Genomic DNA, 144,179 nt, shown 5'->3' with positions numbered 1-144,179 from the left:
TCCAACACCAGGTAGAGATACTTTGGAGAATCCCCCAACAGGAGCACTCAGCTCCCAAGGCTCTGTTCAACACACTTGGGTCTTCTGAAGGATGTAAACAAATGGGCAAAGTCCTGAGTATTTTTCTCATGTGCTTGTGTGGAAAAATCAGACTAATAAGAAAGTCAGGTTTCATCTTGAGAAGAGCTTCAGTGAATTTACCCTGAGGGAGCCTTGGAAAATGATATTCTTGGTCACCTGACCATGGATATTTTCCTTAGCAAGACAGGAAGTGGGAATCTAGGCTGTTGTTGAATAATCATGGCGAAAGCAATCATAAGTTTTCCTTTTAAGCAGAGACAAGGCAGTGAGCCCCCATCAGACAGAGTTGTGAATTGTCATTACAGGGTAAGTAATCTGTTTATACATAACTCAGGCCACCCATTTTCACCATCTACAATTCACAAAAAGATACTTGTCTAGGGAGTGCAATGTGCACAATAACGCTTTCCTTTGTGCAGAGTTGAGATTCACTTAGAACAAAGGACTGACCCCTTCTGACCCATGTGTCACTCTACTGTCAAAGTGAGCCCTCAAAATCTATCTGACCATGTCATTTTCCTGCTTAAAATCCCTTAGGCTTCAGGATGAAATCCAAGGGCTTCAGAATGAAATCTTCACCTAAGGGCTAAACTAGGATTTGAACCCCTGTAGTCTGACCACAGACTCCATACCCCTAACTGTTTGGTTCTAGTGCCTTCTCACCTGACAGTACCATGCCCTCTCTGGCCTCACTGTCTTTGTTTATGCTGTTCCTTTCATTCTTCATACCTTATTAACACCCCCCCCCCCCTTACGTTTAGAGGCCCATGTAGACATTGCCTCCTTCAGGAAACCCTACGCATATATTCCCATAGCACCTACGGTTAATTCTTTCTTAGAACTTGTCACACTTGTGTGTGTAATTTTTTTTTATAGCCTCCCTCCTCACTAGGCTAACAGCTTCCTTTAGATTGGAACTACATCTTTTATCTCCGTATCCCTACTTGAGTTTCTAGAACTTAGGAAATCCTAAGTGTAGCGTAAAACAGTCAATACAGCTTTTCCTTTTAGGCAATGAATTCGTGATGTTTACTTTAACTTTTTCTTACCTAACAGTCTGGATGTAAGCATTCCGGGCTCGGCTAGCAGCACCAGGGTGAAGTGACCCAGGCTCCTTCTATCTTTTTACTCTAGCGTCCCAATGGTGCTGCTCTCATCCATGTGGGCCTAGGTGAACCGTCACCACAATGTCCATCCATGTTCAAACCAGTGCAAAGAAAGAAAAGAGTAAGGAGATCACTTACTCCTTCCTTTTAAGGACCCGACTTGGCATTTGAACTATTCACTTCGGCTTACATTCCATTGGGCAGAACTGAGTTACATGGCTATACCTTACTACAAGGGAGCCTGGGAAATGTATTCAGGAAGGCATGAGTCCACATAAAAACTATTAGTATTACTATATTGCTGTAGGAGAAAGGGAATGCATATTTGGGAATAACTATCGATTTCTGCCACAGTGAACAAGAATTTTAAAATCACTGTATCTTAGGTATATGTTAATGCTGTGTTGAGCCAAATCAACATGTGGATTGTTGGATTTTTAGTTTACTGCACAGTAATTTATTTTATAGACTCTAAAGCCTTTAAATGATGCGTTTTCTGGTGGAGTAATTTGTCAGTGTATGTATTATTAAGTGAATCAATTTGGTGGAGGAGAGGTTTGTCAGAGAAAGTTTCCTGGAAGATGAGTATCTTGTCTGATTCTTAAAACATGTGGAGGAGTTAGCCAGGTGGAGATGAGCCCGTGATTCCAAGTCCAGCATCTGTGGTGGTGACCAACTCTGCACGGGCCACTGTCAACTTCATGCTATTGCCACATGGCAGCACCCAACCTCTTGCTTGCACCTGAGACCTCTTGCCTTCTGTTTTGGAGCTTCCCTGTTAATGTCGAGACATGGAAAGTTGTGGACCCCCACTTGGTGCCCACATATACACAACTGAATGTGTGGGGCAGATAATATCCCGTGAAATGGGCCTTCAACCTGAGATGAGAAGCGATGGATAGTTTTTTACCCTTTTCTCTCCCATACGAATGGTCCTGAGGCACATTTTATTTTATTTATGTTTAAGATATTTATTTCTTTTTGAGAGAGAGTGCAAGTGGGGGAGGGGCAAAGAGAGGGAGGCAGAGGATTCAAAGCAGGCTCTGCGAGCAGCGCCCAATGTGTGGCTCAGAGTCACGTGAGATCATGAGCTGAACCGAAGTCAGATACTCAACCGACTGAGCCCCCCAGGTGCCCTCTGACGCACATTTTAAATGGCTTCTGAGAAGGGTGGCCTGAGGTCAAGCAGTCAGGTGCACTCCACGTGTCGCACCCTCAACATGGCACTCCCGCCTTCCTTGCTTCACCCCCACCACCTCTGTTCCATGGAGTTGCCATTCTTAATAAAGGAGGAATACGCATGCCTTTGCTTCTCAGACTCTGCTTTCTGGAGAATACCTTGTTTCCCTAAGTCCCGTTTCCCATTCCATCAGCAACAGAAATCCATTCTCCTCTCTGTTATATCTGCAAAGGGTGAGGTACGTGATAGCCATCCACACCAGTACTTTCTTTCCTCCTTTCCCCAGAAGAGATTTAGACTTCTGCAAAGACGCGGAGGCACGGGACATTTTCAGAAAGCCGTTCAACCACACATTTCAATTTAGATCTCATTGATCCCATGTTAGCATGTAGAGAGAAAGTTATTGAAGTCTGTGGTTTAGTGGCTCCTGTCCTCGCCTCTGTCACAGAGGAGCTTGTCATGGGCACGGGGGAGCCAGACAGGGAGGCAGAGCTGCAGGCATCAGGCATTCCTGAAGCCTTTCAGGAGGTAGAGACATGTCTCAAGTCGAGTTCATGTTAGGTGAACAGTCCCCCTTCCCCACCTCATACCCACAACAAAGCCTCCCTCAGAGATTCAGCAGAAAAAACAGCACAAGGCACACTCTTGACCGTAGAGTTTCTACTTTAAATGATACTCCGAGGAATCTTATCTGTTACCTATTAACCAATCTTGCTTTTGCCTTTCAGTTTTTTTTTTTTTTTAATTACAAGAACATGACATGAAAGAAATTTAAGAAAAAGATAAAACATTAGCCACAGTCTCCCCTCACATAATACAGTGCCAGGGACTTGCTGGGAGCAGCTGGGGTAGGTGACCTTCACGGTGCTGCCTGTGTCTCAGAGTCTGGATCTTGGCTGTGATTGTACTTCTCTCCCCTCTCCTGCTGTGGCTGGTGACAGCCCATTACCTTCCCAAGCCCCATGGCCAGCCCCAAGCTAAGTCCCAGTGCAGCCATTCTCCCCTGTGTTTAAGTGGAGTGGATCCTGGAATGGTCTGAATTGGAGGGTGCCATCCGGGTGGTTCCCTCATTAGCCCGGAAAAGGCAACCCTCTGGGGGAACCCTCCTGCCATTAGGGGGAACATGAATGTTTTTGAGACAAGAGCAAAACTCAAGAGCTTAGGCTTTCCTTTTCTTAAATGACTGTAGAAAGTCAAGTGTAAAGAAGAAAATCATCTGCAATATACCATGTTGTGATAATCATTCTTACTACTGGAATTCTGTTTGCTCTGTATATATGTAAAAAATGTTCTCTGCTTACTGAGTGATTGCTTGAGCACCCCCACTGCCTCGTTAGCATGGAGCCCGGTATCTTTCTCTTGAATTATGTTCTAGAGGATGCCCGCCTCCCCACCACCTCTTTTTGCTGAAAAGCTTCAAGAGTTTCCTTGGGCGGAGTGGTTTAGTCCTGCCTGGAGATGCCAGGTGTCAGTAGCACCAAAAGCAGTGATCATTCCTCTGCCACTCAATGTATCACAGTCTTGCTCTCAAAGACAAAGACCAGCCGATTCTGTGTTATTGGACAGATGACTCGGGTGCTCTTGAAAGCATTACAGAGGTGATTCACGTGTTAGCTTCAAGTTCATAGTCATGGATTCTCAAAGCATGAAACAGCTGGGGAATCTATAGTCCCCACCCAAACCCTCAAGGGCTTTGTGTTGAGTCTGGACCAGATCTAAGCTAGCCCCTTTCTTCAGGGTCATTTTAGATCATGACCTTGTTGGCTTTTGCTAATACTGGGTGTTGCTTGGAATCACACCGTGATTCTCCTAACAAATGTCCCCGACTTGAATTTCAGTGAGCAAGGGTGGGGCATCACCGTACCTTTTCACCCAGAGGAGTTTGGATGCTTTATGCTTATAGATCTAAGTATCCCCCAAATCCTCCAGTCTTACCAGGAGGAGGGAGCTTTCACTAGGCTCCACAAAAGATAGAGAGCAGTTATACCCTTTCTTCAGGACCATGGATGGCCACCACCCTACATTTCTATTATTAAAAGGACCTCTCAAGGGGCGCCTGGGTGGCTCAGTTGGTTAAGCGTCCGACTTCAGCTCAGGTCATGATCTTGCGGTTCGTGGGTTCGTGCCCCACATTGGGCTCTGAGCTGATAGCTCGGAGCCTGGAGCCTGCTTCGGATTCTGTATCTCCCTCTCTCTCTGCCCCTCCCCCGCTCACATTCTGTCTCTCAAAAATACATAAACATTAAAAAATTTTTTTTAAAAAAGGACCTCTCAGGCAGTGACACACTGGTAAATAAGTACCAGATCGTTGAAAAAATATAAACCACTGATTCTTTGTTTGCCAATTGGTGTGGTGTAAATAGTCTTACTATGGCCAATTTCATCCTACCAAGGTGATGCCAGTGGACATGGAGATGGGAATCAATGCACACAGTTGGCCTACACTGCTCGGGGGAGTCTGGCCAGCTCCAGGACACCATTGTCTCAAGTGACCGGCATAACAGACATCTGCTCTGAGGGCACCTCTCGTCTTTGCTACCAGAGAACTGCTGGAAGCCTCTTTTAAGTAAGTAAATAAGTAAAGTACACTCCGTTATATACTTACAAACTGGGAATATACCAAACAGTATATTCTCTAAACATTATCAAAATAAAGCTTCTGCTACCCAGTTTTTCTGTACTTATCAAACACCTTGGAGAACCAGGTTTATTTTTTGTGTGTTTAATTATTAGGTTAAAACAAACTATGCCCATCACTTAAAACACCTCCTTGTAACCAACTCCGTTACCTCTATCCTTTCTTCCTCCCTTTGTCCTTCTCTCCCTCCTTCTGCCTTCCTTTGTAACTGCTGGGGAAAAGGAGACATTGAGAAGCCACGTCCACTGTGCAGGCAGGCTGGACTCCATTCCTAGATCCCCAAGACTCGGGTTTTATATGTTGTTTAAAGTTGTGTGATATTTCTTTTTTTTTTTTCTTTTTTAACTGTAATTTCTTTTGAGAGAGAGAGAGAGAGAGAGAGAGTGCAAGTGAAGGAGGGGCAGAGAGAGAGGGAGAGGGAAAGAACCCCAGGTAGGCTCCGTGTGTCGGTGTAGGGCCTGATGTGGGGCTCCATCCCATGGCTATGAGATCATGACCTGAGCCAAAATCAAGAGTCAGATATTTAATCGACTGAGCTACCCAGATGCCCCTGAAGCTGTGTGATATTTCAGAGAGGAACCTCTTGTTAAGCATTTAGGCCAGAGGTTGTAATCAGTATCTGGTGACATCAGTTTCCTTTAGGGATCTCAATTTGTAAATTATGATATACATTTGCTTTAATATCAAAATTGCCTCAAAAGAGTATCGTGGGGGACTCTTGGGGGGCTCAGTCGGTTAAGCATCCGACTTTGGCCAGGTCATGATCTCGTGGTTCATGCGTTTGAGCTCCACGTCGGGCTCTATGCTGACAGCTCAGAGCCTGGAGCCTGCTTCAGATTCTGTGTATCCCTCTCTCTGCCCCTCCCCTGCTCCCTCTCTGTGTCTCTCTCTCAAAAACAAACAAACAAACAAAAAAAACCAGCACTCAAAAAAAAAAAAAGTATCTCAGGATTAAAAAAAAAAAAAACAAACCAAAGAAATACCAAGTTATACTATAATCATCCCCTGCCCTCTTTTCAGTGGCTGTTTTGAAAGATGACAGTGCTAAGCTAGTCTGCCCTCAGGCCCCACCCCCTGGCACAGAGAGGGCCCCCTTCTGGGGCAGCTTCTTCCCACCACATTTCCCTTGTCTTCTGGGGATTTTGCCCGTGGCCTTCAACACATGTGGTGAGATAAAATTTAGTCAAAATAGGGGAAGCTTATAAGATCCTTGTTTTTATTCAACGTATTTTTATCCCGAGCTTACAATGTGCCAGGCAGTGTACTAAGTGCTGACATCTATCAATGAACAAAATAGACAAAATTCCTATCCTCATGGAGCTTACGACGTAGAGAGGAGGGGCGGACAATGAATGAATGAATGAATGAATGAATGAATGAGTGCCGTCCAAACAAGAACCGATACCCTGCTGAGGCAGTGTTCACTTTTTGCTAGAGGAAGCAGAAGAATCTTGGAGTCTTACAGAAAGACTCCAAGACTTGGTTATCCCACCGTACACTCCTGAAGCGCAGTGTTTGGGTTCCGGGAGGTGGGGGAACAGTGATCCGGAGCAGCTTTGATGCCACACCTTCCATGGCCCCTCAAGACTCAAACTCGGAGGTTTGGGAACATTGCCAGGCACCCTGGTCTAAGGGCCCTTTGAAACAGCAGCTGGTGTCCTTTCCTCTCACCCACCAAGCCTCATGTCTTGCACTAAGGTAGCATACACAGGTGACCATGGAACAGAGAGGGGAGGGAGCCCCAGATAAAACCAGAAGCCCTAGGTTCAAGTCCTGGCCTTGCAAGGTACCACTTGTAACATTTCAAGTAGCTTCCTTACCTTCCCTGAATCTGTAGCCTCACCTGGAAAACAGCTACTAAATCCAACTTCAAGATCATTGAGAAGCTTCCAATAGCTGATACAAGGGAAAGCATGTTGTAAACCTAACACATCATTTAAATGCAATCTTTTAAATATTATTTTGATCATGAGCTAAAACATACAGTGACCGACGTGAGTCAGTCTGGAAATTTGTCATTTCTTTCTCTCTCTTGCTATGTAAATGACATTTCCAGTACAATAGTAGACACTGAAGCTATTTTCAGGTGGGAATTTAAAAAAAAATGTTTATTTTTGAGAGAGCACACGTGGGGGAGGTGCAGAGAGGGGGGGACAGAAGTTCCCAAGTGGGCTCCATACTGACAGCAGCGAGCCCCATGTGGGGCTCAAACTCACGAACTGCAGGATTATGACCTGAGTTGAAGTCAGGCACTCAATTGACTGAGCCACCCCAGTGCCCCTCAAGTGGGGATTTAAATCAAATATTAAGGAAGCATCTAAAGTAGCTGGCAGTGGTAGTGTGAGACTTCTGTGTGAGTGTGAACCTTGTCTGTTGTAGCAGAGGGCTCTTGGGATTTGACGTAATAGAAAGGTCACAGTGGGTACTTCCTTGTGCCTGGTGGCTGGAAGGAATAAGGGGCTCCCAGGATGCTGTGGGGCTCAGGTGGAGGTGGAGTGGGTGGGTGACAGAATGTTCAGGTGCGGGAGTGTTGGAGGAAAGACTGCCTTAGTCAATGTGGATCGTGGCCTTGTACAGGTCTGAACCTCCCTGCTGTCTCGCATCAAATTCTGTTGTATGGAGTTCAGGGGGAACACCATTTCTTATAGTTGTGAATTGTACATTCAAGATGCCCCTGGTTGTAACCAAATAACAAACTTAATTTGTTTGTCTGATGCCACAACGTTACCATCATTTTATAGGCAACCTTCTTGGGTCACGCTCAGGATGTTTATTGATGCTCTAAAAACATCCAATTTATGTCAAGGCATTTGCATGAATGAAATGGGCAGTTTTAAAATTCGGTAATTAAGAAATCTTTACAGCTGGGGAGGCGGAGTGCAGAGGAGAGAGACAGCAATTAACAAAGTTTGGACCTAAAACATTGTTGGGAAACATCTATATTCTTTCCTACTATATCTTGAAAGTGTTATTGACACATTGTGCTTAAAAATATATGTCGGGGTAGCTGGCTGGCTCAGTCAGTGGAGCATCTGACTCATGATCCCAGGGTCATGAGTTCAAACTCCACTTTGGACATGAAGCTACTTAAAAATAAATAAATAAACAAATAAATAAATAAGCAAGCAAGCTAAATTCTTAGCTATTAAACTTCACTAAAGTTTGAGTCACTTTTTTTTCTCCTTGATGATTGTTTCACTACTGTCTGAGGGAGCTTTAAGTAGTTAATGAAATTCCTATCTTCTTAAATAGTTTTGGAAATAGATTATGGGTTGTAGTTATTTAAAAATGAGAAAACTGAAGCTCAGGAAGGGAATACTGTTTTCTTCTGAAACAAAATGACAAGCCAGACTTATTACAAGGAGTCTGCTTTTCTTTTCTTTTCTTTTTTTAATGTTTATTTATTTTTGAGAGAGTGAGAGAAAGAACATGGGCCGGGGAGGGGCAGAGAGAGAGGGAGACACAGAATCCCAACCAGGCTCCAGGCTCTGAGCTGTCAGCACAGGACCCGACACAGGGCTTGAGCTCATGGACTGCAAGGTCATGACCTGAGCCAAAGTCGGACGCTTAACCGACTGAGCCACCCAGACGCCCCAGGAGTCTGCTTTTCTGACTAAACAGGTACGTTACGGTTTTCTAGAAAACATACACAGTTACTAGGCTATACTGTTTTCTGTCTTCTCTGGGAAACCTGCTCCTTATCAGTCTGTCTTGAGACACTCTGGAGGGTCTGTCCGTTCTCCCTCTTATCGTCCTCCACCTCCTCTTTTCTCTCCCCCCTCCACACACCCATCAACGTCACCCCTGCTTCAATCTCTATTCTTTTCATCAAAAGAGGGAACTGTTTGATTAGATCACCAAAAGATAACCTTTCTATCAACACCAAAGGACTGATTTAATCTATTTCTTGGGCCAAAAGATGACTCACGAGGAAGTTTGGGAAAAGGAGCAGAGAAAAATGGAAGGCACTGCATTTTACAGTTCTAAGAATTGTTTACTTAGTAGCAGACTCCATGTAATCAAAACTATCAAAAAGCTCCCTGACGATCTGGGGAGAAGCAGCTGGGGGGAAAAAAACACACACACAAAAAACAGCTCAGATGTGGCCTGTTGGTTGGAACGTAAATTTCCTTGCTGGTTCCTGGAAAGGGGTGCCACGCTGAGGGCAGAACAAGGAGATCCATCGTACCTCACATCCCCGGAGCTATTAAATTCTTGGGCAACAATTTCATCGTTTCTCTTAATGCTAGCATAGCAGCCTCAACCTGAGTGTGCAGGGCATAGTGACCCAGACCCTGACAAGGAGCAAAGTATTTTCTGTGATGTACCATTTGTTTCGAAATGGGAAATCTCATTCCACAGAAGAAATTCCAAATTGGCTCCTCATTTTACATGCCGATAGCTTCAGGCAGCTATAACTAACTTTAAGTAGTGATTACAGCCACGTACACAGCTTTCTGCATTTTTATTAAGTTTGTTAAATTCAGACCTTGGAGTATATTATCGATGATGTTATTCTGAACTGGATTCAGTTAGGAAATGACTCAGCGTGCACTGGCACACACACCTCGTCCGTGATCTGGCACTGCTTGTGTTCTGACAGTGTCCTGTGAATCACCCAATAGCAATTGGGTTCAATGACAGTGACAGTTGAGTTCACTTAGCCAGCTCATTTGCACACCTTGTCCCTCCCCGGTGGTTTTAAATTGCTTAGTTAGTGAATCTGTCTTACTTTTAAGCAGCGGCCAAGCGGGTTGCTCACCTGCCACTTTTGTTTTGCCCATCGGGGGCTCGTCTTTCTGCCTGGTCAAGTCTGATTAGTTCTTGCACAACGTGGCTCCAGGAGCTGCTGCCCAGGGGCAACCTGTGTGTTCCCTGCAGCACATCTCATGCCGGCACTGGCCATTTAAGCACTAAGGGGAAGAGGCAAGAGTGCAGTGAACTTGGGTGTCACCGGGAGCACCCAAGGGACAGGAAGGAGCCAGTTGCATCCCTCCTGTGGGGTTATAATCTCACGTAAAACAAAAGCTAATTAGAGGTGAAAGGACTTGATCAGACTGAGGAGAGTCTGAGTTCAGGGTATGAGACAGGGCAAAACGCCAGTCTCTTTGTAGGGAGCTGTGTTGGTTACATTGGGGATGGGGGGATGGAGATGAAATCTGACCACCTCCCTCCCCCAGAAGTAGGTTTGCCTTTCCAAAGGTGTTGTTTAGAGGCAGAGATGTTTTGTCTCTGCAAATCTATCAGATCCTTATTATTTTACTGTGGTCCCTTTCACAGGAATGGTTTTGGTACCCTTTATAAATAGCTGTTTTTTTGTTTTTTTTTTTTTTTCTTTTATCAACAGCTTTATTGACCTATAATTTACATTCCATAAAGTTTACCTGTTTAAGTGTTCTCCAGTATATGGACAGAGTGTGTAACCATCATCATAATCTAATTTTAGAAAATTTCATCATCCCCCGAAAGGAGACTTGTACCTATTAGCAGCCACTCTCCATCCTCCTCCCCACCCACCCTCTCTCCCTTCCCCTTCCCCGCCTCCCCCTTCCCTGCCCTAGGCAACCACTGCAACCACTAATCTACTTTATGCCTCTAGAGATTTGACTATTCTAGTCATTCTTTGTAAATGGAAACATACAATATGTGGTCTTTTACAACTAAGTTCTTTCATTTAACATAATTTTTTGTAATTCCCCTATGTTATAGCCAATTATGATATAGTTATCTATGTACGCTATTCCTTTTTATGGCTGATGAATATTCCATTATAGAGATCTATGATTTTTTGTTTATTCATTTATCAAGTGATAGACCTTTAAGTTGTTGCTACTTTTTTGACTATTATAAATCACGTTGATATAAACACTTGCGTGCAAGTTTTTTGTGTGGACATATGGTTTTGTTTCTCTGAGGCATATACCTAGGAGTAGGATTACTAGGTAATATGGTGACTCTATGTTTAACATTTTGAGGAATGGCCAAACTGTTCTGCAAAGTGACTGTGCCATTTTATATTTCCACCAGGAATGTGTGAGTGTTCCAATTTCTTAGCATCCTCAGCAACTTGTCTTTTTGAGTAGAGCCATCCTAGTGAGTGTAAAGTGTATCTCATTACTCTAATAACTCATAATGTTGAAAGCACTTTATGTGCCTATTTAGCCATTTGTAGGTTTTCTTTGGAGAAATGCCTATTCAAATTACTTGTATATTAAAAATTGGATTTTCTTCTTCCCATTGAATTGTGCAAGTTCTTTGTATATTTTGGATACAAAATACCAGATAGGTGATTTCAAATGTTTTCTCCCAGCTCATGGGTTGTCTCTCCTCGATGGTGTCCTTTGAAGCACAAAAATTTTAAATTTTGAGAAAGTCCAACTTATTAATCTTGTCTTTCATTGCCTGTGTTTTTGGTATTGCATCGAAAATATCACTACCTAATACAAAATCACAAAGGTTTATTCCTATGTTTTCTTCCAAAAGTGTTATAGTTTTAGCTTTTACATTTGAATCTATGACCTACTTTGAGTTAAATTTCTGTATATGGTGTGAAGTAGGGATCCCAAATCATTTATTGCATGTGGATAGCCAGTTGTCCCAGCATCTGTTGAAAACACCATTCTTCACTCCATTGTCTTGGCTTCTTTGTCAAAACTCAATTGACCATAAATTTTAGGGTTCATTTCTGGGCCCATAATTCCATTCCATTGATCCATATGTCTATCCTAAACATTCTCTTCAGACAAATCTTTTTATTAACTACAATATACGTATACAAAAGAGCCCAAATTTAAGCATATAATTTTTGAAAAATTTTGCAAGGGAATGCAGCTGTGTAGCCAGCACTCAGACTTAGAAATATAACATTACTGTGGTGCCTGCGTGGCTCAGTCGGTTAAATGTCCAACTTTGGCTCAGGTCATGATCTCACAATTCGTGGGTTCGAGCCCCACATCAGGCTCTTTGCTGGCAGCTCAGAGCCTGGAGCCTGCCTCTGATTCTGTGTCTCCTTCTCTCTCTGCCCCCCCCCCCCCCTCAAAAATAGATAAACACTAAAAAGTAAATTAAAAAAGGAAATAAAACATTACTGCTAACCCACTAACCCCCTTGAACTCCTCCTAGTCACTGCCCCCAAAGGTACCTACCCTCCTGACTTTATCACTATAGATTAGTGTTGTCTGTTTTTGTACTATATATAAATGGAACCACATAGCATGTACTATTTCCTGTTTGTTTTTTTTCTTCAACATTATGTTTGTGAACTCTATCCATGTTGCTTCATGTAGCAATAGTTTATTAGTAACTACTGTGATTTTTTAATACCGTATTAAAAAATATGCCATTTAAGGATCTTCGTAATTCAACAAAGCAATATTTTCCAAATGACAAATGCATGGGAAAGATCCACTTAAAGTGCAGTATACATGAATGGATTTTTATGTAACAGAGTTTGAAGAATTCAGTGCTATGATTTCAGTTTCCACACTGCAACTAACCTTTCAAAAATGACCACTTGTAGAGTTTTGGTGTAGTATCAAAGAAGAATAGCCACAAAGCTATTAAATTTCTCCTTCCTTTTCCAGCCAAATATCTATATGAGGGGTTTTCTTCATGCATTTTAACATAAAAACATATCACAAGAGATTAAATGCAGAGGCAGATATGAGAATGTAGCTGTCTTACATTAAGCTGGGCATTAAACAGATTTACAGAAATGTAAAATAATGACACTCTTTTCACTATTTTTTTCTTTGGAAAATGTAGTTGTCATAACATACCGTCATAGGTTAATATGTAATAAGTTTTAGCTTTGCTATTTTAAATGAATTAATAAATAGTTAAATAATTTTTTAGTTTTAATTTCTAATAAGACAAATATTGATAGATACAACTCAGATAAACAAAAGCTCTTTGGGGTCACTGATAAATTCTAAAAGCATAGAAGGGTGCTGAGACCAAAAAGCTTTGAGATCCCCTGGTCTAGTGGGTAGCTAGGCATTTAACACATAAGCTTTGAAATAAGTACATCATTGGAAATCACGGCTAGTGATATAAAGAAGAACAAGGCGCTAAGAGAAATGGACCAGGGAGACCTCTTAGAAGGGGGAAGGCATCTAACCATCTCTAAAGAAGTGGTTTTCAGCAGAGAGCTGAAGAACAAGAGTGAAGAACATTGTGGGCAGAGGGAACAGTATATGCAAAGCCCCTGAGGTAGGGATGAGTTGGGCTTGGGTGGAGTGTGGTGATGAGAAGGAGAGTGGCATGACATGAATCAGGAGCCAAATCCTACAGGCTCTTGTCAGTCATGTTAAGATTTTGGCATTTTGTCCTAAGTACATAAAAACGACTATAATATGAATTACTATAATATGATCAGATTCAAATTTAAAAAAGAAAACTGATTTCTGTGTTGGAAAAGAACTAGGGGAGCCTGGGTGGCTCAGTCGGTGGAGCCTCTGATTCTTGATTTTGGCTCAGATCATGATTTCACAGTTTGTGGCATCGAGCCCTGCATCAGGCTCTGCACTGACAGCACAGGGCCTGCATGGGATTCTCTCTCTCCTTCTGCCCCTCCCCTACTCACGCGCATCTGTGCATACTCTCTCTCTCTTTCACTCACTCTCTAATAAATAAACTTAAAAAGAAAGAAAGAAAGAAAATGGACTAGAAGGGGACAGGAGAGAGCTTGGATAGCTTTTTTTTTTAATGTTTATTTTTATTTATTTTTGAAAGAGAGAGAGAGCCCAAATGAGCAGGGTAGGGGCAGCGGGAGAGAGAGAATGCCAACCAGGCTCCATGCTCGGTGCAGAGCTAGATGTGAGCCTCAGTCCCACAACTGCCAGATCACAACCTGAACCAAGATCAAGAGGCCCACACTTAACCAACTGAGCCACCCAGGCACCCCTCAGATGGCTATTTTACTAGTCCAGGGGACAGCAAGTGGTGCCTGCACGAGGAAGGGGGTGGTGCGGATGGAGCTATTTTGAAGTTAACATTTCCTTTTTTTAACTTCATTTATTTATTCTGAGAGAGAGAAAGCACAAGTGGGGGTGGGCAGGCAGAGAGAGGGGAGAGAGAGAATCCCAAACAGGCTCTACGTTCTTAGCATGGAGCGCTGTGCAGGGCTCGAACTCCCAAACCATGAGATCATGAGAACCATGAGATCATGACCTGGGCCAAAATCAAGAGTTGGACGCTCAACCAGCTGAGCCACCCAGGTGCCCCTGAAGTTAGCATTTATAGTTCTTGCTGCCCCTCTTGGAGGGGAAGAGAGAAGACTCCTAGGTTAGAGCACTTCTACCCACCATGCTTAGAGACACCAGTTCCAAGTATCCGTTAAAGATTAAATATCCTTTTATATCAATTTTATAATTATTTACTGTGTTTTTAGGTGTGTGACTGAATCGCCCACATTTACTTGATAATTAGAGTTGATAATGAGATTGAAAAAAGTCACTCTTATAGCACCACCTTGTGGACAGTAGTGAGAAGTTTTCTCGTTGGGTTCAGTAGCCGAGAAAAGACACAACGTTCTGAGAGGCTTACCAGTTATCAGCCGCACCAAGTCCTTCTTGGAAGGAGATGGGATATAAGTACATGCCACAGAATTAAAGTTAAACTGGCTATCCGGAAACTAACTGTCTGGATTTATTCAAACGTGATCCCCTCTGCTTGACTTTAACGTCAAGAGTCATTGACTGAAATACCTTTTATTTAGTTATCACCTGATGGCCACTTCTTTTACCTTATCTGCTCCTTCCCTGCCTCTTTCCTAGGCTCATCTTACCTTACTTGACCACTGACCCTGGAATTTGCTCAGTGTTAGGCCCAGCCATCTTCTTGGTTCATATTCTCCTTTAGGCACGTTTATTCCAAACCCTCATGCTACTTCCCATCAGTGACTCCCAGATGTGTTTCTCTTGTTCAACCTGCTGCTCCTAAGTTCCAGGTCCTTATTTCTAATCCACTGTCCTACCTGTCCAGGTGAATGTTCCGTCCGAGACTGAACTTGGGATTTCTTCGTCTCCAAATCTGCCATTCTTTTAGTGTTTCCCTGTTCCGTGGCGGCACAGTCTTCCAGCAGTTTTCAAATCAGACACTTGGAAGTCATTCTTGAGTCCTCCCTGTCCCTCCTCTGCCTACCCTTACAATTAATCTCTTAGCCTTGTCCGTTTTACTGGTAGTTATCTCCTGTGTGGCCCACTTTGGTCTACTTTAAAAAAAAATTTTTTTGTTTTTAATGTTTTATTTATTTTTGAGACAGAGAGAGACAGAGCGTGAGCAGGGGAGGGGCAGAGAGAGAGCAAGACAGAGAATCTGAAGCAGGCTCCAGGCTCAGAGCCCGACGCGGGGCTTGAACTCACAAAGCGCGAGATCATGACCTGAGCCAAAGTCGGACACTTAACTGACTGAGCCACCCAGGCGCCCCCTCTTTGGTCTACTTTTATCGCCACTACTCTTCCTGGTCATCTCTTGCTGATACCACAGCTATAGCTTCCTAACTGGTCTCTGCATCCACTCCGGGCTCTCTCCAGCCCATTCTCCACACTGTGGCATTTTTTTCAAACTGCAAATATTACCAGGCCATTTAAAACCTGCCAAGGTTGCCCCTGCCTCATAGTCTGTGATGCCCTGTGGTGGGTCCTTCCCACCCCCACACAAGCTTCTTCACACTCACTCAACACCTTGCTCCCTACACTGCAGCCCCAGCCCCGTTAGCTTCTCTGTTCCTCAAGTGCCTTCACCACAGGGATCTGCCCCTGCTCATCCCTCTACACCTCTCCTCGTTATTTCTCCTTAGCTTCCTGCCTCAGCTTAACCATCTGTTCTCAGAGAAGCCTTTTCCTGAACTTCCAGGAACTTCTTTATTCTAAGATATTACACATCAGAAATCTCTTCCCACTGAACAGTTACCTCACTTTTCAAGATGACATTCATTAAAGGGGGGTTCTGATTAATGCCATCTCCTCAGAAGAGCGTAAACGCCATGAGAGAAGAGGGCCCAAGGCTGATCGTGCCCACCATATTTCTCTAGCACCCAGCAGAGTGCCTGGCACATAGGAGATGAAGTTCCCTGGATGAATGAACAAACGGTTGTGTCTCTGAGGCCCCGAAAAGGCAATTACAACAGTCAACGGTATATATCTGTAGTTTGTGTTACTTACTTGTAAATGAAATCAGGTCCAGGTGTGACTGAAGGCTGCATCTGGCGAGCGTAATGCCAAACCCAGCCAGCGTGAGTGAAGGGAATCTCAGGCTGCCTGCCCTCCGGCCATTTCCCACCTGGTCCCGTGCTACTGGTGAACATGTACTTGAAAAAAATCGTACATACATCTTCTCTAAGAACAAACGCTAATTTTGAGGGACATACCAGGCCAAGACAATATTGAGGGAAAAAAAGTATTTGTCGTCTTCTCAGGGTCATGGTTCCACTATAGATACAGTCAGTTTAGGTAACTATTATTCTCTCTGTCTTCAAGCAAATAGCCTTTTCCTGTATGTCTAAGAAGCTGACAGGACAATTAAAGTCGTTTATCTCAAGACACAGAAATTTCAAAGGCTCGGTCGGTTAAGCGTCCGACTTCAGCTCAGGTCATGATCTCACGGTCCGTGGGTTCGAGCCCCGCGTCAGGCTCTGTGCTGACAGCTCAGAGCCTGGAGCCTGCTTCAGATCCTGTGTCTCCCTCTCTCTGTGACCCTCCCCCGTTCATGCTGTCTCTCCCTGTCTCAAAAATAAATAAATGTTAAAAAAAAAAAAAAAAAAAAAGGTGAACCGATTATCCCAGAACATTTCTAGCTACTTCTAAATAACATTTTTTCCACCTTAAAAAAAAAAAAAAATTAGTGGGTGCCCTGTTTATAGGACAAAATAAAAACTCATTTTCCAACATTGACATGCAAAGTGATTAATACCTTTACATATCAAAATTATTATACCTTTATATACAAAACACAGGTTCTTAATCTTTCCTTTCTTATTTTACATATTTATAGATTTGTTCCAGGAATAATTTAAGACAGATGACAACACATAAAATACAGCAAAATAACACAAATTTATAAATAAATTAAAAATGCAAAGGAAAAAGAGGATAGGGACCAAAAATAGACTCAGAAATGAGGCCAATTAAAAAATGCCTTGTGTAAGGACTGACACACTTCCAGGCAGTGCTGCTGTTGTCTATACAACAGTCCTCCTGCCCTTCTTCCTTCTACAGAGCCCTGACTCTGTTGTAACAAGGGTCCTGTTCTCAGTCCTAGAAGATGAATTATGATTGACCTAAGAGAGTCATGGATCCCTTGCTGGACCGTTAGAAAAGAATGTCCTTATTGTCTGAGATGCCTTTAGTGAAATCTCTTACTTGTGGCTAGGAGCTTTCTCACTGAGGCACTTGCTATTGTGTTTCATTTGTCTCTAAGCTTTCTAGCAGTCCACTCTAAGAGGGACATTTGGTTAGAAATAACTCAGTATCCATAAAACAAACAAAAAGAAACCCAGGCCTGTACCTAAGGAAAGGCGTGATATTGCTAAGACTAAGACAAAATAAAATAAGGGTCTAATAGGATCCACATATTCACCCAGTGTGTTTAAAATCCCACATGAAAACAACGATGTAATAAAGATACTGTAATCAGCAATCCAAGCCAAATTGGCTTTCTCTTTTGACATAATTTATTATTCACCTTGAAGTTTCATTTTCTCCATGCTCCTTGAGTTAAAATATTATTCTTTGAGCCAAATGAAAGTGCATTTCACAAATTAATTTGGACAATGGGTGCAGAAAAGTTGTTCTTAGCAATCTAACCTTTGGCTTGTGAATACAGAGCCCTAAGTCTATGAGTTGGCAGGCAAGTGGGGTGGGTAGGAAAAAGGTCTAGATGGTTCCCATGTATTTTTTTTTTTTCTTTAGAAAGAATACGTTGTATCTTACTCTGTGTAATTCTTCAGAAAAAGTGCAGGCATTCAACAGGACAGGGAAAGATCATATCCTAAAAAGGATTGTTTTCCCCTTTTAACAATGACATAAGAAAAGATTCTATTTTTATATATAATTACATTTTATCTAGGACTAAGTCTTCTTTCTAAGTTTATCTATTTGTCTGTCTATATATTTATGTTTAGCTTTTAAAGAAAAGAAGCATAGCGCTGGTAGAAATAATGTCTTCTTCTGTGTGTTTGGCTTGCCTGCTTGAACCCGTAAGTCAACTGTTATAGCTGCTAGACTACCAGGAATAGTCCCTGCTTCAAGCCCAAAAAATCCCATTTACTATTTTAATGACCAGAACTTGCTAATGTGGGCATGTGAAATGTAACCTTGGGAAGGAATGCTCTCCATACCAGGAAGTCTTTGAGAAGGCTTGAGTTCTTGCCATAACTAAAAACCTGATGATGCATTACTGATGACTTCATCCCCAAATGAAAGCTAGCTGCCTGCTTCCATAATCCTCGGGGAGAATCGCACCAACAAAAGGCTAATTTGAAAATAACATAGAGGAAAGACACTTCATTTGCTCTATTGAATAAAATGAAGGAGCCTGTCTATGCAAGTATAGAGAAGACACCTTGCAGATCTTGTTCTATAGCACTGAAAGCAACTGCAGAGGGCTTAACAGGCACAAAAAAAGAAAAAAAGAGAGAAAAAGTTGCTGATGGGGTTTTTCAGTGGGGTTCCCATGAATGAGGACCGTAGAAGTGAAACGGTCTTCCCCCATATTAGGCTTTTATGACAGCAGTTCTGACACCTCAGACATCATTGTGCGTACTGGCTTTATTTTTAGAAAAAGGGAATGGTTCCATTCCAGTTGATGGTGGCTTCTCTCCACTTGGTTCTGATTAGCATCTCCACTGGAGAAAACCGTCTTCCTGGTACATGTCCATCCCCAGGTTGGTTTCTTTCCCAGTGATGGGAGTGAGTATCTGGGTGAGGAACAGCCAGCATTTAGGCCCTAGCCTCTATACAGCATTCCAGAGGAAGCCAGGAAGGAAGGGAAACAGGATGGGTGGACAGGAGTTGGGCTCAGCAAGCTGTGTTCCTAGACCCGGTTAAACCCAGGGGATTCCAGTAGATGGTCAGTAAAAATGCCCCATACAAAACATGTGTGGTAACATGGGTGGTTGTGTATTTTGGAGCATGAATATTGGCAACTCATGAAATGTACATTCCAGCACCATGATGCGACACATAGAGCCAGGTGTAGATCACAGCATGTTGTCCGGAAAACCAGGAAGAGGAGAGCTCCTCACTTCCCAGTGCTTCTAAGAATACATTTACATTTTTGGGTGAAGGGTGAGGTAGTCTAGTGGGGTAGTCAAGAACTGGGCTCAAGGGCAAGCTTTGTCGCATATGACATTTGAGAAGGTACTTAACATCTCTCAGCTTCATTTATTCACTGAGTATTTCTTGGCTACCTCAGTTTCTTCTATGTGAAAATAGATATTCTAGTATCTACCTCATATGAAATTTGGGAGAACATAATGGGATTACCTGTAAAGCTTCTAATACAGTGCCCAGAAGAGAATGCTTGCAATGCATGTGAGTTGATACAAAAATGATGCTTTCCTCAAGGAAGAGAGTAAAGTAGACCCAATCATATACAGCAAAACCTTGGATTGGGAGTAACTTGTTCTGCTTGTGTTGCACAAGATGAGCAAACATTTCTAATAAGTTTTAACTTGATAAATGAGTGATGTCTTGCAAGATGAGTAGTATGTGACGGCGAATGTCATATGGTCACCACTGAGCCAATGGTTTCTGAAATTCTGTTTAATATACAAGTGCTTTGGATTATAAGCATGTTTCCAGAATGAATTATGCTCACAAACCAAGGTTTTACTGTATATATTTTTAAATATATATATTTTTAAATGTAAATATATATTAAAAATGTTTTTAAATGTAAATATTATTTAAAAACATATTTTTAAATGTAAAAATATATTTAAAAACATATATTTTTAAATGTAAATATATATTTAAAAACATATATTTTTAAATGTAAATATATATTTAAAAAAAATATTTTTAAATGTAAGTATATATTTAAAAATATGTTTTAAAATGTAAATATATATTTAAAAACATGCTTTTGAATGTAAATATATATTTAAAAACATATTTTTAATGTAAATATATATATTTAAAAACATATTTTTAAATGTAAATATATATATTTAAAAATATATTTTTAAATGTAAATATGTATTTAAAAAATATTTTTTGCGGGGGTGTACCTGGGTGGCTCAGTCATTTAAACGTCTGACTCTTGATTTTGGCTCAGGTCATGATCTCATAGTTCATGAGTTTAAGTCCATGTCAGGCTTTGCACTAACAGTGTGGAGCCTGCTTGGGATTCTCTCTCTCCCTCTCTGCCTGCCCCTCCCCTCTCTCTGTCTCTCAAAAATAAATAAACATATATATTTTTTTTAATAAACTTTTTGTTTTTAGTAGGCTCCATACCAGTGTGGAGCCCAATGTGGGGCTTGAATTTACATCCCTGAGATCAAGACCTGAGCTGAGATCATCTCAATTGTCAGTATCTCCCCAAATTAAGTGGGCTAGTATATATTTCTCATAATTAAAGAATTAGGAGCTGCACAGATAAAACAGTCACTAAGATATTTTCCAGATTTCATTTTACTGAAAAGTTGCTTAACACCAAATCTGGGATGCTAAATGCCGAGTCCAACATCAAACCAACAAGCCTCCACCAGTAAAACCAAGGTGCCCAGTACAGACTCCAAGTCTCATCATGTTTATTCCCTTGTCCAAAGGGCCAATGCTTAAAGACATCTTAGGTTTAGTCTTTTTCCTTAGGAGTTAAAAAAAATTTTTAATGCTTATTTTTGAGAGAGAGAGAAAGAGTGCGAGTGGGGGAGGTGCAGAGAGAGAGAGAGAGAGAGAGAGAGAGAGAGAGAGAGAGAAACAGAATCCAAAACAGGCTCCAGGCTCTGAGCTGTCAGCACAGAGCCCAATTCGGGGCTCAAACTCACGAACCGTGAGATCATGACCTGAGCCGAAATCGGATGCTTAACTGACTGAGCCACCCAGGCGCCCCCTCTTTTTGAGTTTAAAAGAATATGGTTGTAAATGAAATGAAATAACCTGTGTGGTTGTCTGCTTCTTCCATTCGGCGTGGAACCTCGAGTTTTGCCGGGACTGCGCCTTAGTGACTGTTGCTCTCCTAGTGTCTGTCCACACTGCCTGGCACTTAATAGAGCCTCAGAAATGCTTTCTGAACTAACTGCAACAGAAATGCACTCTCAGTTTGCTTACTTCTGTCACTGGATGATCATCGGATCAGTTGTAGGATAGAATCGACCAAATGGAACACACCTTCTGCCCCAATCCCTCTGGTTTTCCATTTCTTTCCTCAGGCATTAAATGCCTTATGCTCACAGATAAAAGTTCCTAGAGAGGGCCTTTTGGAAATTCGGTTCTTCCCCTTTTGTTTTTTCTCTTACCTAAAACTCATTTGTTCCTCTGTGCTATGTGTAAACCCCCCTGCTCCTATTTAAAGCAGCTTCAGAATTCCCAGGTTGCAAAACTTGGGTTTAGGACTGTGGGACTCATGCATAAGTTTCATGTCAGAAATCAAGCCTAAACCTTTTCCTGCAAAGCCAGTGTGAATATCTGCACGGCTGGGAAACACCGGCTGCTGCATCTTTTTGAGCGCTTTAAAGCACTCGGCACTTGGAGTCTGAAATGCTCACCTACTGTAAGCTGCACAGGCTTCTTCTGTGGGGGCTGGCCTCCGTAAAAGTACAGATCAAAGCGACGCTCCACTTTCCAGTCTGATAAGAGCTGCCTGTTTGTGCTAAAAAGGACACTGGGATTTCCATTAATGTTGCATAGCCAAATAGGTAATTTGGGAGTCTTCAGCCTGCTGCCCACCTGGAAGGGAAGAGGGGAATGCAGATGAGGACAGAGATTTAGTCACATCGCGGCAGATACTGATGCATCATCATGATCAAAACACAGCTCCGAGGCGTCTTGTTGAGCTGGCCCGCGCAGGGCACTCTGCGTGCAATAAGGTTTGAAGTGAAGGCTTCCTTACGAACGAATGTGCCTGTATGAATGGTGTGGTGGGGTGGTCACGCTGTTATTGGGTGGCCTCATGGAGAACATAAAACCGCCTCAGTTTGGTTTTGAAGTTAAGTAGAGAATAAATAAACTGAATTATAAGTGTACGGGTGGAATAAGAGGACTTCAACCTGTCTTTGTCATTGACTGGTGTATTTACTCCTATCCCCCAGATAGGACAGTATTTCATTCAGCAGGTGTTCAGACTTTTGGAAACCATTTAGAATATAGGAAAAAGAAAATATTTAGAATACAAAAATATAGACTATTTTGAATATAGGAAATAGCTCCAGGGAAATGAAGGGAATACACACACACACACACACACACACACACACACACACACTCGTGCATATATACACATATCTACATGTTAACATGGAGATCAAATGTGAAGATATACTTAGAGCTGAATATACTAGTTTAGCATCACAATAATATTAAATTTACTCTTTTAACTAGTTTATCTAGTTTTTCCAGGCAACTGTCAATTTAGCAACTCGTGAATTAGATGGACAAAAGTACTACTCTGACAGGCATAGCCCCTGAGTGATATTATAGTGCATTTCTATTTATGGTATCTGCCAGTTTGTTTAAAGAGGCAGGAAAGCACACATTTTTTAAAGATTGCCATTAAAATTCATTAACGTTAAAAACTATTTTTTTTTTCTACTTAGAGAAATAAGCCTGAGCTACATAGAAAAAACCATCATTTTCATGTGATGCCAGGGAAAGCTATAGACCTTCAGCCTTGGTGTGACTTCCCATAATGGAAGGATCTGATTCTGTTTCTTTTCTTCTCAGTCCTTAGAGTTGTACTGTGTGTTCAGGAACAGATTCTGTTTTATGGAAAATCCAGCTTTGAAAAATTATCACGTTTCATAAACCCAAGTATTAAAGGCTAATAACTTGACATTTTGATTTCTCAATAGTTCTATTCAAATCTCTTCGTTTTGCTTTAGTTTAAATTCTTCAGTTGTGGGTGAGTGGGTGAATCAGAGATGCTTTTGTCTTTAAGGTTTTCACTTTTAGCTACCATAGAAAAATTATATTACTGTGTTTGAAAGACAAGAGTTCAGTTTTAGTTAATAATTTAAAAAAGGGTTGCAAGCCTAGCATCCCAATTTGGACATGATCATTGTAGGTGCAGGATTTGCTTATCTAGTCTCATTAGAATTAGCCCCTCTGGGCTGAGTGTAATATGAGCATCTCACATATCTAACGGGCAAGTCACCCACTGGCTACATTGGAAATAAAACACAGAGGATATGCCCTTGAAGCAGCCGAATGCGTTTACGTTCCAAGATTCCACCCACAAGTTGCAAATAACATTGCAACCATTCATTAGTTATAAAATAAGCACTTTCTTTCTTAGACCTTTTTGCCATGGTACCTTAGGTACTCAGTTTATATGGAATCAAAATATGATCTACAGGACATGGAAGTATGAAGGTTGGAAAACTTGGATAAACTAATTGGGAAATTGAGGGCTATTTGGAATAAAATGTCACTTATTTTGAAAGTCAAAAGAATGGTATTTTGGGTGATCTTACCCCAATGAAAGTTCCTGTAAATTGTGTCTAGGTGGAGGCAATAGAATATAGACATGTATGACACTGGAGTTTTTGTAACGTAGGCAAAAATCAACTGGCACTCATGTGACACTCAGCAATGTGCTGACAGCACACTATTGTTACTTTATGCAACAATGCAACAGTTTTCTGAACTCACAGCTCCTCAAGATTTTATTAGAGGAGGAGGAAAATGAAGTAGTTATAAATACAACAGTCTCCAGCTCCCAAAGTAACCATACAGAGACTCCACACTGAGTAAGCAGAGCCTTCCTTACTTGTCTTGAGAGATGCCGGTGAAAAGGAAAATGTCATGCACGACTGTCAAGGCAGTGTAGGTATTAACTCTAAGAGGCAAGCCTTAAGATTACGGCTGAGAACACACCTGGTTTAAAGTGAATTCTGTAGGGGCGCGTTAGGTGGCTCAGTCAGAAGGGTCCAACTCTTGATCTCAGCTCAGATCACGATCTCACAGTTTGTGAGTTTGAGCCCCGCACTGGGCTCTGGGCTGACAGTGCAGAGCCTTCTTGGGATTCTCTCCCTCCCTCTCTCTCTCTGCCACCCCCCTCAAAATGAATAAATAAACTAAAAAAAACAAAAAAAAAAGTGATTCCTGCAAAAACAAAGCCAAGCACCTCCTGTTTGAATCCAGCCAAGTATATATCCCCTTCTTTTCTTTTTTTAAAGTTTATTTATTTTTGAGAGAAAGAAAGACAGAACATGAGCTGAAGAGGGGAAGAGAGAGAGAGGGAGACACAGAATCCGCAGCAGGCTCCAGGCTCCGAGCTCTCAGCACAGAGCCCCACGGGAGGCTTGAACCCACCAACCGTGAGATCATTACCTGAGCCGAAGTCAGAGGCTCAACCCATTGAGCCACCCAGATGCCCCATCCCCTTCTTTTCTTAGCATACCACATTATGTGTTTGACTGGAACGTTCAGTTAAGAATTTGTATTGCTTTTGGGTAGACAGTTTATCAGCTACCCCCAGCCCCAAAAGCAGCATTCTAAATATGTTTTATTGGTGAGATTCCCCAAATGCAGAATTTGTGCATGTTGCCTCATGTTGCTATGGTAAAAAGGAAATTAACTTGTGATACAGTAGTGCTATAAATAAAATACCTTTCTCCTTAAGTTCACTCATTGTATAATAAGCCCAAGAGGTTTAGCATTACATCCAGCAATGAAGCCTTTCCTAACATGTATCATTTAAGCCAGTGTAAAATTACAAAGACAGAACGAGGGATGGACAAATTCTAAACACTACAGGGCAAGGATTGAGTCCGTGTAATTCTTTTTTTTTTTTTTTTTTTAATGCCTTCTAGAACAATGGTGCTTACAATGTGCTTTTGCATAATGAGCTTGATATTGAGAGTCCCAAGGGTCCAGTCTGGTAATTGGAACGGGAGGAAGGTGTTGGAAATTTGTGCTTTCTGCCCTGATTCCTAGTGGAGATTCGCGTGCATGAGTGGTCTGGCTCTCTCTCTGCACCTGGAACACAAAGTTGATGTAACTTCCTTCAGCCAGTTTGCAGGTAGGTCGTCGTGTTCGCATGGTCAGCACCTTAGCGATAGAGCGCCGTGGGTGGAGCTTCACGTGGTGGGTGGAGCTTCACGTGGTATTTCTGTGGTTGGATTTCTTCCTACCGGTCCCTTTAAAGGGAATTTCGAGAGGACAGAGGCTACGGCGGGGATGGTGGTACCCTGTGCCACGGCTACCAGGGGAGTAATTCCAGCAAGACCTAAATGGCTTCAGTCCCTTCTAAAAATCAGAGTTGGTTTTTTCTTCTCCGTGGCAGGTGCGAAGATAATGCGAACCTCCTAAGGCTTTCCAGATGGTGTTAGACTCAAACTGCTTTATGTTCTCACTTAGGTATTGGAACCTCACACTCCAACCTGTACCTTCAAATAGAAAAGTGACGGGAGGCTTCGAAATAGTGCCTCATCTTGTAGGTAGCTGGCTGCGTTCCGTAAGAACTGTCAGTCTGGTGGGCTCTGGGGGGGCTTGCCGTGTCATCTAATGAGAACTCCATTTTTTTTTTTTTTAAATCTCACCCACTGGGTTGTGACATTGGGACTGAAAGACATGTGTTTTTGCAGCCTCTGCAATTTTATCCCAGAGTAAGGAGAGATTTACTTTAGGAAGACAGACACAGCATTTACAGGATGGGTTTCACCAGGACAGCAGAATCTGTTGGCATGCTGGTTTTCTTTTGAACTCAGAAACCTTTCTTACAGATTTTTATTATCAGTGGATACATATAATCCGCTGATATGAAGCACGCAGCCTAGGCAGGAGCCCCTAAATACCCATAAAGTGTTTATGTACCCAGTGGGCACATTCATGAATCCTCTGTGGAGGGGTTACCCTACTCAGAGAAGAAAGGAAGGCGAGTGGCTGTGGGGGTCTTCAATGCAGTGAGCCGGAGAGCACTGTTCTAGAACCACATCTAGTTCTTTCTTTTTTTAGTATACGTGCTGCCTAAGCGAGCACATATCTGGTTCTTTCTTGAGCAGACTTTTGTTCAGTTCTAGGGCAGAGGACTCTGAACTATCAGACTTCTGGATACACCACAGTCACGTGGGTCCTCTGGTTAGCACGACTCTGAGTCCCACCGAGCTTGTCCTTCCGGACACACATTTGACGGACCTGGCCTGCCAAACCGGCAGGTGAAGGGGAGCAGCTACTTTTCAGACTGTGCCCCAAGTACAGGTAGTCCACGATCAACCTAAACAAGTGCTTTACCACAGAAGTCTACGTAAGAAGCTCTAGCTTGTTGAGTCCTGCCTTCTAAACCCTAGCTGTGCTTTTGCCACCATCTAAATGTTAGAGTCTAACATCTGTGTACCTATAATAGATATTACAGGTGATGTCATACAAATAAGTCTACATCTATATGTAAGTACATAGATACGATAGATTATAAAAGCACTTAGGATGGAGTATGATTCTAACAACTGGCACTTTGTATTTATCACTCTATCAGAAGACGAGAAAAGATAACGACAGGCAGCATGGCACAGTGGGCAGAGTGCGGACACCAGCTCTGATGCCTAGCGGGTGGCCATGGGCAAGTTCCCACACCTTTCTCAGCCCAGATTTTCTCGTATTTAAAATGAATGGCCAAACAACAGACACTGGACTAAACCTAACACACCTTTGAGTAGGAGTGAGGATTAAATGAAATAAGGCATCATTGCAGTGGCTCAGAAAGAGCCTAGCACATAGTGTGTGCTCTATACAAGAGGCTGTTAGCATTCCAATGAGTAAATGAGCTTCATATGTATACTTTAGTTACCATCTTCAGGGATGTGAAAATATATGTAGAATTATATATATACATATGTATGTATATATAATTATTTTAATAATATGATGAGTTATGGATTGCTTTTATCCCCAAATAATGAGCTGATATACACAATAAAAAAGGCACCTTCTGATTAAAAAAAAGTTTACATGTATATGTGTATATGTCTAACATAGTCATATATCTCAGTGGTTCAAGTAAGAAAACTAACCGCCAGCCAGGATTCGCTCTTTAATACATTTGTTCTGAAACCAAACTCCAAGTGCATGACAGAGACAACATAATAAACATCCTCAGGGTTTCAAGCCATTAGGGTACAATTGCAGGCAATTTTCACTGAGGGCAGGATCATAGGAGTCTCCCCGGAGAGAGAACACTGAGTCCAAGAAGGAAGGATGAAAAGTCACATGAGTCACTTTTCGAAAAGATAGAAGCATTGCAGATTTGATTTCTATGTAGATTTTAAAGCTAACCTGCGCAGTTCCCATGCTTTGTCCTACTTCCAATTTGTGAGCAAGCATTTGGATGGTGGTCCCATGTTGTCTGACACATTTTGCCCTCTTCTCAGCAGGAATACTCTTATTTTTTACCTTATGCCTTGGCCTTTTGACTTACTTTAAGGTCCCTGAGAACATCCACTTTATTATTGGAGGATATTTTAGGCTCTGCAGGTAATTTTCTTTAGAGTATGATTTAGCAGCTGAGCCGACTTGTATAGAGAGAAATAGGATCCAGAGAAAATGGTAGCACGGGATCTCTGTAAATTCTTGACCCTTTGAGGCACACACTCTCTTTCTCTTGGTCTCCCTCTGTCTTTTTGTGGCATACTCTTTGACATAGTCCCTTTTCTCAGAGCAACTGAGCAGCTATTTAGCAAACATCTATTTAGTTTTAATTTAAGATGAGGTCTGAGACTTGTCCCCAAAGCCTTGCAGAGAAGGCGAAACCTGTCAACCTTTCTGATACGGATTGAAAGAAAAGACTCTTTCTTGTAATTTTAGTTGCAATAACTAGTTTTCCAATTCTACACACATGGATTTAATCAGTTAAGTCTAACGAGATTATTTTTTTCCCCCTTCCTTTAAATATCAGCTCAACCAGGGCAATTTTTTCCCCCAGAGAATATTGGGCAATGTCTGGAGACCTTTTTGGTTGTCACATTGAAGGGCAGAGCTACTCGCATCTAGTGGGTAGAGGCCAGGGACACATCTAAACGGCCCATAATGCACAGGCCAGCCGCCACCACAAAGAAATGATCCGTCTAAAATGTCCACGCTGAGGCTTCACAGCCCTGCTCTAGAACAGAGGCCTCTAAACCCGGCTGCACGTCAGAATCACTTGTGGGCTTTAAAAATTCCAAAGCTCAGATGCTCTCTAGACCAAACAGAACAAGGTCATTGGCTAGGACTGGCTAGGCAATTGTGGTCCAGTGCAAAATGGAAACACAGGGACCCTTATTTTAAAAATTATTAAGAATTTTGGGGTGGTGACAGCAAAGCATTAAACCAAGGGCAAGGCCTTCTGAGTGCGGGGCCCTGTGTGTCTCCACAGCTCCAATACACAGGAAGCTGACACTGTTCCGGGGGGTGACCTGGGCATTGGTAGTGTTAAAAGCTCCCCAAGCGAGGATGTGGGGTAGCAGGAACCCATTCATTGCTAGTGGGAACATGAGAATGCCTAGTTACTTTGGAAGACAGTTTGGCAGTTTCTTAAAAAAGCTAAACACTGTTGTTGTTTTTTAAGTTTATTTATTTTGCGAGAGAGAGCATGTGTGTGCATGCACACACAAGTGTGAGCAGGGGAGGGGCAGAGAGAGAGAGAGAGAGAGTGAGGGAGAGAGAAAGAGAATTCCAAGCAGGCTCCATGCTGTCAGCTCAGAGCTTGATACGGGGCCCGAACCCATGAACCATGGGACCTGAGCCAAAATCAAGAGCTGGGACACTTAACCGACTGAGCTACCCTAACTAAACCCTCTTATCGTGTATCCAGCAATTATGCTCCGTAATATCTATCTAAAGATGTTGAAAACTTAAGTCCACATAAAAACCTGCACATGGATGTTTATAGCAGCTTTACCCATAATTGCCAAAACTTGGAAGCAATCAACATGTCTTTTGTAGGTGAATGGATAAATAAACTGTGACACATCAATGGAATATTATTTAGTCAATTAAATATTATTTATAATATTCCAATGGAATACTATCCAGCACCATAAAGAAATGAGCAATTGACCTATGAAAAGACATGAAAGAACTTCAAATTTATATATTATTAAGTGAAAGAAGCCAATCTGAAAAGACTACATACTGTGTGATTCCAACCATATGACATTCTGGAAAAAAGGTAGAACTATAGACACAGTAAAAAGATCAGTTATTGTTAGGGGCTGGGGGAGGGAGGGATGACTGGCTGGAGCACAGAGGATTTTTAGGGCAATGAAACTACTCTGTATCATGCTATAATGGTGGACACATGTCATTATAAGTTTGTCCTAATCCGTATATTATACAACATCAGTATTGTAACGTAATGTAAGCTATGGACTTTGGATAATTATGATGTGTCCGTGTAGACTCATCAGTTGTAACAAGTATGCCATTCTGGTGGGGGATGTTGATAATGGGGAAGGCTGTGCATGTGTGAGGGCAGGGAGTATATGGGAAGTTTCTGTACCTTCTGCTTAATTTTGTTGAGAAAAAAAATTGCTCAAAAAAATGAAGTCAGTTAAAAAACCCAAACTCCCCAGGTGATTTCAATGTGCAACCAGTGTTGAGCTCGCTGTTCTCTAGCATTTATTGCCTATATCCTTCCCAAAGTAATCAGTGTATATACAGGTACTGGCTCACGTAGGACTCATCACCATATCTGGACACAGAGCTTCACAGTTAGGAGATGGTGAGTGAATGTGGCCAAATAAAGCACTATAGTGTCATTCGTTGTAGATTTATACGTGTATAGGTCATTTTGCCTTTCCAACAGGCATTCATGATTTTGTTCGCTCTTCACCTCAGTCCTGTGGTGGCAGAGCAGGTGTTGGGACACTACTGTAAGATAAGGAAACAGGCTTAGAGAGGGGTTGAGTGACTGGTCCAAGTGACACCCGTGTGATGGCGGGGCAAAGCCTCCAACCCTGTCTCCTGGGTTTCTGGTCAGAGCTGTTTCCTGCGTGTTACAGAAACTCCTTCACTCTTATGCTAGGTTTGCAAAGTGTGGCAAAGTGCCAATTGGTGGCCTGTGGCAGGAAAGTTAGTGACACAGGGATGAGCGTTAAAACAAAACATATAGGGGCCTGGGTGGCTCAGTCGGTTAAGCGTCCAACTGGCTTAGGTCATGATCTCACAGTTCATGGGTTCAAGCCCCGCATCAGCTCCCTGCTGTCAGTGCAGAGCCTGCTTGGGATCCTCTATCCTCCTCTCTCTCTGCCTCTCCCCCCTCATGCTCGCTCACTCTCTCTCTCAAAAATAAATAAACATTAAAAATATTTTTAAAAATATTTATTTAAATATGTATTAGAAACAAAATCATACGTCAAGTCTGTGGCTTGTATTACCGCTGCAGAAAGGTTACATTTAAAATTTTAAAGTGAGTTGATTTAAAGAAAAATATTAATCAAGTAATAGAGTGTGGAGCAGGTGTGGAGATATGGCAAAGCTGTGAATTACCTACTCAAATGACTGAAATGTGAGAAACACTGTTTTAACTCTTGTAGTTGATCATAAGAATATAGTGACATAGCAGAAAAAAGCTTTGTAATAATAAACAAAGCAGTAAAATTACTATTGTGGTGTTTGTGCCCCCATTCCTTGAAACTTGCCCTCCGTGTACCCCTCCATTTTTCTCCAAACTAAGTCTTGGCATATTATTGGGCTAGGATGGGTACAAAGTGCTCGACCACGGACATCAAGTGACCATGCGTGGTTGAAAAAGAAGAAAAATATGTAAAATGAAATCTGTAAGTCCCTTATTTGTGGCTTAGTTTTCCTATTTAGTATACATATCAGATTCTAAGGGGACTTTCTAGATTATCTGGGACCAAGTGATTAGGAATTTTGTAGCAATAACAAATCCCGTCTCTGTCCAGGGTATATTCAAAGTACGGCCTTTCACACTCATATGGTGGAACTCTTTGCATCCATTAAATATAATGAAGGACATACATTCACTGACTGTATGTACAGATATTTGTGTTAAATGAGAAAAGCAGATTTCAGAAGAGTAGAATAGAACATATTTATATAAGAAAGAAAAAGAGAAGGGAGCATTTCTGAAAGGATTGACCCCTGGGTGATGGGACTGGGTTCATTTCTTTTACTTTTAGTTTATCTGTCACTTCTCGTTTTTCTATGATAGGCCTAGATTTCAAACTCAAGGAATAATAAGCAAACTTTTAAACATGCCTGTATGCAAAATGCACTTAATTCTGCTGTGGTCAAACTCTGCTTTTCTGATGACATCAGACTCATGACTTTGTAGGTGTAACGACATATGGATTTCATGAATAAGGCATTGTGGCTGGAACCAACAGTAGTGGGAAAGACTAGCAAAGCTCTGGATATAAAAGGATCTTATAAAGCGTGGAGTCCTGTGCACACGAAAGGGATTTTGAGCTGAACTGGGAGAGTGAAGGACAGGCAGGTACTGAGCAGCAGGGCCCTCATTCAGTGCTGGTGATTGGGAGAGGTTGGGGACGTTTTCACCATCATATTGGATTACATCCTAGCTAATTTCATGGCCACTCCAGAGAAGTGTCGCTTTTCACAGAACCTGCCTCGCCTTCCCTGGGTTTTAGGATGAAGACCTCTGTGAAAATATCACAGGAGTATCTTTGATTTGTGGTTTGGGGTGGGTATATTTGCTTTCTCACCCTCTCTCCTGTTTATTTTTGCAGAATCACATCTTACTTAATTCTCTGGTTATGTTTTCCAACAGCACATTCTACTTTCTGGTTGTCAGAGGTTGTCAATCCTTTGAGTTGGAAATCTTCTTGAGAAGAGTTTCCTGAGGAGGGGACCCCCTTTTTTCCCCAGTGATTTTTTTTTTTAAATCTTTAAGCAATAGGTAGAAAATATGCATTCATTTGCATAAATGAAGGATTGGGAAGATACCCATCAGTGGCTGACAGTATCGATTTCTGAGAAGGAAGCCGGAAGCTGGGTGGGGATAAAGGGGACCCTCCCTTTATCTCGTTATATTTCAAGTATTGTTTTTCAAAAAATTATTTGCATATTACTTGTATGACCTGTCCTCTATATGCGTAAAAAAGTATAAAATAAAATATGACACAAGTACAGTAGACTTAGATATTTACATTTAGACTCTGAAAGTCTCTCGGTGTACATATATGTGGGGGTGGGAGATGTGCAGGAATATAGTAAAGGAAAAAGTTAGCTCAGATTTTCATTGCCTTAATAATGACCCTAAAAAACAGTCAAAATATTGACACTCTGGCTGTGTGGTTGAGAATCAAAACACACTCACCTGTGAAAGCCTGTCATCCTCTGAGGTGTCCTTACCCCACCACAAATATCCAACGTCACTGCGGGTCAGGACCCCGTGCAATATTTCTTGAGACTTTCCTTTCTGACAGCCATTGAAGACATTCGGACTTGCTCTTCCAGTTAAAATCATGTTCAAAACTGCCTAGTTGACACATTTTACAAATATTTATATTTTAAGTAGCAACGACAAAAGGCCTTAATTTCTTTTTTTTTTTTTTTTTAATAACCACTGCAAGGTCACCAGTTTTACTTAAAAGAATGGAAATCACCTAATATATAATTCAGGAAAAACATGTCGTAAACATTTGGTAGGATTAAAACAGAAGTTTGTTGACTTTGTTTCTGGAGCCATACACAATAACTCCCCACAGGCCCCACTTAGATCTGACTGCCCTTCCTCCCTTTACATTTCTTATAAACTCTGGTTTCCATACTTGTGATTTAAGAAGCAGTAAGCGAAGATGTTTTTATAGTACTTTTCTTTCCATGATTAGGGATTCCTGGTAGGTCCTGTCAAGATATTTCCTAACAGGTCTGTAAAACGTCAGGAATGTGGGGCTCTCAGAGGTAAAATAGAAATTGGAACATAGACTCTGAGAGCAAACTCACATTAGCATCTTCTTAGTCTTTCAAAGATAATCCAATCACTCTTCACTTCGGGAGTGAATATGCTTAATTGAAGAAAAAAAAAATAGCTTAATTCAGATTCTATAATAGAAAGACAAAGCCTCTCAACCTACCTGCCTGCACAGGAAGCCCCCAGCATGTGGTTGTAACAGATGAGTGCTGGAAGCATCTAGGTCCTTCTGAAGCCTGCAGGATGCAAGATGCCATCAGCCTTTAGTCAGAGACAGTGACTGCACCAGGAACCCATGGCCTCTCCTTCTTCCACCTCCCGACATTAGGTTTGCCTAGTCACTGTCCCTCCCATGTGCCTTGCACCTTTGCGTCTCTCACCGGAAAAGCTTCTAATACCCAGGCTGCAGAGGTGATGGGAAAAGCTATGGGTGAAGTTGGGGGATGCTGACAGGTGGTGAGGCAGAAGGGTGAAGTGACAGATCTTACACGTTAGGATCCCTGTGTGGGTGCTGGGCTCAGTGGAGAAACTGTTTTGCTCTGAGTGACAAGGGACCCTTGGCTTAGGGTAGTGGCACAGAGAGTCCTGGCTCAAGACAGAGTTGAACAGACTGTTCAAGTGGAAAATACTAGTTTGGGGGTTAAGCCCATTTGTTGACTGCAGAAGGGCTGCCTCTACTATTTCACCAGGGACCGGGGCTTGGGGTCCCACCCCAGGTGATAGAAAGTCCAGGCAGGATGTGGCTCCTGCTCTCGCTCAGGGAGAGGTGCTGAGTTCTGGTATATGAGTTGTAAAGTGTTCTTGAAGGAACCTGTTCACAGGACTGAAGTCATGCCTTTCTTTTATTTAAAAAAAATTTTTTTTTTTTTAAATTTTAAGTTTGTTTGTTTATTTTGAGAGAAGAAGAGAAAGAGAGCATGCAGGAGGGGCAGAGAGAGAGGGAGAAAGAGAGAATCCCAAGCAGAATCCACACTGTCAGTGCAGGGCCTGATGCAGGGCTCAGGCTCACGAACCATCGTCAGATTATGACCTGAGCTGAAACCTGGAGTCAGACGCGAGCCACCCAGGCGCCTCTGGAGTCATGCCCTTCCTGAGTAAGAACTAAAAGCTTGGGTCCAGCATGGTGAGTGCCTTGGTGGCATCAGATGTAATTCAGGGCAGTGTTGTCTTAAGTGTGGCATGATTTTAGGTGGTGTAGATATGAGCATTTAAAAAACCATATGGTGGGGGCACCTGGGTGGCTCGGTTGGTTAAGCGTTGGCTTGGGCCTAGGTATGATCTCGCAACTCGTGAGTTCGAGCCCCGCGTGGGGATTGGTGCTGACAGCTCAGAGCCTGGAGCCTGCTTCCGGATTCTGTGTCTCCCTCTCTCTCTGCCCCTCCCCTGCTCATCTTTGTCTCTCTCTGTCTCTCAAAAATAAATAAATGTTATAAAAAAAATTTTTTTTTAAAAACCGTGTGGTGGATGTGCTTAATACATTCTTCTTTAGCACAACAAATACACGATTTGAAAGATATTAATGTTTAGGAAGAAGTTAATATTTAAATTTGTGTTGATTTAAAGAAAACTGTTAAGCAGCTAATAATACAGACCACAAAAATGTGATGATGCTATGCAAAAGACAAGTGTTAGGAGATTTTTGCTTCAGGGCTTGTAACTCTTCCTTTCTAGAGACTCTGTATCTCTCTGTGATTCTCTGAAAGGTTATTTTCCTTTCAGAGCCCAAAAGAAAGTCTACTTCTTCTAAGAAGCCTTCCTTGATTAGTCTATCAACTGGTGACCCTTCCTCCTCTGGAATCTTCTAGACTCCTCATCTTTACACCTCATTTGGTACATTAAGTACCCCTGTGACATACCCAGTATCTCTACGTATAACTCCTATCTTTCCCAGATTGGACCCTGAAGGAGGTCAGGCCATCTCTTTTTTTATTTGTATTTCCCATTGTGCCAAGAAAGGAGCTTTGCATATCATAGAGACAAAATAAATACCTGTGGGTATATTTTATTGTGCATATAAATAATAAAATACTTTTATTATGAAAGTGATACAAATAAATTTTGGTATTATCCGTCCATATTTAGAACCACAAGTAGAAGGAAGCCACCACTGTACGAGAAAAGCAGATTCAAACCTTTCTGACGACATCCACCCACCCATTAATATGGCCAAACCGACTACAGAAAAGGATGAATCAACAGAAGAGCAGCCACTGGGAAAAACTACTCAGGTTTCCAACAGGGCATGAAAATATTTTGCGAGGTAAGAGTACGCTGCGTATGTGATCACAGAGCTATAGGAAATACGTGTGCAAATGTTTGTTGAATTTACCTTTCAAATGTTCTGGAGAAGATCAGGCTGTAAAGAAACAAGATGACACCATGGCCTCCTTCCTCTTTGAACTGTTGGGGGGGGGGCACAAAACAAAAGCATGTTTGCCTAAAAGCAATGCAGCTATGTATATCTCCAGGCATGAATTCAAGGATTTATAGCCCAAGATTTTTTTTTTTTTTTCCAGCTGATAGGACAGCTTCCCTAGGCCATCTTCACTCTCGAATGCATTTGTCTTCCTTGTTCAAGGTCTGCCCTTGGTGCTGTCATTCTCTTGCTTTTCGACCTATTTTTCTTTCCTCCACTTCTATCACATGATTGTCTTCAAATCATGGCTAAGATGTAGTGTATCTTTCCTCTCCATTTTTCCAGCATCCATCCCAGCCCAGACCCTTGGTGTGCTCTTGGCTGGCCCCCTTCCCAGCCTCTCCTTGGTTGGGACATCTCTCCCTCCTCATTGATTTCTAGAAATACCTTTGGACTTACACAGATCTAGGTTCAAAACCAGTTCTACCATTACTCCTAGTTTACTAACTTGTTTGAGTTTCAATCACCTCATCTGCAATTGTGGACAAATTGCAGCTTTGTTGCAAAAGTTAAATGAAAATAATGCACAGTACCTACCTTAGTTCTTGGAACATGCTAGAACCACAACAAAATTATTATCTGTCCCTCTTTAAGGCACTTCTCCCCTCTCTCTTTTCTTGGGAAGGCTATTTTTCTGCTCAAGAGTTTCCAAAGGTGCCCTGTGATTTCCAGGATCAAATCCAAATTGCCCAACTAACATTCAGGTAGCAGGTCTTAGCTTTGTGTGAATATTCTGCCTGCTGAAAAGAAGCTCCTTGGCTGGCTTTCAAGGTTCCCAGGGTTAAAGCATCTCCTTTAAAGGCCTTGTATTGGGAAGGCTTCTGCTAAAATGCAGGTGCTTTCCTTTTTATGGATTAATCTGTCCCCATCACTCTCTGTGACCTGGCAGGGGCAGGACCCTCAGGCAGGAACAAATTCCAGTGCTACAGGCATCAGACAGGAACCCAAATGGGTGTGCTACAGAGTGTCAGAGAAATGAGGAGAGGTGGGGCCAGAGGCACGTTGGGGACCCTGGTGTATTCGTTTCCTGTTGCTGCCGTAACAAATTACCACAAACTTGGTGGCATAAGACAACATGAATTCTTTGTCTTACACTTTTGGAGGTTTGAGGTCCCAACACGGATGCCACTTCATGAGTCTGATTCAAACTGCTGGCAGGCTTATGTTTCTTCTGCAGGCTTTGTGGGGAAGACTTTTCACTTCCTCTTCCAGCTTTTAGAAGCCATCCTTATCCTTGGCTCATGACCCCAAATTGTGACCCTACATGTGATCCCTCTTCTCTCTCTGCTTCCCTCGTCACACCACTTTCTCTCTCCCGTCATCCACTTTTCCTGACAAGACTCTTATTATTAATTGCCCCGCCCCCCCGCAGGAAAATTCAAAATAATCTCCCTATTTCAAGGTCTTTGACTTAATCACATCTTCAAAGTCCTTTTACCAGGTAGGAAGCATCATTCAGCCTATCACAGCTTGTCCAATAGAAATCTCTGCCCCCATGTCAGCTCACTGAGAACGTGCCAGCATATAGGCCCAGTGCGGCCAGGTTTTCTGATTCTTTTGGGAAAAAGCTAAAAATCCAGGTTTTTATGTGGAATCTTCTGGTTGTTTTTGAAGAGTGGCTGGGTCAAATGTTTAAAAATACAACACTGGGTGGACTAATGCTGCAGATCACATATGATCGGTGTATCAGGGCTGCTGTAACAAGTTACCAGAAACTTGAATTGCTTGAAACAATAGAAATGTATTCTGTCACGGTTCTGGAGGCTAGATGTCTGAAATCAAGGTGTGGGAGCATGGCCGTGCTTTCCCTGAAGGCGGAAGGGAAGGAGTCTTTCTTGCATCTTCTAGCTTCTAGTGGCTGCTGGCAATCCTTGGAGTGCTTTGGCTTGTAGGACACATCCCATCATGGAAGCTCTGCCTCCATGATCACATGGTGTTTTCCCCACATGACTGTGTCTGCGTCCAAATGTCCTTCTTCTTGTAAAGGTACCAGTCACTGGATTGGGCCGACCCTAATCCAGAGTGACTTTTCCTTGACTTGATTACCTTTGCAAAGACCTCTTTTCCAAATAACATCCTATGCACAGGCATGGGGACATATCTTTTGGGGGGATGAAATTCAACCCATAAACTTAGGTCTACTGTCCACATGTAGCCCTCAGACCTCTGTCTTGAGATTTCTGTCTTAAGATGGGACACAGGAATGGGACCTCAAAATGGGTGCATTTTGAGAGTGAGTGGGCCTTGGTAAAGGTTCGGTGAAGCACATCATAATGTGCGGTCCCTGGTCAGGGGTGCCCTTGAGAGGAGTATCAAGTGCCCTTGACGGAACCTGCCATCAAGTGCCCCCGTCACTGAGGAAACGGTGCCAGCGCTTCCTCAGAGTGGCTATGGCAAGAGTCAGTATGGGTCTGTTTGACCCGGGCAGCTCTCACGTCAGGCTCACCCACACCGTACAGTCAGTCTCTGCATAAGGCCTTTGTTACTTATTCCAGCTTGACTCTTAGCCTTTGATAGAACAAGCCTGTGTAGAGTTTCAGCTCTGATCCTCTGATTCTCAACTCTGGCGACACTAAGGAATCCCTTGCAGATGTGGGGACCTTCCTTTTGAATCAGATTGCCCCAGGTCTGAGTTGAGGAGATGGAAGACAGAAAGGAAAGGGTTTGCCTCTTTGTGCTGGAAGGCTCATTACTTACATGGTCCTCTCTATCTGTGTGACTCCATTCAATATCTGCCCACAACAGTGTCCCTAGGCAGGCTTCTAACTTAATATTTCATGCTAGGTCTTTAAAATCCATTATACAGGTTTATTGTAAATTTATATTATATATAATTTATATTAATTATACATTTATATTAAACATATAAATATATATTATAAAATAACCATAAATTTAGTACCATAAATAATAGAAATTTTGAAACGAATGTAACACTGCATGTTAACTATACTGGAATTAAAACTTCATAAAAGTTAAAAAAAAAAGCACAGAAAAACATGCAAATTTATTATCTTACAGTTCTGGAGATCACAAGTCCAAAATGGCTCCTACTGAGCCCAAATGGAGCAGTCAGCAGGCCTGCTAGAGGCTCTGTTTCCTTGCCTGTTATAGCTTCTAGTGGTCGTGTCCCCCCTGTTTCCATCTTCAAAGCCAGCAGTGGCAGGCAACACTGTCCTCACATCGTACACTCTGACTTCCTCTTCTGTCTTCCTCTTAAGGACCCTTGTGACTACATTGGGCCCATCTGAGTAACCTGGAATACTCGCCCTATTTTAAAGCATTTTGTAACACACCCAGAGTTGTTGAATCACTCTGTTGTGCACCTGAGATTAATATAACATCGTAGGTCACCTATACTTAAATCTCACAAATTTTGAAAATTGAGGGGCGCCTGGGTGGCTCAGTCGGTTAAGCGTCCGACTTCAGCTCGGGTCACGATCTCACGGTCCGTGAGTTCGAGCCCCGCGTCGGGCTCTGGGCTGATAGCTCAGAGCCTGGAGCCTGCTTCTGATTCTGTCTCCGTCTCTCTCTCTTTCCCTCCCCTGTTCATGCTCTGTCTCTGTCTCAAAAATAAATAAACGTTAAAAAAAAAAAAAAAAAAGTCAACTGAGTTAGCAACCTTAATTCCCCTTTGCTATAAAGCATAAAATTCACAGGTTCCACAAGGTAGGGTATGGACATCCTTGTGGGGCAGTTGGGGGGGGGGGGCTTTCCTCTGCCTACCACACAGACATATGAGATGGTGGGGGAGGTAGTCCTGGGGTGACTAGTTTAACCAAGAATGTATGGCCAATGTGTGGCTGAGAACTCATGCCCAAGTTTTCTACCTCTATAGCCTTTGGAAGGAATGGAGCGGTGAGGTTCATGGACCCCATTTCCCCCTTCTATATAATCCACCGTTGTATGGCTTCATGGTTACCCTGCTAACTGTCTTCTTCTTTTACCCTGTAGGGTTCTAATTCTTTAGAAATCAGCTTTCATTCCTTTCTCTGCAAAGGCATCTTAAAAAAGCACCTTAGATATTCCGCCGACACTGTCCCCACATGGGAGGTTGGGAAGAATTATTGCCAGGATGACATTGTGTGGAAGGTGCTGATAGAAGAGGTAAAACAGGGCCACCTTTTTCAGACGAGAAGTCATTTCCTTGGAGCCAATGTGAGTGGTCATTTTGGCAATTTAGACTAGGGCCTCAGTTGTCTAGCATTTTTGTGTTTTATCCATTAGATGAGGCAAGACTGCTTTGACATATTCTCTTCCCACAAAAGAAATCTTGGCATATGCCCTCTATAGTATTATTCTCTGGGTTTGATTAGCCAAGGACAAAGAGGCAATTGTGAATGGCCTGTGTGTGATCTGGCCTCTTTTTAGGCTGTGGGGAGGGAGAGGCGGGCTTTTCTTTCTCTCATTCGGCCCTTTCTTAGCTCTCAAAATGACCTGGTTTTCTTAATAAGCATCATTAGAAATACACTTTGTAAAAGAAAGAAGATTTCCTGTAAGATCGGTTCAACATAAAGGGATTATCTCAACACTTAAACACTTACACATTGTAAATGATCATAGATGAATTTCTCAGTGGCTTCTTTCTCTAAAAGTTCAAACAGCTGGAGCTATAAATCAAGAATAGAGGATAAAAATGAAAAGGAAGATGAAAGCTACATCTATAAGATGTCAACTTACTGTTATTTCCTCAAGGGAGCTTTTTGTTTCATTGCAAAATCACTTTGCTGAAACCTGACAGATTATCTTACACAAGGCCATGTGAAACATACATGGTGAAAGTGGATGGCTACCGGCCTCCCTTTTACAGTCCTTAGTTTTAAACCAGTGTGATATCTTGAGCAGTAAAGCCATAAACATATTTTTTCTTAATAGGTAAAATTTAGCAATGTTGAAGACAGTGGATATGGAATGCATTTTGTGATGATTTCGGGTCTGGGATATTCTTGATCCTGGTGAATTCTGGAAGGAAAAATTCACAGCAGGCACTTCCAACCCTTGGTTCTTACCTCTTTGGAAGATGCCTTTGGCCACATCTGACCCTTCTAGGAGCATCGATGGGGCTCCGCCTTCATTTCCATGTTGAGTCTAGAATACTCTCAGGTTTCATTGGCCCTTTATCTGGCAGGACGGGCAGGGGTGCACTCACCCGCTCGGTGAAATCATCGCCCGAGTAGTCAGGATTGGAGGTGACATAAGTGTGCTCGGTGACAAGACAGACGGTGGCCTTCTCAGCTGCTCCTGCTGCCCACAGGATGCCAGCCAGTGCCACGGCGAGGGCCTGCTCTTGCTCCTGTTTGCTGACTGCACACAAACTGCGATATGGGAGGTTGGGTTTGAAAACACTGGCATGGACAGTCACCTGGCTGAATGTGAGGTGCCTCCACTTTTAAGTCCCTTGCTGCATACCAGATGGGTCTCTTCGCTTCCTTCATCAACCCACCCCGTGAGACGGTCGCAGAGGGCCTTGTCTACACTCTGTCACTGGCAGTGGCATCCTCACAGCAGCGTACTATTTCTCTTGGCGATCTTAGCCAGTCCCACCCTGTGAGTTACCCCCTCCCCCCCGGAGTCCCCACCGCTGTCCTCTCGCCGAACTCCAGCAGAGACTGATCCAAACGTTTTAACCCAGGAACACAGGCCCTTTGCAAGTGCAGCCCCGTCCAGTGTTATCTCCCAGGTTTCCATTCTGCAAACCTGCTGCCCTGCATGGACCAGTCCCCTGAACGTATTTTCTGTATCACCCCTCCATGCCTTTTCTCATGCCCTTGTTTGCCTTTAATGTGCTCGCTGTGTCTGTGCTCCCCCATCATGTCTGTCCCACGCGGCACTGGAGGCCCGCTTCATGTTGCCCATCCTGACTTGTATAGCAGGCACACTCACTGTCCCCAGCATTGCTCTAAGCACTTCACACCCTTCCCCTCATCTAATCCTCACAACAACCCTGTGAAGTAGATACTACCCTGATTCAGAGGTGAAGAAAGAAAGAGGGGTTGAGGAATTGGTCCCCAGTCGTTCACCTTGAAAGTGGTAGAGTGGTGATTTTACACCAGGCAGGCTGGTTCCTGACTCCCTGCTCTCAAGCATTATACTCTCTGGAGCGATCCTGGGCTGTCAAGATTCCCCAGGGAATGGGAGCCAATCTTTATGCGGTAGACCTTTGCTCTGCTTGTTTTCTAAATATTTAACACTGACAACTGTTGTCCCGATGGAGAAATACGTGATGGGGTTTATTAACGGACTCAGCGATGATTTCTATAATCCCGCTACCTCTGTGACAACACAGAAATGAGAAACAAGGAGTGCTCCATAGGCTAAAAGCCTAATTTGAGGAGGTGGATGGGAATAAAACAAAACGCTCTGAGAGTGAAGAAGAAGGAGACAGAACTTGGGACTGAGAAGGTTCTGGAAGGTTTCATGGAGCAGGTCAAAGCCAGTGTCCAGCTGAAGTGGGAAGTACAAAGGCCCCCACTTTGTTCTTTGAAAATGGGGCCACTGAGGCTTTAGAGCTCTCATGGGATCAGACTGAGGCTGGGCGTCACTGGAGACCACATTCTTCCTCAGCTTCTCCTTCCCTCTCCTTTTCCTTCACTCTTCCAGGTTTCTCCTGAGGCCCGAAGGGGAGCAAATCTTGCCAGCCCAAGATGCCACTTTGGCATGGGGACTATTTTAAACTGGTTATTTTTAAAAAATTACAGACTCAAGAGAAGGTCCGAAAACTCAATAGAAGTTGCCCTTTTGTAAAAGACGTTATAGGAGAAATCTCTGTTTGTAAGGGGATGTCCTCATGGGAAGAGGGGGATGGCTCTAAATCTCTAGAAACTCCTATCAGTGGAGAAGGCACAGACGTAATGTGCAAAACAACCCTATGCTTGTTCACTGCGCTTTCCCCTGTAACCTCCTGTAACTGACTCTCCACCCCCAATATCTTCTTTTGTCTTTAGCTAAAGATGGTATTTAACGTGATACCTTTGGCTATTTGGGGGAATTACAGAGATTTCCTAGGTCTCTCCCATGTATACAAGAGGTATACATGTTATTTTTTTTTTAATTTTTTTAATGTTTATTTTTGAGAGAGAGAAAAAGAGAGAGAGAGAGAGAGAGAGAGTGTGAGTGGGGCAGGAGCAGAGTGAGAGGGAGACACAGAACCCAAAGGAGGATCCAGGCTCTGAGCTGTCAGCACAGAGCCCAACGCGGGGCTCTAAGCCACGAACTGTGAGATCATGACCTGAGCCGAAGTCGGACACTTAACCAACTGAGCCACCTGGGCGCCCCGAGGTATACATGTTATTAAGCTCGTGTTTGTTTTCCTCCTATTAATCTGTCTTATGTAAAGTTAATTATTAGACTAGCCAAAGAAGCTAGAGGGGTAAAAAAAAAAAATTTTTTTTTTTTCTCTCCAACAAGGCCTTCCCTTCATAAATCACTTGCATAAAGAATTCTCATCTCTGGCTCTGCTTTTCAGGAAACTGGCAATTCATGACCTTAGAATAAATTATACATTTAGTTCCTGTTTTGAGTGATAACTTACCCTGCTGAGGGCGGATATATACCTTTACTTATGTATATTTTTTCTAATATCAAGCATAGAGCTTTGCCCATGATAGGGGCTTGACTTCTAAGTAAAGTAATCTGAACCGATTTTCTTGAATAAGCAACTACCAAACACAGTACTTTGTTAGCCTAGTTAAATAGGAGAATTATCGGGGCTTTAAAAAATCACCCCTTCTGTTCCTCCTTGAAATTGTCAGTTTGGGGCTTCCCACCAAATATTTTCAAGTAAGCCCACCTGAGACCAGGGGCATCATTTTAGCTGACAGGAAGGTCTGCCGTGGAGCACTAAAACTGTCAACCTTATTCCTGCAACCAAACATTGAGAGTGACTCCAGGAAAGTCCTCCCCAATCACGAAATCCCGTCCGTCTGGGAGAACCAGAGCCGTTTTCGTCTCGTGAGGCAAGTCTACTTCCTGAGGTCACCCAGGGGATTTTCCATAATGACCGTTTGGCACGTAACAGTTCTTGTGACATGAGGAATGTGTCTGAGAAGTGCTTCTAGGCCTCTTACCTGTGAAAGTTACAGTCCTTTCCCTTCCTGGTAAACAACAAGTCTTTAATGATGAATCCTTGAACTGCCATCTGAATGCTTCGGGCACCTCCCTGAAATGGGGAAGATAAATAGTGAGGTGTGTGAGGCTGGGGGCAGGCTGTACAACCGTAATGGAACCTCTTGGGGCCAATATGACAAAGAAGAACTCTGGGAAATGGATGTGACCTATCCTTTACTGACCTGTCCCTCCTGGTATATACAGCATCCCCTTAGCTTAGTGAAGGGACACTGTACTCCATATGTGGGTTGTGGTCAGATGCCATGGCTGGGCCGGAATCTTCACTGACCAGCTTCAGTAGACCAGCACCTGGGGACATCTGTCCTCTTCCACCCTACCTTCGCTATGCTCCTGCTTCATAGCAAACTTTTGGATTTATAGGATGTACGGAACTTGTTGGCTGGTCTTTGAAATCTCTGTGTGACTAGTAATTGATGACCTGAATTACTGAGATTTTAAACAAGCCAGAAAGAAGCTCCTGGATCTCCTCCTGCCTTCTAAATCCTCAGGGATACTTAGAACTTGGAGAGAAGAGCCAGGAAACCTTGAATTTGGGAGGGCAGGGTGTGCGACAGCAGGGAAGGAGTGTGAGACTTTGCTCTAACCCTGACAGTAAATTGTAATTTTAAACAGTCTCGTATCATTTAAGGCTAAATGTTAAATTATATTAAATATGCTTTGACAAATGATTGTAATGAAAACATACATTCATATGGATAAAGATGGAAGGAAACATGGCTAGGGAATATAGGATTAGGATTTTTTAAAAAAATTTTTACTTACTATTACCTTTCCCACTTCCAAAGTGAAAGCCAGGTCAGAAAAAGGATCATGGAACCTGAAATAGGCCTTTTTCCAGTCATAGCTGAAGACATGGATAGTATTTCCAAAGAGGCTCTGCCGTAACTTCTGAGAAGAGGGGAAAGAAATGATTCAAACAAAGATGATTCTTCTTAGACACATTCTTCATCTAACGGCCTTAAGTAAGGTGGTGAGATTGTGGAGGTGGGCCTGTCCCCTCCCTACATCCTGGTTTACATTTTACCCTACTCCTCTGTTTGTAATTGTAAAGTCTTGTGTGAAAGGTTCACACCAGGTTCCCTTAGACTATTGTATCCTGAAGGCTCAGTGTGTTAACCTTGTGCCCTGTTGTCCCCATCTGATTTTTGTTCCTTGTGTCTGTCTCCCCTTCCATTGCCAGCCATCTCTCCTTTATGCTTTGCAGTCCGGCCTGGGCCACTGCTCTGCCCCTCTGCCTCCTGTCACTGACGATCCATGTCACGGATATCTGGGATACCCATCTGCAGCCATGACTCTGCAGTGCTCGCCTCCCCCAGCTTTGAGTCCTTCTCTCTTGCTCTAGGAAAGAGAAACAGACAGGACTCTGTTTCTAGCTTGAGTACAATATTGATTTAAATGATACTAAACAGGGGGGACTGGGTGGCTCAGTCAGTTAGCTGTCCGACTTCGGCCCATGTCATGATCTCACAGTTCATGGGCTCAAGCCCCGCATCGGGCTCTGTGCTGATGGCTCAGAGCCTGGAGTCTGCTTCGGATTGTGTGTCTCCCTCTCTCTCTGCCCCTCCCCTGCTCACACTCTGTCTCTCTCTCTCTCTCCTTAAAAAATAAATGTTAAAAAGATTTTTTTTAAATGATACTAAACAATCATTCTCTGTCCTCTTGCCCCCCAATTTTTAAGGTTTTGCTGGATATCCTATAGCACGTTGAGATTGGAGAGGGTCTTCTAAGGCTTCCCAGAAGAAACAAGCCTTTATAAATCAAATACGTGAAGAAAGGGGAATCCATCCACAATCAGGGGCATAGTAATTGCTTAGCATGTGCTTGGTCCTACCTATGTGGGGTATAGATATGTAAAAAGTCTAATACCCCGCAACTGTGTACGAGATAGAATGTGTGAAGTTCCAAAGTAAAAAGTACCTTGAGAGAACAGAGGGAGGAGAATTTCTGACTAAAGAGCTCAGGAATGCTTCATGGAAGAGATACACTTGAACTAGGCTGGCCAATGGCATCTAGCATTTATTGAGTGTTTTCTATGTACCACACACTGGTCTAAGTGCTTTACATTCATTATGTTAATTTAATTATTTGAGGTAGGTACTCTTATTATCCTCCTTCCACAGGGAAGTACCCAGTGGTAGAAACTGCTGGAATTTGCATCCAAATTCCAACACTATTTCTCTGCCTCCCCAGCTTTAAGTATGCGGCATCCTTGGGGTGTCTGGGTGGCTCAGTTGGTTGAGTGTCTGAATTCTGCTCAGGTCATGATCTCACAGGCTCAAATCATGATTTCACAGTTTGTGAGTTCAAGCCCCGCGTCAGGCTCTCAGATCCTCTTTCTCTTCTCTCCCCCTCCCCTGCTCCCACTCTCTCTCTCTCTCTCTCTCTCTCTCTCTCTCTCTCTCTCTCTCAAAAATACATAAACATTTAAAAACAAGTATGTGTCATCCTGTAATTGCTGTCCTTTTTGTGGGCCAATCATTATTTAATTAATATTTTTCATTAGCTTGAGTTACTCTTTTATAAATTAAAAAATACTTATTTAATAGGGACACTTCTTGTCACATCTTTAAGTGGGAATCAAAATCACTTATTTAAAAAAAATAAATCACCATATTTAAAAAAATAATGGAGGGGCGCCTGGGTGGCGCAGTCGGTTGAGTGGCCAACTTCAGCCAGGTCACGATCTCACGGTCCGTGAGTTCGAGCCCCGCGTCGGGCTCTGGGCTGATGGCTCAGAGCCTGGAGCCTGTTTCCGATTCTGTGTCTCCCTCTTTCTCTGTCCCTCCCCCGTTCATGCTCTGTCTCTCTCTGTCCCAAAAATAAATAAATAAAAAAAAAAATTTATAAAAAAAAAAAAAAATAATGGAAATAAAACAATGTTATTGACTTATGCTAGAAACTATCACCTATGAAAGCTTTGCCTGAGCTCACATTCTATTTAATTAAGAAAGGAAGTAGGAAGTGTTAAAGAGGTGTGAACATGTGCACCACTTACAGAGTCTTTCTTCAGGGCCTGCCAGCATGAAGAAGGGCTCAGTGAAGAAGGTGACTCAGTCTATTTAATGTCACTTAATAACATATCCCTAAAAGCAGCCATGCTCTAGCAGAGGCACACATCCCACACTCTGGGACAGACCACATAATGACCTATTTCCTATAATGGAGGGGAGGCTGGACAGAGAAGACCTGCAAACACACACACACACACACACACACACACACACACACACTCACTCATGCATGCACACACAGAGAGCACCCAGAGTGTCCAAGGACAGGGAGTAGTTCAAAGGAACGAGGAGACTCTGTGGCAAAAAGGAACGATCAGCCCAATTTATCCAGAGCCTAATGGTTTCTAATAAGGGCAGATGCAGGAGAGTGAGCATCTGGAAAGTTCTCCCCTTGTCAGACCAGGGTCTGGTTCCGTGGCTGGAGTTTATTTCCTGGCCACCTCTGCTCCTTCCTTGAAAGAAAAGATTGTCTCTACAAAGAAAGAGAGGCAGGTGCATTTCAGTGTGAGCCCAGAAGTGCACTTGAAGACAAATGGTTTGTCCGGTGGCTCAGGGCAACACCAAGAGAAGGAGAGGGAGTAGAAGGGCATAGAGTCGGTTCCCGGAAGACACAGACTTGATGTGTATCATGGCCAACGAGCCACCAACCCAGGCCATCCCCAGCAGAGGACTGAAAATGACATCAAGGCTGCACAGCACAGAAGAAAGACCGAGCACTCCCCACTCCTGTGTTGAGAAGCCCAGTTCTGCTCCTCGCTGACCACATGAACTTGGACTGATTGCCCATCCTCTGTAAGACTTTATTTGCTTATCCTGAAATGGGGTCAACCCTTGCTCGGCCCACATCACGGCTATTATTGAATGGGAAGACATATGGAAAAGGGCTTTGGGAACCGTTAAGTGCTGATTAAATGCAAGGTGTTCTCCCTTTATGAACACACAACCTGTCTGCCCTGGAATGCTGTAGGGAACAGAGCCCCACCACAGATGAAAAAAGACCAGAGCCTGGCAGGAGGAGGGGAGGGGAAGCCGTGTATGAATGTGAGAGATTAAAACTGTTGAGACTAAGAAGGCTTAGAATGCAAATTCAATGAAAACAACTCTGCCAGCCAAACCAAGCTCCTGTTTTGGTTGCTGGATGTCACTTCCAACTTAGGGAGTGTCACCATCCAGATGCACCTGTGTCCGACTTAGAACAGAGAGGCGGCATTATACTAATTGGATCCAAGAAGTGGGAGGCGATAAGCACCTTAGGCACATTGATAAAACACATGCATGCCAGGGAGTTGGGAGATAAACCCCCAGAAGTCCAGGGGCTGCTGAATCAGTGAGGTTCGTAGGGGAGCACTGGGGTACCACGTTGTTCCACAAGTGAGGTGCAATTGTCGCACCGTGTTCCAAATACTACACAGGAGATACAATGCTTCTTGGCTTTCTTTGGATTTTAGAGGCAACTTAAACCAGAGTTTGATGTGCTGCTCTGACCTAATTATTGGGTAGCTTACAACGCCACCAGTTGTGAGTGGGCACAGGGTATGAAGAGGTTCTGCAACAAGTCCAGGCTTCCTTACAAGCAGTCTGACCCGCACACCCAATAGCATGGAAGAATCTGTGGCGAGCAGGGATGCTGTAGGGAGCCCCTGTCAAGACCCACTAAGACCCAAGTGAAGTCAACTGCTGACAACTATTTTCACTTGAAAAGCCGGTCCTGGACTGCCTGAGGTTCCCAATAGAGACTGAATATCTGACCCTGGGTCACAAATGACTATGTGAGTTAAACTGCCCACCGTGACCCAGGCACACTCAGCAGGATTCATTGTAAAGTATAAATGATATATGTGATTAGCCTGGCTTATATTCAGTAATATGCATATGTCATTGTGCTGCCTGGTAACTGGACACAAATGGTAAATGGTCCTAATAAATGACTGAAATGATCATTATTATTTAACACAAGCATGGTTTATAGTTTTTCTCTTTTCACTTTGTTAGTTTTCCAGGATTTGTAATGAATAACTCTTTCCTGATTGCTATGATGATGATAATGATGATCATTATCTCGCATGCCCACACATACACACACACACACTCATGCACTCACACACACACATGCACATGCTCACACACACGCACGCACACATACACACGCACACTCACACACACATACACCCCCGAAGACAGAGGTCCTGGATCATTCTTCCTGATGTGTTTAATTTCCTTGCCTTGACTGCCTTTTCTCTGGTCCCTGGGCTTCTATTTTCCCTGTGACAACCTTGCCCATCCTGTCCTCTCCCACCTCTGCACCTGTCCACATCCCCAACCTGAGATAGAATAATTTTCTGAAGCTTCTTCTCTACATCATTTCTTTCCTTAGAAATTACTGGCTCATCATGGAATCAGACTTTCGAGTTAGCAAAACCTAAGAAACGTTTCTCTCCTAGCCTGTCAAATAGAGTGGTAGATTCTTGGCTTGATCATGTTCACCATGGATTCCTCAGCATCTGGTACAGTGCCGGGTGCACAACAGGCTGGCCAGAAGTAGTTGCTGAATTAAAAAAAAATTTTTTTTAACGTTTATTTATTTTTGAGACAGAGAGAGACAGAGCATGAACAGGGGAGGGTCACAGAGAGAGGGAGACACAGAATCTGAAACAGGCTCCAGGCTCTGAGCTGTCAGCACAGAGCCCGACGCGGGGCTCGAACCCACCGACCGCAAGATCGTGACCTGAGCCGAAGTCGGACGCTTACCCGACCAAGCCACCCAGGTGCCCCAGTAGTTGCTGAATTTTAAAACAATCTAATTCAGCCCTTTCATTTTACAATGAAAAGCTTTGGGACACAGAGCCGTTACGTGTATGTAAATGGCAGCTCCAGCACCCAAATGCAAGCCTTTTGACTTGTATGGTAAGAGTCCCAGCAGGAAACAGACGGCACGCTCAAGTCAGGATAATTAACTTGAGGAAAGTTTAAAACGGACTATTTACAAAGATATGGACGGCATGTGGGGAAACCACAGTGGCCAGCGCAGGGTCCCACAGCTAGCAACAGTATCTCCCGTAGACCTGGAGGGGCTAGGAGGGAGGAGGGGGGACCTGAAGCAGAAAGGACAGAGTCCTGGGGAAAGAGCTTCCAGAAGAGGAGAGGGATTCCGCCAGCTGTGCACAGCCTGTCTTCTTTCCCTTTCCTCCCTCCAGGCCCCCTGTAAGGCTCCCATTGTTCAAACTCAATAGGAAGCCGGAGGAGGAGGGAGCCCTGGTGATGGAGTCCCTACAGGTCAGTCTTGGCAGAAAGCAGGTTGGGGAAGGGTGGAGTGCCTCTGAAGGAGCACCTGGATGATACCCATTGCCCTGCACTGAGATGTGGCTCTAGGGGATTGTCCAGAGCAGTGAATTAATTAAGCAAACATCTCCTGAGGTCTGACTGTTGGCCAGGCCTTAGGCTGGGGCACCAGGCTGTGCTTCCGGCTTCCAAAAAGCCACCCCACTACCTATCATCCTCCATTGGAGCTTCATTCCTCTGGGGCTCCGCCAGAATAATTTGATCTCCCGGCATTGCATTGTTTAATACCATCCTGCTGGCTAGTATTGCAAAGACACCAGGGGTTTGTTTATTGACTGCGGATAAAAGAGGCTACGGGGTTGTGTTCCAGGCTGGGTTCTGGAGAAGGGCCTGGTTGGGCAGGAGGGTGGGAAACTGCCCTGGAGGGAAGGCAGGCAGTTTGGGGTAAGGGCGGGGAAGTGCTGGGGGAAGAGCAGAGGGGAGGAGGATGCTTACCTTCTCCACAACCTTACCTGGGCCGGGAGCCTTGGCCGGCATTCGCACACACGGTAAGATGTTAGGTTGGGGGAAGGCAGAAGGCTGCAGTGTCGGAAATGGGGCAACAAAGGGTGAGAAATAAAAGAGCTGGGGAGGGAGAAGGTTCGTAGGGTGCTCCACCCACCCCCTCCTTTCTCAGCAGAATCCCAGCAAGGAGTGAGTGTGCTCAAGTCAGGAAATCCCATGCATCCCTACCCTCAACAGGGAGGGAAAGGAGAATGGCAGAATGACAACAAAAGGCATTCTCAAGTGAGTATTAGGATTCAGTAGCTCTGATAATTTGCCAGGCAGCTGCACGGCTGAAACGTCCTCGATTAGAATTGGTCAGGCTTCCAAATCGCCCCCCTGGAATCCACGTGTTCAGAATCCCAAGGCTCAGCATCTCGAAATCCCAGGGTGTGTTTAATTAATGCTACTGCTATTTAAAGGACACACTATCATCTGGCCCACATAATGGGAATAAATTCAAAAAATTTTTTTTTTTTTTTAAGAAGAAAATCGATTATCTCCACTTCTGGGACTTCCTTAACACTCCATCGACTCGGGTTCAGGCTACAGTGGTCTGATTCTTTTGTCCCCCAGGCTCTTCCAGAGGGAGAGAATTACCTTGGAAAAGTTATGGGGGAGGTCTGCAATCACACCACGTTTGTGTTGGTAGAGAAGTCTCAGACCGAGACTCTCTTGCTTCCACAGTATAAAGAGAAACCAGAAGATTTTGGAAACATCTGCGAATGCTTTTTTTTTTTTTTCCCTGTTTTTAAAATTTCTATGTGAGTTTTTAAAAATAGATTGCACATTCACATGGTTCAAAATCCAGAGAGTACAAAAAGGTATGCTGAGGGAAAACTCCCTCCCACCGTGTCTCCTGCCCTACTCTTTCCTGGCTCTGTTACATTATCTGAAGCCTTCTAGAATTTCTGTAAGCCTATATGGGCAAATGCCAATATGCCATCATAGTTTTGTCTTGTATTCATAGACAAGGTGGCCTACTGTCCCACTGTGTATAAATTCTAAAATGACCGTAGAAATTCATTACAGAGCCAGTAATACATTTTTATTAAAGGTTGTTTGTTAAAAACATTATCTCATCCATTAAAATACAGGTAGTCACTCTAACGTCTGGTGCTATAGTCCACTCTAGGCAGAATCACCACGGAGGCTGGAGACTCTAACAGGATTACGTATTCATTACCTGTCTTCATTCCCTGAAATGTGAGCCATTCACTAGATACATGAGACACAAGTTAAGGCACTGTCCAGGGGCTGTGAGGCCAATGACCCGGTGCAGCATCTCATGAGAGCCCTGCTGACCTATCTTCCTGTGACATCTGGCATTTGAGCAAAAGAGGGAAGGTGGATTGAGGCAGAGAGATTTGTGATGAGAAAGAACAGTGGGCCCCTAAGTACATTTATACTGCAAATATGACAGGAAAGAGAGTCGCTCTATGAAGCCTGTGAGGAAATGCATGATAAAAAAGAACGCGGGACCCTGTATTGGATGATGTCCCATCTGAGGACCTTAAGGGAAGGCTATATTCAGCGTTGGAAATACTACAGCCAGAGCCAACTTAAAAAGCAGACGGAGGGGCGCCTGGGTGGCTCAGTTGGTTGAGCATCCGACTTCAGCTCAGGTCATGATCTCGCGGTCTGTGAGTTCGAGCCCTGCGTCGGGTTCTGTGCTGACAGCTGAGTCTGGAGGCTGCTTCGGATTCTGTGTCTCCCTCTCTCTTTCTGCCCCTCCCCCACTCATGCTCTGTCTCTCTGTCAAAAATAAATAAACATTAAAAAAAAAAAAAAAAAGAAAGAAAGCAGACGGAGACTGTGTGGTTTCCCCAGAAGTGGTTCCAGTCCCCACTCATCCCTCTCAGGGACCCTGTGTGCAGTGCACAGACTGTGGAACCGGATGTACAGGACGGGCCTAACTGTAGGACAAGTGTTGTTGGTCCTCGCCCGTGTGACCAAGCTAGTCTTCGGTGGTTTCTGCAAGGTTGCCCCGGTGTAGGGTGGCATGCCCTCAGGAAGGAAGTGCTTCTTCCAGTTCTTGTTCTTAGGGTCCCCAGGAAAAGTCTCTGTGTGAGGCTCCAGAATGTAGTGTGGAGTTTGAAGGGACAGGGTAAATGTGGGAAAACGGCCCTGAGAAGCCGTGAGTTTCACTACGACTGAAAGAATTATCTTGGGTGCAATCTAACTGAAGGAATCTCTCACCCTAGCTGGTACTTTTCCCCTGGCTTGATACATGCCTTAGCTTCCCCAGTGCCCAATCACGCCTCTTTGACCTTGACAGCTGGGCCTTCGGACATTTGCCAAGGCATTGCCTCCAGCCTTGTCCTGTTTGACCCAATGAGATGCTGCTAGTTTGCCTCCTAGCTGGGTCTGTGCCTCGGCTGGTGGGGGTCTTTGCTCCGGCTCATCAGGTTTGGAACTAAGCAAATGGTCCCTGGGATCGGTAGCTTCCAGATCCTTAGGTTCTTTTCAAACCTGGATGTTATTCGGCAGCCCCAGAAAACATTTCTTCCTGAGATCAGCTCCTTGACCAGGCCCAGGCCCAGCACAGGGCTTCACCTCCCTCCCTCCTGCCCATGCACAGACAGGGTCCTGCCTTACACAGCTGCATGGCTTTATGCATGGTTGTTTATACCACTCGTCACCTGCCCTACCCCACACTATAGAGTGACTTATTTGAAATTAACTCCCTCACTACCTCAAATTTAATTGTCACACAAAGGAAGTGAATAGAGAGACTCTCAGAGTTGGGGAGGAAAAGACTGTAACATCACCAGTGTCCTTGAAAAACACCATAAATAAGTCATTTTAATTATATTCTCCCTTTACCAATAACAACCGTGTGTAGTCTTATCTTCAATAATACTGTCACATGACAGGAGATAAGATTCCCCAGCCTTGTTGTTGGGGGAAGATTACGTTTCCTTTCATGTTTAATTGACAAGCTATACTTACCGTGGCCATTGCCAGGGAGATAGGAGAGCCGCCTGATTTTGAAGAGATGATAGAGGGTTTGGGGATAGAACAAAGGCTACTGGATGGCAAATGTCCTTGTCCCCTGGGCTGAGGTATCCCTGTTGCATTTTCAGTTTCATCAGCTGATACATGGTTGCCGTCATGATTCTGTGTAAAATGCCACCACCAAAAAACAAAGCAAACAGAGCTGGTGACGACCTGTTTTCCCTCTCTTCTCTCTTTCTCTCTGAAAAATCAGTGTTCAGAAAATATTGTGTCCCTTTGAAAGACATCTGAAAATGGTGATAAATAGCAATAAAAGAGGAAGGAAAATCCCAGTGTCTGTGTCAAAGGGGTTTCTCACAAGTTTTATGTGGCTGGGAGAGGTTAAATGTAACTATGGAAACATAATTAATGCTATCAAGACCTTGACTTGAAATTATGTTTAGAGAAAAATGTAAATGTCACTGTCTCTTATTTCGAGAAGACAACATTTTATAAACATTGAGTCTTTCCAGTCTATACGCGATGTTTCTCATTGTGTTTTTAACTGGCCGATAAAGGAAGTCAGGCTACCTCCTGATAATTCTCTCAGATTCCTGCTCCCTAAGAAGTGAGTATAATCTTTTTTTTTTTTTTTCTTTAAAAAAATCCATCCCCTCCCTTTAAGGAAAAAAAAAATCTACTTTTTCTTTTCTTGACTGATTCTTATGGCATTTAAATATGTTAGAATCAACCCTTCTTCCAGTTTACTTAACTTCTATACTGATGTCATGAAACAGATCTGCCCTGTTGGTAGCTAAAACATGAAGGAAACTGCCTTCTTAGTTTTCTGGATTCCTAGAGGCAAAGATGCTCTCTTATCTCAGAAACACAGCATCCCAATGGCAGACTACTATTGGGATATGATGCATTTTGTAAATCAAACAGAAAATCTTTACATTTGTGGCAATGGGTTTCCCTCACCCTGTATAAAGCGTAACTTGACATTTATAATTTTTTTTCCCTTCAAAGATTGTTTTATCTTTTGAATATTCTATTCTCCCAAATGGTAGCTATTTCCATTTAATGCTTCCAGGACTAAAATGGAAGCATTATCTCCCTGATTCTAATTTAGACTATGGTTAAGAAAGTTTTAGCACAAATAAGGCTTTTGATTACAGGTCACTTGTAGGAAGATGCTTTAGTGTTACCGTTAAAATATTAATAATTCAGTTGTTTGATCATATCATATATTAGTGATGCGAAAATCACCCTAATATTTTGTGCCGTGTTTGTTCAGAGACTGAATTAATATCTGAAATACCAAGTTCATTACCTTCTAACCTTTTCAGGTTACATGAGATATCTTTCATCTTATAATGTATAACAGATTTTAAAATACCTTGTAACACCTGAATTCGGTCACCTTTCCCTTATTTGAAAATGTGAAGGAAAACAGTTTTTCAGAAGCAGAATAAAGATGATGGTACTTTCAAAATCACTTTTCTTCGCGAACACTGAAGCATTTGGCTATCAGAACCTAGTGTTATTTCACAAGTTTAAGAACTCTAGATTCTAATATTACTTTTTTCTAAAATAATAACCATATGGTGCTCTTAGTGATGAAAAGTACTCTTAAAAGTAGGAAGGGATTTTCATGAAAAAAGAAAGCATGAGAAAAGATTTCAAAGGGCTTTCTAGTTTTATGTGTTCACACATTAAATGCTGGGTGCCTGAGTGACATTCTGTGAGTAAAATAAATGCAGATTATGCTGTTAATGTGATTGTTTGAAGAAGCAACGAGAGGAAAACACACTGGCTTTGAGAAAAGTAATTACCTGAGGAGTTGCATTATCGGTTCCCAACCTGTAAATGAAAGAGAAAACATCAAGGAAATTACTCTTACTCAACCCACAAACCTCCTCAAACCCAACCTTGCTAGGGCAGCGTCTCTCTACAAATGGTTATACCCGAAGCATTTTAAATGTAAACCCATAATGGAGACTTCTCATGTAGCACAACATAAAAGCTGATTGCTTGCTTACACACCAGAAATCCCTCAGGTTCTAGAGAAACGAGAAAACAAGAACATCTTACCCGCGATAACTAAAGATCTCCCGCCATTTGTCAAGAAATGAAATTTTCCTAGTTATCTCCTCTAAATCCAGCTCCCGGGAGCTTTGTTCCTGGTCCGAGACTTGCATAGTCCCTTGGGTAATGCGGGGAACTGAAGAAGGGAGTTGTTTCCTTGGGAGACAGAGGTCTGGCGGAGGGGACGAAAGACGCTGGCTCTGCGGACGGCGAGCTGAAAAGCTCTGCCTCTTCGGACCATCGAGGTCACACCACACGGATGCTGCTCTGGGCTCTCTGTAAGCCCCTGCCATCAGATCACGATTAAACTTTCATTAGAGGTGGAATACTTTGTGTATTGCTCTCTGTACAGATGCTGTGAACGTTTAATCTGAGACACACGCTTATAAACAAAAGGATTGCAATTACTTTTTCTGTATCAAAGCAGTTGGGATAATTTAGTTGACGAAGGATACCATCCTGGTGAAATGTGATAGTACTTTGTGCTGTCGTGCTTCTGTGGAAGTGTTTGTGGTACAGAAATACTTAGCCAAGGGCTGGGTAAGAGCCGTTCTGCTGATTATCTAAAAACCATATTAACTACTGTTGGATAATATGCAGGCCAAGGAAGAAACTGTCCAACAGATGTTTGGCATAGGGCTTAGTACGCAGAAGTCTTGCACACAGTTTGAAAAAGGGCCGGTTTGCTTCGTTGCAGGGACAAGTCTAAAATTATGTCACGTGCTATTGGCTGTATGAAATGTAGCTGCAATAAATAATAGAGAATGTCCATTGTTGTGATGGTGAATCTTTTGTGTCATCTTGTTGGGCTATAGAACCCAGCCTAACATCAATCTGGTCCAACACCAATCTAGGTGTTGCTGTGAAGTTATTTTTTTTGTTTTTTTCGATGTGATTAACATTTACATGGTAGATTTTGAGTCAAGTGGATTATCCTCCAAAATGTGGTTGAACCTCAACCAATCAGCTGCAAGGCCTGAAGAGAAAAGACTGTGAGGTCTCCGGAGGAAGAAGGAATTCTGCCTCTAAAAAGCCTTCAGACTCAAGACTGAAGCATCAACTCTTCTCTGGGTCTCCATCCCGCTGGCCTGCCTTGCACGTTTTAGACTTGCCAGTCTTTTGTGAGCCAGTTCCCTAAAAGGAAGGTCTCTCCTCTCTCTCTCTCTCTCTCTCTCTCTCTCTCTCTCTCTCTCTCTGGAGAACCCTGAGTAATAGTGTTTATCAAAAACAAACACTGGTTACCAGTAAAAGTGTTTTTGGCTCCTCTGATTTGGTTGAATATCAAAATTGAATCTCAGGAGGTCATTTTTCTCTCTGAACATTTCTGACCACGAGTTTTGTAAAATCCCGAGAATGTGAAGGGGTCAAGGCAAAGAGGCTATTTGGATTTATTATGATTTGAGTAGTCAGGGCTGAGGGGATATATATATAATATATATAAAATATATATATTATATATATATATTATATATATATTTTATATATATATTTTTTATATATTATATATATAATATATATAAAATATATATATAAAATATATATATTATATATATATTATATATATATAAAATATTGCAAAGACCTCGAAACATAGCAAGCCACTAACGAAACCAGAGGTGGATTTAGGTGTCCACTGTTTTGCTTTGCTTTGGAAGTCTCTGCCTCTGGTTTCTTTAACTTTTGGTGGTTGCTTAACCATTTCATATTCCCAAGTCCCATAAGCTTCCATTGGATTTCGTATTTTTATTGTAAACATAAGAGGCATAAATAATTCCTTTCTTATTTCCCTTCTCTAGCCATAAATGCTTTTTTTTAAAGCCTTACTCTTCCCTTCTTTATAATTTTATAGTTTTAGTGGTAGCATCAGTATTTAATATTTATTAGGCACTCCCAGTATAGAAAAAAAAAAAAAGAAATTATGTGATCCTTGCTCTCAAATAATGATGAGAAATGTCTTGGAATTTTTTATTTAGAAAGTCACATTAAAAAGTAAATTCTGGATCTGCCATTTAAATTGTTTAATAACCCCAAACCAAGAAAGGAGAGTAGCTGCCTTTTTCTTAAGAATCATTATTAAATCTGTGTATTTTTGTCTGTGGCTATGTCCTACTTTACAGAAAATTCTGTTGGTGAATAGACAGCCTACCAATAAACTGTTCTGTTGGGTTTCATAAACATATATTGGGTATTTCCTATGTGCCAGGCACTTGGAAAGGCCAAGGTAAATAACATGAGGTTCCTGCTCTCTCCAGTGGTGGAAACAGACATATTGAGAGAGGAAAATGCTATGAGAACAGAGGTTCAGCGGGCAGTACATTCACAGGAGATAGACAAGACAGTGGAGTGGTTACGAGCATGGCCTCTGGGCCCCAACTGCTTAGTTTTGAGTCATGGTTTCACCTCTTGCTATCTGTATGACTTTAGACAAGTTATTTAACTTTGCTGTACCTCAGTTTATTCATCTGTGAAGTTGGGATACTTTCATATCTTTACCATATTAAGACTTCTAATCTATGAAAATAGTATACTACTCCACTTATTTAGACCTTATTTCTCTTCCCATTGTTTAATTCCCAAAAGTGGAATGCCTGAATCCAATGCTATGATCATTTGATTGATTGATTGATTGATTGATTTATAAGTTTATTTTTTTTGAGAGAGAAAGCATGCATGCATGAACAGGGGAGTGGCAGAGAGAGAGAGAGAGAGAGAGGGAGGGAGGGAGAGAGAGAGAGAGAGAGAGAGAATCCCAAGCAGGCTCTGTGCTACAGAGGCTTGACATGAGGCTTGATCCCATGAAACATGAGATCATGACATGAGCTGAAATCAAGAGTCAGACACTTAACCCACTGAGCCACTCGGGCACCCCAAATGGCATGGTCATTTTAAAGACTTTAGATACATATTCCAACTTTCATTGTTGTTTGTAAGCGTCCCTTGCTCAACCTCTCTTATTCCTTTAATTCTCAAGTTGGAATTCATGGTTCTACTCTTTTTAATAAAGAAAGTGCTGCCTTTACTTCCTTACCATTCTCTCCATTTTCAGTTGGATACTGATTAGGGCTCTATGGATAGAAAGGGCTGGCCTCTGGAATATACCAAGAGTCAAGAATGTGATTCAACCACATCCAGAGGAGCCACCACTCTCTTGGGCATTGTATCAAGACTTAGAGCAGGAGGCCTGGGTGTAAGAAATGAAGTACAAAGAAAAAATGGGACTGGGGGATCCTGGGCCAGGCTGGAGGGACAGGGCAGGGGAGGGGTACAGAAATATGTGGAATCTGGGATTGTCCTTTTCTACAGTCTTATGCCTTTTTCCCTACCTCATGGCATGTGAAATCACCCAAAACTCCTGTTCCAAGACTTTCCCCACTGCAGCAAAGGATTGGGGCTGAATACAGAGTCTCAGGCAGCAAGAGGTCTGCAGCAGCAAAAGGAAGGAGTAAGAGCAAAGCAAGGATAGTTGGGGAGAAGGAGGGTTTTGCAGCCATGTGGTGGGGGCAGTGGGTGTTGGTGGAGGGTCCAAAATCACTCATCTGTGAAGGAAGTATACTACATAAATGCAGAAACCTGTGGTCTGAATCCATTTGTATTCTTTGTGGATAATTTAAAAAAATAATACCAATGATTTCATGAGAGAGGCTAGTATCTCTTCCAAACATAGACATCAGTATGTAAAAATTTAGTGTTATTAACATTTGCTGTAGTTTCCCAGAAAGCTATGACTGATCAATCAGCCTTATAGTCAAATTTGAAAATGCTGGGCTTGCAAAGGTTTTGACTAGCTGGCAAAATTATTCCCAGACTTTCTTCTTGCTGTTTTCTTATGATGATTCATAGACACAAATCTAGAAATAAACTTTTAGAACCTTTTGATTTTTTTTTAAAGCAAAATCTCTTTAGTGTTTAATTAACCTTACCCCTGAAAAGCTCTTCCTTAGGATTAAGTTAAATCCTTTATGCTTTAATTATCATTCATTCTCTTTAGTTCTACTTTCTGTGAAGATGGAAATTTCCTGATTGCATTCCTTCCTAAAAGAACTCTGCCAATCCATAGAAACTAGAAGATGGCTGATATATTCTCTTTTTGTTCTTCGGTAGTGTAGTGAGGAGAAGAGGGTGTCAGGCTCAGGGTCAAGTTCTAAGGCCTCCCCCATGACTTCATAACTTTGGAAAAGTTAGTCAGTCTCTCTGAGCTTCATGTGCTGTGGCTCCTTTGACTCACTTCATGGAATCATAATGAATATGACTTATGTGAAAACTCCTAATCTTTAACCAATGTTTTCTTACTTCCTATATGTTAAAAATTCTCCTTACAGCCTACAGAATGGGAGAAGATATTTGCAAATGACATACCTGATAAAGAATTAGTCTCCAAAATCTATAAAAAACTTATCAAACTCAACACCCCCAAAACAAATAATCCAGTTAAGAAATGGGCAGAAGACATGAATAGACATTTTTTCCAAAGAAAACATCCAGATGGCTAATAGACACATGAAAAGATGCTCAACATCACTCATCATCAGGGAAATACAAATCAAAACCACATTGAGGTACCACCTCACACCTGTCAGAATGGCTAAAATTAACAACACAGGAAACAACAGATGTTGGCAAGGATGCAAAGAAAGGGGGAAACCCTCTTATGCTGTTGGTGGGAATGCAAACTGGTGCAGCCACTCTGGGAAACAGTATGGAGGTTCCTCAAAAAGTTAAAAATAGAGAAAGGGAGACAAAACAAAACAAAACAAAACAAAAAACCACCACCACAACCATCATATGTTATAAATAAAATTACGTTCTTTAAAAAAAAAAATTTAAAAATAGAACTACCCTATGACTCAGCAATTGCACTACTAGGTATTTACCCAAAGGATATAAAAATACAGACTCGAAGGGGTACATACAGCTCCGATGTTTATAGCAGCACTATCAACAATAGTCAAACTAAGGAAAGAGCCCAAATGTCCATCAACTGATGAATGGATAAAGAAGATGTGGTGTGATACACACACACACACACACACACACACACACACACACACACACAAGGTAATATTACTCAGCCATCAAAAAGAATGAAATCTCGCCATTTGCAACAACATGGATGAGGCTAACAGCATTGATTATGCTAAGCGAAACAAGTCAGAGAAAGACAAATACTGTATGACTTCACTCATATGTGTAGTTTAAGAAGCAAAACAGATGAACACATGGGAAGGGAAAAGAGAGAGAGAGGAAAACAAACCATAAGAGACTCTTAACAATAAGAGAACAAACTGAGGGTTGATCAAGGGAGGTGGGTAGGGGGATGAACTAGATGCATGATGGGTATTAAGGAAGGCACTTGTTGGGATGAGCACTGGGTATTATATGCAAGTGATGAATCACTAAATTCTACTCCTGAAACCAATATTATACTATATATTAACTAACTAGAATTTAAATAAAAAATTGAAAACTAATTCTCCTTTCAACATTTTCTTTTTTCATGGCTTTATATATTTTGACAGTGGCATCATGGGCATCATAGAGCCAGAAGTCAAAGTCCGAAAGTGAGAAAATATAGATATTGGTCGCAAACAGTCCCTCAGTCCGTGTGGCCTTTGATTGGTCAATTTAGTCACTGGTGTGAGCCCCATTCCTCATCTGAAAGACCTTAAAGACCAGTGTAGTGTAATGGGAAATACACATTTGGTCATTGTCCCCAGTTACTGGCACAGAGCTCTTTAAAGTCCTTGGAATTTCCTGAGTAACAAGAGTGATAGGACCATCTTTTGTTCTAATGAGGCTTGGCTGGGCTTCTAGATAGCTCTGGGATGGAGACTTGTCACCAGAAAGACCAAGCCTTAATGAGAAGTCTAGGACTTTCAACCTTAGCCTCCAACCTCCATGGAGGGGATATGGGCCAGAGATCAAGTTGATCACCAATGGCCGAGGACATGATCAATCATGCCTGTGTAATGAAACTTCTGTAAAACTCCTAAGCATCCATTTGCCATGAAGGTGGCATACCCCAATTCCACTAGGGACAGAGATTCCTGTACTTGAGACCCTTCTGAACCCCACCTTGTGTACCTCTTCACCTACATGTTAATTTATATTCTTTATAATAAACTAGTAATGTAAGTAAAATGCTTTCTGAGTCCTTTGAGATGTTCTAGCAAATCACTGATTCTGTTGAGGGAGTCATGAGAAGCCCTGGTTATAGCCAGTTAATCAGAATGATCTGATACTTGTGACTGGAGCCTGAACTGAAAACATTTTTGTGGAACTGAGCCCTTCAACCCACAGATTTGAACTCTAGTTAGTTAATATCAGAATTGAGTTAATTATAATTGGACACCTAGTTCACCTAGTTGGAGAATTGGAGAACTGGTTGGTGTCGGGGAAAAAAAAAACTTTCACTTGGTGTCAAAAACAACTTGGCAACCAGCATTTAAAGCACATATCCTGGAGTCAGGCTGCTTGGGTAGGAATTTTTGCTTCTTTACTATATTAGTTTTCTATTACTAACAGATGAGCATAGATTTAGCAGCTTAAAACAACACTCATTTATTATTTCATAGTTTCTATGCATCAGGAGCCCCATCATGGCATAAACGGGTGCTCTACTCAGGGTCTCACAAAGGTGCAATCAAGGTGACCTCCAGTTCCCATGAGGTTCAGGTTCCTCTTCTAAGTTCATATAGTTGTGGCAGAACCCATTTCCTTGTGATTATAGAACTAGTTTCTTCCAGACAAGCAGAAAAAGGGAGTCTCTGCTGCTTCAAGTCTCTGATTCTGGGGAAAGCCCCAGCTTCCTTAGAAAGAACTCACTTGACTAGCTTCAGCCCACCCAGGATAATCTCCCTTTTGGTTAACTCAAAGTCAAACTGATTAGGGACATTAATTACATCTGCAAAATCCTTTCACCTTTGCTGTATAAGGGTAACATAATCATGGAGATGATAGCCCATCACCTTTGCCATATTCTGTTGGCTTATTCAGATTGTCTTTCTTCTTGTGAGTTTTGGCAGGTTGTATCTTCCAAGGAATTGGTCCATTTCATCTAGATTATCAAATTTGTGAGCATAGAGTTGTTCATAGTCTTCCTTTGTTATCCTCTTAATGTCCGTGAGATCTGTAGTAATGTCGCCTCTTTTATTTCTAGTATCAGCCATTGTGTCCTCCCTTTTTCTTAGTTAGCCTGGCTAGAGATTTATTGCTTTTATTGATCTTTTCAAAGGACCAGTTTTTGGTTTCATTGATTTTTTTTCCCTTATTGATTTCCTGTTTTCAACTGCTCTAATTCTTATTATTTAGTTTTTTCTCCTTACTTTAAATTTAACTTGCTCTTCTTCTTCTAATTCCCTAAGGTGGAAACTTGGATTATTGATTTTAGATCTTCCTTGTTTTCTGATATATGTATATTTAGTGCTATAAATTTCCCTCTAAGCATTGCTTTTGCCGCATCCCACATGTAAGTTACATTTCATTTTCATTTAGCTCAAAATATTTTTCTTTCTCTGGAGATTTCTTCTTTTTTTAAAAAAAATTTAAAACATTTTATTTTATTTTTTGAGAGACAGAGAGAGACAGAGTCTGATCAGGGGAGGGGGAGGGAGAGAGGGAAACACAGAATATGAAGAGGCTCAAGGCTCTGAGCTGTCAGCAGAGAGCCTGATAGGGGCTCAAACCCATGAACGTGAGATCAGGACCTGAGCTGATGTTGGACACTCAACCCACTGGCATCCCTGAAAACTCTTCTTTGATTCATGTGTTATTTAGAAGTGCATTGTTTAATCTCCACATATTTGGGGATTTTCCAGCTATCTTTCTGTTACTGATTTCTAGTTTAATTTCATTGTGGTCTGTGAGCAGACATTGTATAATTTTTCTTTTTCAAATGTTTATGTATTGGGGGGGGCGGGGAGGGGCAGAGAGAAAGGGAGACAGAGGACCCAAAGCAGGCTCTGCGCTGAGAGCTGAGAGCCCGATGTGGGGCTCGAGCTCATGAGCCATGAGATCATGACCTGAGAGAAAATCGGATGCTTAACTGACTGAACTAACCAGGTGCCCCTGATTTTTATTCTTTTAAATTTGGTAAGTTTTGTAACAACTCTGAGAGGTCAGCCAGTTAACTGGGCAGGAGTGTTTTATTGCCCAGAATGTGGCCTATCTTGGTGAATGTTCCATATGAACTTGAGAAGAATGTGCATTCTGCTATTGTTGGATGAAGCAGTCTATAGATATTAATTATACCCAGTTCATTGATGGTGCTGTTGAGTTCAACTATGTCCTCACTGATTTTATGCTTACTAGATCTTTTCATTTCTGAGAAAGAGGTATTGAAATTCCCAACTATGATAGTGGATTCATCTATTTCTCCTTACAGTTCTATTAGTTTTTGGTTTGCATAGTTTGATGTTCTGTTGTTAGGTGCATAAGAACTATTTTTGTTGTCTTGGAGAACTGATCCCTATATCATTATGTTATGGCCTTTTTTATCCCATGTCCCATTGATAAATAAGTCATAGTTCCCACCAACACTCAAGGGAGGGACAATACACCTGTAAGGGGGGAGAGGGTCATGCTAGGGTATGTCCACTACATGTACATGCTGGCAGTGATCTTGGGTCAATCATTTCACCTATGTGCTCAGTTTCTACTCTTGTGAAATAGGTACAATATTAACTATCTCACTGATTCATGATGAGGATTCATTAATTAATACCTAAGAAGCATTTCGAATAGCACCACATAGCAAGTACTTAATACTTTGGGCCATTTCTCTTCCCATGGGGACGACTGCTGCCAATTTCTAGTACCTCTGGCCACCTGGCTAGGGTTGTTACAAAACTCAGGGGGAGGAGAGATCTCTTTAAACTGAAAAACACCATACAAATGAGATGGATTATTGTTTTCCTCATTCTTTTTTTTTTAATTTATTTTTTAATGTTTATTTAGTTTCGAGAGAAAGAGAGAACAGAGTGCGAGCAGGCGAATGGCAGAGCGAGAGGGAGACACAGAATCTGAAGCAGGCTCCAAGTTATCAGCACAGAGCCCAATGCAGGGCTCAAACTCATGAACCATGGTATCATGACCTGAGCCCAAGTTGAATGACTAACCGACTAAGCCACTCGGGTGCCCCTTGTTTTCCTCATTCTTTAACAAACATAACTTTTCACCTACTTTCCTACGATTGTGCAATGACACATAATCGTCTGTTTATATTTGTGGAAGTAGAGGTTCCACATCAATTGACCTTGTTGGTGTTTCATACTTGCCTGCTTTGAGATATTTTCTGTCTTGTTTTAGAGGCTGCTCAGGGTCAGAAAGGTCATGGAACAGGGAATAATGATATATGGCTTTGCTGAATCTGCTGTGTGATCTTATGGAAGTCACTACCCCTCCCTGGGCCTGAGGAGGCAAAATAAGATGTTGGACAACACTAGATAATCGCCTGATAACCCCTTCAGTGCTTACCATCTCTGATTTGTCAATTCTACACAATGCCACCCAGAATCTCTTGACTCAGGTCCTTGAGCCCTCTTTATTTATAGGCTATTTGGGGTTTGGTGATACTTTGTACTCTTTCCCTGGACTTGGGATGATTCAGTTTTCTATGGAACCAAGAAAACCCCGTCAGAGACAGCAGAATTGATTCTCAGGAATGTGATTCCAGGAACCAGAAGCAAAGCAATGCTAACGAAATCAAAAGCCAGGCAAAATTAACAGATGCTCCGAGTAATGAGCAAGGTGCAGAAAGGTTTTTCATAATGACTGCCTCCGTAGAGTATAAATAGGAACGCATCCCTTCCCTCCCCGTCTCCCCTCACACCATCTGTTATTTGTGTCAGGCAGTCAGTAATTGCTATATGTGACCCTTGTTGTTGGTAACAGGGACAACACTGTGCATTGCAGTTTTCTTTGCTTTCACCCATCTCCTGGCAGCTGTGGCTATAAGGTTTGTGTCTCTCCGAAGATGGCAGATCAGGATTTCCTTGGCTCTTGTAACTAAATATAAACAAATCACTCACCCTCCCTATTGGGAAATAAGTTATAAATAACAAGTCAGAGCAATCTTTCATCAGAGAGGCTGTGGTTACTAGGAGACGGGCACTGCTGTCAGGCTAGCTGTTGTCATTACGTATCCATATGGCATTGAATGTAAGCTTTGGTTCCCTGTCTTTGGCCTTTCAAATGGTTCTTGAGGATACTCTTCGTGCGTATTATTCAACTCTTTTGTGCCTTTTAAGGGACGAGAGCTCGGGTTCTAATTTGGCCTCTGTCATCAGCATGCTGTGTGACTTGGGTGAATCCATTCATCTCTCTGGTCTTCAGTTGAAGTCCCAGTAAAAGAGATGAGAAGGTCGGCTGGGTCAGGGATTGGCAAATTATGGCCCACTGGCCAACAAATCTGGTCTGCTGTCTGTTTATGTGTGGCTTGTAAGCTAAGAGTGTGGTTTTACATTTTTAAATGGGTGAAAACAAATGAACAGAATAATATTTCATGACACAAAACATATGGTATCATAGTATAATATAACAATATATAGTTGTAAGATGTACTATGTAATGATATACAAAACTATTTCATGAAAACAATGATTTTCAAATTTGTAGCCACAAATAAAGTTTTATCAGAACACAAACACACTTACTTGTTTACCTGCCCTCTGTGATTGCTTTCACACTCAGTAGCAGAATTGAATGGTTTCGGCAGAGGCCATGAAGACTGCAAAGCCTAAAGTAATTACTATCTGTTTTTTTACAGAAGAAGTTTGCTGACCCCTGAGCTAGGTTGTCTCCTAGGTCCCTGTAACTCCATTTTACAAATTGACTAATTCTTAGCACAGCTCCCTCTTATCCTGGGAAGGGAACTCCAGGCTTCAGGTGAACCACGCCTGGGCTGCTCTTACAGGAAATCTGGCACTTTCAATGAATCCTGATTACTGCCCTAGATAATGGGTGCCCTGAAAAAACTAGAAACGTCTTGGCCCAAGACAGGATGGGACGCTGGCCTCTGGCCCTGCCCTCACTCGGCATTGGTCCAGGTCTGGGGACCAGGGTAAGGAGTCACAGGTTTGTCCTGGGAGTTGAGACCTATAGTGGTTCTGGATTCAAAGACTCCTACAGGCCTAGTGAAGAGGTGGGCTTCTAGGATGTCCCTGATATGACAGAGAACCCAAATAATTGTGGCTTAAACAAACCAGAAGCTCAAGGGTCTTTTCCATAAAACTCCAGGTAACCGATACGTTAAAGACATCAACTGATTGCAATCTATGGATTTTATCTGGATCCTGCAAAAAACACTTATGAGATATTGGGGAAATTAAACACTGCATGTTTAAAAATAATAAAGAATTATTGATTTTTTTAGGTGTGATAATGGTATTATGATCATTTTTTTTTGAAGAGTCCTTATCCTGAGATCTGTACCAAAATGTTTATGAATGAAATGATGTGATGTCTGAAATTTGCCTCAAATTAATCCAGTTGGGGAGGGTTAAAAGTGGGTGAGGACATATAGATTTAAAAAAAAAATTGTCAGGAGTCAGTAGCTGAAAATGTATAATAGGTTCATAGGGATTCATTATATTACATTCTCTAATCATGGATCTATTTGAAATTTTCTATAATGAAAGTTTAAAATATTTAATGTTTGTAACCAGTGATCAAAAATTTGTACCTAAAAGGAATTTCGTTTATGAAAAATCTCATACAAGTGCCAAAAGTATATAATTACAGCCATTGTAGCTGTAATTTGTAATAGAAATACTTCGAAGCAAACTTTCCTATGAGAAAAAAACTCCTTGGGGAGAAATGGTTGTGTTAAAAGTTCCAAGCATTTAAAAATTTCAATTAATGGAATACATTTTATTAATAAACGTTTTATTGATATATGATCATTTGAAAATTTAAACTAGATAAATAAAGAAGACATAGAAATTACCACTAATTCCCTAGTCAAATCAACTTTTTTTTTTTAAGCCTATGCATCCATCATGGAAACATTTACCATGTACCAGGTGCCTACTATGATACTATGCATGATACACGGCATTTTATTATTTCTTCAATATAATTGTTGTAAAATTATTTCTTGGACCTGAAAATAAATCTGGGTTCTCCGTGATTAGTCTAGTGGCTTCTCAATCATCAGGCACCTGGGCCTCAGGCCACAGTTACTTCTGTTGTGTGGCTCTGCCATTCTCATGCTTGGCTTGCACCTCATAGTTCAAGATGGCTGCTTCGCCTCCTGCAGTCGACTCTGCATTCCAGGGTGTAGGAGAGGGAGAAAGGTAAAGGACATGCCCTTTAAGGGGATGACACAGATTTTGCCCTGTGTCACTTCTGCTTCTCTTCCACAGGCCAGAATCATGTGGCCATTAATTGGAAGGGAGTTTGGAAATACAGTCCTTAGCTGGGCAGCCATTCATTCTCCTAGGAATGTTTTTACTACACGGTTAGGGCAGAATAGTTGTTGGGGCACAGTGACTAGCTTCTGCCATGGCTGTTTATGTTTACATTTATGTTTGTATGCAGACTCCAGGAGTCTCCCTCCGGATCTGAGTTTAATGTTTTGCCTTTCCCTCACCTCCATCTGCATTCTGGCTTCTCTTCCCTTTTCCTCCCTATCTTCTTGGAAACAGCTTGGTGTGGGAATCCATGTGACCACATTCCTTCAGGTCTGGTGGTTCTGATCCAGACACCCACCCTCCCGTTGTTCATGCATTCCTATCCATGCAGTCACTCATCTCCCCTGCCGCCACCCCCCAACACCCACACCCACGCCCACAGGCACATATTTGGTGTTATAGTTCAGGAGGCATGGGTTTTTAGTCCTGCCTCCGTTATTTAGTCCGTATGTAACCTTGGGTAGGTCTCCTCAGCTTTGTGAGCCTCATCTTCCTCACATGGAAGAAAGCATCATCGCGTCACAAGAAAGAACCCTTGCCTAGCTTCCCTTCTGTGATGACTGAGGGTGTGAAGCGTCATGAGGAAGTGCCTGGGCTTTAAATTTTTTTTTTAAATTTTTTTTTAATGTTTATTTATTTTTGAGACAGAGAGAGACAGAGCATGAATGGGGGAGGGGCAGAGAGAGAGGGAGACACAGAATCGGAAGCAGGCTCCAGGCTCTGAGCCATCAGCCCAGAGCCTGACGCGGGGCTCGAACTCACAAACCGTGAGATCGTGACCTGAGCTGAAGTTGGATGCTCAACCGACTGAGCCACCCAGGCGCCCCAAGAAGTGCCTGGGCTTTAATAAAGAAAAAGCTACATTACTGGAAAGTAATGGATGGAGGGAACCCTTGTGCACTGTACTTTCCCTGAATCTGATCTCACTGACCTTCTCACAGAGAGAGCCTCTAGGGGCCATATGTCACACATGACACATCCCAGTCACAGCTGGGTGATCCTGACGCAGAATCTTGTCCTGAAGAGGCTTGATTGTTTCCTTTGGAAACATGCATTTGGACTCAAGGGTCAGGTGATGGTGATAGTTAGTGGTCGAGGTGTGTAGGGACTTTCCACTTTTCCTCAGGTCCTGGAGTCTTCTCTGAGCCCTGGAAGTCAGCAAGCCTTTGTACTCTGGGAGATACCTCATTTCTTCAATACATTTCACTTCTTTGCTTAAATTTGTTACAGTGGTGTCTCTTCTTAACTAAGCATTTTGATTATTGGGAAATCTGGCAAAATTTAACATTTGGCACCCTCATCTTAAAAATCTGTGCCCTTTCACCCTCTCACAAAGTCAAAGGTCAGTTGTGGTTCTTCCTGGGGTCATGCTTTTCCCCCAGTCAAAATCAGCCATTTAGAAAAGGCTCCAACAGCAATCACTGATGCTGTACAAACATGAAGAGGTTTTGGATATACACCTCCCCTAGAGGGACCATATCATACTTAATTCTAATTACATAGTAAAATATATTTTTCCCTGAGTCTCCCGGGTGGCTCAGTAGGTGAAGCGTCCGACTCTTGATTTCGGCTCAGGTCAGGACCTCACCATTCATGAGTTCGAGCCCCACATCTGGCTCTATGCTGATGGTCAGGACCCTGCTTGGGATTCTCTGTCTCCTTATCTCTGTCCTTCCCCTGCTGTGCATACTCTTTCTCTCTCTCCAAATAATATATATATATATATATATATATATATATATATATATGTTCATTTATTTATTTATTAAGTATATTATACACACACACACACACACATACATGCACACACACACACACACACACACACACATACACACACCCCAATAAAGGGATTTTATGTCTCAGAAAAGAGAAGAGGGTGGAACTTTCTGGAGAAAGGGAAGATCTTTGAACCCTCTCCACTTCTCCTTAAGATCAGACTGTGTGTGCATGTGCACATGTGTGCACCCCCACACTTGCACACATCCGTGCCACACCGTGTGACCACAAGCAAGATCAGCTATCCCGCGTTTGAAGACAGGTGACCTGACTCCTCATGTATTTACTGGGTGATTTCGGCTTCCCTTTGAGGCACCCCTCAGGCATCTAGACCTCCTTGTGGCTTCTCCCACTGCTCCCACTGACCTGTGGGCCCCACCTCTGAGGCTCTAGTCCTGCATTCTGGCCTCTCACCCCTCACCCACCTCCTGACATTCAGGTGGCTTGTCTGAGGTACAATAGAACAGACTTTCACCCAATGACAGGAGAGTTTCTTCAAGCTATTGCACAAAGGGAAAGAGACTGAACTCAACTCTGAACACGGAAGTGACAGCCAGTTCCCCACTCCTCACATTTGGCCAAATGCTGAATCCCAACTACTTTGCCTCATAAACAGTTCTGCATCCTCCACTATCTGTGTCAGCCTCTCTCCTCCTGGGTGAGTTTCTGCAAAATGGTCTTGTTGCAAGTTGACCGATCTCTGTGTCTATCCCTCCTCAACGGCCCCTGCAGGTGGTTCTTCTGTCGTAGAAATCCAACCTTGTCCTTTTCCTTCGGTGACCGGCCGGTGAAACTGCCAGCACGCGTGGCCCTTCACCAGGGTCAGGGCTTGCTTCCTCCATGCCGCCCCTGTGCAGCTGGCCTCCGAGGGACACCGCGCACCCCCAAACCACAGCCACAGGGTGCATCTAATCAGTATTGTGGTTGCCTTCTCGCGCTCTTACCTCAGCTTGCTAAACCGACACGATCCTCCCTCCCTTCAGCGGGTGAATGAAACCTCGGCTCAAGGCAGTGATTAATTTGACTGGGAATCTGGGGTGTTTACAGTTCACAAGGTGCTGAAGAGACAGCTTTAAACTTTCTGAACAGGGAACAGATTTGGAAAGCCCCCAAGGTGCCCTACACAGAAACTTCCGGTTTCCAAAGTGAGCCTTTTAAAGAAAAATGGCAGGAAGTACTAACAGAAAGGAAGAAGAAACACAAGGGAAGAAGAAACCTCGAAGACTGGATGAGCAAGGAATACCAACGGCTTAAATCACTGACTGTCCACCTGCTTGTCTCTGTGGTCTGTGTGGAGGAACCCTGCACAGAACAGACTCTCAAATGACCACGAGGTGGGGCCACCGGGTTATGGCAGGCCCTGGTACCCTCCGCTCACCCTTGTGCCCCCCAAGTGGTGCTTGCAATGATGTGTGCTGCCCGGCCTGGCAGTACTGTGCCCTCAAGAAGAGCCAGATTCCCTTGAGTCTTCAGCTGATTTAGTTGTGAGGGATCCTAGAGATGTTTCAGGGGGATCATCTTTCATGTAGCGAATACTCCAGCTGTGGATTGAATCCTGACTCTATAGCACATGGGGGGGGGGTGGGTGCAGGCGTGTTCTGGACGCATGGGTACGACTTTGACGAGAGCTGATGCGCACGAGGCTCCTCCTTTTGGGTTGGAGAAGAAAACTTTATAGCGAGGTGTCTGGAGAGGAGAGAAAAGGGGGTTGCGACAGGAAAGGATGCAGCCATGTGTGTGGCATTTTTGTGTCATACTCAGCCTGTGGGTCTGGCTTTAAGATTTTTTGGAAGATACGTGAGCTCCCAGACACAAGAAAAAGGCTGGTCGGGGGAACAGATGACGAAGTGTGTCACAGGGTTGACGAGGGGCTCTTCTCCCCCGCCCACCCCCAGTCTGTTACAGACCTGAGCGCACTCTGGATCCTTAGGGTTGCAGAGTACCCTTCATGGAACAATCCCTTTGCTTGGAGGCCTTGGAGGCAGCTAGGCTGTGAGCTGTCTTGGTGTAGACAAACTTGTTTCTGAGGAAACAGTAGGACTTAGACGCCCCCAGAATGAAACGGGAGGGATGTGAGAGAGAGGGCCTTGGTTCTTTATTTGGCAGGGGGCTGACTATTAACAGCCATCAAAGGAGCACCTGCGTGGCTCAGTTAGTTGAGCGTTCAACTTCGGCTCGGGGGGGTGGTTCGTGAGTTCGAGCCCCTTATCGGGCTCACTGCTGTCAGCACAGAGTCCACTTCAGCTCTTCTGTCCCCCGCTCTCTGCCCCTCCCCCACTTGCACTCTCTTGAAAATAAATAAACATTTAAAAAAAGCCATCAAGGTTTGGAAATTAAATCTAGTATGATTATATTTATGTTAATCTACTGGGGGAAGTCCAAGGACGCTTAGATTAGTTTCAGATAAGCCCACAAAGGTCAGGAAAATTAGGCATGCTCTGCTGTGGCAGAACTGGTGAGAACAGAAGTTTGGGCTTGAACCAAATCTCTCTTCACCTTCAGTAACTGGTTCAACTTGCATTCACTTACTCAGAAAATGATCTGTATTTTAGCAGCAGCATACCTTCTGCGATTATTGAAAACGGGTTTAAGTTCTAAGCACAGGGACCATGCCCTGTGCTTCTCTTTCCTATGGGGCACAGGGCCAAAACGTAATCATTAGCTTATGAATCATTTGATTCACTCGTTAGAACGGACATCAGCTTCTTCTCTTGCGTGTTGTGGGCAGTTGCTGGCAAGAGATGGGGAAGGTATGGCAGTACAATAGACCTTATGTCTCAAGAGCATCACCCCCTTCAACATGAAGGAGTGAAGACCCTGTTAGATTTATGATTAGACCGAAACCAAGAAGCGTATATGCATGATGGTAGGAAGGGGGACTCAGTTTAGGGACATCAGCAAAGATTAGAAGCAGTCAGCTTTCTGGAGCAGAAAGAAGTATTGAAAATTGGCCACAGTCATTCAACAAATATTTATCAATTGCTTAGTGCACATCAACGGTGGTTATTCTAGGGACTGAGGATTTAGCAGTGGACAACACAGAATTGATTTAAGGTGAAAGCATGTTGAGGATGGGATTATATTTATTTACATCTCTCCTTCATAGCCTTGTAGTCCTAGGATGATAAAAAGTCTTGAATTTGTAAAATGTATGTGCCTTGTTCTAAAAACTTAAAGCAACTTATAAAGTAGTGTGAAACTCATCAAGATTCAAATGGAAGTGGAAGAGATCGGTAAATAACTTTAGAAAATTTAAAAAGCATTGGAACCCCAAACCCAGCAGGAACAAGGCTAGTTATGAGGCATGCACCCTTGAAATCCCAGAAACAGCACCAAATGAGCCACAGATGTAGCTTTAGGCTTTCCAGTGACTAACCTGCAGTGGGTGATGATACCATTGAAACAAATAAACATCCTCAGTTCTTTGGAGGAAGCATCATGAATCCTAATAAAGACCAGAAAGAAACTTCTCTCTAAGAATCTTTCCCAAACAGGGTACTGTGTGGCTGAGCTATGGGACTAAGGTAACAAGCAAAACACGACTCAGAGGAGACTGGGAGAGCTGCCACCTTGGATTGAATGGCTGAGTCTTTGTGAGTTCATATTCCATCTCCAGGCAATAGCTAGGGGCAAGGATGCCCGCGGTAAGTCATTCCCCGCAGTTTTGTTCAGCAGATATTAGACACGCGGGAAAGGTGTGGCTATCGATCTTGCACGTGTTTCATGAGATAAAGAACTTTAATGTGATTCCCAGAATAGCTGGAAGCAAGGGGGATGGAGATAAGAAGGTTTGACTTTAGCTCCTTGCAGAGACATGTGTGTTTGTAAACATAATCAGAATATCTCAGCTCAAGCCATTTTGCTTATACGGCTCCTTATATGTGTATGGGCTTGGCCTTAGGCATCCGTGAAGGGAGGAAGGATGGAAACATTCTGTTGTGTTTGAGTAGGATGACTAAATCTAGAAATGAAACTACTTTACCTCGTCAGTAAAAATCATCAAGTGTTTTTTTTGTTTGTTTGTTTTTAAGGAAGTATTGTTCAGTCAACTGGATGTCTGTGCATGAGATACACAGAAAAAGTTAAGCTGGGCCTCTGTGTGTTTCTTTCAATGTATATCAGTGTCTGATTTTAGAAAACGGTAAAATGGGTTAGAAATTATGGTCACTCATAAAGCAAGAAACTAGAGTAAAGGACTCGTAGGAGTAAAGATTAATATATAGGATACAGAATCACATAACCAATCATGGTGGGTAGTTTTCGGGTACCAGCCAAACTCACACGTTCTTCTGTTAGAACTCCCCTGATACATGCATGTGTGCACACATACGTGTCCATGGCGGCTGTGACTCATCCCTCCCTCATTTCAGCTGTGCAGAGCATGGGTGGGCATCTGACCAAGAAAGGGGATCGAGAGGCTGGACTGCACCATTCTGACTCCGTCTCTCTCTCTCTTTCCCCCCCACCCCACCCCATGCACTCTTGCTCTCACTCTCTTGCTTTTTGCTTACGATGTTTTAAGTGGCAGGGCACCTGGGGGGGGGGGTACTCAGACAGTTAAGCATCCAACTTCAGCTCAGGTCATGATCTCACAGTTCATGAGTTTGAGCCCTGCATCAGGCTCTGTTGACAGCTCAGAGCCTGGAGCTGCTTCAGATTCTGTGTCTTCCTCTCTCTCTGCTCCTCCTCCATTCACACTCTCTCTTTCTTTCTCTCTCTTTCAAAAATAAATAAAACATTAGGAAAAAAAAAGATGTTTTAGGTGATTTTTGTTTCTCATATTAAATGCTCCCTGATCAAGATACTAAGTAAACTAGGAAGATTTTCTTTCCTTTGATGTACAGGATAGAGGATTAGGGGATATAGCATAAATATATTTTATATTTTATATATTTATATATTTGAAAAAGGAAATAGCAATATTGGAGGGGCAGCCATGCCCCAAGGAAATATTGGGGGGGCAGCCATGAAGTTTGATACAAAGTAAAAAAAAAAAAAATCTGAAGCAGAGAGCTTCCGGTTTAGTGCTGATATGTGTGGAGGGATATTTCACTGTTTCTGTCTGCTGTGTTTTTCTGCTCCCCTGTGCTCACTTCATTTCTTCATCTGTACTCCAGAGACCTCTGCCCAATCTAAGCACATAAGCTTTGGGGAAAGGGGGTGACTATGGTGAACTTCAAGGGTGATGCTAAGTTCAAGAGTCACTAGTTCAGATGGGAAATAGAGTCTGAGACATTCTTGTGGAATATGTCTGCTTTAGAAAGTTCCTAGGGTTGGGAATGGGTGGGAGGGAGAGAGGAGATCCTCCTAGATTAAATCTAGAATCTGTGCTGGAGCACATACCATCTTCTTCCAGCACCAGAGAACATTGGGGAAACTGAGTTGGTGCCTACTTGTCATCCTCGTTGCTGCTCAGGTGAAGCCCAAGATGACAGCCAGGAGGAGGTCTCCTGCCAACCGACCTGCAGGACGGACACTATTTTGGGCTCCAAGACTTCACTAAGGCTTTGTCTGACCCAGAACTGTGGACTATCCTTCCTCCAAATACCCTGACCCCTCAGGAGGGGGAGAGCGAGGGGAAATAGTGGTGTGGAAGGGAAAATGGCTGCCGGACTAACCATCACCCACATAACAGCTCCAAATGCGCACAGTGACAGAACTGCCCTCTCAGCTCTTTCATCTACATTAAAGAACTTCACTTGGCATTCGTTTTTTTTAATGTTTATTTTTGAGAGAGAGAGAAAGAGAGAACAAGAAAGAGAACACTAGTGGGGGGCGGGGGGAGGCAGAGAGAGAGAGGGAGACATTGGATCTGAAGCAGGCTCTGCACTGACAGAGGAGAGTCCGATGTGCGGCTCAAACTCACAAACTGTGAGATCATGACCCGAGCTGAAGTTGGACACTTAACCAACCGAGCCACCCAAGGGTCCCTGGCATTCTTTGATTGGGTATGCAGTTGTTTACCGTTTTGTGAAGATTGAAACTCTAGGATAATTGTTGAGTTTTGGTAATTAATGTAGTTAAGGGATATCATTGGACTACTTGGGGTTTTTTTTTTTACTGGCAAACTTAAAACTCTGTCTTTAATAATAAATTGAAGCTTTAAAAAGAAAATAAGGATAGAGAGTGTTCAAGGATATTCTTCTCTCAACAAAGGATTTTTTTAATGTTTTTTTTCTCATTCTTTTTACATTTCCTCCCCACAATCCTCAGTGCCTCATAGACAGCTAGATCCATTGTAGATGCGAGATAAAAATGGTTTTGAATGATTGAAAAAGGGTTTATTAATCATTGTTTGGAAAGAATCCTGAAGGATATCGGCATAAGCAAAGTGTTCATTTCCTCTTTAGATATTTATGCAGAAAATTCACTCTCAAGTCTTCATTGCAGCTGGTGGTGGGTAATATGGCCACAGGGTCACAGCTTCACAAAGGACAGTGGCCAGACAGGACCTAGTGGTGGTGGTGGAGGCTGCTCCCGACACCAGGCTACCAATGAAGAGGCCTGGAGAATGTTTCATTGGCTTGAAGCAGAAGAGCCTTGCTAGAAAAGAGAGCCTTGGTGGCCTGGCCAAGGTGAGCTAGGCTGCAGCAACGAATAACCATCCGAACTCAGTGGCTTTATAGGAAGTTTCTTTACCAGTCTTTTCACACTCCGGTACAGGTCCTGAAGCCTGCCTCTGTTTCGTAGGCTCGCCGCCTGGATCCCATGACCCCCGAGGCTACAGCACCGGGCAAGGACACAGCTGGAGGATGGTGTAGGATGTTCTTCAGTGCCAGGATTGAAAGTGGCATGAGTCACTTCGGCCTATACCCTATCCGTCCAGACTCACTTACTTGACCGCAACCGCAAAGTGGGCTGGGAAATGTGGTTCGGCTGTGTGCCTACGAAGAATGTGGAGGAGGACACGTAGCATTTGTCTGCCACAGAGAATCAGGGGGAAAGAGTGACAGCAAAGGAGTGGGACGAAAAGAGCACCTGTGGGATGGGAACTAAGTGTACATGCCCGCTTCTCTAGGGGCTTCTGGCCTGGGATGTGCAACAGACACCATCCTTCATTCTACTCGGCTAAATGGAAGGATAGCGACTTAAGTGCAAATTAGTGAGCTGTGGCATCCTGGAATCCATACCTGCGAATTAGACAGGAGACCCTTTTTTGCATAGGTACAGTTAGTGACAAATCGGAACCCGGGGACGTGGCAAGTGTGGGGTGAGCTGCCTGTGGGCACCGAGACTGCATGTTCCCATAGGGCCGGTGCCCGAATTACTTGAGACGCCCAGGCCACCGCTTGGTGCACCTGCTTACTGCGCCAACTGGCGGACAGAGGGGACAGAGGCTAGTGGGAGCCCCCCGGGTCTCACTCTCCTCCAGAATTAGACTCATGGCCCGCAGCGGAAGGACACATCTACCGTTCTGGTCACTTTCAGAGCAGATCGAGACCCCTTACACCAAGATTCTAGCAAAGAGACATAATCCTTTGAGACACTTGCCTTTTCATTGTTGGGTGGTTTTCACCACAGCACAGCTATTCCCACGGGGTCTCTACAACCACTGCCGAATACTGTCGGATAGGCTCTGTAGGCAACGCTCTCTGGAGATTTCTAACTTAGGTTGTCCGCTCAGCCTCGGACTCATTCAGCCTTTCCGAATAGGCTGGTGAGTCCCAGCTCTGGGCTGGACACGATAGACATATCTGTAGATGTACACTTAGATGTTATCTAAGGGAGAGTGGCAGCGGGGTGGGGGTGGGGGTGGGGGTGGGGGGGGTGGGGAGGGATGGTCACGAAGTCTGTAAATCAGAGCATACATTTATTAAATTTACAGTAGCACTTTTAGGGGCAAGAAGGTGTTTCCTGAGGGGGAACTTCATCCCAGAAGCCAGGGCCCCATGCCTGCCCAGTCTTTCTCTCTCTAGTTTCAAGGAGCAGGTACCTGTTTCTCTAAACTGACCAGCATTGCTTTGTCCCTTGCCACTTGGAGGAGGCGGCTTATCTGCTGAACCAGCCATCACCCCTGATCCAGAAACGACTGCCATGTTGAAAGGGGTTGAGAACCGGTATGCCACCAGATCAAACACTGAGCACCCACACAGTGCAGGCTCCAAACATCTAAATAGAAGGATGGGGGACAGCAAGGGAGTTAGAAAAACCAGGCCGATGGCTTGGGACTGGCCTTGACGAAGCATTTCTGTAACAACCACACTTTTACCTGTACTGGATCTTGCTGGAAGGGGAGAAGTTGGGGACAATTGAGAGAGAGGTTAAAGCGCCCTGATTTCCGGCCCCCAGAGTCTCTCCCTTGCCTCTTGCTCAGGTTTCCATCAGTAAATGGTCCAGACCATATCCGTTCTAATGGCAAGTCGTGCTTCCCTCGAAGCTGGTGCACCCTGATACTGCCCCGGCGAACCCATCCTCCCTCCACCAGAGTTGGGAGGGGGCAGCCCCCCACCAGGCTCTCCCTAAAAACACGGGCAGAGGGAGAGGAGAGGAATCGCCCTAAGATTGTGTAATGTGTGAGCCACCAGCCAGATTGATCCGCCCTGAATGCTTGTGAAGTGACTTGAGAGCAGCTGTTCTGAGGGAGCAGATGGGGCCATGAGAGCAAAAGACCTTTGTGGAAAGCGCACAGAGGTGAGGCGCCCTCCTTCTCCTGTAGCCCGCCCTGTCTGCACTTGTTTAGTCCTGAAGCTTCCTCCTATGGCCGTGAACGTGTCTTGCACGTTCACTGCAGGGGGTACCCCGCACGACTTGGGACGGCTTTCATAGCTCCTCCCCATTCCTCCCCCCACCCCCACCCCGGCGTGATGAGCGTGGGTATTCTCCGAGCTGATGAGGGCGGCTGCAGACAAGTGGAAAGGAAACCGACCAACAGACCGTGGAACTGTGTTTGCAGCCCCAGAGCCAGCAGGGGGCCCCGCATCCCTGAGAGAATGTGAGGATGCTGGCTGCCACCTGGGGACGGAGGTCGGACACAGCATAATGAGTGTCACTCTTCGGCACCTTTGATCCCCATAGAGGGAGCCACAAAAGGAGTCCTGGCCAGATCCCTCTTCTAAGGGTCACAGGCCACTGGAACCACACATTTCATTGGAGAGAAGAAAGGGACACAATGTAAGCGCACTCTTCTGAGGGCCCAGGTTGTATCTTGTTTTATTTTTGTGTGTGGCACGATTTGCAGGGACCAGCAGCCCTGCCTCGACTTCCCATCCAGGGACCATTGTTAGTTCGCCTATTAGGTTCTCATTAGATTTTCAGCCGCTGCTCCGACTTTTCTCTTTTTACAGAAGAGAGAACAACTGGGGACTTGTTTCCTGAAGAAAGCGTGGTGTTAGAAGTTTTTCAAACCTCTGAGAAGAGAGAGAGGTCAAATGAGAATGTGGGGGCCTGGCTTTCCAGGATCTCAGGCCAATTACCGCATGGGGAAGGTCCTTGGGCCTTCCTGCCCCCTCCCAGCTACGGAGGCTTCTGTGTTTAACTGTTGTGTGAAGACTTCCAGCACCGGGCTCCACTGGCCTGAGCTAGAATTAACATCCTTTCATTGCCAGACTGACTTGTGGTCTTCTAGAAATTCTCCGGGTGTATTTCCTGAATGAAGGCGTGGGGACAGGCATCTGGAAAGTAAAGGTGTATTCTGATGTCAGCCTATGGGCCACGGATCACCAACAGAGCAAGCTACTTATCAGGGATATAAGCAGTCATTTGTTTCTTGTAAATTGTTCCAAAAGGGAAAAAGTTTTGTTTTTTTTTTAAGTGAGCACTTTCAGAACCTCTTGTATGGTGGCTAAGTACCCAGCAGCTGTGGCGAGGGGCCTGGTGGTGTAGTCTCTGTCATTCTCTGCTTCTTCCTGAGTGCTTTCTTGAGGGCAGCAGGTCAGGGACAGAGGAAGTGTCTATTCTGGACTCACTTGTGGTCTTTGGTCAGCTGCAGGTCAATTTCATGGGTAATTCAGGAAAAAGAAAATGGGCTTGGGTCATGCTTTGTGACAGCCAGGCCAAAAACCGAGATGTAGTGATACCATCACAATCCCAGAATGTAATGTGATTTTCATAAGTGGGAATTAGTGCTTAAAGACACTGAAGTTAGAAACAACAGCCCCAGTGAGTCATTTGCATTAAGTTTACTAAGTAGAGTCATTTTGCATGATTCGTCAGTGGTCCCAGCAAGTATGTCTGTTTAAAGTACTGTGTTTCCCCACCCGCCTTTTTTTTTTTTTTTTCCATTTAGAGGTTTGCAAATTTTGACCAACAGGCATGGATAAGACTGTGCTTTAAACGAACTTAAAAAAAAAAAAAAAAAAAGCATGTGGATACTTTTCATCAATGCTCACTTAGTGCACTATCATTTTAGGAAAGCGATTCCAGCTTTATTTCCTGGTATCTCTGGCAACAAATGTGTGGATGTATCAGAAATCATATTTGTTTGTATTAAAACATAGTCCCCATGCCTTTTCATTCCTTCCTGACGGAGCAGACATTTTACACTTTGATGCGTACATAGGGTAACAATTTGTCCCTTCTAGTCAAGAGCTTTAAGCACGCAGTTCCCATGAAGTAAAACAACCTTCTCAAACCTTCCTTCTGCTCCCCTTACTGAGCCTGTATCCTTAGTACCTCATTTGTAAACATTGCCATGGAGGGCTTGGATGCTTTCATTTGTGCATCTGAAAGGACGGACAAAATGAACCATTTCCAAGTGACCAGAGCAAGTCGACTCCCTTACTTGGCAGATCACAGGAATATTTGCCTTTCAGTACATTAGATCTGCAGCTACATTGGTCGTCTCCGTGTCTTTAGATTTTGCAAAAGGAAACTGAAATCCAGCAAGTCGTATTAAGAGCCCATTCAAAAAATGAACAAAAAAGCAAATGAAAACAACCCAGAACGAAGCGGTGTATTTTTCACTTTGCGTTTTGTAGGCGTAAGTCCCTTCTTTATCATTTGCAATTTTTTCTGAGAGGTGGTGAATTTTCACTTCAGAGGCAAACAGTATCATGACAAGACAGCCACAGGAGCCTGCAACAGAAGGAGCAAACAATGTGTTGTCACAGATATTTCCCGATTGTAAGGGGCAGGGAAGAGGGTCAGTGTGGAAACCAAAGAAAGCCTTTACCATCACCCTCATTGGCATCCTTCTCCAAAAATATAGCATTTCACATTTGTAATCATGAGCCTGATTCTCCAAGTGATGGGCGGGGGCCTGAGTTATGTCCGTGAGCAAAGAAGATTTGGTGGAGGTGGGGAGGGTAGAATCTAGCTGATGTCACGAAGACTGGGAGATGTTCCTCTCTGTGTGATGAGTGGGCTGAATGGCTGGCTGGGCACCTTCAAAGCACAATGGTGGGATCCGGCTACAAAGCAGCCACTGCTGTGATGTGACTTTAAGAGAACAAATTTCTCTGTACTTCACAGACCATGCAGAAAAAATTCCAGCCATGCAGCCCCCTTATGAAAGGGCCTAGGGCTTCCTTCAGAAGAGTTCCATGACCTCTCCCTCAGAAGGGCTCCTCTCTCCTCCAGCTCCCACCTGGCCACGGCTGCCCAGAGGAGTCCCTGAGCAAAGGGAGCCATACATAAAGCATTGAGGCGACAGTATCTGTTCTCCTTGTGTCTAACAAAACTCGGGATTTTTACCTGGGTGTGTGTGGCTGCCTTGAATAAAGGCCTCACTGTTTGGTTGAGGGGGGTGGGGTGAGGGCAGGAAAGTTTCCTTGAAGTATGCATGTATCAGATGGCTGCCCTGTCTTCTCCCCCTTCCTCCTTCCTGTAGCTGAAATATGGATGCAATGGCTGGAGCTCCAGCAGACATTTTGGACCAGGTGGCCTCAGAAATGGAAGCCATGTAGTATAGAAAAACAAGAATGGAGGAGTATGGATTTCAGACACCTGGAGCTACCAGGTGAACCTAGACTTCAAACTCTAGGTTTTTATGTGGAAGAAAAATAAATATCTATTTCGTTTAATCCACTATTATTATTTTTCCCTCATGTACTACTCATTGGTAGCCTAATCTAATCTTAAAGGTGCAGCTGTGGTGTGGGTGATCTCCCTGCAGGACAGGGGCACTCCATACTGAGTGGTGCCTGGAAGTTCTGAGAGGCCCTCTCCCTGAAGATGGAGAATGGGAGACCCCCAGATGGGTGGGTGGCACAGAGGACAGAAGCAGGTGGCAAGTGGATAGCAAGGTGCCCAGGCCTTCCACAGCTAGTGTTGCATCCCAGGCCACCTCAGTGGGGGTCGAGTTAATAGGAGACTTGCTGAGATGGTCTTCTAACTTGGGTCAAACCAGTTTGGATTCGGACCCTAATTCCTCCACTTACTCTGTGAAATTAGGCAATTTTAATCTCCAAGTCTCAATTTTCTCATCTCTAAAATGTGAATAATGGAGATGATGCACGATTAGCACTTGTCATTAGAATTGACACACATAAATGCTTACTAATCAGTAGCTATTCCTACACTTTTTATGTACTCTTTTCATCTTGCAAGTCCTTACCACAATCCCTTACCCCCCACCCCCACCCCACCACACCCCAAAAAACCCTGTTTCAGATAAGCCACCCAAAAGAGTATAGTACAGGCTCTTGTTCCTCCAAATACTCTCCCATTATGTTTATGACTCCTTTAGATGGGGTAAGTGCTTTTTGCCCTTCAGTTACAGTTTATTCAGATACCCTGGGAGCAGCAATATACTGGCTTCAGTACCCATTCATTAATTCACTCATTCATTGATTCCACTTGGCGTGCTATGTGCCAAGCTCAGGGATAATGGTGGATATGTAAACGTTAAAGAAAATACATATGGTTTCTGCTCTGAGAATAGAATAGGGTAGGGAACACACATAAGACAATTGTAAACCGATTTCAGTGAGTGTAAGAGCAAGGGAGGTACAGGTGGCTATTACTGAGAGGGTGGGCAGCATCGTGGAAGGTTCCTTGGAAGTAGCTGTAGGAAAAGTTAGCTGAGCAAAGGGAGGCTGGACCGGTGTGGGGAGTGGTCTGGACATGAGGAGCTATAATGCAAATGATGGCCCCCATTCCTTTTCCAAAGGTCGGGTTTGCATTGGGATCGAGGTAGAGACAGGATCTTGTGGGAGTAAGAGGTGAAGGGTGGGGTGAGCAGGGAAGGAGCTATCCCATTTCTTTCATTTTAGAATTTTGCATAGGGCTGACCCATCCGCTTGATCATCATCGTAATATACCCCCAAATAATCAAATGATGCAGTTCTCTTGAAACTTCACTTCTCGCCAGCCTCAGCGCAGTAGTTGAGAGTATTCCTTTGTAAAATTCGTCAGCCTATTTTTGTATTCGGAGCTTAAAACCAGAGCTCTCCCCTGGCAAAATCGTATTATTCCTTTCTTGTTAGATCCAACAAAAAGGCTGCAATGCTGTTTTCTCTTTATCTTTCATTTGAAAATTGTGGAGAAAATGCCATTGCTTTTACCAGAAGAACTTTCTTTGTCTGAGGAGATGGTGAATTTCAGACAGAAGCGAAACACTGTTATTTCCTTCCTGCTTGAAAGGAAAATTCAAGCTAGGTTTCCTTTTTGAGTTGTTAAATATTTTAGAGGTATTACTTTGTTAGGGAGACAGCATCATAGTGAGACTGCATTTCAAATTCCTGAAGTAAAGGTTGCTTGGGGTATCTTAAGACTCGCAGCCTTTCACCATAGCTAATCATCCAAGCGTGCAAGCTCCCAAAACAGAGCGCACGGTCCAGTAGTTGAGAGGATGGTCTGAGATTCTGTTCTGGATTCTGGAGTTGACCATGGGGTCAACTTTGTCATTTCAGAGTCGGAGCACAATAACCTCGCTTGAATTTTTGCCAACCCTGTGACTGTGAAGAGATGTGAAGGGAAACAACTTACTGTGATGTTAGGGTATCTTTGCTTCTCTCTGTCCATGGCTCTAAAAGAGATGTGGGACCAAGGATAACTACAACCTATGGACCAAAAGATACACATGAAACGTATCTTCTCTTTGTGGCCTGGATGCCAGGCACACGGGGAGAGGTGTGTAAGGGATGGGGGTGATGGTGGGAATAGGGCTTAGCACTTTTCCAATATGGCCCTTAGTCCCCAGCAAGGGGGCTCCTTGCTCTGGGTCCCACATTTAGAGGGTGCTGCTCTCTCTCTTCTAGAAAGACCCTTCCTCACCCTCCGGTGAGGGTCAATGGGATGAGCCCATCTTGAGTCCCTCACCCACATTCTAGCTCGTGCTCCTGGGACCTGGGACTTCCCTCCCCAAACAGCCCTGAGTGCATTTCCAGGGCTGCATGGGTATCTGTCTTCTTTGGAGCAGTCGCTCTAAGGGCAGACTTTGTGGCTGGTGTTGCACAGCCCTGAGGCCCGAAGATGGCCAAGGAACAGCTACTGTGAGGGTGCAGTCAGAGCTCAGATACACAGTAGAGTGTACACGTGGGGCCCTTTGCAGTGTGGATAGAACCAAGCAAGAGGAGGGAAGTGGACAGACAGAGGCCAGGTCTTCTCTGTCACCGCATTCAGGTCCAGAATTTTAAATGTGAATGTGGCCTTCCAGGTCCTTATGGAGAGGTGTTGTCAAGGCAGAAGGATAGAGCATGTCTCATTGAATAGTTTATTAGCTTATGACTTTCAAATGTTCAGACATGTGGTATGTGGACTGTCATTAATAGTCTTGCTCAAGGCCTCACAAATGTTAGGATCAGGCCTGCGTGCTTCCTTCTTCCTTTTCCCAGCTATCCATGTTCCCCAGGAGTCCAAACTCAGCTAGGGCCCTTTGCACAGATGCCTCACGTGTTTGTCTGACCAACACTGCTCCTGTTCATGAGGAAGGTTCGAGTACATTAGATGTAGGAAAGCCTGCCAAGACGTGCTCCAGCTAGAATTTGGGACATAACCAGGCACAGGACCCACGTTTTGCTGTCATGCGTCTTACCCAGAGACCAGCCATTTTCCTTTATGTGTTTGATTGCCCTGCCATCTGGCTGGTACTGTAATATTTATTTCCCCCTTTAATGACTGATTACTGAGTTAATCCCTGACTGAAAAGGATAGCTGAGTTATAGAGCTGTCACACAATGAATTACCAGTCAATTAACAAACATTTGTAATGTGCTAGACATTGCACACTCATGACTGTCCTCTGGCAGCTCTCTGGGACTGCAGAGCTGGACGCCTCTCTCCTCCAGTCCTTACAATATAGGGAGCAAAGGTCACGGCCAACAAGAGAGCTGCCTCTTCGTCCCTGGCTGATCGTGAGGGTGACTATGCCATGATGGGTGAGAACAGCCTGCCAGGATCTCTGTGAGTCCAGGGTACCGTGGGCTTCAGGGGAAATGTGTCCTCAAAGGTGAAAAAAAAAAAAAAAAAAAAAAGCTCTGATACATTCTCCTATTATCACTAAGATTGTATTGTGGGAAATAATAAATTAGAATTTCAATTCCATTTAAAGTAATGGCCAACATTTCCAGAAAGCTAGCACGTCATCTTTAAGCTCTCTTACAGATGACAAATACTAGAGGCATTCCATTGCCTCTGCAGAATGATAAATTGATAATTTCCTTCTTTAAGGAGTCTTGAAAGATGATAAATGGAGGTGGAAAAGCCACAGCTTTGCAGGTGTAGGTACTAATTTTCTGTGAAATTATGCAATCTCAGTAGAAAGCCAGTTATCAAAGGTGAGGTCTCCAGCAATAATTTCCTCCGCAAATGAAAATGGTTCTGTCTTCACCCTGCTGTAGAGACCAGTGGCTGCTATCTAGAAAAGGGACAGCAGGACAAGTAAAACAAGTTAATACCTAAGAGTAGATTTTGAGGTCTTGATCGGGAGAAATTTGGTCACGTGTTTCCAAAGAGAAGGTGTGGATGAAAGAACACCACCAGTTAGGTTCAGCTTTTTCTCCTCATCTCCTGTACTAGAGAATTGAAGAACCCACATCTAACTTAAGTTTTACAAATGTCATGTCAGTAGAGCAGTGATTTGTGCAAAGAAGAAATGATCTAAAAACGCGACCTTTTTTCTAATTTGAACTGACTCTCAGAAAAGGAGAATATCCTTTGTTTTAGAAAATACACAGAGCTACTTCTGCTCTATTCATTTATTCAACAAATATTTGTTGGGTGCCTACTGCAGCGTTCTGGGCCCTGGGGATACAGCCCTGGATGAGCCGACAGAAATCCCTGTCTTCATGGAGCTGTCAGTGGTGGAGACAGTGGAGAAAAGGCAATAACAAGATAAGCGAGGACATTCTGTCACTTAGAGTGTGATTTGCACTAACGGGAATAAAATAAAGCAGGGAAGGGGGTGGCCAGGGAGGCCTCAGGGAGAAGATGATGTTTTAGTGCCTCTTGAAGAAAGTCAAGGAATGAGAAAGGTAAGTGAAGGGAAGAGCATTTTGGGGTAAGGGAACAGTGTGCGCAGAGGACCCGGGCGGTTTGGGCAGAGAGAGGCAGAGAGCCATGCAGAGAGGAGTAAGAGGTGAGCCGTGTGTGGGGGCAGGGGCTGGCGGGGTCCTGGGGTAGGCGCATCAAGTGGTGCTTTAGAGGTCATAGCAAGGACTTGCGCTGAGACTCTAAAACAAACAGGAAAACACACTTGCGTGTTCTGAATAGGAAGGGAGTCTGCGTTTGTGATAGAACAAGATTGAACATCTCCTTGCACAAGGTCATGGCCGTTTCCAGCACCCTCGACATGAGTAACCTGGAGTGCAATCCTGTCACTGCCCTGCTGCCACCGGCACCTCAAATCAGAATCTCTGGTCCTTTGCCATCACGGGCTGGCTAATACTACTTCTTTCCTTTTGTGGCCTCCTTCCTAAAGTCTATGCTGAGAAGCCAGTAGAATACTGTCGTTTTGCCGACTTTTCCTACCACAGTCCCGTCCTTCAGCTTTGCTCAGGCTCGGCGGCTTTGATGCCTGGATATCCCTGTATCTCCCTTCTCAGACTTTAGATAACAGCTCCTCCATAAGGACTGAAGTGGAAACAAGACCCGGAGAGTTTCTGACCACAGTTACAGAATAATATGTCCTAGACATATTACAGAGGCCAGGATATTTGGAGTACTGAAATTGATATGTAATGTAAGCCTTCATCTATTTTTGTACTGCTCTTTATTTTCCTGTCTGTGTGTTTCATGTGTGACTGTGCTTGTTTATGTTCCATGCCATAGTTGTAATTATCATAATTAATTAGGCCCGTATCAGGAACATCTCCCTTTTAAAGGAAGGCAGCCATTGTATTTGTTTGCCTTGCTTGGTATAACTCCTAACATGATACTGTGTGTAAGAGAAGATGTAATAAATACAATTTGCAATAAGCCCACATTTTGGAGGTTTTCACCACCTCCAAAAGGCCTGAGCCAATACCTCTCATATCACCTTCAGAGAGTATTCACTAAACTATCTAGAATGTTCTATGCATGATCCATGGAAAGTCCTCTACCTGTCCTCTTCTCTTCTCCTTGCAGATCTGGGACTATGCCATCAACTGGGAAACTTCTAGAATGCAGTATAGAAAGGCAGACACTCATGTATCAGTGCCCCAGTGTGCAACTGTGGATCCAGTCGCTTCCATGCCCAGCCACTTCTTCTTTGGCTCCCTCTCTTTCTCTACCTCCCTAATTTGTGTACATTTCTCTCTCTCTTTCTCTCTCCCACTGTATTAGAAACCTGGAGGGAAGTGTTTTCGACCCTGTTTTCCCCATTCTGCCTTCCCCTCCCATTTACTCTCCCATTTATGCTTCCACAGAGCTCACTGTTCAGCAATACTCTTGAAACACCCCCGTCTTATAGCCTCACGGACATCATGACCTCCTGGTTTTCCTTCCTCCCCTCTAGACACACCTAGTCAGTGTCCTTTGCCGGCCACTCCTCCTCAACCCAAAAGTGAACTGATGGTGTTCTTCGGGGATTGGTCCTAGGCCAATTTTTCTCTATCTACATTCTCTCCCCAGATGATCTCATCCATTTCCATTGCTTTAAATAATATCTATATCCTGACAACTCCTAAATTTATGTCTTTTGTCTAGACCTCTTCTCTGAGCTCCAGACTCATATATCCCACTGGCTACTTGCCATCTCTACTCACATACCTCCTAGGGTCTCAAACTTGACATGCCCCAAATAGAACATTGATTTCTAGTGCTAAGCTCCTCCTTCCACATCTTTCTTGCCCTGAACTCTAAGTCTATTCCTCCCCTTGTCTTATTCGTCTTGGTAAATGCCACCACTGTCGACTTGCTTCAGCCACCGGCAAAAGGCTTTACTTTTGGATCTACTTTCAAAATGTTTTTAGAATCCATTCATCTCTCTCCATGTCCAAGGCAATATAGCCTAGTCTTTCACCAGACATTTCTTAAAAGGTAAATCAGCAACCTCATGTCTCCTTAAACTCTTTCACAAGTTTCTCAATGTAATTAGAATCAATTCTGAAAGATTTACCCTGGCTGACTTTTGAGGTCTGACATTAACTGCCATCAACAGGTCTTGATAATAATGTTGGTGTTTTTTGTTTTTTGTTTTTTCTCTCATTTCTCCCTCGTTACTTACCCCTAGCCACCTGGGCCTTCTTTCAGTTCCCACAGCAAGCCGACCTCTTTCCTTAGAGTCTTCACAAGTGCTTTCTCCTCTCCTTGGGAAAGTCTCTGAGGGTCCTCAGCTCCTTTGAATCCTTAGAACTACTTGCTGCCCAGTGCATCAAAGCCCCATCCCTTCTTTCTTTCCATTCTCTATTATAGCAGCATGTTGATCACCCTTACGGGATTGAGTGTCATCTCTAATTGCTTATGTACGCTTTTGTTTGATTCTTCTGCTAGACTGTAGGTTCCACGAAAGTAGGACTGTGTGTACCTGATTGGTTGTGGCATCACCAGTTCCTATTATGATGGCCGGCACGTAGTGGGCATTCAGTCAGGGTTTGTTAAATAAGGGACACGTATGCACCTAAATCAGTGGTTCTCAACACTGGTCACGCATTAGAATTACCTGAGAGAGATTTATAAAAACACCTGTACCCAGGCCCCACCCCCAGAGACCCTAATTTAATTAATGTAGCACGGGGCCTGGCATCAGCACTTTTAGGGAGTTTTCTGAGTGATTTTAATGTATAGTCCAGAAAGAGAATCACTGCCCAAAATGAACTAAGGGAACCCATTGAGGTATTACTGAAATCCTAACTTGGGGAATGGTTTCTCAAATCTAGTTTATAACTGACAAGATGAGAAAGAGCACGTGAACTACGTTGCCTGTGTTTCATGAACAGTGATGGTGGACAGAGATGCTACATGAAGAGGGCTGAGGAATAAGATGAACCAAACTGGAAGCCATAAGTAGTAGAAGGAGCGTCTGGTCCGAGAGGGCGATGGGCTATCAGACCATAGCATGAGCAAGCGCTGGTGCCTGAAACCTTTGGTGGCCTAATCCAAAGGTTTGTTCTCTTTCCTTCTCTGTCTCCAGGGTCTGGCATGCGTGCTGGGACACATGAGGAAAGGCTCATAGCTCCGTTACCCCGGCAGTGTGGAAGGAAGACCTCTTCTCCTTCCTTCTCCCGTATCTTCATGCCTCAGGATGCCAAGCCTTGGGTCCCCATCCAACAAGGGAGTAGACAGATCCAAATATATCGGTACAAGGAAAGGGAGCATCTTGGGGAACCCAGGGCAGAGTGGGAGAAGAAGAGAAAGGAGGTCTGAGGAGGAAGAAATTTTCTCTGCTGACTATGAGGAGGCCTGCCTGGACAGAGAAACAGGGGAGGAGACTCAGTGGAAAAGAGCTGCTCTTCCCCACACCCCCCACTGCCGGCCAGCAGAGGGGTTTTTAATGGAGTGTGACTCACACGGGAACAAAATGACTTCCTAACACAGGCTGTCCCCTCTTTGTGTTTTTATCTGTTGGCTCATAGTTAGAGTGTTTGTGATAAGACCGTAATCCCCGTCCTTCCACGATGAGGGTTTAGAGCTGGGATCTCCATGAATATTATAACTTCGGATAAGCATTTCCAAAACTCCAGGGGCTTCTGCTTACTGTATGTATATTGAAGCTGAATGAGGTAGTCTGCGATTCAAGAGTGATCTGTTTACCCCCAAAGGTCACAAACCATCAGTCCATTTGACCCTGACACGTGTTTTGTTTTAAAAAGTGATGGAAAGTTTTGCTATTTAAAAATACGGATTGGGGGCTTTAAAAAGCAGACGATGTGCAAAACACCTGTCCTTTACCTTCTGCAAGACAGATCTGGAGCTAGCTCCTTCTTCCCCTTCCTCCCCGTCTCTTCCTTCCCTCATCCACAAACCTTTATTGAGGGCCTGCTTTTGCAACAAGTTCAAAGATAAATAAGATATAATGTAAGCGCAGGGTCTGTGTGTTGCCGCATATATTTCTGTGCTCAGGTTTTCTTCGCATCAGACTTGGCCAAGGGCCGAGATAAGATCTGGGACTTGGATTAAATGCTGCATTCTCGGAGTCATCTCGCTTTTCAAATACCGTTAGTTTGGTCGTCCGTTAGAACTGTCAAATAATTTGTCTTCCAAATGGGCTGCTCTTCTGAATTCCGTTCAGAGGCTGGAGTGCGAGATGGCTGTGCCAGTTAATAAGCTGCCGTGTCTGGGCTTCATACGAGCCTTTTCTCTGCTTTGTGATGCTGGGTCAAGACTCCCCCGTCTCTAGTCTGCCTTGTCAGCTGCTTCCCGTTATGCTCTGTCAACAGACAGCTGTGGGGAGGGGACACGAGCGGGACGGAGCACTGGGGGACTTCCCAGGCCCCTCGACCCTCCCAGAGCGGCTGCGGGTGTCCCCCGACACTGTCATCTCCTCAGAGGGCTGAGACCAAGCGCCCCGGCCTCTCTCAAGCCGCCAGGTTCTGGTAACTCCAGACTGTTCTTCAGATCTTTAAGCCCTGGGAATGGTGGCTGCTTTCTGAGAGCGCCGTCTCAGAGTTACCCCAGGGGCTCCTTTCTGTGCTGCTGGTCCTCTGACACCTGTGCAATCAGTCCCTGACGGCCCTGGTCCCCAAGAGCTTGCAGCAGAATCACCTGAGAGGCTTGTTGAACACATTGCTGGGCACACTCCTCCCCCTCCAGAGTTCCCGGTGCAGGGGCAGGTCTGGGGTGGGGATTTGCTTTTCTATCAAGTTCCCAGGTAAGGAAAGGCTCCTGGCCTGGGGACCCCACTCTAAGAACCACTGCTGAACATTATGTTCCCTCCGGGAAAATAGCGCGTGTTCTGTTTTCTGGCTAGCCTCTGATTGATTTAATGGCCTTCACTAAAATAGCACACCACCCAGATCTACCAGTTTGGTTTGTGCTGGGGGAGCACGGAGGTAAAGCCGACATCCACTTCTCACTTGGCCCTACCTGTGAGATTACATCACTCTGTCGGTCTTTCTGTCCCCACCCTGCCCCTGTGTGCTTGCTCCTCTGCCCTGATCTCGAGGCCCTCAGTCTTCCTTTACATATCTCACCCCGTCTCTCCCCGGCCCTTTTCCTCTGCCTCTGTGGGCCTGCTCTGCTAATCCCATCCATTTGAATTCCGATTTCTCTAACGGGTACTAAGTGCCCCAGCTAACACCTCCTTCTGGGTTTGATGTTTCAAGTCCACAAACATGTACTGAAGTGTTTACTGTGCGCACAGCCTCACGCTGGACGCCCTTGCTGGAGATGCCAGGATGAGAAAGACTGATCTCTGCCGCCTTAGGGTCACTGTTGCTGCACAGTTTAGAACTGTGCTATCTGCTGGTGAAAGACGTGGGGAAAATATTAGCAGAACCCCCACAAGAGAGAGAACTGCTGTGGTTAAGTGAATTATTTGATTAGCAAGATGTGGATGAGGCAAGACTCTGAGATGGGCGCTCAAGTACCAATGGAGAGAGGCTGAGGTGTTGTTGCAAGGTGACTGAGCCCCTGTTAACCACAAGGCTCTGCTTCATAGAGAAGGAGCTTTGCAGGTTTGTGGCCAGAGTTGATTTGTGCTAGGGGAAGGGAGCCGTGTCCAGACAAAGAAGGGCCTGGGGCCTGCCGACAGTTAAAGGGCAACGTCAGGGAAGGAAACAGTCTAATGGGGATTTTTTTTTATCTTTATTTACTTATTATTTTTTTAAATGTTTATTTATTTTTGAGAGAGAGCGAGCGCGCACGCGCGCGCTGCGCGCGAGAGAGAGACAGAGACAGAGACAAAGCACGAGTGGGGGAGGGGCAGAGAGCAAGGGAGACAGAATCTGAAGCAAGCTCCAGGCTCTGAGCTGTCAGCACAGAGCCGGATGAGGCACTCGAACCCACAAAATGGGAGATCATGACCTGAGCCGAAGTCAAACGCTCAACCGACTGAGCCACCCAGGCACCCACCCCTATTTATTTATTTTTGAGAGAGAGAGAGAGTGAGCATGAGCAGAAGACAGAGAATCCCAAGCAGGCTCTGCCCTGTCAGCACAGAGCCCAACGTGGGGCTCGAATTCCCAAACCGTGAGATCATGACCTGAGTCAAAATCAAGTCAGATGCCTAACCAACTGAGCCACCCAGGGACCCCTCTAACAGGGATTTTCAATCCACTGTTGGCTGGTGTGAGTTGTAACCTCACATCTCTACATGGAATCATTAACAGAACTATGGATGCTTCCTGGGACTATGACAAAGTACTACGTCTTCTTACAAGTCTGAAATGTGGTGAAATGAGAGGCCTTCCATAGAAACGCTACATACGAGTTATGTATACATTTTTTATTTTCTCATCTTTCTCTTCTCCTTGTAACTATATCCTAAGCACCCTGAGGCACTACCTTGAGTTTGTATTCTTTTCCATCCGCCTTGGTTATTGAGTAGGACATGTTTATTGATGAACTGATTGCTGAGTTTAGAGTTTATTTTTTTCCCAGATACACACGTCGTTAGGCTACACCAAGTACCTAAAGGCTTGAATATTACAACTCATGTGGGCAGAACACTGGCCCTTCACTTCTTTTGCATGATTTGTATTTATTTTTCTGATTATGACCTGAGATCAAGACCTGAGCTGAGATCAAGAGTCAGACACTCAACCAACTGAGCCACCCGGGTGCTCCTGTTTTTCTGATTGTGAATAAATAAATGCACATTATTGAACATTTGGAAACATTAAAAGGCATGAGAGAAAGTGAAAACCACACATAATTTCCCTGCTCAGAGGTAACTACCGCAAATATAATGGTCTCTCTCTCTCTTTCTGTGTATCTGTATGGAGGCTAGAGAGAGTATATGTACAATATATATATACTCCTATATATTGTCCATATTTATATACAGTTATAAAATCTTATACACTGTTTTATTCACTTTTGATACAAGCATGCATCCTTTTGATTACATCTTCAAAATGTGATTTAATGTCACCATCGTTTATTCATACAGAGTATCAAAATGCGTATCTCAAATTTCCCATTGTTGGATAATTATATTTTTCTCTACTTTCATAATCATACATAAGACTACAGTGGACATCCATCTATATGTACTATAACTCTACATTTAGGTAGACCTGTCTTTTGACACACTGGAAGGCACATTTGTCTTCAGAAGGAGAATTTTGTACCCACCTGACATGAAGCTCAAAAGATACAACCCTAGTGGGCCATGAAGGGTTTCAAAGGGCTTGCCAAAAGCATTATACATGAAGAAGGCCGTTCCCACCATGGTTAAAACAACCAGGATCGTGGAGAAGAGAATGACGTTGACGTGGATGCTCAAGGGGATCACTTTGAGCAAATCTGGGAAAACTAAAGATAAAACAAAGATTAGAAGAACTTTCATTAGTGATAGTCTGCAAATGTAATTTCAGAAATTAAATCCTTCTTCTTTTTAACCTCAAAAATCACTAAAATCCTTCCGATGAATACATTCTCACTTACTAATTTACAAGGGATTTAGAAAAAGGTTTAAACACAGGATTATTTTCTAGAACTCACCAGTAGAGACCAACAAAGAGGAGAGTTGAAGGAATTTTTTCTACCCTTGGTCATATGTAATTATTTGAATAAACAAGTGCTGGCTTTACAACCAGAAACTGTGCATGTTGATGACCAAACTTTTAATGACATTTCTCAGTAGACATTTTTTTTTTTTTTAATCCATCTTGAAATGACATTTTTGGTTTGGGAATATCTGGGGGAGTTCAAACATCAGGAAGTATTTCTATTTCTTTTACTACCAAAAAAGAAAAAATTGTTTCTAGTCCACACCAAGATTAAAAAATGGGGTATTTTCAGTCAACTTCAATATTTTCATGTAGTACAAGCTGTGGGAAAATAATTTCTGGTGATACGAGAAATATTTTCCATTTAGAAAACATGCCAAATCTATTTCTAGATTTTGTGTTCAGGGCAAGTTTTTCTTGTTTGCAGAGGAAATGAAATACTTTATAAATGTAGGGTTTCTCTTATCTGATGTGGCATCAGTATGCTCAGCATCAGCAAACCTGGCGAGACCAATCTGGGGAAGTTTAGTGCAGCCCATTTAAGTTTCCCCAACATTTATCAAGTGCTTTCTTAATTTATTTACTGAGCACCTAATATGTGCCAGGCATTGTTCTGGCTGCTGGAAAGAGAGCCATAAAATAAGATAGGCAGGGTCCCCATTGTCTTATGGAGATTATAACCTAATGGGAGTAAACAGATAATTAACAAGTAAACAAACAAATGTGATAGCTTATCTCCAAAGATGGCTGCCATCAATTCCTTCTCTCCTTCTACATACATGTCACTTCTCCTTTAAGAGGTAGAATTCATTCCTCAATTCCCTTGAACCTGGGCTGGCCTGTGACTGCTTTGGCCACCTGAATATGGCAGAACTACAGCGTGCGAATTCCAGGCCTAGCCTATATAAGAAGACCAGCTGTTCCTTTTTTTTTTTTTTTCTCTTGGAGGCTTGAGCTGTTTTGCAGGAAGTCCAAGTTACTCTGCTAGAGAAAAAGGCAACCCAGAGGAGCACCAGACATGGGAGGGAAGAGTCTTGGATGTCCAACCCAGAAAAACCTCTAGATGACTCCAGCCCCAGGTGCTATTTAATTGCAACCCAATCAAGCACTGCCAAACTGAACTAATAAATTTTTGTTTTAAGCCCCTGAGCTTTGGGAGGCTATTATGCAATGGTAACAATAAGACACTTTCAGATAGTAGTGCTAATGCTATAAAGAAATGAAACAAGGTAATGGAATTTTGAGTGGTTGAGTGAAAGGGTGTGGGTGGTCAGCAGAGTTATACCTGAGCTGGCATCTGAATGCTGAGAAGGAAGTGGCTATAATAAGATCTGGGGAAGAACATTCCAGGGAGAAAGACCACTGGGGCAGCAATGAACCTGGCAAGCAAGAGGGGGCAGAAGTGAGATTGCTAGGTTGGGATCAGATTGTTGCACCTGCTGGGTCTTAGTCTCCTGACCATGTGACCATGGTAAGGCGTGGGCTTTTAATTCTAAATTCATTAGGAAGCCACTGGGAGGGGAGAGGGGTTAAATGAGAGAGTGGCACAATCTCCTTCACGTCACTCTGGCTGCTGATTAGTGTGTATAAGGGGGTAGGGGGAGGAAAGAAGGCAAATGTGGAGGCAGGGAGACTCCAGGGCAGGGAGTGTTCGCAGTAGCAAGAGGCAGGAGGCTGGCCTAAGGTATAGCAGCTGGGGGTGGTGACAGGTTATCAGATTTGGAGTATATCTTGGAGATAGAAGATAGGACTTGTCGAAAGAAAGGACTCAAGGATAAGCAGCCGAATAAATGGTGATGCTATTAACTGACATAGACAAGGAGAAGGTGTGGGTTTGGGCATGGGAGTGGGAAATAAGGCAGAAGTCCTGTTTAAAATATGCAATTAGAGGTGCCAAATAGGATTCATGTGTCTGGAGGTCTGGGGAGAAGGTGGAGGTATTTAGGGAGGTGAAACCAAGGGGGAGGAAGCAAAGTGCTTAGGGCATGCAATTTAAGGGGATAATCACTCTCCGGGGCTAACCCTGCACTTTCATGAGCCTGAGAGTGAATGTCTCCTTAAATTTTATGACTAGGGGCCTCCACGGCCTCGCCCTGGTATTTAAAACCAGAGGAATGGCTATCACCTGCAGAGAAACTGTAGTTAGAGAAGGGCAGGGCCCTGGGACTCCCCTACATTTCCCTGCACAAGAGAGAGGAGAAATCAGCCAAGGAGACTGAGAAAGAGAGCTTGTGACTTAGGAACAAATCCATGGATGGGATGGCAGAGAAGCCAAGGGAAGAAAATGGTCCAAACAATGATGTGAATCTATAAGGACAGGTATTAGGGTGCCTGGGTGGCTCAGCTGGTTGAGGGTCCGACTCTTGATTTTGGCTCAGGGCATGATACCAGGGTCGTGGGATCAAGCCCTGCGTTGGGCTCTGTGCTGAATGTGGAACCTGCTTGAGATTCTCTCCCTCTTCCGCTGCCCTGCTTGCACATGCTCTCTCTCAATTTAAAAAAGAACAGATATGGAGTTATTATCAAAGTATGTTAGATGGAAAAAACAAATAGAAGTGTGCACCATTCTATCATTTGGGAAAAAGCCAAAGGGGAATGTATATAATAACAAATAATTTAAGTGCTTACCTGATTTAATTCTTTCAATATACCACCTGCCACAGGAGAAAACTAGAGCTCAGGGGTGTGGTAACATACCCAAGATTTATACTTAGTAAGTGGTGGAGATTCAAACTCTTGTCCTCACTGTAAGTCACCACGCTACAGTAGCTTCAGGGCCAGGCATGCTTATCCACACTATTTCTAGAAGGCTACACATGAAACTGGTAACATTGCTTCTGGAGAAAGAGACTGAGGGATATTTCATTATGAAACTCTTGGATTTGTTTCTTTTTTACTTCTTTGGAAGCCTTTTATATTTAGTGAAAACCTAAATAGTAGATAGATAAAGACAGAAAACTGTGTTCTAGATTAAGGGAGACTTCAGAGACTTGTTGCTAAATACAATGTATGGATATTGTTTGTGATTTGAACAAACACTTTATAAAAGTCACTTTTGAGATAACCGGAGAAAATTGAACACGGACTGGGTATTAGGTAATATTACGTTACTATCATTGATTTTGTTGTTTGTGTTAATGGTGTTGCGGTTGTACCTTTGAAAGTCCTCATCATTTAGAAACGATATGGGTGAGATAGGTTGATAGAGTACAACAATTCCTCATGTGCGTGGCATAGTGGCAATATGGATGTTAAAGTTCACGGGTGTTCGCTGGTCCACCCTGCCCTGTGTTCTAGGGGCACACAGTGAACCAGCTAGCCTTATTCTGCGGATGCCCTGCCCTCCTGAGCCTGCAACTGCTGAGACCGCACAATCGATCCAACCTGCTGTGCTTAGCTCGATCAGCTGTTGATTTGCTGTTTACTAGCAGTTATCAAAAAATCTGCCTCCATCTACCTACCCTTTAAACGAGGTGGCAACCTCCTTGTCTCAGATAGGGTAGCTAGGTGAAGCCTGTCGGCTTGTTACCCAAATGAAACAAAGGCTGAAAGAAGTTGCGCTGATTTGCCCCCTGGAAAGAAAAGCTAGGAGCTAAAATAAATTGTCACATGGAGCATTCTAATTCTTATGAAGTCTCTTACAATTTCCACCCTTGTGAGAAAAGTCACCCAGCAGGGCACTAATCCCTGCAAGTTACACAGTTATTTACATTTTCTCAGGTTTCTGTTTTTGATGAAAATTCCCTGAGTCTGTAACAATCGGCCAGAACTCTGGTAACATCGTTCCATTTCACACTAACGTTCACAGGACTTTTGCGGGGCTGAAGCTGAGAGCAGACGTTCAAATAAATACCGGGAGGTGTCACTTCAGCGAGATTGGATACTGTGTATCTAGGAGGTAGGTATGTTTGGTCTTTCCTTCCTTTTAGGTTTGGGATTGTAACACAGACAAAGGATTTGAACGTTTTGATCTGTGGAGGGGCTGTCATTAAATCCAGCCCAAGTCACTTCTGGCCTCCAGAAATTACTTAATTAGCTTTTGCAAGTGAAAGGGAGTTACTTATTAAAGCCCGCAGCTGATGCCACATTAGTACTGCAGGCTTGTACTCAGAATCACTCTCCTTGTCCTTCGTTCTCTTCTCACGGACTTCCTCCACTCTGTGCGCGAGTCCATGTGCCTGCCTCTCCCCATCTTCAGACCACCCCAGCCCCCAAGTGCCCTTCTTCTCCGTTATTTCATCACCGAACTTCCTCAAAAAGCAATACATGAGTAGTACCAACAGGACTAAAACTAACAACCAAAAGTTACATAGCATTTGCTATGTTCCAGGTACTTTACCTATATTGCATAAATTAGAAACTTAAATGTTTTAATCCTTACAACATAAATTGAAGCATAACTCAGGCAACAGATGTTGCCAACAGACATTGGCGAGGATGCGGAGAAAGAGGATCTCTTTTGCCCTGCTGGTGGGCATGCAAACTGGGGCAGCCACTCTGGAAAACAGTATGGGGTGCCTCAAAAAACTAAAAATAGAACTACCCTATGACCCAGCAATTGCACTACTAGGCGTTTATCCAAGGGATACAGGTGTGCTGTTTCAAAGGGACACGCGCACCCCAGTGTTTATAGCAGCACTATTGACAGTAGCCGAGGTAAGGAAAGAGCCCAAATGTCCACAGATGGATGAATGGATAAAGAAAATGTGGTATATATATATATGCATGCATATATTATATTTATACTATATATATATATAATATATATATATTATATATATATATGTATAATGGAGTATTACTCAGCTGTCAAAAAGAATGAAATCTTTCCATCTGCAACTATGTGGATGGTACTAGAGGGCATTATGCTAAGCGAAATTAGAGAAAGACAAATATCATATGACTTCACTCATATGAGGACTTTAAGACACAGAACAGATGAACACAAGGGAAGGGAAGCAAAAATAATATAAAAACAGGGAGGGGGACAAAACAGAAGAGACTCATAAATATGGAGAACAAACTGAGGGTTACTGGAGGGGTTGTGGGAGGAGGGATGGGCTAAATGGGTAAGGGGCATTAAGGAATCTACTCCCGAAATCATTGTTGCACTATATGCTAACTTGGATATAAATTAAAAATAATAATAAATAAATAATGACCTAATGGGGAAAAAAAGCAAAGCCACTAATTTGAAAAGAAAAAAATTTAATAAATTGAAGCATAGATGAGAGATCTAAATCTTTTAATTGTCACAACATAAAACATAAATGAGGGAGACTTAAGTCTTACAACAGCATAAGGAAGGTGCCATTTTATTCTCAATGTATAGACTTAAAAAACAAAAAAACCCTGAGGCACAAAGAAGTAAACTAGCCCAGTCAGGGGCATCTGTGCCTTTGCTTTTAACCCTCCTTGCTATTTTTTAGATTAAAGTAAAATTAACACAGTAAAGAATTCTCCCCTTTCACTGTATACTTCTGTGAATTTTGATAAACTCATTCTGTCATGTAACCACCACCACAATCAATATATAGAACAATTTCACCATTCCAAGAACTTCCCCATTTCTCCTTTATAGTCCACCTGCCCCCACTCCCCACCCCCTTGTGCTGTATGTGTAACTTTGTAAAAGCTGCCAATTGTTGTCCAGAGTGGCTGTGTCATTTCACAACCTTCCCACCAGCAAAGTATGAGTCCCAGCCTTCTGCATTCTTGCTGGCACTTGGCAGCTTTTTAAAACTGTAGCCATTAAATAGGTGTGTCATTTACCTCATTGTAGTTTTACTTAGCATTTTCCAAATGACTAATGATACTGAGCATCATTCTGTGAGTTTATTTGCCTTCTGTATATCTCTTTTTGGTGAAGTGTCTCTTTATATCTTTTGTGCATTTTTTATTGGATTGTTTCTTATTACTGAGTTCTGAGAATTCTTTATGCATGCTGGATACAAGGCCTTTATCAGATAAGTAATTCACAAATATTTTCTCTAAGTACGTGGCTTGTCTGTTCATTCTCTTATCAGTGCCTTTTGAAAAGCAGTTCTGATTTTTATGAGTTCTAGTTTATCAATTGTTTTTCTTTTATGTATCATGTTTTGGATGTCAAATCTAAGAAGTCTTTGCCTCATGCAAGGTCACAAGTATTTTCTCCTATGTTTTTCTTCTAGACATTTTTTAGTTTTAGGTTCACATTTAAGTCTGTGATCCATTTTGAGTTATTTTTTGTATATGGTCATGGTTAAATTTGTTTGTTTGTTTGTTTTGGCATATGGGTATCCAATAGTTTCAGTCCTTAAAAGGCTGAACATAGACTTAACATATGACCCAGCAATCCTATTTCTAGATATTTGTCTAAGAGAATTAAAAGCATATGTCTACACAAAAATCTGTACGGAGATGTTTATAGTGGCGTCATTAATATTTGCCAAAAATTGGAAACATCTTAAATATCGATCAACTGGTGAATGGATAAACAAGCTTTGGCCTGTCCACAGAATAGCATACTTCTTAGTAATACAAAGGAATGGACTATTGCTGCATTCAATAACACGGATGGATCTGAAATGCATTATGCTAACTGAAATTAACTACACTCAAAAGGCTGCATGTTGTATGATTCCATACACGTGACATTCTGGAAATAGCAAGATGATAAGGACAACACACAGATCAGGTTTTGCCCAAGGTTGGCAGTGAGAGAGGTTGGCAGTGAGAGAGGAGATTGACCACGAAGGGGGGCACAAGGGTAATTTGGTGAGTAATGGAAGGCTGTATATCCTGAATGTGGTGGTATTTATGCGCCTTTATGTATTAGTCAAAATTCATAGGCCGGTACTCCTAAAAAGCATGAATTTTACTGTACGTAATTATACCTCAATAAACCTGCCTAAAACTAAAAAAGAGCATGAGGGCAAGGTCTGGAATGAGTAGGCTCTTCCAGACGTGAGCAAGGGCCTCAGCAAAGGTGACAGTTTGGCACGGAGGAGGACGAGCTCAGTAGAAGGGAAGAAAAGGAGCACAGGCCAAGAGCCAAGTGCCAGGTTCTAGTCCACCATGTGACCTTGAGCAGGTCAAAGAGTCCCTGTTTCTCTCTGCAAAATGAAGGTGTTCCGTGGGGCAGCCTGGGAAGGGACCAGGCATTTGAAATTAGAGGAGGTTCACATGTCAGCTTCTTTTCTAAGTCTGTGAAGTCTCTAAATCTTGATCTCCTTATCTGAAAAATAAGGCTAATTCTGCCTTTCTCTCAAAACTGTGAGGACTCCATGACCTCAGGGTATGGAGTAGCTAGCACAAGGTAGGTGGTCAGGAGAAGCTCTCCGTGCTGTGCCCCTAGGCCAGCTCGACCACTGTTCATAGCCATCCCTTCTCACCTCCTCAAGCACACTGCTGAGGATTTCTCTTCTCTCTCTGCCACGCAATTTCCTCCTCTCTTTGGATCAGCCCCTTGGGCCACAAAAAACATGCTGTCATTTTCTCATCGTAAAAAACTCTCACATGGGGCGCCTGGGTGGCTCAGTCGGTTGAGTGTCCGACTTCATCTCAGGTCTTGATATCCCAGTTTGTGAGTTTGAGCCTCACATCGGGCTGGCTGCTGTCGGTGTGGAGCTGCTTTGGATCCTCTGTCCCCCTCTCTCTCTGCCCCTCCCACGCTCATGCTCCCTTTCTCAAAAAAAAAAAAAAAAAAAAAAAAAAAAAAAAAAAAAGTCACTTAAGCCCTCCAGCTATTACTCCTTTTTTTTTTTTTTTTTTTTTAATTTCCCTTAAGCAAAACCTCTCCAGGAGTTGGCTATATTCTCCGCAGCAACTCCCTCTCTCAACTATTTCTCTTGAACCCACTGCACTGATAACAGCATTTCCCAAGAGAGGTTCGAGCTGCCAAACCCAATAGTCAATCTTTGTCCCCATCTTCCTTGGTCTACCTTTGGCACAGTGGTTCCCTCCCTTCTCCTCGAAGTGCTGTCTTCCCCTGGCTCCCAGACACTACACTCTCCTGGTTTTGCCACCTCACAGGCTGCTATCTGGATCTGCTATGTTGGTTCATCCTTATCCCTGGGGTCATCCAGGGGATGACTCCATTCTTGTACCTCTTCTCTTCTCCCTCTTCCCTCACTTCCTTGGTGCTCCATCCGGTGGCATGGCTTTTACTAGAAACACTCTCAAACAGCTATTTCCAGCCCAGACTTTCCCCCTGAATCCCACACTTGAAGTTTCCAGCCAACTTCCTATTGAATATCTTGACTGGGATCTTAAATAGGAGTCTCATTGTGTCCCAAACCGCACCCGTGCTTTTCCTGTCCTCACACTTGCTTCCTTCAGCCTTCTTCATCTCAGTGGCTGGAAGCTCCACTCTTCCTTGGCATCATCCTTGATTCTTCTCTGACTCTCATGTTTCATCCACCAGGAAAACCTGTGGGCACTACCTTTAGAATCTGACCACTTCTCTCTATTCCCACTGCCCCACCGGGTCTAAGCCAGCGTCATCTCTCACTTGGATGGCTGCAAGGGCTTCCTACCCGGTCTCTCTGGTTCCATCCCTCCTTCTTACAATCCACTTTCAACCCAGGAGCCAGAGGGATCTTTAAAAAAATGAATTGGTTCAGGAGTACCTGGGTGGTTCAGTAGGTTAAGTGTCTGACTCTTAATCTCAGCTCACATCTTGATCTCAGGGCCATGAGTTCAAGCCCTGCGTTGAACTCCATGCTGGGCGTGGAACCTACTTTAAAAAAGTGAATTGGTTCTGGGACACCTGGTGGCTCAGTCAGTTAAGCACCTGACATCCACTCAGGTTATGATCTTGTGGTCTGAGGGTTTGAGCTGTGCTGACAGCTTAGAGCCTGGAGCATGCTTTAGACTGTGTCTCCCTCTCTCTCTGCCCCTCCCCTGCTCATGCTGTCTCTCTCTCTCTCTCTCTCTCTCTCTCTCTCTCTCTCTCTCTCTCAAAAATAAATAGACATTAAAAGAAAAACAATTTTTAATGAATTGGTTCATATCAATCCCCTGCTTAAACACTTCCAGTGGATTCTGCTCTCAGAGGATAAGCCAAGTCATTATAATAGCCTACTAGAACCTATGTGGCTGGACTCATTGCCAGACCTCTGACTTCATCTGCTACCCATTCCCTTGAGGAGTGTGCCCTAGCCACTGGACTCATTACTGTACTTCAAACATGCCAAGAGCACTTCTACCGCAGGGCCTTTGCACATACTGCTCCCTCTGCCTGGACAGTCCCCTAGATATTCCCATGGCTTGCTCCCTCACCTCCATGTCTTTACTTAGATGCTCTGTCAGAGGGCCTTCTTTGACCACCATATTTAAAGTAGTCATCTCCTGCCCACTCACCTTCCCTTCCAACTCTCCTCCTTTCCTTACTTTTACTTTTCTCCTTAGCAATTATCACCACCTGACCAAGTCTATACTTTTACTTGTTTGTTTCTCTCCTGACACAAGGGCAGGTGCATTGGTCTATTTTATTCACTGCTATATCCCTAGCACCTAAGAATGCCTGGCACAGCGTAGATTAGTATTTCTCAACTTTTTTTTTTTTTTCATTACTACTCCTCACCCCAGGAGTCTTTTCAGACATTTCTCCTAATCACCCTTTCCCAATGACATCTTAATACCACAGATATATTGTGTATTGATTTCAGTATTATATTTATATATTTGCTTTATACACATACACACTTTTTATTTATATTTATTATTTTCATAGACACTTCTTAAAGAGTAAGAGTTTTTTTCCTGCTCCCAAGAACCAATTTTCATCCCCTTACAGGGAATATAGCAGCCATTAAGAATGCATGATGTAGCTGTTAGACATGTTTATGTTGGATGGATACCTTTTGCTTGGAGTAGGATGCAGGGATTGAGCCTGATGTGGTTAGCGGGTCTGGGGTTTCTTGGCAGAAGTCAGTGGTTTATACTGAAGGGAGTTACTTCCACAAAGGTAAAAAAAGGGAAGGAAAAAAGAGGAGTAGACAGTCCATTTGGTGACCCCAGGGCTAGAGGAGAAGAAGAGGGGGGTTAGCAGCTTCTAGTGTGATGGGAGTTTCTGGTTAAGAACTTGAATTTGTCAGGGCGCCTGTATGGTTCAGTTGGTAAAGCGTCCAGCTTCGGCTCGGGTCATGATCTTGCGGTTTGTGAGTTCGAGCCCCGCGTCAGGCTCTGTGCTGACAGCTCAAAGCCTGGAGCCTGCTTCGGATCTTGTGTCTCCCTCTCTCTCTGCCCCTCCCCCACTCATGCTCTGTCTCTCAATAATAAATAAAAGTTAAAAAAAAAATTTTTAAAAAGAAGAACTTGAATTTGGCTGTGGAGTTTAGCAGTCGCTGTTGACCTTGATGTAACCTACTGGTGGTAATAGAAGCTGGATTGCGAGAGTTTTGGGAGAGAATCTGGGGCAATGGAGATAAAATAGAATAATCACCAGAGGGATGATAGGAACATTTTTTTTTTTTTTAAAGAAGTTGAAAGACCTGGTTGGTAACTGGAATTGAATCTCAAATCTCTTTATTAAAAGAAAAATTTAAATCCAACATATTTGGGGGTTGTCGACCTGTTACATGGAAACTGATGGCTGCTTAATAGCGAGGTTTAAAGTCTGAGATTTGTAAAAGAATTCATCTCAATTCAAGGGGCTCCTGGGTGGTTCACTTGGCTGGGCATCTGACTTCAGCTCAGGTCATGATCTCACAGTCTGTGAGTTCAAGCCCCGCATCGGGCTCTGTGCTGATAGCTCAGAACCTGGAGCCTGCCTCAGATTCTGTGTCTCCCTCTCTGCCCCTCCCCCACTCACGCTCTATCTCTCTCTGTTTCAAAAATAAATAGATGTTAAAAAAAAAAGAATTCATCTCAATCCTAAACATGACAAAGCTCTTTTTCATTAGCAGGGCGGGGAGATTAGGAAAAGATGGACTTGCTCCTCACTGTGTTTCTATTCAAATGTCCCAGTGTTTATAGAGGAATTTTTGAAAATAAATGAACAACATTATAACAATGAAGTGGAGATTAAGATAAAAATCTCACGCACAGTCCTACCAATACAAAAGCAAGGTTTTCCCTTTTATTTTAGTCGTTTCAAATCTTTGTCCGTCTTAATACTTATTTCCTATGTTATACTCGTAATGGAGTTTTGAGGTTCTATTCTGTACGTCTTATTCAGAATAGAAGCGTTTTCCATGTCATACGTGTTGTCTTCACAACTATCATACAGATAACAACGTGGATTTTCCATCAAGCTGATGCACTGCCGTCTGTTAGGTTATCGTCCATGGTTTCGGCATTCCAGCTGAGTCGGTAATGGCCACCTTCAAGCACATTCCTTCTTCTTTCTTTTATGGGCGTGGAAGATGAGCAACCCTAACTTTTTTGGATGAACTTCCAGGAAAGGAGTGACTTGGATCAGAGTGCTTTCTAAAAGAATGCTGTATCCCAAACTTCACAGAAGACCATGGGGGAGGGGAGGGGGGAAGAAAAGTTACAGAGAGGGAAGGAGGCAAACCATGAGAGACTCTTAAAAACCGAGAACAAACTGAGGGTTGATGGGGGGTGGGAGGGAGGGGAAGGTGAGTGATGGGCATTGAGGAGGGCACCCATTGGGATGAGCACCGGGTGTTGTGTGGAAACCAATTTGACAATAAATTTCATATTAAAAAAAATAATAAAAAAAAAATAAAAGAATGCTATATATGTATAGATCCAAGGTAACCTAAGGAAGGTGAGTTATGTTTTGTAACATACATGTCAAACTGCTGGTTCAGAGCTCAGTTTCTCTTCCCTGCAGTCTGTAAGCAGAGATTTCTGACAAGATTATCTAGTCAGAAACCGAGAGCTAGAAGATACTAGTCATTGAGGCCACTGTCCTAATAGCAGAATAGAAAGCACCTGTCATGGGGTGGGGGGATGGGAAGGAAATCCGCACTGCATAACTGGCTCAGCGAACAGAGAAAGGCTGTCATACCCTCATTAGTGCAGTCGGCTATCACAAAACGGAGCTGAGCGAGTCCTAAGCAGAGGATCTGCAGTGAAAATACAGCCATAGGGGAGCTTTCTGTGGGGAATTGTCCCTCCCTCAATGATTTGGTGGTGGTGGGGGGGTCTATTCTTTGAGCCATGTCCCTTGACTCTGTACCCCCATTGCAACTTGGGCCTCTGATCTGTGGGCTCCCCCCCTCCCCCGGCCATCCTGCAGAGTCTTTTCCAGTCTTTTCCGCTTCTGGCCCTTGTCAGATATTCCATCCCTTCCCCCACTCTTAAGCACCTATCACCCCCACCTCCTGCCTCCATTTCTGTCAGTTTGTGTGCCTGGCTTACAGAAGGCTTGAAAACATCCAGTGAATTGAACTCTTCCAAAGAGAAAACAGGGGCTATCAGGGCAATTCTCTCACCTGTCAGTTCCCCATTGCCATGTTTTTTTTGGTTTGGGCCCAACCTTCCCTCCATTCTGAGTGACATTTTCTTCCTCTTGTCCAAGGCCTGGCCTTCTCCCTGTGCTGTCAGACTCATCCTTTTCTACCTCACAGGGTCCTTTCTCAATCCGTTACCTACCTCTCCCGTCTGTCTTCAGCACTTTCTTCAAGCCTCTCCCGTTGTGAACGTACTCGTGGACTCACCCATACACGCTTGTGCACACACAGGCATGCACGCAGGTATGCCTGCAGCCCTTCTCTGAGTCCTTGCCTCCCATTCCCTCCTCAGCTCTTACAAGGACCTCTCTTGCCCACCACTCTATCAGGAATGCTTTAGAAAGGTCTCCCATGACCTTGTGGTGTTAAAATTCAAAGGACTGAGGCACCCGGGTGGCTAAGTTTCCAACTTTGGCTCAGGTCATGACTCATGGTTCATGAGTTCCAGCCTTTCATTGGGCTCCGTGCTGTCAGCATGGAGCCCGCTTCAGATCTCCCGTCCCCCTCTCTCTCTGCCCCTCCCCCGCTCATTCTCTCTGAAAGAGAGAGAAAGAAAGAAAGAAAGAAAGGAAAGAAAGAAAAAGATTAAATTTCAAAGGACTATTTTAATTGCCTCTCGTTTGGCACCTGTGTGGTGTTTGGGACTGTTAACCATTACTTCCTTTTGAAAGTTTCCCCTCTCTCGGTTTCCCCTCTGCTCATTTCCTTTCCAGTTCACTGCCCCTCCTCCTCAGCCTGCCTTGCCAATCCCTCCTCTCTACCCATAAGTATTGGTATTTTCTAAAACCCACTCTTATTCACCTTCTCATTGGATTCCCCTCCCTGGAAATCTTTCCTTCCATTGTAGATCCCACTACTACCTCTAATCTGCTGATTCCTTCTTCTCTACCCCTACTCCAGACCTGCTCCCATGACCTCCACATCTGTGCAACTGATGGACATCACTTGTTGCTGACCTATAAGTGAACCTCATTAAACATGACCAAAAATAGTGTCCTATTCCCTCTAAACCTTCTCCTCTGTGTTTCTTTTCTCAGTGACTTGCTACAGCTCTCTGTCCTGCAGAAGTCTGGGGTTCGTGTCATGTCGCTAAGGTCTGTTGATTTTTGCTTCAGATTATTTTGGAAATATTTCCCCTCGCTTGCAGCCCTCTGATAATGCTTTGGTTTGGGCCACCAAATATTGGATGAAGGAGCCTGTGGACTGGCCTCTTCACCTCTCTTTTGGTTTTCTTCCAATCCATCTTCTACCTTGTCACATACCTGCTTAACACTGTTAAGTGGCTTCCCACTGCCTTCGAGATCAAATGAACTGTGTTGGTACAGCAAAGTCTTCCATATTCTGGTCACTGCCTTCCTCTCCAGCCTTATCCTCCTTCTCCTTTCTCTCCCATCCTTTGTACTCTGACCACAATAGGCTCTTCATACCTTGGCTCGCACTATTCCTTTGCTCAGAATGGCTTCCTCCATGCCATTTAGTGAAATCGAACTCTAACTCTTAAGAACTTTCTTCCAGTTTCCTTGTGCCTTGCCCTGACAAAGAATAATTCCACTTCTTGGGGCTGTGTGAATAAAAACAATAATTGTGATAGTAATTAGTGCTATTCAACTATCTACAATTCTGGTTCTTCCCAATTCTGGGCTCGTGATAGGATTGCACATCCCGGCCCCTTTGAAGTTAGATGTGGCTGTGTAACAACCTTTGTCAACAAATCTAAGTGGAAGTGGCATGTGTCAGTTATGGGTCAGAGGGTTTACTTGCCAGTGTGAGAGTCTCCACAATTCTTTCTAACAACTGGTGGCATTCCAGATGGTGGCTGCACCCTAGAATGGACCTACAGCTGATCTCTGACAAATATGTTCTCTGAGCAAGAGCTCAATCTTTGCTGATTTACCTGTGATGTTTGAACTCACTTGTTGAAACGTAACAGTCCATCTTGACTGACGTACTGGTGCAACTTTTATATGTTGCCAGTTATTTAAAACACTCTTGCTAGATTCTTCATTGTTTGTGAACAAGTACCCTCTCTCATTCCTTCATATCTGCAAAGTCTAGAAGAACGCTTAGGCACATTATAGGCCCCAGTGATTTTTTTTTTTTTCCTCGGCACGGGGGTGAGGGCGCATAGACTCTAACTTACAGAGAATTTGTGTCTTACATGTAAAGTCATGCTGTTTTCAATAGATCATTGGAGAGTAATAAGAATAAGATAAAAAAACTATTTGTTTTTTACCAACTGCTAAGTATGTTCCTTTATTACTTGCCATTAATTCGTGTTTTATTTGCTGTCTCTAAATGCATGGCTTTCATTTCAGTTGCCTTAAAATTTATTTCTATCTGCTGGTTTCCTCCGTTATATTTTATCTTGAAACTTTGTTCTCCTTTATATCTATTACTGATTCCAGTCTGACAGTCCTATCTTTTATCCTACAGGTCTTGAACAGGAATTTAGTAAGTCCAATCTAAATCTATATTTAGGCATTACCAAGAAGATTAGTTAGAATATCATCCAACACCAAAGCAAGAAGGACAGAGATGCTACTGGGAAGAGTGACAAATAGCCAGGCTTTAACTGAAAGGTAACATAGCAGGTTGAAAAAAGCATAGCTTTTGTAGTTAGGAAAGTTTAGGATTAGTCTCATTTGGCCATTCACTGCTCATGTGGGCGTCTGGATACCTTGGCTCCCTTCTGTGTAAATGTGAGTAGTGACAGAAATAAGTCAAAGAACTTTTGAGACACACAAGTGAGATCACTTACGTGGATGCTCTATGTCGATTTTAAGTAATCGCTTAAATATTTTTTTAACACGATGAGAACGGTAGGGCAGTCATATTTCCACAAAGAGGAGTGGAGGATATAAGAACCCAATGTCTTGAGAGCGTCTGCATTTTCAAGTCTCATGATCAGGCATTGTGGGTGGGTGGGAATTTTGGGCTCACAGGTGGTCAGAGCACTTAACTGTACATTGAGACAGACGATTCCCCCCCCCTCCTCATAGGGGTCCCTATGGACATGGAACCCCTGAACACATGGAATTCAGGCAAAGTTTCTATCTTGTAGCCCACACTTTTACTTTTCTCCCCCTCCCTGACCAGGTGGGTGACTATTCCTGTAAATGATCCAGGAACTTTAGATTTATAGCTAATTACTTATTTGGTACCTGTCACACACTTTCCTCAGCATCTGATATATTGTTCTCATTCTCATTTCTATTTCCCTTGTGCAATTTCTTGCACATTCTCTGTAATGACTTCTCTAAAATGATTTTTGGGCCGATGGCACATCTCTAAGGAGGTGATAGTCTCCTGATAGTCTCTTTGGAAGGAGCAGAACCCTTCCACAAGAGACAGGCAGGTGAAGGTCAGAATGTTAGCGTTCTTTCTGGATACAGTGCTGGAGAATGTGGCTTAGATCTTCCACCAAGTTCTGCTGAATTCGGTGGCGTCACCCACCTCGTCACAGGTGGGGCTGGACACCTGAGAGCCTCCCAGTCCAGGGCAGAGCAGGCTCCCTTATCCTGATCAGGTGGAAAACAGGCTCCTGTAAGTGGTGGGCAGACTCAGAAAGATGAGAACCCTCTGGGGCTGAGAGCCAAGTATGCTGTTCCTTACTCAAACTCATCAATCAGATCTCTCGTTCTCGCTGAGGCCAGGCAGGTGTAGGGCAACTGTGAGACCCTTCATGGAAATAAACAGCTGAAGGAGTGGAAACTAAGGATCCTAAAGCCTCCCACCTGTGTGGAAGCAATGCTAAACACTGCTGTTCCTCTTCCCTGCCCTCCTTCTGGAGGTCTTGTCCTTCCCTAATTTGGGGGACTTCTGATGCCTCACCTTCTTCCACCTGTCTTGGCCACTGGCCACCTCTGTAGTTCTCAGCCTTGGCTACACATCAGAATCTCCCAGGGAGCTTCTCAGCCATCCCACTTCTCAGGCACCCCCTCCCGAGATCCTGGTTCGACTGGCCTAGGATGGAGCCTAGGTGATTCTATGGTGCAGGTGATTCTAAGGTGCAACCAGGATTATGGATCACTGACCCGATGGCTTAGGTTTCATCAACCCTTTTTGCCTTTATCTGGCTGGGTGCAGAATGAAGGTAACACCATCTGTTGAGCTCTGGGAACGAAGGCAGGCTCTGATAATGATGTCAGCCATGGTGCAGCAACCTCTTCCTAGATTAAAACCATGTGGCAGCTTCAGAGGTCCTGTCTTCCTTCTCAACTTGTCCTCCTCCACATAAAAGGTGTGTAAAAACCGTTGTATTTGGCCCCTTGGTGCTCAGCTATTCATTTTCTTGAAAGGGAGTAAGAGAGAAGGTTTCTTTCTTCTTCCGGAAATGCTCTTGATCTGACTTTCGCCTCAGCCCATCTGCGGCCGGTCATTATGAAAATCCAGTAAAAGGCATTCCTTGACATACGCTCAGTGCATTCGCCTCCTTTAATATCCCCCATAAGCTCACGCCTAGGTATTGAGCCAGGCTGCTTTCTGACAGCTGCCGTGGTCAGGGAGAATGAAATCCGTGACCCCAGCACTTAAGAGGAGGAGACCTCACGGTAAGATAGAACCGTCTAATATGCCAGCTTTTCAGTACTGCGCCTGAATTCCTCTCAGCTGAAGTGTATCTACCTGACTCAACCCAATTCAGAGGCAGCCCCGTCAGTGAGTCTTAATCACCCACGGTGGCTGAGGGACGACAGCTGCTTTGGCGCATATGTGTCTCTGATAACAGAACCCATTTGACTGTTCCTAATCCACAGGGTATGATTATGTTGGGGTAATAACTCCTGAGAATGGCTTTGCTACAATTATAACACGCTGAGAGGGAGCGAAATACGAATCCTGCATAAATTAGTCTGCCAGGTACAGTTTGCTATTAGTCAGCTCTATCCTACCTGTAATAAAAGTGTATCATCTCCCAACCAGTCTGGGTGTTTACAGGCATGACCGGGTGAAAGACTTATTTGTCATTGTTTAATTTAAATAAGTTTTGTTAAAAAAAAAAAAAAGGAAGTCTTTAATTTTATGAAATCCCTGATCTACTTCAGAGATAAAAACGAGCTTTTATTTTTCACTTTTTAAAAATGAGATTTTAATTTATGCTCTAATTCTAATCCACTGGCTCCTAATAAAATACCAGTTTTTGAAGTTAACCAAATGCTATGTACCTGCTTTTCTTTTTATCTCTGCCTCTGTTTTGAACACTCAAGACACCTCAGAAAAGAGCCTGCCATTTTGGTGAGATAATTGTTGTGGTCAAGTAAGTAATTCTGAAGATCATACCATGAAGGGTTTTGTTGGCGGTGATCTTAAGTCAGCCAGCCACAGGAGCAATCAGCTCACTCTGCTTTCAACATAAATTATCAACATTAATGTAATATAATTTCATAACCCAAAGATTAGCCATAAGCATGTGACCCGCTCAACCTAGATTATTAAACAGACTTGGCTTGACTGTTTTACCTTCCAAAGGTCAGAGTTCGAGGCTGAGACATTAGGGCCACTGGAATGTGAAATAAAGAGGCAGTGAATGAGCCCAAGTCGCTAGGCCAAGGACCATCATCATATTGATATACAAGATTTAGCTCTTGTGATGTCCCAATGTCATTGTTGAAATGGATGGTGAAACTGAAGTTTGCTCTTATATTTTCTTCCTTGCTTTGTGTTCTTTTTGCACGTTGTAAGGAGACAGATGTGGCAGAAGAATGATCGCGATCTATCATGCATCTGAATTTCAGTCTCAGGTTGGCTACCTACTAGATCTGTGACTTGGAGAAGTCCTGTGACCTCTCCGAGTTTACAGTTTCCATTTTTGTTCAAGGGGGAATGGCATCAGAACACGTCCCAAAGGGGTGGAGGTGATATATGCAAAATGCCTGGCACCTATCAGGCACCCAGTAAATGGGCAGCGGAAATAAGTGGTTTTAATTCTGTGTTGTCCAAACATCCTTGGGGAAGATACCCACAGCTAGTCAAAGAGAAAGCACAGGAGCAAATTGTAAAAATGATTTGGAGTCCTGCTCTGACAGGTGAAGTTCACACACACCAGGGTTAAGTTCCACAAGCCCCACCTGGGACCTATTGCACGGAGATTCAGATGCAGCCCCGTCAGCCTTTGCTTCATGGCTCAGGAGAGCCTAGGTGATGACTTTACTGGCTATTAGAATAGAGTAATTTAAAGTAAAGGAAGGGGTGTGTGTGTGTATGCGCTTGTATGCATGCATGTGTGCAAAACTATAGTCCTCAAACGAGGCTAATTCTGTGAGGGATTTTTCCTGGTAAATAGTCTTTTCTATGCCTTTGCCTGGAAAAAGGTCATTTCCTGGCCTAGGCAAGGAGAGAAGTTCCTTTCCTCAACAGCATCTTCCCATATTTCTCACCAATTGGAGGATGATTTCTGCTTCAGTTCCTCCTTTGGGTAAAGAATCCCCCGAGAGTACGAAACACGCTGGTCGTTCCTAATTTCTTGCCATTATCAGTTGATGAAACCAAATGCAAGAAAGAGGAGTTTTTCAGGGAGGATGGCAGAGAAGTTTCTAGGAAAAATAGAGAAAGGGAAAAGTGGAGGAAATAGGAGTTCAGCCTCTCACTGTATTTTGACTTCCCTTTTGCTTTCTCAATAACCCCATCTAGTCTGTTTGGGTGTTTGTGGCTGCCCCTGCTCGCTGCAACCCCAGCAACGCACCTCTTTAGAATTCCAAAACATTCCATTCTTTTTTTTTCTCCTTCATTAACCCGTAGTTTTCTACACAAAAAGTAAAAGCTTTTGACCGGGAAGAAGAGGGGCATTCACTTTGATAATAAAATTCATTTGGGTCCTGATAAATGGTAGGTATTTCAGAATACTTTAAAAATCATGAGATTTGAGGACCAAAGAGTAAAGGCACACAAAACTCACAGCTTCCGACAATGGTGGCTGCAATGTGTCAGTGGAGGCTTCAAGCGACAGAATAGAAGGGTCAAGCAATTTTAAAGCCGGAAGGACCTTGTCGAGAACAGCCAGCCCCTCATTATATAGATCATGAAGCGTTTGCACTAGAAGAGATGTTAGAAAGCACCTGGCTTCACCTCCCATTTTACAGATGCAAGAACTGAAAACCAATGAAATGTGATGTGCTCCAAATCCAATCCTCGGTGAGTGACACAGACCTGCCACAAACCCAGGTTAATCCCGGTAGTGTCTGTTTACCGCGCATTTATTAAGCACCTCTCTGTGACGTGCACCGTGTGGGTCCTGCTGGAGGGAGTTCCGGGATGAATGATACCGAACTCCTGCCTTCTGGGGGCTGAGGGTCTCCTTGCAGAGAAATACACTTTCTCAAATACTTATAATCCAAGGTGATTTGAATAGAGCGACTATCAAGGTCTGGGAAGGACAAATCGGGAAACCATTATTAAGCTGAGAGAAGTTGAAGATTTCCCCCTTCGTACCAGTGCTGCTTAACAATCACTTTTGTTGAATGGGAGGAAAACAAGTCTATTTGCTGGACTGTTTTAATGAGTGAATGAGACTAGACAACAGGAGGGCCCATGCAAGCTAGGCGAAATGGTACAAGTGGCTGTCTTCCCTCTGCCCTCCTACCAGGTAGGCTTCCCCGCTGAACTCCATAGCTTTCCCTCCCACCAGACCATCCGTTAAGGAAGGGGGGGGGGTAGGCAGTGTTACTAGAAGGAGGTACCATCAAAGACCTTTGCGGCTCTGCCGTGAGCAGGCAGGGTGATAGGAGAGATGTGGGATGTGCAGGATGGTGACGAGGGGAGCCCCTGGGTCCTTCCAGGTGGGGGAGCCACACTTGCAGGAAACCATGAAGGTACAGTGCCAACTCTCAGTAACAGTGGCAGAAACTGAGTCCCGACTATTCTACCCCAAGATAGTAGGCTTGAGAAGCCACCTGCTTGCCGACACAAGCAGTTTCAACATCCCCTCTGTAACCTGGGTGATGTGCCTCATTTGGTAAAGAAACTCTGCACTCTAAAAATATGAAGGGGTGGGGGGTGGTGCCTGGGTGGCTCAGTTAAGCGTCTGGCTCTTGATCTCAGCTCAGGTTATGGTCTCAGGGTCCTGAGTTCAAGACCTGCATTAGGCTCCGTACTGGGCATGAAGCCCACTTAAAAAAAAAAAAAAGCATGAGATTTTTGGGGCACCTGGGTGGCACAGTTGGTTAAGCATCTGACTCTTGATCTCGGCTCAGGTCATGATCTCACAGTTTGTGAGGTCAAGCCCCACATCGAACTCTGGGCTGATGGTGCGGAGCCTTCTTGGGATTCTGTCTCTCCTTCTCTCTGCCCCTCCCCCACTTGTGTGGCCTTTCTCTCTCTCTCTCTCTCTCTCTCTCTCTCTCTCTCTCAAAAAAAATAAACTTAAAAAAATATGAAGTAAGTTAAATCTCTGTTAAGCTTTTTAACACATTTTCAATCATAAGGTCTCAATTAAAATGCTTTTAAAAGTATGACTAAAGTTGCAATCTGTGATCCATGATTGGTGAGATCTTATTTTTCACATTCAAAAAAAAAAAAATTCCATATGTTTTTACCAGATCATTGAACTATCTTGGCAATAAATAGATCAGCATATCTAGGAATGATTGATACCATATGATTCTTGGGTATCCTATTTTGATGATGCTCTACAGTGTTTCCAAGCACCAAAACAGAAACCCACCCGCACATACTAAGCTCAAAACTGGCAGTTTTTGTCTTGATGGCTACAGTAAGAGTTGAAACATCATCATTAAAATTTTACAGGTGACATATCAGGAAAAATTAAGCCCACCGGTTGTGTTTCCTTGAAAGGAAAACAGCCCTTCATCATAATGAATGAAATTGTGTGCTAGGTATGAATGCTAGTGACCTCTAGAAAATGAAGCGCTGACCCATAAGTGGATGAGAATCAGCCAGAGTAAACGAGGCAGAAGTTTTCCCGGCATAACTGTGCATGCTGGCAGGGAAGATTCTTGTTATAATTAAAAGAGATAGAGTGGTCAGTAGGGAACGTTTAATAGGAACAAACATGACAACATTGCCTGACGGTTTTTCTGCTCCATTCCTTATCCTCATGTTACACTATATATCTGGGTTTTAAAAGTGACACATGGCACTGCCCGTGAAAATAACACATACACTTGTGCAGCAGAACCAAGCAAAAATTCATTTAGAATATGGACACTGTCAACGCCCAATTTACTCAGAGTAAATCTCTAGCTAAGTTTGCACTGTCCCGTTGTGATAGCTATTAGCCACATTGAAATGGCTGGTGAGCACTTGAAATGTGGCTAGTTTGGATGGAGGCGTGCTGTAAGTTAAAATATACACTGGATTTTAAGGACTTATCACAAAAAAAGTAAAATACCTCTTACGTTGACTACATGTTAAAATGACAGTATTCTGGGTTTCTTGGGTTAAAGAAAAATGTCATCACAATTTATTTCACTTGTTGGGGCGCCTGGGTGGCTTGGTCGGTTAAGCGTCTGACTTCGGCTCAGGTCATGATCTCACGGTCCGTGGGTTCGAGCCCCACATCGGGCTCTGTGCTGACAGCTCAGAGCCTGGAGCCCGTTTCAGATTCTGTGTCTCCCTCTCTCTCTGCCCCTCCCCTGTTCATGCTCTGTCTCTCTCTGTCTCAAAAGTAAATAAACGTTAAAAAAAAAAAATTAAAAGAAAAACAAAAAACAATTCATTTCACTTGTTTCCTTTACTCCCTTTTTCTAGTATGGCTACTAGAACATTTAAAATTACATATGTGGCCTGAGTTTATGGCTTACATTGTATTTCTGTTGACCAGTGCTGATCTAAATGAAAAGTTTGGTCAGCGAGGTAGCATTTAGCAATCCCACAGAACCGAAATGTAAATCTGTATTAACTGATGCTGCCTCCACAGTGCGAAGAACCGGGTCACGAAGCGATTGATAGTTGGACGAGCTGCCTTTTCCATTCCTCCTACATTGGAAAGTTTCTTCAATCCAAATGTTTGCTTAGTAACTTTTCTAAGGGGAATATGAGAAAGGGAAAAAGTTCTGGGAAGTGAGTCGTGCCCTAATCATAACTTGGGCTCTGGAAGGAACAGGAAAGAATCGTCTACCCTGAGCTCTCTGGGGGCTCTACATTTTGCTCGAAGGATGCCATTATTGAGAAAACAGGGTTAGGCCTCCCATTCTCTTACAGTAACAGGACTACACTTTTCTCTCAGGCGAATGATCTGAGGGCTCTCTTCCTTCAAGAATGCGTTGTTAGAACGTCACTGACAGGGTGATGGCATTTTGAACGTGAAGATATGGACCGTGAAGCCTTCCTGTAGCAGGAGTGTCAATTCAGTGCAGGATGTTCGAAAGGCATATTGGTGAGGAAGTTTTTATCACTGAGAGGGCTGCTTGTTTCAATAAGCAGTATGCAGGGCACCTGGGTGGCTAGGTTGGTTAAGCGACAGACTCTTGATTTAGGCTCAGGTCATAATCTCCTGGTTCATGAGATGGAGCCCTATCGGGCTCGGTGCTGACAGTGCAGAGCCTGTTTGGGATTCTCTCTCTCTCTCTCTCTCTCTCTCTCTCTCTCTCTCTCTCTCTCTCTCCCCCCCTCCCCCCCTCCCTCTCTCTCTCCCTCTCCTTCTCTCTGCCCACCCCCGCTGTTGCCCTCTCTCTCTCTCTCAAAATAAATAAACATTTAAGAAAATTAATGAGCACTATGCTTTTTAGGGAATCCAGTATTCACTTTTCCTAATTTTCTCTTGTGTTCCATTGAAAGAGATACTTCTAAGCTTAGGCAGAAAAAGTGATACTGTAGGTATGCTTTGCAGGGTCTCATTGAAGTTAATGAGGTTTTGGGGTGCCTGGGTGCTCAGTCGGTTAAGCATCCAACTCTAGATTTTGGCTCAGGTCATGGTCTCATGGTTTGTGAGTTCAAGCCCCACCTCAGGCTCCATGCTGGCAGTGTGGAGCCTGCTTGGGATTCATTCTCTCTCTCTCTCTCTCTCTCTCTCTCTCTCTCTCTCTCTCTCTCCCTCTCTCTCCCCCTCCCACCCTCCCTTCCTTCTTCCCCAGCTCACCCTCTCTCTCTCTCTCTCTCTTTCTCTCTCTCAAAGTAAATACATTAAAAAAAAAAGAAATTAATGAGGTTTTAACACGTCTGGGGTAGAGACAGGTTACACAGAGAGGCTGTCACCACAGAACAGACTAACAAATGTAAGATCTTAACGAGGGTGGGGGGAAACGTTCAAAGTATCACAAGGACAAATGAAATTCTGTCATAGGTGAAGGTATTGTCTAAACCCCACGACTCTATGAGTCCGCACAAAAGCAAAGGGTAGGCCACCTGACTAGCACAATGGCGCCACAGACAGAGCTAACAGAGGACACGGCCATGAAAACTATTCATCAAACCGCTGAGGCATGTGGCTTTGTGAGGATTAAATAAGACAAAACACGCTTCGTGCTTCATGTCTTGTAAGTGTTCACAAAACCTACCGTTTGAAACCTGTCCTATGGGATGAGTAAAGCTGATCTCTGTTTCACTGTACAAAATGCAAAGGCTCCAGAAAACTCACTGTATGGTCCCTGCTTTTGTCTAAATTCATGTGTGAGAAGCTTTCCTCGTGCTTTTTAGCTGTCAATGAATGAGAGTTACCTAATTCCACTCATCTTTTTTCCTCTTTTATTTTTTAATACAGTTGCAAATCATGTGATCTACTTTGTTCTTTTTTCCCCCCCAAGGACAGCTAAGCAACTTTAACAGCCCCATTACCTTAATGAACTGAAGCCATTCAGCGAAAAGAGTTGGTATTCACTTCATCAAATCTAGTGGATGATAATTTTCCGAAAAGCTAAAGACTAATTCTTGAGGATTTTTTGGAGCCCTGTGACAATTCGTATCACCTAATAACCTATGTGAGTGAAAGTTGGTGTCCAATGACTGCGAAGAAGATAGAAGGAATGTTGCAGAAATATAAATAGGCCAGCACTGAAATTTAATTAGACACTGCATATGTTAATAATAAATTCAATTAATTTAGCTTTCTACCTATGCTAGAGAAAAAAAAAATACCCAGGCAAAATAATAATTCATTTTAAATGCCTCACTTGGTAACCTCCTTTCCTGAAGAGTGATTTATGCAGTAATTTACTGGCTGTTTCTTCATAAGATTGTTCCAAACCAGCCCTTTTGAAATAATAATAATTTCTGAATGTGTGTTGTGAGAGATATAACAAATGCCTTCTTATTAATTTTCATTTAATGAGTTGCCTATTCACATGGTAATTTTTTAAAAATTCTCTTCTTAAGATAAACAGGTTATAAATACTGTGGGTAACACTTCCATCTCACAAAAATCGAACAGAAAACCCATCTCATATTCTCTACATGATTTGAAGGTCAATCAGTTGCAAATTTTCTATCCTAAATAGGCATCTGTTTCTTTCCCAGTTAGCATAGCAGATCTGCTTTAAATTCCAAAAGCCAAGTGATTCACATTGGTGAAAAAAGAAAAAAAAAAAGATTATTAGCAGCAGGAAAGGTGCTAGCAGGGATAAAAGAGGGATAGATGGGGTACAAAGTCATGGGCAAGGTGGAAAAGAAGTTAGAGTTGCTTAAGGAGCCCATGACACTGATCTTTTTGTTTTGTTTTAAGAACAAAAAGAAGATCGTCTCTTACAGCTTTCTATTTCTCCAAGTTGCTCCCCCTTTAAAAAGATACCAAAATTTCTAGCATAAATATTAATGTTTAAGAGAATTTAATTGCTTACCTTCTCAAAAAGCTTAATTCCATACCAACTCATTAACTATATATTGTCATAATAAAAACAGAATGAAATAATAAGAACAAAATAGTAAAAACCAGGAAGAAGAAATTGCTCACAAGAGTCCTAGATATTTCAAATGGTCCACGTCTGTTTTAAGAGGCTTGTAATAGACAGGGCAAGGCTCTTAAAAATAATTCCTTCTTAAAAGTAATTCCTTGTAACAATTGGGAGAGCGCGCCTAAAGTATTAAATAATTCAAATGCAATTGTTACTTACGTGAGAACCGAAAGGGCCTCGCTCCCAGCCCGCACTGCCTCACACCCTCTCCGTGGAAAAGCCCGTACTGCATTTCTCCCATGAACTTGTCCAGCTCCTGCCCAGAGGCATTGACGAGCAAAGCCCCTGTTTTGCAGAGGAAGGTGGCTTTGATCCACAACGGTGTCCCCAGGGCTGTCACAACTCCAAGGGCGCACACGAAGCTTAACACCCCAGCCATACAAAAAATGACTTTCTTTTGTTGGTTTGGCATGATGAGAAATGGCTTTTGCGAGAGTGAGGTCTAAAGAGGAGACTTTTGTGACTGATGAGAAGTGACTGCCCCTTTGGCTGCATTTATTGTAGAAGCTGAACGGACAGATCCCGGCCACAGAGGCACCTTCACCCTCAACGGTGGTTCTCGTCAGTAGAATGGCAGGATGTGGAGACTTCTTCATCATACTTACTTGACTTCTTTTCTGCTGCTGCTTCTCTCTAATTTGGAAGCTTTGGACTAAGAGTCTGTAAAATAAAACTCTTTCATGCTGCCTTCGACAATCTCCTCTTGTGTCACTTGGTAACAAAGGTCTAAGATAACAGATGGAGTCCTCCCTGTAACTTGATAAATGCCTCCCCTTTCCTCAGCCTTTTGTCTGATTGGATGAGTTGAAACTTTCAGAAACAGGCTTGGCTCCTATGGCAGATTTTCAGCAACCTGAGAAGTGCATTTTTTGATGTGTTTCTGTTTTCGTTTTTGGTGGGGGCTGAAGAGGAGTGTGGACAGAAGAAGAACATATATGTGTTTCTTGGTAATTAATTGATTTTGAAAAATGTTAATGTAACAGGATAAAATATTGAACTGAGTTGGGTTCTGTGTCAATATGAAGTGCCCTAGACCAACCATTAAGGGCCTGTCCCCCTAACTCCTTTTCTTCCCAATCCACAATTTGGAATCATAGAAAAGTTCATTCCAATTTTTCCTGGGGCACAGGTGCAAATATCTAGTTTTCTAAAAGCTTTCCTTCAAAATGCTTTGCTGCTTTAGGACTCTAGCAAGGAAATGAGGTTCTGGGTCTGAGAAATATCTGAATCTATAAAGAAGAGAAGGGCACTGTCATGGAAAGAAGAGATTGTGTTCATATAGTCTGCTCTAAGAATTCACCACAGGGTACCTGGGTGGCTCAGTCGATTAAGTGTCCAACTCTTGATTTTGGCTCAGGTCATGATCTCATGGTTTGTGAGTTTGAGCCCTGCATTGGGTTCTGTACTGACAGCATGGAGCCTGCTTGGGATTCTCTCTCTCCCTCTCTCTCTCTCTGCTTCTCTCTCTCTCTCTCTCTCTCTCTCTCTCAAGTAAACTTAAAAAAAAAAAAAAAAAGGAATTTACCACAGAAAAGCAAGGGTCCTAGGAGAAGTCATCAGTTAGAGAGACAAGAGACAAATTCATGAGAAAGATTAAATAGCAAGTAAGTCAGGTTACATCGTTAATGTCTGAAAACTAACGTTGAGAACTTAGTTAACAAATTTTTACCTCAGCATTTCTACTGAGATTTTCCCTTCAGACACAGAATGTGTGTGTGTGTGTGTGTGTGTGTGTGTGTGTGTGTGTGTGTGTGTGTGTTACTGAGTATCTATTGTATGGCACATTATTGTGCTAGGCTCTGACCCAGAACCTAACTTCTAGTGAGAACTTAGTATGCATGGTATATTGCTCAGTATTTTACCTAAATTATATTATTTAGTCCTCACAATCACTGTATGAAGTGATGATGAAAATGATATCTCCATTTTATAGATAAGGAAACTGAGGCTCAGAGAGACCCAGCAACTTGCCCAAGAGAGTAATGGAGCTGGGATTCAAATCCAGGTGTTCTCATTTTGAGGTTTATCTGCTATCCTGAGCAAAGCCCTTGGCCTTGAAGAGAAGATAAGCTCTTCATCTTGGGTTGTATTGGGCTGGGAGTAATAAGGGCAGAGCAATCCTCACTAATTGTACATCTTGGATGCTTGGAGAACACAGGTATCTTTGAACAGAATTTTCCCACTTGGTCAAAAGCACATATTGATGCTAGTTTCTATTCTCTTGATCCACTTTTAAGCATGTCAGCTTAAGAGAAATTAATAACGGAAGATGTATTTTATGCCACTGTCAGCATAAGTGAATCTCAAGGTTATGCGCACTTTGAGGGGGACTTTACGTACAGTCTTGGACTTCCTGGCACAGCTACCCTCTCTTAGTAGCTTCCAGAGGCTATCTTCTTGTTGTTTTGATTTTTTTTAATGTTTGTTTATATTAGAGAAAGAGCAGGGGAGGGCAGAGAGAGATGGAAAGATGGAGACAGAATCTGAAGCAGGCTCCAGGCTCTGAGCTGTCAACACAGAGCCTAACTCAGGGTTCAAACTCACGAGCTATGAGATCATGACCTGAGCCGAAGTCAGATGCTTTCAGCGGCTGAGCCACCCAGGCGCCCCCAGAGGCTGTCTTGTGAAAGATAGACAAGTAAGTATAGAACTGATCCCAAAATGCCTGTGGCCCTTCAGAGGAGGAAGGGGGCAACATAAACCACGACCACAGAAGAACAGTGCACACACTAGATTCCAAAGAGGCACTCAAAATTAAGTTTCCAATCTAAGTAAGCTTTTTCATTTCATGTAACTTGACACCCACAATAAACAACTCACCACAGGTTATTTGCCCCCCCAATGAATTCTTCCCTGGATTTAGAATAATTGTCATCATTGTCCAGTAATGAAACAAGGGAGCAGCAGTGCCCCCAAGAAGCGGTTATCTGGGGTTACATGTGCTACACCCATTCTAGAAACCTTAGTTTGAGATGTCGAAGAAGAGCTATGCTAATTAAATCAGCATATTCTGTAATTGGAAGAGACAGAATATTTCCAAGCCTGGGAGCAGAAATTATTTACAACGTAATCAATACTATGAGTACATCTATGGAAAGGCTGTGGTAAGAGAGGAGTAGTTAGCATGGGACAGTGGTTTAATGTGAACCAAACCCCAACCCATGGTATGGTAAGCGATCCAGTAAGATAAGCCTTGCCTGGATATAGAGAGAAGTTAGATCACACCAGGTCTTAAGTGTGCCTCAGCCTACAGTGGGGTTTTCCCTGATCCGTAGAAACAGAAGAAAAAGAAATACAACATAGTTCTTTTATTGTAAAATTATGTCCTTCTTAATCTTTGTTAAAATTTCCTTTCTTTAATGAATAGTGATCATTAAATACATCCTCACTTGGCAAATTAAAAAAAATTGGCAGGGTGCCCAGGCGGCTCAGTCGGTGAAGCACCTGACTTTAGCTCAGGTCATGACCTCACGGCTGGTGAGTTCCAGCCCCGAGCTGGGCTCTCTGCTATCAGTGCAGAGCCTGCTTCAGATCCTCTTTCTCCCGCTCTCTCTGCCCCTCCCCTGCTTGCACACACACTCTCTCTCTCTCTCAAAAATAAATAAACATTGAAACAATTTTTTTTAATGGCAAACTTCTATCTGTTCTGAGTTTAAACAACCAACCAACCTACGGTCTATAGTATGCAAAAGCATGGACCCCTGTGTGGAAAGGATGAGGCCTCAGGCTCATGGCAACCTGCATAGACAACGTCTTCTGCTCTGACCCAGTGATTCTCCGCCTTGACTGCCCTTTGGAATGATTGGAGGAGGCTTTTAAAATACTAATGTCTGGGTCCTAATCCTTGAGATTCAGATTTATTTATTTTGGGGGATGGCCTTGGTGTTGAAGCACCTTGGGGAGTTGCAGGGGGCAGCCAAGGTTGAGAACGAGGGCTCTTCTCACACAGCTGCCTTCTGATTGCTGACTAGGGTTCGCAGGTATCTCAGTGCTGGAGTGCATGCACACGTGAACATTCAGATACCAGAGAGAAATTTCCTTACTGTAAATTAATAAATTGGTACAACCATTTACAGCTCAAATTTCCTGAATTTTGTTCCGCACTAAGATCATGATCTTGTCAAAATGTCCCGATGGGTCAGGTTTCAGCCTATCTCAGACTAAAGCCTCGGCCCCAGATCACAGATTTACCCCAAATCACCATGAGAATGTCAACGGTGATGTCTCCTGGTTGTGAAGCAGTCCCTCTCGGGTCTTACGCCCACCCCACCTCCTCTCTGCAGCTTCCTTTTAAACTTCAATATCAACCACCCACAGGCTGCATAGTAGTGTATGTGATCCACCCTCTGAGAATGATAGAATAGAACCTGGCAGTCATTATGCCTGACAGCCTCCTTTTGAAATTTCATCTTCAATGTCTTGAATGACAGTGATGACACCATTTTCCTTGCAGTGTCTCTGAGAATTTGAGTCATTAATGTCAGCAAGTTTTCACCAAGTATCCTACTGAAATCTTTACTTCTCTCAATCTTAACAGCAGTACATTTGGTAACATATGAAAATGGAACTAGGCCTTTTCTACCCCTCCCTCCTGACCCCTTCCAGGTGCTGGTCGATGATAGAATTCTCCAGTGAGACTGGAAACGATATAGACAAAAGAATACAATTGCAGACTATGCTTTTACTTTCAGTATATCGTTTATGAGTCTTCTCATACTAATTTGGCTTCATTGGGTTTCCCTTATGGTTATTCAAAAACAAAAGCAAAAAAAAAAAAAAAAAAAAAAAAAGGCCCAATTCCAAAGACATGGGAATTCTCATTGATTTTCTCCCTAAGAGTAAGAGACAGCATGGCACCATGAGGAAAGAGCACTGGGTGGGGAGGAAGATATGACCCAGTGTCCAACACTAAAATTAAGAATTCCCTAATTACTCTGGCATTCATTTTACTCCTTTATGAAAAGAATGGTCTTGGCTACATAGGCAATTCTTAAATTATTTTTAGCCAGAGAAACCATTTCCTCAACTGAACTTTTGAGTGGAGTAAGAGATAAAAATTGAGCTTCTAGGGGTGCCTGGGTGGCTCAGTCGGTTGAGCGCCCGACTTCGGCTCAGGTCACGATCTCAAGGTTTGTGAGTTCGAGCCCCGCGTCGGGCTCTGGGCTGACAGCTTGGAGCCTGGAGCCTGCCTCGGATTCTGTGTCTGCTTCTCTCTCTGCCCTTCCCCTGCTCCTACTCTGTCTCTTTCTCTCTCAAAAATAAAGAAACATTTAAAAAGTTTTTTAAAAATTGGGCTTCTATACTGGAAGGAGTGGTGATGGAGGAGGTCTGCTGCGGACTCTTCTCACTCCTTTTTCCCTAAGAGCCTCCACTTGCAACCCTAGAGTCAGCTCAGAGACAATGATGGGCATGGGCCAGGCGATCCTTGAGTTGCCTTCTAACTAAAATTTTTTTGCCAGTTATAGAATTCGAATATGTCCATTTGCTAGATTATTTTTTTCTTTGCTGTACTCACCTGTCAGCTATTATAGAATATTGTATTGCCTAGAGACACTAGGTGGTTGATTATTCCAATTATTAATTTTTAGATTTTTTTTTTTTTAATGAGAGTTTCTGGGTTTTGTCCAATTTGTCGCTGGTAAAGCTGATTTTGATTTTCTTCCAAATGGATCATTATACTCCAAGGCCTCTCTGAGAGGGATTCAACAAGGGTTTATCAAGCTTCCTATTCTAAGACAAGAGGCCTTTGTGAATCTATCCCATTTTTCTCGTCTTTAAAGCAAAATCTGGCAAATTTGATTGACGTTTCTTGACTGATTCAAGTTGCTGGTGATCCTCAAGTAGCATTGTAATTCTCTAATGACTGAAAGGGGTAAAAAAAAAAAAAACACACTCCACAGAAAGAACTGATTGATTTATTAGGGGGGAAATTACCACATGTGCTAGACCTTGATTGCAGCTAATATTTGTAGAGCTAATTGCTTGAACTAGAGGATTAAAAGGGTTGAGGAAAGGGAAGAAAAAGAAAACAAAGTTCTTTCAGAATACAGATGAAGTCACAGTGGATTTGGACTGAGAGGGTGAATTCAGTGCAGGGATTTTCAGGGTTGATGATGGTTATGAGGACATTTAAAGTAAGTGCAACAGCTGGGCTTCCGTGACAGAGAGTGGCCACAGAGAAAGCCTAAGTAGAGGAAGGTTGTGATCTGTCAAAGAAGACGTGTGACCACACCCTCTGATTTTTCTGTTTCTTGTTGATATCTCATACAGAGACTATGGTGATACTTAAGCCTCAATTTAGCAGAATCCTGACCTATTCTGGGAAGGAGGGAAAAGTTACCTAAATAAGTGAAGAAGGAAGGCACCAGTTGAGACCCCCTCCTTTAATAATCATAGATGGAGGGGCACCCGGATGGCTCAGTCAGTTAGGCATCCGACTTCAGCTCAGGGCATGATCTCACAGTTCATGAGTTCGAGCCCTGCATCGGGCTCTGTGCTCACAGCTCAGAGCCTGGAGCCTGCTTCGGATTCTGTGTCTCCCTCTCTCTCTGCCCCTCCCCTGCTTGCTCTCTCTCTCTCTCAAAAAAAAATAAACCTTAAAAAAAAACTTTAAAAAAATAATCATAGATGGACTGAATTCCTAGTACAGAGAAATCAACAATAATTCTCACTGATATAACCTGGGGTAGATGTGTTGCAATGGTAAACTTTGGAGCAGTTTGATTCTGCCATTACTATTATTGTATAAATGTTTTCTTTTGTGTGGGTGTGTGACACTTAAAATACTGACAATTTCTTTGATGATTTACATAAAAATAATAGTAGCAATGTTAACAAAAATATAATTCCTACTGGGGTTTATCCTATGTGCTTTCCATGTGTCAACTCCTTTCTTTTCAGACACACTGGGGCAATTATTAGATTTCCTGCCCCTCCTTTGTTAAGATATTCCAAGTAATACAATAGTTCAATTTTTAGCCAGACAGATAAAAAGTCTCCTGAAATATTCTCATAATGAAGAGCTGAATAATAGTACAATTGGGTGGATTTATATCTTATCAAGTCTCCAGAAATAACGAGTATTGACTTATGGAGCTATGCTAGCAAGAGAGACCTTTAGACTGATTCACCCAGACATTACTATCGAGACTCACATAAAAACAGAGGTTGTATCTCATCCAAACACTTAGCTTCCTATCAAACCTTTATTTGAGCACTGACCATGGACAGAGGCAGTTAAAAATAAGAGATGACCAAAAAGAGATTCAAGATTATCTTCATGTTCCAAGGATGGGATCAAAGCAACAAGATATCCTCAGGTTTAAAAATATAATTGCCTGGGGAAATCTGGGTTGGCAGGCCTTCATGTGAGAAGACAATTAGCTAGACAATGAGCTCCACAGGAGCCAACGGTGTGAAATGACAATTCCAAGTGTTACTACAGTGAGGCATCATCAGCCTTTGGGTTGATTGCCCAGCCCTGGGTCCTTTCTTTGAGAAATTCCTTTTAATACCCTGATAGAAAACTCTATGGCAGCCACCTTTGCACTATGACTCATGCTTTCCAGTCTACTGTGATTAGGAATAGATGTCCGGACTAATCAGAATCCATCTGCTGAGGGTTGAGAAGTGGTACCCAAAGACACAAGGTCAAAGTATTGGAGGCCAGTCCGCAGAGAGAAGGAGGGAGAGTCTCTTCCCATAAAGAAGGCCTTGAATTGCCCTCTCTCCCCAGTTCTGACTGCTCAGTGTTTCTACCACCTGTCACCCTTCTCCTTCCTAGAAGTCAAAAGGCAGGCTCTGCTTTCAAAGCATTCTTGCTCGTTTACCTGTTTGTTTGCTGAGAACTTTCCCAGGAAGTGCCAATTTCAGTTCTTCCCACCATCTGGTCGTGGGTGCAGCGCCCCAGGTGAGACTGGCTGGACAGTCACGTGAGTGAAGGACGAGCGGAGGCTGCCGCAGATCCCACGTGTGGTCTGTGAGCACATGCATATTAGTGCCACCCGTCCCCTGTCCCAGAGCCTCTGTGTCCACCAGTGCCCTAGCTCTGTGGGAGCTTCCCCTCAGGCTGGTCTTGTCTGATCCCTCTTTCATCAGGGATGGACACTCCCCTTACATGTGGTCACTACCTCACAGGCGCCCAAGGTCTCACCCTCCAAGGGAGGACCCCCAAAAATCTAGACTGCTGAACTTCCTAGGATTGACTTCAACAGAAGGGGGTGGGGAGGCCTGAACAGAGTCCTGGAGCAAAGACAGGCGAGACTCCTGTGCATGCATGCATGCTGGCAGCGTGCTGATTGCTGTCCCGTGGGAGCTTCATTAGTCGCCATGAGAAGGACGGCGTAACAGTGTGATAATGGGACTTGATTCCCATTCTGGGCCCTAGCTGCAGCCCATGTTCCCAGTACACCCTCTCCTGAGTACTGTGTCCCTCCCTCTTCTTCGCTTTCCCAGACAGCAGTGTCTCTTAGCAAATCTGCAAGTGATATGTATACATGCCCTACTCAGATCTTTTTCTTCCCCCACTCAGGGTAGATCACACATGAATTAATCCTTCAAATGTCTTTCATTCTACCATAGCTACTCATATTCTCTCTCTCTGTCTCTCTTTCTTCCTCAGTCTAATTAGCAAAAATAAATATTTTGTCCATCCATGAGAAGATCCTGAATGAAGTGCGTATTTATGCACCTTAGAAAACCAGCACTATCTCCTTGGATGGCAAAACATAGGCTAGTCACTAGGGCATGAAGTGTTAAAACGAAACGTTTTAAACCCAGTGGCCAAGACATTTCACTAAGTACTTACAAAGCAAGGCAAAATTTCAAGGTTAAAAATCCCTTTCCAGGAAATTCAGATTGAAATGAATATAAGATCTCTATTAATTTTCCGACTCCTGTGCATATATTCTCTGTGCATGGTCCTTATTTGAAAAATAATAAAGGCAAATTGTAGACTAGGCAATGTAGAGGGTTATAAATGCCTTATCTGTAAAGTCTCTTTCCAAGATGAGCAGCCACAGATGGGGAAGGGGGTGGTAAGCGCTGGGAAACCCAAGCTGGATTGGGAGTAGCCTGAGAAATCACCATACTTGGGAGCCAAAACTCTTTGACTTGTCATGTGCTGAAAATCACCAGTAAGCCAGATCAGACATGACACTGTGTCTTTAAATGATGTAAAATGCCCAGGCGCTGAGCCATGGGCACTACTGAGGACGCATGAACATTGAGTGGATCTGGGATTTTTATGAAGAAAAACCAAGCTGCACCCCATGCCTGCACTGCTATTGAAACAAAATCTAGACTAGCCAATGACTTCTTGATGTTAATGACACAGAAATGTTTTATCATTATGAAAAAGATGATTTTAACAAAGACATTTAGAAAAACCAAACCATATTCAAAAATTAATTAGAAATTTATTATAGATCTAAATGTAAAGCCTAATGATAAAACTTCTAGATGAAAACGGGAGAAAATCTTTGTGACCTTGGGTTAGGTAAAGAGTTCTTGGACAAAAAGAGTATGAATGATAAAATTAAAAACAAATTGATACAATTTTCTCCTCTTTGAAAAGCATCATAAAAAATGAAAAGTAAGCCATAGACTAGGATAAAATACATAAACAATACATATCTGATAAACGACTTGTGTACAGAATATATACAAGAAACCTAAAAACTCAGAAAACAAACACCCCAGCTTTAAAAAGCAGACAAGATATTTCAATAGACACTTCATCAAAGAAGACATATGGGTAACAATCCCAAGAAAAGATGCTCAAAGGGGCGCCTGCGTGGCTCAGTTGGTTAAGTGTCTAACGCTTGGTTTTGGCTCCTTCATGATCTTATAGTTAGTGAGATCAAGCCCCGCGTTGGGTTCTGTGCTGACAGCGTGGAGCCTGTTTGGGATTCTCTCTCCCTCTCTTTCTGCCCCTCCCCTGCTTGTGCTCTCGCTTGCTCACTCTCAAAATAAACAAACTTAAAAAAAGAAACGAAAGAAGAAGAGATGGTCAATATCAGTCAAAATAAAACCACAATAGACTATCACAACTTACTTATTAAAATGTTTAAAATTAAAACGAAACAAAACAAAATCACCTGACAATATCAAGTCCTGGCAAGAATGCAACTGTAACTCTTATGTATGTTGATGGGATTGCAAAATGGCACAGCCAAGGAAAGAGTTTTAGCAGTTTCTTAAAAATGTAAACATACACTCGTAACATGACCCAGTAATCTTACTCCAGATATTTGCCCAAGAGAACTGAAAGCATATGGCTATATAAACACTTATACACAAATGTTTATAGTGGCTTTATTCATAATCGCCCCCAAATGGAAATAACCCAAATGTCCACCAACTGTGAACGGATAAACAAACTGTGGTACATCTGTACAACAGAATACTAGTCAGGAATAAAAAGGAACAAACCACTGACACACGCACCAAAATGGACGAATCTCAAATGTTGTTTGCTAACTGAAAGAAGAGAGACTCAAGCGTATGACTTCATTTATATGACCTCTGGAAAGGGCAAAACTATTGGGACATAAGTTATATCAATAATTATCAGGGGCTGGCCAGGGTGGGTAAATATTGACTCTTAAGGGGGCGGAGGGAACTCTGTGGGGTGAAATTGTGGTGGAGTTACATGCCTGCAAACTTTTGTTACAATTTCTGGAACTGCATACCTAAAAAGGGAGAATTCTGCTACATGTAAATTAAACCCTAAAAAAGGGAACACAATTAAAATATCTTGGAATGCCAACACTCAGCATGTAGCTCTCCAGATATTTTCTTATGCAAGAAGTTAAACATGAATTAACCTCTTTCTTAGAATAGAAAAACAGGATATTCTAGTCAACTTAATATTTTGCTTAACAGAGTTATCACATATACTACTACACACAGGGATCACTGCTTCCAAAAGGATTCTAATTCCAGATATATTTCTTTCAAAATTTGTTCTGCTATAAATATTTGATGTGTTTTGGCAGACGTGGCATAGTCAGGAGACCTGGATTGGACTCTGTAGGTCCTGTGACCAACTTACCCAATGACCATGGCAAGTAATTTTCCTCTTTGGTGTTTATTTTTTCCTGCTTCCCACAGTAGGTTTGACATGATTCCTACTTCTTAACCTTTTCTTTTCCTGTATGGGTGCAAATAAGGAACACTGTCTGCAGGAAGAGCTTTCGTCTGCCCAATCTGAGCCTTTCCCATCTCGTTAATCACCCTTGTCACCTCTCAGCTCAGGCCAAAACTCAGAGTTGTTCTTGATTTTTGCCACCCCCTCCTACCCTGCCATATTCAATCCATTAACACCTTCTTTCACTGCTGCCTACAAAATGTATCTGATCCTGACCGTGTTTTACTGTCTCCCTTATTATTACCATCCTGTTGATCACTATTGTCTCTGGCCTGGACTCCTGCAATTGCCTCTTAACTTCTCTCCCTTGTGCAATTCATTCTCAACTCAGGAGACACAATGATCCTTTATAAATGTCAATGTAGGGACGCTTGGGTGGCTCAGTCGGTTAAGTGTGTGACTTCGGCTCAGGTCATGATCTCATGGTTCCATGTGTTCGAGCCCTGCATCAGGATCTGTGCTGACAGCTCGGAGCCTGGAGCCTGCTTCCCATTCTGTGTCTCCTTCTCTCTCTGCCTTCCCCTGCTTGTGCTCTGTCTCACTTTGTCTCTCAAGAATAAATAAATGTAAAAAAAGTTTTTTTAATGTAAATGTAAATCAGATCCCATTGAACTGCTAGTGGATGGATGCTGGTGACTTCCCAATGCACTGGTGATACAATTTGGACTCTACTGTGGCCTACAAACCCTCTGTGGTCCAGCCCATCTACTTAAGACATCTCCTCTTATCACTCCCTAGGCTCAGTACACAAGTCAGCTTTCTGTTTCTCAGACACTCGATGCTTGGGTCAGCCTCAGGAACTTTGCCCTTGCCCTTCCTTTTGCTGGAAATGATTATCCGCCAGACCTTGCAATCATTGGTCCCTTCTCTCCATGCAGAACTCAACTCAAATATGACTTTCTCAGAGGGTACTTCCTGGACCAGCCTACCTAAACAGCACACCTTGACCAGCTACTGTCTAACTCATTGCTCCGTTTTATTTTCTTCATATTGCCACTTAAAATTGTGTTATATTATTTACTTATTGATCAAATTGACTATTGTCTGTTATTCCCACTAAAATGTGAGTTCTGTGGCTACAGGGAACTTTTCTTGTTCCCCATTGTAGCTGCCGGGCAGGAAACACATATCTCCTGACACAGGGTGGACCCTCAATATCAATCAATACCATTAGCTGTCAGAATTAGTGAATGTATGTATGCAAATTAAGTCCTAAAGGCAAAATGTTTTTCAGATCAAAAGTGGGAAGAACAAGCAAAGTCTGTCTCTAATAGTCTGTCTAAAGCCTTTGCAGAATAAATGGCATTAAGATGTCTAAAGAGAATGTGTCAGACGAATCAGCAAAGAAAATTTAAGAAACTGTCAGAGAAAAAAGGTTGCAGTGTACCTTCAGCTCCTGGGAGATTTTGGTCTTTAAATCTGATGTACTGGGTCCCTGACACAGGTACACCTGACTTGATGGGCAGCTAGATCCTCTAAAGGTGAGAGACTCACTCAACCCCATTGCTCTGACCACGTTGTCTGCTCCCATTTGTAATCTAGTTTATGTGTGGATTCTTCTGTTGAGTGGAAGGTGCTGTCCAGCACAGGTGATTGACTGGTTCCTTTGGAAGTTCTAGTCTTTTTGTTTTAAATAATGAAACTGGTGTGCTGATTTTATTCTTTAGTCTTTTGTGACCTTTTTGGGAGTCTACTTCCATTCTCAGAGTCCTAGCAAAATCAAGCAATACTGGGGTCCAACTCTGGAATGTCGGGCCCAGCTCTGGACCAGCCCCTTTCACATTTATTTTCTTCTAGCTATGACTCTTTCTCCTTCTCTCCCTCTCTCCGCCCCCCAACTTCCTTCCTATCTTCTATCTATCTATCTATCTATCTATCTATCTATATCATCATCATCATCATCATCATCATCATCATCATCATCATCATCATCTCTGTTTCTTAGAATCCCAGAATGAATCTTTGGCTCACTCAGATGTAGTAATCTGAGCAGGAGAGTTTAATAAAGGGACGATTTACAAAACTATGGGCAGGGTTTAGGGCAATTACAAGGGATGATGCAGTCCTCTATGAGAACTGAAAGAGATGGGAAGGGCATAGTTTTTGGAATCTACAGGTAGAGAAGTCCATGTGGAGAGGGCCACCTGACAGCAACAGTGTCCGTCTGCTGACTTCTGGAATCTGCCGTGGGCCCACAGGAAAAAAGATGGGACAATAACTACCTTGACCTTACTTTCCTCCTTTCCTCTCCTCTGATCAGCTCCTGGTGCTCCCATTGGCCAAATCCAACTGGAAGCCAAAGGTTAGACTCTCAGGCCATAGGGCAGGGCAGAGAAGAGTGTAAAATGGATGTAAAGGGGCAAATGTAAGAAATCCTACTGATTATCGATTATCTATCCATCCACCTACCATCTATCCTATCTGAAATACATAAAGAGTGAAAACCAGTGTTCTTCTATCCCTGACCTTTAGTCTCCCAGGCTCTCTTCTACAAGGCAATTTCTTGTAAAACTTTGCTGTTATATCCTCAGATCATCTTAGCATAGGTGTAAATACATCTTCCTTCCACCACCTGCCTTATAAACAAATGATATATACCATGAAAACTCTTCTACATCTGGCTTTTTTCACTTAATAAAACGTCTCTGTGAGCATTCTAATGGGACCATATGTATGATTTAATCTGATTGTTTGGCAGCAACAAATTCAACTTTTAATGACTCTGGAATGGGATCTCATTGACGATGCATGTGCCTGTCCATGCACGCAGTCACAGTCACTACTGCACCTTCCCAGTGTGTACAGATTCTCTCCATAATCCCAGTTTTAGAAGCAGTTCTCCCTTGCCTCCACATTGGACACCCTATCCTGGCAACCACGAGTCCAAGTTGCAAAAAGGCTATGTTTCTAAGTCTGGACTCCCTGTATGCCAGGGGTAGAACCAAGAGCTTAATTAAGTTCCACTTTATGCTGCAACCAACCTGGACAGTTTACTCTCAGCCATGGAGTAGCTCCACATACATGACTTAGGGCTTCCTTGCTCAAATATTTTTGAAATCCTTCATTCTGTCACTCTAAAGCAACACCCCGGTTAAGCAGTGCTTGAATCTCTACTACCCAATACACCTTACTGTGTGCAATAGGATTTATTTTGCCTTCATAAGAAGGTAGACTTTGTTTTCCATCTGAAAATTTGAATATATATATTGATAGGAATTAATATATTTGTATATAAATATTGATATATATACACATGTATATGTATGTATATATATATATACATACATATATATGTATGTATATATATAGTGTGTGTGTGTGTATGAGTGATCGAGTTCAACTGCAGTTGCATATGCCATTGAAATCATGTCTTCACATCCTGCGACATTTGCCTTATTTTTAATTTGTATCAGTAATTTTATCCAGATGACAGGAGAAAGAAAAATCTCCATAGCTAATTCTCCAATTGCAAGCTGATGTCCATACAAAAAGTGCTATTGGCATTTCCAGAGCATTGAATACATAAGAGAATATATTTTATATTTACCTTTAGAGATGGACATACCTGTATTATAGGGGAATCATTATATCATTATCATATCATTATATCATTAATAAGAACGTTTTATTTAATAAGAAAGTTTTATCAGTTTCATTGCTGGTATGTTAACACTTGGATGCTGTGCAGTAGTTTTGGGGTTCTGTGAGTGATTGTGCTGGATAAGTCTGTGACAGAGCCCAGAGCGAACTCCCAGAGATGTGGTTTTGGGAAGACCTGTCATCGCTGAAACTGTACTGAAACTGTCCTGAAACCTTTCCTGGAACTTTGCCCAGTGCTGTGATATGCACGGTTGATTGCAAACATTCTGTCTAGAAACTTCAATGATTTGGCAAGATGTCTTTGTAGCAGAAGTGCTCTTTGTGTTTAAAAAATCAACTGAGTTGGGCATGGGCACAGAAGACCGTCTAAATGAACACACCAAAATATTAACAGTGGCTTTGCCTCAGGGAATGGCATTGGGGTGAAGGAGGAAAAGGATAAAGGACTTTTTTTGAGAAAGAGAGCACAAGTGGGAGAGGGACAGAGAGAGACAGGGAGAGAGAGAATCCCAAGCAGGCTCTACACCACCAGCACAGAGCCCGATGCGGGGCTTAAACTCATGAACCACGAGATCATGGCCTGAGCTGAAATCGACCCTCAACCTCCTGAGCCACCCAGGCATCCTGAGGACTTTCACTTGTTACTTCTTCCACTTCTGTATTATTGAATTGTTTACAACCTGCATCTATTGCAGAAGAGAAGTGGGAGGCTTTACCATCCGCTCTGTCTGCCAGCTCAGAAACCAGGGAGGCAGACTTGCCCTTTCTTTCTCTCTCACTCCCCATACCTGACCAGTGTGATCAAGCTTTGTAGGTTTACTTCCTAAATCTCTCTCAAATACACCCCTGCTCCCCATCTCCGCAGGCCTTCCTAAGGTAGGTGCTCATGAGCTCTCCTCTGATGCAACAGGCCCTGAGCTCGACTCCCTGCAACCCCATCCATTGTCCCCTCAGCTCCTCAGAGGCACCCCTACCACATCCTAACCCAAGAGCACATCTGACCAGGTCACTTAAATGCTTAAAATCCCCTGCCCAGCAAGCCTACCCTGCCCTAACCCCTTCTCCGCCTTTAAAATTGTGATTTGCTTCTAATTACAAATCTGACCAAGAACACCTGTGACCCCCCCAAAAAATTATTCCTCAGCCTGGCAGGAGAAACCTGAGATCCTGTCTGCCCACCTTCCTAGCCTCACCTCCTATAACCAGATTCCTGCAGTTCCCCAGACCCTCCACCTGCTGTCTCATTTGTCTCCCTAATGACTGCTCCCTGATCTGGCTTCCTTTGAAAGCTACTTCTCCTTTTTCCCATGAAGTTTTCTTGACACCCTCAGGTGGACTCGGCTCCTCCTTCTCTAAGTGACTGATCAGTGCATTATCACACTTTACGGTAATAATTTAACACCTGTTCCCAAAATTCTTGTTTCTTTGAGAGCAAAGAACTTATTTATTTTGCTTATATGCTTCTATTTTTAATTTTGGCATCCCCAACATTTTTTATGGGATGAGTATTTTTTATGGAATGTGTATGCTGAATAAATGAGTGAGTGAATGAATGAATGCAGAGAGCAGAAATTAGAAAGTCCCTGACGTGTGATAAATTTCATTTCTGATATTCTGGCTAGATCTTATTTATTCCTCTTTTTAATGGCACATTGGGCACCCCTAATGTGATTCTAAAATAATAATTTTTCAGCTCCTGATTTCATTAAACACCATGTTGTGGTTATGAGGAGCCCAGGAGGAACCCTGGAGGCCAGTGCCACCTGTAATGGTTTTTTCGCTCCATAGTTGTCTTCAGCTTAGTGACCGCTGCTTTGAAAAAGTTCCTTAACTTCTCTGCACCTTAACTTCCTTGGCTGCAATAAGAGATTCATGATGCTGTTAGCTCATCAAGTATTGGTGAGGCTGAGATCAGATAATGTATGCGAAGTTTTTAGAACAATGCCTAGCGTATGGAACATGTAATAAATGTTCAATAACATTGATGACGGTGATGACGTTTCTTTGATATTATTGAGGGCACCTTGTACTTTTCCATGGAGGAGAAGTAAACTATAAGGCCTGCTGTGAATTGCTGCATTCTATAATGATTCATAAAGCACTGTATCATTGTGTTACATGATCAATATAGAGCTTTACGAGCATAGGCAAATTCAATTGTCTGCAATGAGTTGGGTTTCAAAACCAGTACAGTGAACCAAGGCAATTTAAAATGCTAAGCAACTACTCTTATGTGTCTAAAAAATTCCATCACTGGAAATGTTATCATTATTGGAATACTTTGTCCCTTTGAAATGTTAGATGTTCTAACAAGTAGGAACATATGAGTCATGGAAACCTTAGAGTGAATGAGAGCAGTGTTGACGGGCAGAACATTGGTGCCAGGGGCCTACAGGATAGAGGATGAAGAGGAGAAGAATAGCCTGCAAGGAGTTGTCAGATGTGGCTGGCTCAGAGTCTGCAGCCATTCTTGCAAGGCTGGCAAGGTGGGCCAACTTCTTAAAGTGCAGACTGGTCTCAGGTAGGGTTCTGCTCAGGGACAGCATTGTTATGGTTGCTGAGAGCTCATGCCCAGGACTGCTGGCCTGGGTTCTGGATGCCTAGCCACCTCTACTCTTTGACAAACTGTTTTATTTTCTAGATAAGGGAGGGTCTTAGCTGCCAGTGACAGAAATTCCGATCAAACACTAGTTTAGGCATCAAGGGAATCATTTGGGCCCATATAACTGGAAAGATCAGGAGTAGTCATGGCTTCAGGGTTCAAAGGGGATCATCCAGGCTCAGTTTCACTCCATCCCTTGTCTCAGCCTTTTACTGGGTTGACCTCCAACCCAGGCATCATAGATGGATGGTGACAATAGCTTTAGTTTCTACATCCCCTCAGGTTCAAGGGGCATAGGAATAGAGCTCACTTTTGCTTTGGAAATTTCAAATATATATACATCAAATATATATATATATATACATATATATATGTATATATATATATTACATATATATTATATATCAATACATATATATTTGATATATATTATATTTATATATATATATAGATATATATATAGATATATATAGATATATATTCCTTGTGTCTTTTTGGCTCTAAAAAGGCATTGTGCCTATCTTTGAAGAAATTGCTCTGGCCAGGGGAAATACAAACTCTGAAGGGCCACAAATAAATGGAAAGATGTTCTGTGTTCATGGAGTGGAAGACTTAATATTATTAAGATGTCAATACTGTTCAAAGTGATTTATAGGTTTAATGTAACTCCTTTGAAAATCCCAAAGGCATTTTTTTCAGAAATAGAAAAATCCATCCTAAAATGTCTATGGAATCTAAAGGGACCTTTAATAGCCAAAACAATTTTGAAAAAGAACAACATAGTTGGAGGACTCACACTTCCTGATCTCAAAACATATTACAAAGCTATAATAATCCAAATAGTGTAAAACTGGCATAAAGGAAGACACATAGACCAGTGGAACAGAACAGAGAGCCTAGAAATAAACTCTTACTTCCATGGTCAACTGATCTTCAACAAAGGTACTAAGACCACACAATGGAGAAAGGAGTCTTTTCCTCATAACAAATGGTGTTAGGAAAGTTGGGTATTGTGTTTAAAAAAAATGAAGTTGGACCCTTATTTTACACCATATATAAAATTAACTCAAAATTGATTAAAGACCTAAATGTAAGAAACCAGAACTATACAACTCCAGAAGAAAACATAAGGAAAGACCTTCATGACATTGGATTTGGCAATGATTTCTTAGATATGACATCAAAAGCAAAGGATAACAAAAGCAAAAATAGACAAATGGGAATACATCAAACTTAAAACTTTGTACATCAAAGGACACAATCAGCAACCTAGGAATGGGAGAAAATATTTGCAAATCGTATATCTGATAAGAATTTAATATCCAGAATATATAAAGATGTCCTACAACCTAACAACAAAATCAAGTAACCTGATTTTAAGATGGCTGAAGGACTGAAATAGATATTTCTCCAAAGATGATATATAAATGGCCAATAGGCGTATGAAAAGATGCTCAATATCACTAGTCATCAGAGAAATTCAAATCAAAACCACAATGAGATACCACCGTAATTCCTTACATCCATTAGAATTTCTATTATCAAACAAATGGACAAAAAACAAAAATATCTAGAAAATAGCAAGTGTTGGCAAGAATATGAAGAAATTGGAAATCTTGTGTACTGTTGATGGGAATGGTATGGCCACTATGGAAAATGGTATGAAGTTTTCTCAAAAAAATTACAAATAATCCCACTTACGGGTATATATCCAAAAGAATCCAAAGCAGAGTCCTGAAGAGGTATTTGCACATCCAAGTTCATAGCAGCATTATTCCTGATAGCTACGAGGTGAAAGCAAACCACATGTCCATTAAAAGATGAATGAATGAGCAACATGTGATATGTACATACAATGGAATGTTATTCCGTGTCAAAAAGGAGGGAAATCCATCACAAGCTACAATATGGATGGACCTTGAGGACATTATGCTAAGTGAATAAGCCCATCACAAAAAATAAATACTGCATGATTCCACTTGCAGGATATATCTAAAGTAATCAAATTTATAGAGGCAAAGTACTATCGTGGTTACCAGGGTCTAGGAGGAGGGGGAAAAGGGGAGTTGTTTAATGGGTATAGAGTTTCAGTTTTGGAGGATGAAAAAGTTCTAGAGATCTGTTTCATAGCAGTGTGAATACACTTAACACTACTGAACTTATACATTTAAAAATGGTTATGGTAAAGTTTGTTTTGTGTTTTTACCACAATGAAATATATATATATATATATATATATATATATATATATATATATATCTCCTATATATATATATATCTCCTATATATATATATCTCCTATATATATATATATCCTATATATATATATATATATATATCTCCTATATATATATATATCTCCTATATATATATATCTCCTATATATATATATCTCATATATATATATATATATATATATATATATATATATATATATCTCCTATATATGTATATATATCCTAAGTCCCCTATCAGAGTAATTAGTTCAGGTAGAGTGGGGCTAGGACTTCAATATTATTTAAAGTCTCCCTGGATTATTTTATGGTATAATCAGGTTTGCAAGTAGCTGCCTAATCTCTAATCTTTCATCTGTCTGCCCAATTGGTCCTTAGCCAATTACTGCTAGGAGCAGGCCTTTCTTACCCTTTCACACAGAGCAGTATGGAGTCAGGAGTTTATTGAGCATGTTTATTCAGAGCTGGGCTGGGGTGCAGGTTCTATAGGGGCCACCAAATCATCCCCATAGATTAGAAGCAGGGCATTAGTTAACTCAGGTTTCCATATACAACCCTTTGTGTAACTTCTGGGTGGGCAAAAAGAGGAGATGCCTAGTGTCGCTCAGACAACCCAGGCAGTCAGGCTTTCCCTTCGGGGTAGGAAGCAGAAGTGAGAGAGCAGACAGAGAGGAAAGAGACACTAGGAGCCCAGAATGCTGCTCAGAGTGGAAGTCACAGTGGGCACTGGGAGGCAAGTGGACAACTAAAATGGGATGGTTAGGGTGGGACAGAGAGAAAGTCCCAGAAGCCAGGAACAGTAAGCTTAAGGAAAGGAAGAGGGGAAGCAATATAATTCCTTTCTGTCTAGAACTGGGCCTATTTAATTTGTTCTTAAGTAAAATAAAAACTGCTGGGGTGAGGGTAGGGAAGAAGAATCATTCTTTACCAGGAAGAGAGTAGGAAGCAGGGAGTGGAGTTTTTGTGCAGAGAACAGTAATCAGTATTCAAAATCTTACTTCTTGCTACACCGGTGGATTGAATTCAGGCTTTAGCATAATTTAATTAAATGGACTATTGTTTTTCTTTCTCACTGGTTTTAGAGAGAGCGTTACAAGTATGAGGTGAGCAGGATTAGGTTCTAATTGAAGCAGATCTATCTGCCTCAAAGCCACCGAGGCCTGTATAAACAGCCTGAGAAAGCTTTTATATCAATTTCATATTCAGCAGGGTGTGGGTGAACAGATGGGTGCACGTTACCCGCTTGGTTTCCAGTTTTAGAAAGCAGGGGGCAAAATGTTGGGTGAGTTCAAAATTTTTTAAATTATGGCTGGGTTTGTTCATAGAACATATTAGCTAGGTGGTGTTGAAACAGGACTATGTAATTTGTGCTTCTGCAACACCTTCTTTCAGAAAATGTGTTCAGATTTGATTTTCATTTAAAAAAGGCACTGAGGGCACCTGGGTGGCTCAGTGGGTTAAGCATCTGACTTCAGCTCAGGTCACGATTTCACAGTTCGTGGGTACAAGCCCCACGTGAGGCTCAGTGCTGATGGCTTGGAGCCTGGAGCCTGCTTCAGATTCTCTCTCCCTCTCTCTCTCTCTCTCTGCCAATCTCCTCCCCCCAAAATAAATAAGCATTAAAAAAAAAAACCTTAAAAATATATAAAAAGGGAACTGATGTTTAAGTGCCTGTTAGGTGGTAACAGGCTAGGAGTTTCAGATACATCATCTTACATTGATTCCCACAACGATACCCATTTTACAGTCGAGGAAGCCAAGACCCAGGAAGATTTTTAGAAAATTTTCAAGGGCACTGAGTTAATAAATAGCAGGACTGGGATTTGAAGCCAGTTATTTCTGGCTCCAAAGCCAATATCCCTTCTGTTGGTTAACCCAGATTTTGAAGGCAGCGAAGCTAAGGTGTGTAATTCCTTTGATTGAATTTTCAGAGTCAGACTTAGATGGCAGATACAAATCTTAGTCCTCAAACTCAGAGGTCCAAAATTTTTTTCTTTAATTTCTCTACATCAGCTTACTTATATGTTAAGCCTCCATCCTGATAGGTGTTCTACTAATCTCTGCTGACGCGCGCATATCCCAGGCCAAGCCCGAACGGCTATTTCTTTGCCTTTGCTGACCCTTGCCATGTCATGGCTACAGCCTGGGACCCAGCCACTGAGGTCTGCTTCAGTCCTTGAGGCTTTATTCTAAGAAAAGTCCTTCTTTAATCATGTTTCCCAGGAAAGTACTTCTCTCTCGCCTCAAATTTTGATCTCAACAATGGGTTCAGCCTTTTGGAAATACAAGTCAGAAAAGAGGACAGTGATACCTACCTCAGAAAGTTGTTATGAAGACTAAATGAATTATTTATAAATGCTTAGCACAGTGCCAAACGCATACTACGTGCTCTATAAATATTAGCTATTATTACATTATTTTCTAATATATTTACACGTATATTTTTCTCTAGGTTTTACCTACCTGGCTCACAAAGTACATTTAAATATGTAGGATTTGTAATAACTTGTATATAAGCAGTGCTGATATTGTTTTATGCCCCACAGGCACAGAATTTTACTATTCGGTTTCACACAATTCCCATCAAAAAAGAGGGGGAAGTATAATGGTGTTACAATTGAAGGCAATGAATTACACAGTATATTCTTGCCATGAGAGGACTTCTATTGTGTCTAGGCATCACTGAGAATTCAAACCTACCCTTACCATTTTACACAGCTGATGATTGGAAGAATTTTCCAGAGACTAGCCTCTGGCTCTGTTTCTTTCCAATCTGCAATATCCAGTGGGATGTGCTGTAGCTCAGTGTCATACCATGGTGTGACCCCCGGTCCTGACGCTTTGGCTCATGATGGGTCAGCACAGTGAATGGAAGGAACATTCCTGGAAACCATTCCTACCTACACTGGGATGATGATAGGCCACCCAGCAATATCCCACTGAATCCAAATTAAGCATGACCCCAACTCAGCTTGTTAGCCAGATCCAAAAAGTCCCACAGGTACTCAGTGCCACCTGACAAGAAGGGAAACGTGGTGGTAAGGAAATTTGAATGGAAAGAGATACTGATCTTAATTGAGGTAAATATATCTTACGTTTACACATGTCCCAAAAGTACGACTGGGGAAACTCATTTTTTAGCGTCCCTCTAAGGACCATGAAAGATGTCTGGGTGGGTAAGAGGCCCTGAAGCTTCAACCTGGTTATTTTCGTGGTAAAGAGCAAGTATTACGTGAGGTTCTTCGTGGAAAGGATGTAAGACTGTGCCTACACATCCAGCACATGAGAACCATCATTGGCAGTTGAGCGGTAGCGAGGGTGGTCGAGACGTTTGCGCCGACTCTCATCCTCATGCCCTCGCCAGCTCGCCCACCGCTACTCTGCCCTTCTCTGACTTGCTCCACACCCAGGACGCTGACCTCTCTGTTTTGCCCTTACAGACTTCCTTGCGCCTGGCTTCCCGTTGGCTTTGGCCAGCAGGAGCCATCAGCAAGGGATTGGTGAGCGGGAAGAAAGACTGCCTAAGATACTTATCACCTTCCCTTCCCCCAGTTTTCTTACGGTTCTGACCCTGTCTGCGAACAGCTACAGCTCCTATTGGGTGGCTCCTCTCCCAGGACTGTAGAGCTTACTGGGCCCAATGACGCCACATCTACCCTTTGCTCTCAACAGGCCTAAAAGTAGTATAAACTTCCTGCTGCTGTTAGTCCCTGGGTGCCTCACTATCCCTTGTTGCTTTCCTTAACCCGTTCACACCTCTATAACTAGTCCCTTCCTTGAATCCTGTCAGTCAGTTCTCCCGAGTGTCTGCTTCCTGCTGGATTCCCAACAGACACCTTGCTCTGACCCTAAATACTATGGCCTGTAGTTATTTATGGCTGTAGTGCTTTCTCTTTCTCCTGGTTTCCTGAGATAAAAAGTGTTGCTGATTTTCTTCTCAGAGCGAGTCACAGAAAAAGGTGTACCTAAAGTCATTTGCTCCTCCTGTAGTGCGGTCATAAAGCTGTATGCGATCCGCGTGTCACTTGGAAAAGAGCTCTGCTTGTTGACCCAGCTGTTAATTTCCCCTGTGGGTGACCTGTCCCTCAGAGTATTTAGCCTCTCTTTAAAGTTTCTAAGTTTCCATATGTGTTTATGTAACCACTTAGCTCTGTCCTATGTAGCTCTAGGGAAATTTGCTACATTCATTGGAAGTTGAATTGTCCCATCATATTACATAAGACGAAAACCTGACCCCATTCAACAGCCAGAGCAATAGCCAGAGAAGACATTAAGGGAGAACTGATTTTCAATCTGGGGATCCCTTTTCGTTCATGAGTCCTGTAGGGTTTCTCCAAGGCTGCACAGATGGCTGTTTTTCAAAAGGAATATAGTTTTTTCTACCCTTAGGAAATACTTAATCTGGACATCAGAAATGTTTCTGAGAGTGGGGAGGAACACAGGGAAAACTCAACAGTACCGTGTTTGTCTTTATTAAGAGAAAGGGAAAAGAATGAGCAGATATAGAACATTCTTATGTCTTCTTCTTCAGTACAGCTACAGGTGAGATCTTCAGAGATTGTCCTCACAGGTGCACCAGACCAGGATTCACTGTGACAGTACTGCTTTTGAAAAGCACTCCTCAGGGGGTCCCTGGGTGGCTCAGTTGGTTAAGCATCAGACTTCAGCTCAGGTCATGATCTCATGGTTCATGGGTTCAAGCCCCGGGTCAGGCTCTGTGTTGAGAGCTCAGAGCCTGGAGCCTGCTTCAGATTCTGTGTCTCCCTCTCTCTCTGCCCCTCCCCCACTCATGCTGTGTGTGTGTGTGTGTGTGTGTGTGTGTGTGTGTGTGTGTGTGTGTGTCTCAAAAATAAATTAAAAAAAAAAAACATTTAAAAATAAACGAAAAGCACTCCTCAGGCTCTTGCCCCATCTGGCAGTCATGGCCACCATGGAGAGGATGCACTCCATGAATCTTCCAAGGAAGCTCGCACCTGAGTCTGTCCAGGCCTAACTGTTGATCTTTTGTCTCTTCAACCAGTATTTGTTGGTGCCCGTGATGGAGGAGGCCCTGTTTAAGCTGCTAAAAATACTGAATATGACAAAGTCTTTACCCTTCTTGCAGAGGAACTTACATTCTAGCAGGAGAGGCAGAAAAATAAACAACTAGGCCGCTAAGAACATACAGACATATACAGTATATTACAATTTTAGTTAGTGACAAGTACCCTGAGGCAGTATTACAACGTTAGTTTATTATAACCAATAAATATTTTAATAATGTTGCCATGCAAAAAATAATTAATATAGGGGCGACTGACTGGCTCAGTTTGAAGAGCATGCAACTCTTGATCTTTTTTTTTTTTAATTAAAAAAATCTTTTTAATGTTTACTTATTTTTGAGAGAGAGACAGAGTGTGAGCAGGGGGGCAGAGAGAGAGGGAGACACAGAATCTGAACAGGCTCCAGGCTCTGAGTTGTCAGCACAGAGCCTGATGCAGGGCTCAAACTCACGAGCCATGAGATCATGACGTGAGCCGAAGTCAGGCGCTCAACTGACTAAGCCACCCAGGCACCCTACTCTTCATCCTGAGGTTGTGAGTTTGAGCTTCACATTGGGTGTCTATAGAGATTACCTGAAAGAAAGAAAGAAAGAGAGAAAAAGAAAGAAAAGAAAAGAAAAGGAAGAAAGAAAGAAAGAAAGAAAGAAGAAAGAAAAGGAAAGGAAGAAGGAAGGAAAGAAAGAAATAAAGAAAGGGAAGGAATGAAGGAAGGAAGAAAGAAAAGAAAAGAGAAGAGAAGAAAAGAAAAAAGAAAAGAAAAGAAAAAA

At 43.1% G+C, this 144,179-nt stretch overlaps 2 protein-coding genes across 2 annotated transcripts; both read right to left on the bottom strand.

The window, feature by feature from the left end:
- Nucleotides 1-18,780: 18,780 nt before the first annotated feature.
- MINDY4B (MINDY family member 4B) lies at nucleotides 18,781-55,557 on the bottom strand. The gene is made up of 12 exons (XM_053903720.1): nucleotides 55,451-55,557; nucleotides 55,192-55,219; nucleotides 53,372-53,539; nucleotides 44,355-44,474; nucleotides 43,526-43,617; nucleotides 40,609-40,774; nucleotides 40,004-40,069; nucleotides 35,373-35,443; nucleotides 33,207-33,279; nucleotides 32,447-32,608; nucleotides 21,717-21,897; nucleotides 18,781-18,923 (listed from the first exon to the last, which is right to left on the bottom strand). The coding sequence occupies exons 1-12, from the start codon at nucleotides 55,555-55,557 to the stop codon at nucleotides 18,781-18,783; spliced, it is 1,377 nt and encodes a 458-aa protein (XP_053759695.1).
- Nucleotides 55,558-79,363: 23,806 nt separating this feature from the next.
- Nucleotides 79,364-119,318, bottom strand: CLRN1 (clarin 1). The gene is made up of 3 exons (XM_019439594.2): nucleotides 118,945-119,318; nucleotides 93,166-93,345; nucleotides 79,364-80,643 (listed from the first exon to the last, which is right to left on the bottom strand). Exons 1-3 carry the CDS (start codon nucleotides 119,195-119,197, stop codon nucleotides 80,378-80,380), a joined length of 699 nt encoding a protein of 232 aa, XP_019295139.1. The 5' UTR covers nucleotides 119,198-119,318; the 3' UTR covers nucleotides 79,364-80,377.
- Nucleotides 119,319-144,179: the final 24,861 nt, after the last annotated feature.

Source organism: Panthera pardus, unplaced genomic scaffold (genome assembly GCF_024362965.1).
Source record: "Panthera pardus isolate Hobbes unplaced genomic scaffold, ASM2436296v1 HiC_scaffold_16, whole genome shotgun sequence".
NCBI classification, from domain to species: domain Eukaryota; kingdom Metazoa; phylum Chordata; class Mammalia; order Carnivora; family Felidae; genus Panthera; species Panthera pardus.
This window is presented reverse-complemented; position numbering and strand designations above follow the sequence as displayed.

What these genes read in the sequence shown, in the direction of transcription:
- MINDY4B (XM_053903720.1), bottom strand. Translation starts at nt 55,557, where the DNA reads ATGCAAGTCTCGGACCAGGAACAAAGCTCCCGGGAGCTGGATTTAGAG. An exon ending in TCACTTTGGAAGTGGGAAAG is followed by an intron (nt 43,618 to 44,354) that starts GTAATAGTAAGT and finishes TCCCCATTTCAG; the next exon opens with GGAGGTGCCCGAAGCATTCA. An exon ending in AAGGACTGTAACTTTCACAG is followed by an intron (nt 40,775 to 43,525) that starts GTAAGAGGCCTA and finishes CCCATATCGCAG; the next exon opens with TTTGTGTGCAGTCAGCAAAC.
- CLRN1 (XM_019439594.2), bottom strand. Translation starts at nt 119,197, where the DNA reads ATGCCAAACCAACAAAAGAAAGTCATTTTTTGTATGGCTGGGGTGTTA. An exon ending in GAGGCCCTTTCGGTTCTCAC is followed by an intron (nt 93,346 to 118,944) that starts GTAAGTAACAAT and finishes TTTTATCTTTAG; the next exon opens with TTTTCCCAGATTTGCTCAAA. An exon ending in TCTTTTGAGCTTCATGTCAG is followed by an intron (nt 80,644 to 93,165) that starts GTGGGTACAAAA and finishes CTTCTGTTGCAG; the next exon opens with GCTCCTGTGGCTGTCTTGTC.